This window comes from Lemur catta, chromosome 4 (genome assembly GCF_020740605.2).
Source record: "Lemur catta isolate mLemCat1 chromosome 4, mLemCat1.pri, whole genome shotgun sequence".
Taxonomy (NCBI): domain Eukaryota; kingdom Metazoa; phylum Chordata; class Mammalia; order Primates; family Lemuridae; genus Lemur; species Lemur catta.
The window spans coordinates 7622676-7766854 of record NC_059131.1 but is presented as its reverse complement, the minus strand read 5'-3'; the positions used below and the strand labels follow the sequence as shown (position 1 = coordinate 7766854).

Below are 144179 nucleotides of genomic sequence, written 5' to 3'. Positions count from 1 at the left end.
TTTCCTCCACACACTCATTTGCCTTTCCTTTGTGTTACACTTGGCCACCAAGAACTTCCCCAGGCCTTGTCCTCTAACGTAGGATACCAGGGATTGTCCCCACAATTCCCAGAAAGCTGGTCCAGATGAAAACATCGTGCGAGGAGCTGGTGGCCAAATGAAATACGTGCGTGATTTCGTAAGAGGGAACACCCAGCTAAGAGCACCTTCTGAACTGTCAGCAGCTCGGGAGCATCCGGCAGGGCCGTGCCTTAGCGTGGCCGACCCCGCCTGGGCTGGCTCGCGCCCAGCTGCCTGACGTCAGTCGCAGCTCCGGATGCACACAAGCTGGTAGAATTTGGCTTTCACGCCTTAATAACTATTTTATTTTTCCCTTTGAGGTTCAATTCTGGGTCCAGAGTCTTCTGTGCAATCCTCAGCGTCCATGCAACCTTTGGAAATCTCTTGCCTGGCTGGAACCCCCAGGGTTATAGGAACAGCTTAAACAGATGGACCTGAGAAGCTCTCAGAGGACTGTCGCACCCCACCACCAGGGTCCTGAGCTCCCTGTCGGGAGGTGGCTTCCTCCGCACCTACCATGCACCCACTCAGCTGTGATCAGCCACTCTGCAAGGAATACATAAGGACTGAATGGCCACTTCTCTCTCTCTACCATGGCCTCTGTCCTACTGGGGCTGACAAAAGAAACAGAGACGTAGGTCCTCAGACCTGCTCTCACCACTGTGTGGCTGCCAGAGTCTGTTTTAAGTGCTTTGTTGCCTTAAATGCCTCCCTTACCATCCAGACGTGATGTCAGCACCCGACCCTTAGAAACTCTTACCTTGGAAATTGTTGGCTTCCAGATTCCTCCGTTAAAACACAAATATCCTAACACTTTGAGATAGCATTTCCCAAAGTGTGTTCCTAAGAATGTCCTTCAAAATGTTCTTAGAAAAATAGTACCATGGTTTTAAAAGGAAAAGAGGAAGAAGTGGCACATCACGTGTGTTTCTTGAGGGGTCACAATGCCAATGAGCATGTTAAGGGCTCTAAAGACCCCACAGTAAATCAAATCGCTTCATTATGTCTAACTCAGTGCTTCTCAAAAATGATCTGATCATAAAAGTCTGTTTTGTTTTTCCATCTATAAACATCTCCAAACTACTGCTTGGCAGAGCTTTCTTTGGAAAGACTCTGACTTAAGCCATTAATTTACAGGAACATGGTGGAGTAGTGTCCATATCTCTGAGTTTGAAGTTAGGAAAATGTGATCTTGAACAAGCCACGAAATGTTCTGATCTTCCATTTTTCAAAAGGGAAAATAGTAATGCTTATTCCGTGGGTGGGTGTTGTGAGAGAGGGCATTATGCCTACGAGTGTGTTTTGTAGACAGTAGTAAAGGGTTAATCAAGTAGTGCTCACATCAGCATAGTCATTATGAATCTGGCCCTTTCCAACTCTTATGTTTAAGCTTGTCATTTTGGCCTCAGTATCTCAGCTGTAGCCCAGAGAAGATGGAGGCTGGGTAAAAGTGAACAGGTTTGAGGGGGACAGTACAGAGCCCCCCGAATGGACCACACCACAGACCACAGGCAGGAGTCCTCTGTTGGTCTGAGGACACCCCAGGCGGCAGCCACATTCCAGCCTGTGCCTCCAGTCAGTGCCCTGTCTCCTGAATGGTTCTTTCAGCCTCTGTCTGAAGGGACCCAGGGAGCAAAACAGACCTGGGTGCTTAAGCTCAGCAGAGCCCACAGACCTTGAACAGTCCTCCCACCTGGAACAGGCACGGAGGTGGGCAGGGCTCCCTGCCTGGCCCTTCAGCACTCCACGCTCCCCCAATAAGAACCAGGAGAGGAAACCAGTCTCCGGAAACCAATCGTGGCCCTAATCTCCAGGGCTCTGCTCGTTTTCCAGCAAGGCCGACTTCTAGTGCTTCTTTGGGTGCAGCTCTGTGCCCGTGTATGGTCACGCCCAGCCTGGAAGAGGCTGCTGCTGCCTCCGTCCCTGTCCCGGCGTCCCTGCACAGAGCGTGTGCTCCAGGCTGCCTCAGCACCTCCCAGCACACCCCAGAGGCCTCTGTATTTATCCGTCCTTGCAGAAGGCCTGGGAAGTGCATCATCTGTTTCATTCACTCAGGAGAAAAGAGAATGATTTCCTCCCCAACTGAATTATGCTCTCCACTTCCACATCGTGCCCTGCACGTGATTTGAATGTGCTTAACAAGATGTCGAGGGGATTGTGCAACCTAGCACTGTGGGGGAGAAAAAGAGATTCAATTATTTTATGGGTTATTTTGGCAAAAATCCCACCCAGGGTGCCAATGCCACAGCCCTCAACATAGCGAACACATTAGCCCAGCGGGCAGCCCGGCTCACCCCTGCCCTCCCGGGAAGAGCCAAATATTTTAATATGCATGTTTCAGAAAAGCAGTGGCTTGGTCTGCAAATGTTCCTGCTCCTTTTCAAAAACAAAGAAGCAATCAGCCAACCCATAAAGAGATTTAAAAGAGGGGCCAGCAGAGTAATAGACTGTACTCCTGGGACATGGTTCCTCAGACTTGGCAATTATCACTTTAGCTAGAAGCGAGGACTGCCCCTGAGATTTCGTGGAACTTCACCCAGGACAGTGGTTTGACACATTCATAGTGTATCTGCGGTGAGTCACCCCCACCCTTGCCTGTGGCCCCAAATAAAAATAAGCTGGATTCAGGCTCTGTTCTGCAGAGAGTGCAGCTAGATGCTCCAAACACTGGAAGTACCAGCAACTCAACAAGGTATATCCTCTCCTTAACAACCTCGGGAGGGCTCTATTGTTGACCTGAGATGTTAATGCACTGAGAATATCCATAAGCCAGTGGTCCCCAACCTTTTTGGCACCAGGGACCAGCTTCATGGAAGACAATCCTTCCACGGACGGACGATGGTGGGGGCAGGGGAGGGGAGGTCCCTGGATGACCCAAGAGCACCACATTGGTTGTGCAGTCGAACCTCTCTGCCAGTGACAATCTGCACTTGCAGCCGCTCCCCAGCATCGGCACCACTGCCCCAGCTCCACCCTGATCGTCAGGCACCAGACTCTCACAAGGAGCGCAGCCCGGCCATGGACCGGCAGGGGGACATGTCCTTGGGGACAGCAGCATTAAGCATTACTTTTGAAGATTTACTATACCTCACACACAGTGCTAGTACTTCACACGTATTATTCTATTTAGGCCTTACGAGAAGCCCGGCTGTGGAAACTGAGGTCCCAGGAGATTCAGAACGCTGGCCCCAAGTTAGTGCAGCCAGTCATTGGTAGACATAGGTCCACCCACTTCCCTGGGTTAAACTGACTACACAGTTATTAGCATAACTACAGACAATGCATTTAACATTTAATACAGAGAAGATGTCTTTTATTACTTCCAGCCACCTGCATTAGGGATCAGCCCGTCCTCAGCCAGCTTCCAGCATTTTACCTTTGTCTCATCCCTTGTTCTAGTTCTGGGGTCACTTCCCACCTGGTCTCCCCCTTGGTGGCCCTGCCTTTTAACATGACCAACATAGCCACCCAAGCACTCAAGATGCAGATGTGAACTACGGAGCCACCAACAGCAACGTGTCTGTGTTCTGGCTACTTCTCATCCCTACTGCTCTGACCCAACTTCGTCCAGCGCTAGAACCCACGGCCCTGTGGCGCTCTGTCCTCCCCACGACACAGGCTGCCTCCTGTTAGGTCTTCGAAGCCACCTGATGTGATAAGTAGAGGATTTTTTTTTAATTTTAAATTTTCATTTTATAAACAATGAAATTATGATTCAGAAAATAACCGTGATAGACAAACTGTAAACCTTGGAATCACAAGGACAGGACTTTTAGTTCTGCTCTCCTACTTGCCGAATGACCTTGAACAAGCTATCTACCCACCTCGAATCTCAGCTTCTTTGTAAAGTAGGAAGAATCCACTAGGTAATTGAAAAAACTGAATGAAACAGCATGAAAAATACAAATCCCTGCAGAGAAATAAGAGACAAAAGAAGTATTAACAAGCAGGGCAGCAATGCAGACTGGGTGAAGGTAAAATGAGCTCCCACTTCTAGGCTGACTGAACTTGATCCTTGAAGGAAGTCGCAGGTCCTGAACCTCATTTTGATTTCAAAGGGATCTGGAAAATGAAATCAAACCATTAACATGAAATTATTTTAAGAGAGGAGAGTGTTATACTTCCTTATAAGAAGAACTCTTACCACAGTCCATCAAAGAGTGTGTCCTGAGATCCCGCTGAGTGGCATCTGGCATCCACAGGGACAAAAGTCAGTCCCTACTCCCAGATGTGTGAGTCTTTACTGGGGAGGCTAAAGTCATGTGTGTGCAACAACTAGAAACCAAATGTAAAACCCACGTGATACAAAAGAAGGCCTGACATGTACCTGGAGAGCCAGGTAGACACAACTGGGGAAAAGGTAGGGTTTGGATTCCAGGATGAAACTAGGATGAGGGACGAGGTTGAAGGTTTATACTCAAGGTAGGCAAAATTTTTAAATAATCAGAGGGTGGTATGACCAAAATTCCTTAAAAAATATTTTAAAAACTTTTATTCCTTAAATGCCTTTTGGATGCAAGAGCTCATTTAAATTTTTATAATCATGAAACTATCTTACACATCATAAAACTGAGAACTCAGAGAATTCAGTCACTTGTCAAACGTCAAACAATTAGTAAATGGCAAAGCCAGGATTCAGACTCAGATCTATTAGAAGAAATGTGTGTGTTTTCCTGTTAAATGAAAAACTAGATACACTGTGCTTAAAACATAGGAAAGAAAGAACTAGAAGGCAGTAACCAGGTGTATACTGATTTAAAAAAAAAAAAAGCCCTTGGTTTGTATCTGGTTTGTAGCGTGTGCCAGTTACTATAATGCGAATCCCTTCACCATAGCATTTAAAGCTGCCAACATGTTGTGACTATGTCTTTGCACATAGAATGGGGAATAGGTGCACACAATTGGTGTTCCCACATGGGTTCAAGCCAGCTTCAGCACATCACTGGCAGTAACCTTAAGATGTTGACAGTAGATCGAATGATGTAATTATGGGAAAGGTTATTTTTAATTTATACTTTCCAAATTTTCTACAATATAGTTGGGGAAAGATATCATGTTTGTAAAGCTCATTTTATCAGAACAGCCTCTTAGCAAATGTGACCACATGCTGAAGATCCTACCTGAACAGTACGGGTTAGTCTTTGTCTTTGCACACTGGACTAAATAAAGTCGGGTTGTTTGGTTTCACATTTTTTTCATCAAATAATGTTAGGATCTAGAGTGAGCCAGAGAGCAAAGTCCATTCTTTGTCCTAATCCAGCCTACCCAGCAACCTCAGATGCAAGCAAGGAATATCCTGACATCTGAGCAGGACAAAAGAGGTCACCATGTAATCATGCTACAGTTGACTAGGACCCTGACCAATAGCCAGGCATGCACAACTGAGATAAAATCTTTTTCTTGAGTTGTGCATTTGTTTTCCTTAATTAAACTAGAATACAGCATTAGCCTAGAAGAAGCATGATGTCATATAAGTGGGTCCTTAGGCAAGTTATTTATTCTCTCCAACCCACAGTTTTCGCACCCATCCATTGCTATACATTGGTAACCATTCCATGGTTGTGAGAATTGAATGAGATAGCAAATGTGACGTTCTTAATAGTACTTAATAATAGATACTAGTTCTTATTTTGCCCCTTTTGCTTACTCTACTGCCTCAAGAAGAAAAGAAAAAGTCCAAGGAACTGTCAACCACCAGAAAAGGGATTAATGATAAATGAGAAGTTCATGGTCTTGCCAACAGCCGCAGAGGCTTCAGAAGAGCAGTAGCACACATGTTTCCTATCTGACATGGCAAGAAACCACACATCTACGTCTTTGCAGAAACCCCAAACAGCTTTTCCTTAAACACATAGCTATCATATAGCAGGAAAAAAATTAAGGCTTTTTTAGAAATTCAGATTTATTTTGCATCCCAACCTGCAGCTCAGACAATAGGACATGATTTCAGAAGAGAACAAGCACAAGGTTTCTGCCCATGATCAGAAGAGCCACTCCCAGCTATCACCTTCCCGCCAAGAGAGAAAGAGTTTAATTGGAAGAGGTGGCAAATTGCTAAGTGCAAGTCTATGCAGCACATACACAGAATATATACCTTGATTGGATTCACAGAAACTACCCTCCACTTTCAGAAAACACAAGTGCTGATCTCTCAAAGCACAAAGGACAAATAGATATCAGGGCAAAGAGCTTCGGCTGGGCAGCCAGCCAGCCAGCCAGCCGGGCTTTCTCTTTCACACCTAGGAGGGCTCTACTCATCAGCACTTCTGGCGCCAAAAGAGAGAAACCTCTGCTTGCTCTGGAACAGAATTAGGCACAGACACTCTCTGGTTCCTGCAAATGCCAGATACCAACAATAAGTGCTATCCCTGGAGACAGGACAACCCACCTTAGTGGTTCTTCTCTCCTCCTCTGCCCAGAGTGTAGGCAGCAGATTAATTTTATTTTTGGGTTTCTTTTAAAACTCTTCCTATATATTTAATCATTTTTGTTCTACTCAAAAATCAGAAGGCATGGGAGACTTTAAAAAATGATTAAAAACCAGCTATGATGGTTAATTTTATGTGTCAACTTGGCTAAAGCATGGTGCCCAGATGTTTGGTCAAACACCAGCCTAGATGTTGCTGTGCGTATATTTTTAGATGTAATTAACATTTAAATCCATAGACTTTGAGTAAAGTAGATGCCCCTCTATAATGTGGGTACACCTCATACAATCAGTTCAAGGCTTTAAGAGGAAAGATTGAGGTTTCCCAAAGAAGGAATTCTGCCTCTAGACTGCAACATAGAAATTCTGCCTGGTTTCCAGCCTTCAGACTCAAGACTACAAAATCAGCTATTACCTGAATCTCCAACCTGCTGCGTGCTCTATGAATTTCCCACAATCACATGAGCCAATTCCTTAAAATCTTTCCATGTAGCCAGCTATAGATATATGTTGTTACAGATGGATAGATACAGATAGATGATGTTGATATCAACAGAGGTGCATATATCCCACGAGCTGTGTTTCTCTGGACAAGGCTGACGAATGCACTAGTAAATACCCTACCTCTGTCCTCAAAGAGCAGCCAGTGCAGAGAGGGCAGAGGACTTGCCAACAGACACGGGGAGGGTGTCGGAGCGCAGGCTGCACTGCCAAGGAGCAGATACAGCCCCTTAGGACGGGGACTCATGTCTCTCCCGTGAGGCCCATTTCCATCGTGACCTCATGGGAGGGCCCCGGGCAGGGCTGAGGCCTGGCCCATGCGGCTGAAATGCCCCCCGCCTCCTCCCCATCCTCCCAAGCAGTCAGGACAGGAGGGCTGAGCATTGATTCTCACAAGCAAGGATGGGAATTGAGACAAGGAACTCACTGGGCAGAAGAGTAAGTGGGGAACGCCAGGCTGTCCACAGACAAGAAGAACTGACGTTGCCTGTGGCTCCCTGGGGTGCTGCAAAGCCACTCAGGGAAACTATTTGGGGTCTGAGTAAGGGGAAGGAAACAGATTGAGGGAGAAAGGTCAGTGAGAGGAAGTGTCCCCAGAACAGTGACCTCAGACTTGAAGTATGCAAAAGCATCACTCCAGCAGTTTTCCAGAAATTGGCATCCAGCAGTGCACCCCAGGTGACCTGACACAGAAATCGGGTGGCCAAAAATGGAGGCTGTTTTGCTGGCAAGGCCCAGAGCAGGTCAACACACCTGTGCAGAGAGACGATCCCTTCCACCTGACTTGGCCCCGTAGCACAGAAAAACAGAAAGGCCAATGCGGGGAATGGGACCTCAGGCAGGGACGAGCCTGTCTCTGATCACCCCAGCACTCCCTTCTCATTCTGACCCACCTGGGATGGAAGGAGGCGTCTCCTAGGACTGGGACAGAAGACAGGGTCCTTGTTACTTCTCAGGAGAGTGTTTGCATCGCTTAGAACTTTGGGGAAGGAAAAACTAATTCCAACTGTGACCACTAGTCAAAGGTTAATTTGAGATGGAATTAGCATTAAGCTGACATTAACTTTCCCTTCTCCATTGGCAGAGTCCTGGTAAAGGAAGCGTCGTGAGTCTACATGAAGAGCTGAAATAGAAGAACTCGGATTCTCACCCACCTTGACATTGGAGCACAAGGACTGAAGATTACTCCCTCAATGCCATAACCTTCTTAGTGGCAACCTTGCCCAGCTTCCTCCTCCGTTCATGTTCAGTGTCTCACCCCTTCCTTCATTTTCATGCTGCTGAGCCTCCTCCAAAGCACCTCATTACCTTTCCTGATCTCCCCAACCCCCTGCTGACTGCATCCAGCCTGCAGAGGCCTCCTCTCTGCAGAAGCATTACCCGACCATCTTAATTACTCCTTCCTTTATCCTCAGCGACCCGACCGGAGGCTGCACGTCACCCTATATTTCTCCATCAGTCATTTTAACTACTCCACAGTTGCTCATAAGTGTCCTCTGTTCTGTTCATCACTGAAGTTCCCAGGGCTTCCTGAATAGCACATAAAGCCAACCACACTTGAGAATGAAGGATGGATAAGCATTGCACTTTATAACTGCAATCTATAATAAGAATGCTAAACATTACAAAGGGCAGAGCTGGAGGTTACAGAGAGAGGGTGGGGGGAGAGGGAGGGAGAGAGAGTGTGGATTGCAGAATGGTTTTATGCAGTTGCAATTTGGAAAAGATGCTGGGAGAGCACACCTGTCTGTTTGGAGGAAGGGCGGTGACAGCCAGGAGGTGACGCAGAGCCGGGTCAGAAGGTGCTGCAAGGCCCCGCCCTTGTAGCGAGGCTCGACCATGGGTGGCACTAGAACTAAACAGCATTGTGTTTGGGACAGGGGATAGGGTTTGTGCTTTGAGGAGGAAATTAGGGTCTTAGAGTTTCCTCCCATAGCTAAGCCAATCTCCGTGAATTAATAAGTGTTACGTAACATTCTTCCTCTCCTCAGCAGCCAAGTGACTGTGTCTCCATCGTCAGGGACGTCTGAGAGGCAGAGCTTCGGGAGAAAGATGCTGGATGAAGCAGCTACTGGCCCCAGATACGTAGAGACAGATAGCCTTTGTTACGGCCCAAAACTAAATACTGTACTGCACATGGCGGATTGCCATGTTAATGCCCACAATACCTTCTGGTGTACAAACTCTCACGTAGGCCCCTCCTGCCTTGGCTCGGGGTTAGTCTCATGACTTCCTTGGCCAGTAGGACATCAGGAAAAGGGATGAAGCAGAGACTCCATGGGCTGATCAGGGTTTGCTGTCTTGGAGACTGCTGCCACAGTGCAAGGAACCCAGACTGTCCTCCCACAGAGGCCACAGAGGGACCCACTGACACTTCTTGGCTGACAGCCCTGGCTGTCAGAAATGAGAAGGAAGTCACCTTGAATCGTCCCATGCCAGGAGAGCAGCTAAATGACACGAGTGGCCCCAGACCACACTGGGTAGCCCAGGCCAAATGACAGCATATGACCAAGGAAATGGTTGTTACTCAAAACTACTCAGATGAAAGGATTTATCCGGCAGCAGTAGATAACTATGACATCATACTTCTAACCGTAAGAACCTGCAACAACTCAGATATGATGAAACACTTTATAGAATCCAACACTCATGCATATTTAAAACTCATCAAGAAGTAGGAATAAAGAATCTTCTTAATCTGATAGAGTATTTGACAAATATCCACGGCAGACAAAAATGCGATGGTGGAATACCAGAGGCATCACCATTACGGCAGGAGCACATGCCTGCTGCTGCCACTTCCATTGAACATTATATTAGAAGCCCTTGATCACCCAATCAGCAAAAAAAAAGAAAAAAGAAAAAGAAATAAAAAGTATGAGAATTAAAAATGAAGCAAAAAATAAAAACCTATACCTATTTACAATGTGATTGTCTGTGGTAGGCTGAAAAATGACCCCCCGAGATATTCATGTTCTCACCCCTGAACCTGTAGATGTTGCCTTTTATGGCAAAAGAGCTTTGCCAATGTGATTAATTAAAGGATTTTGAGTTGGGGGCATTATCCTGGGTTATCTGGTTGGAAGCAACGTCATCACAGGGTCCTTATGAGAGGTTGGTGGCAGATCAGATAAAGAGAAAGAGACAAGACACCAGAGGCATGAGGGTGGAGTGGTGTGACAAAGAGACATGAGCCAAGGAACCTGGGCAGTGTCCTGAAGCCAGGAACAGTGAGGAAAGGCTCTCCCCAGAGTGCCAGGAAATGCCAGCCTGGCTGACACTTTGGTTTTAGCCCGGCAGAACTATTTTGAATGGCCTCCAAAACTGTCAGAGAATAAATTTGTGTTATTTTAAGCCACCAAGATTGTAGTAATTTGTTACAGCCACCTTAGGAAACTAATACATTGTCTAAATACAAAATCCAAAGAGAATTTATAGAGAATGAAACTAAAAAGGAAGATCCCCAAGTGTGCTGGATCCAAGCTCAGCGTACAAAAATCAGCAGCACCACATATACCTTCAAAAATCAACTAGGACACATAACAACCAAAGCAAAACAGCTCATGTGCAAAAGTAACCAATCCATAGAAGAGCTCAGAATAATTTCCAACAAAAGATGTATAAGACCTTTATTAGGAAAATTATAAAATATTTTGAGGAATATAAAAGAAGACCTTCATAAATAGAGAACTATCTCATGCTTACTATGAAGATCATTTTCATAAAGAAGGCATTTTTCCCTAAATTAATCTATGTTCAATGCCTGAATCCCAACAAGGTTTTTTGTGGAACTTGAGAAACTGGTCCTGAAATCCAAAAGGAAAGGTGGGCAGGAAAGAGTTAATTCAGCTCAGACCCTGCATATTCCAAAGACCGGCCTGACTTCAGGAATGGCCTTTGGCCAACTTTTGGGAGATACCCCCTAAGCCCTTGGAATATTCTCCCCAAGAGGAGTGTCTTTGTATGCCTGAGGCCTTTTGGTCAGCCTGCACCAGTTTGACCAGATAAGTTTATCCAGATACTGTGATTTATGGTCAACGCCCCCGATGCCTGCTTTTCCTTGTTTGGTAGGGATGGAGGGAGGTCTAGAATCTGAGGAGCTGATATCAGTCACACCAACTCTGCATGATTATGTAACTGACCCACAGTAAGAACCTTGGACACCAGCTGAGCCTCCCTGGTTGGTCACATTTCATTCATGTGGTCACACATTGTTGCTAAGGAATTAAATGTCCCCATGTAATCACACTGCAAGGGGATATCTGAATGCTGCTGCCTGGTCTCTCCTAGACTTTGCCCCATACCCCTTTTCCCTTTACTGATTTTGATCTTTGATCTATAGCCTTTCCTTGTAATAAACTGTAACTGAATATAACAGCTCTGGAGTCCTGCAAGTTCTTCTAGAAAATCATCAAGCCTAGGGGTGGTCTTGGCAGCCCCTGACCCAAAGAGCAAACGAAGTGGGAGTAGTGAGTCACTACCCTTAGCAGATTAAGGTTTAACATAAAACTGCAATAGGTTAGGTGGCATTGGAACAAATGAGCAAATGCAATGGAATAGAGACCATAAGGTCACTCTTCGCCCACATTGCGTGCATTTTCAAGCCTCAACATTTCTTTCAGGTTGATCCTTCACCTTGCAATGCACTACTCCTGCTGGTGAGCTTCTACTAATGTCCCCAAGGTCTACTCAAGTGGCATTTGTTCTATGAAATTTTCCCCAACATCTCAAGGAAAAGTAATTGCTCCTGGCTCAATGCTCCCACATGCGTTCTTGCCCCAGCCCTGGTCACATTGATGTAATGCTGTGTGGACTGTGTTCATCTGTCTGCATCTCCCGCTAGACTGGAAGGCCCAGTCAGTACCTGGCTGACTCATACCTGCCTCCCCAGCATACCCGCCAAGACAGAGGTCCTCAGTAGATAGCAAATAAATGTATGGTCAGTGAATGAAATATTAATAATGATGAAAACCCAAGTGTGAGAAAGTAAATTGTAGTATTCAGTAGGAACTATGGAAAAAGATAATAAAACCTAAGATTTACATTTGGCATAAAACAATGTGCCATCTAATGAGTAACTTCAGGAGTTGTAACATATCATAAAGGCCAGACTAATGATTATAGTAGAAGGTGTGTGCAGAGTTCGCCAATTTGACATATTTGTCGGAAGAGTGTCACCAAATAAACACATTTTTTCAAGAAGATGCTTCATGGTGAACTATAAATATGCCTTAAGAGTTAAACTCTATAAAAATTTGGTGGTTTTACTGAGTCACGGTCTTATATAAGACTTTTATTCATGATGGAATTTATTCCTCTGCCTCTAGAAATAGTTTTATACTTAATAATTTCAAAAACTCCTGTATCAGATATAAGCACTCGAAAGCCACATCAATTCATGCACACTAATTAGAAGAACTGTCTTTTAAAAGAGAGAGATTAAAGGAGGTCTCTCCTTTGCAGTATTGATAGATAATATATTTGCTAATCAAGTCAATAGTGGTAATGCAATTAGAACTTAAAACCTTCAAGTAATCTCCCATTTTCTTTCTCAGCCTGAGTGTACTCTACTTACACTACGCAGTATGGTAGCGACATATGGCTAACAATTGCTTGACATGTGGATAGTACAACTAAAGGATTACATTTTCAATTTCTCTTAATTTTAATTAATTAAAAATTAAATTTAAATAATCACATTTAAATGTAGCTAATGGCTACCATGTTAGATAATACCGATACCAAAATTCCCATCATCTCATGAAAGATATACTGGATAGAGTTGGCTTACACTCTAGGTGGCCAAAATTCTATAAGTATCAGTGAAATTAACTGACAGCTATTGAATTTTATCAAAATATAAACTCTGACACTGAGGTATATAAAGATGAAGAGTCATTCTTTGTCTTCAAGAAGACAGAGGTATAAATAGTTAAAACAGTGGCCATCCCTAATGCAGGTGGGCAGAAAAGTTACCTGAGGGAGCAATGACCTATAACTAGTATTATAGATCAAAAAAAAGCTTCAACAGAGAGGGGATATTTGAACCAATTCATATGGGAAGGAAAAATTGGAGCCAGGAATGGGGTGGGGGTAAAGGATCCTTAAGCCCAAGGACCCGCCATGTGCAAAGGCACTGAAAGGTAACCCAAGGGACCGTGGTGCCGGTGGACGCCCTAATAGCATATGTTGCGAGAGAGGTGTTGCTGCTGTTTCTAGGATGGGCGCTCCCAGAGCTCTCAAAACCACGGCCCAGAGCGTGGCAACCTGAGAAAGCCATCCTGTCTGCTGCAATCGCACACGGGCACCGCAGCCTGCGATGGGGTCTCAGGGTCAAAGCGGAGGTCGGCCACGGCATGTGAACAGAGCACAGAGCAAAGGCAGCCGGCAGGAGGGCGGCAGACCAGGCCCTGCACGAAGCCCTGGAAAGAGTCCAGAATTTGGGGGCGCACAGCCCATGTTCTAGGGTCCAGCTCAGCAACCTGGCAGAGTTGGGCCTTCCAGTAAGTTACCGAACTCTCTAAACTCCTAATTTCCTCACCTGTAGAATGGGGGCAATCCCGCTTTCCTCATAAGGTGTATAGGCGTGTGATTAGTGCATATTGAGTGCCTTAAATAAGTTAGCTCCCTTTTCCTTCCCCAGAACTGGCTCTCTCTAGGTAGGCAATCCCCAGAGCTCTAGTGGGAAGAATTCATGTTTAGCATATAGCCTGAAGCCTTTGCCACTCCTATGTCACATTTTTCTTTGGTGCTCCCAATCCTTGATAAAATCTAATCCCCTACAGGCTTGGGAAGAGCCCAGGAAGTGCAGAGAAGTGAGACCCACCACCATTTCTCCCTCTGCTGGCCCACACTGAGGCTCTGAGCACCATCTCTGGAATGAGCAGTGGCCAGGCTGAGAAATGGCACCAGGGTCCAGATCCACCCTTCCGTTATCCAAGGCACAGTGGTGTGGCAGAGGAGGAGTGCTGATAAGACACTGATCTGTCCCACAGCGCAGAGAAAACTGGCTGAAAGGTTGAGATCACATTTTGCCAGAGCTTAGGGGCTACATGTGCCCAAACAGAGAATTCCATGAATTTTCTCTGAGCCACTGGTTTATAGCTATGGCTTTCTCATCTTTAGGAAATAGGCCCCACTGGAGTCCCTCTCTCAGCACTAGCCAGATACCCACAATATGGTGAATACCATGTTTAACAGCTCACTGCCAAGAGGGAAATGTCAGATTTCTTAATTCCTCAAGGTCCTTACCGGCACTTAGCTTGGGCCCACACTTGCATTTCTGGTTTTCTGCACGGGGACCTCTCTCTTCCTCAAGCAACTGACATTCTTTAGAGGACATCTCTCATCTCCCTATGACACTATAGCCTTGTCTGGATATCGTACCACAATCCCAACTCCAATCAATAAATATATCCCTAGAGTAATTGAAGGAAGTCTATTCTTTGCTTGAAAACTTTGAAGAATACAACTGAGCTAAAGAGCATATTGGAAACTCCTCACACTTACAGTCTAAACTGAACTTTTGCAAACTATTCACATCTAATGTAAAGTTAACAAGGTCTTGTGGGGTTTTTATTAAAAAGAATTAAAATGCCTATCACTTTTTCTGGAGAACTTTCTATGTGGTCTTTTTCAGACAGCTAATCCTCACCATGTCCCATGTGGCAGGTTGGTAAGGACTGAATCGTGTCCCCCACCTTAAGTTCATACGCTGCAACCCCAGCCAAGCACATCAGAATGTGATTGTATTTGGATATAAGGCCTTCACAGAGGTAGTTAAATTAAAATGAGACCTTTAGGGTAGACCTGAATCCAATCTGACTGGTAAGAAGAGAAGATTAGGACACACAGAGGGACAGCAGGGGCAACAGCCACGTGAAGAGACAGCAAGAGGGCAGCCATCTAAACCAACGAGAGGCCTCAGAGGACCCCGACCCTTCCTGCACTTGCATCTTGGGCTTCCAGCCTCCAGAACTGTAAGAAAATAAATGTCTGTTATTTCAGCCACCCAGTCTGTGGTATTTTGTTATGGCAGTCCTAGCAAACTAATACACCGGGTCACCGTAAAAAAAAAAAAAAAAAAAAATCCCAATTTTTCAGATGAGAAAATGGCCTGAGTTTATGCAGCTAACACTTGAATTTGAACATAGACTTGCTATGGAAACTCATGTTTTTAATATTTCCCTGTGCTATGGTTTGAATGTGTCCCCCAAATTTCATGTGTGGGAAATTTAATCCCTAAATTTATATGGTAATTGAAGGCGGGGCCTTTGGGAGGTGATGAGGATGAGATAAAGTCATGGGAGTTGGGCCCCCATGATGGGACTGGTAGCTTTATAGGAAGACAAGAGAGACCTGAGCTGGCACACACACGCATTAGCCCCCTTGCCATATGGTGGCTTCCACCATGTTATGACGCAGCAAGAAAGCCCTCACCACATGCCAGCGCCCTGCCTTGGACTGCCCAGCCTTCAGAGCCATGAGCTAAATAAACTTTTTTCTTTTATAAGCTACACAGTCTCGGGTACACAGTTATACCAACAGAAAAAGGACTAAGACACCCGGCATCATTTTCCCTTTTGCAAAGCAAGTTAGGTTTTACACATATTTTATGAAGGTATTTTTTTAAAGTAAGTTTGCATGAAGATATTATCCTTGAAGTCAATTCCAGTTTCATCTTCCATCTCCAAATGGTTCCCTAATTTCCACTCTAAATTGGTACTTGTTTCCAAACACAATAATCACCAGCCATGCCATGACTAAACTGCAGCTGTAGTGGCAAAGCTACTAAATTTGCTTTCCTATGCCCAAGATACAGAAGAATAAAAAGGAAAGAAGACTTGAAACCTTTATACCTACCATCACCAATCTACTACATTAATGATAACTTTTTCCCATTTTTCCAGAAATCTGAAGATGATGTGTGGGAAGAGATATTAAGGGAGGGGGTTGATGGTGGAAGGAACACACAGTTGGATGAGGCCAAATTTGTATTGATAGAGAAACACTGAGCAGAGTTTCTGGCTTTAGTGTTGTAATGCAGAGGCTTAGAGAGTCTCTAACTGGTTGGTTGGTTGGTTGGCTGAAACATGGACCAAATGTGGCCTATATTAAATGGAGCTGAAATGCCATGACTACTTTGGTATACTACTAATGAGGATAGCCAAAGACTTAGAAGATTGAAATATTTTAATAGATTTATCATGTAAACCTGCTCACCCACCCCAGAAGGATCCAAAGGACACACCTTTCACCAAGACTGTGAGAAATAAACTTGTGTGGGGACTCCCAAGCATCCTTGAAGAGCCAATGTCATGGGCCACCCGTCCTCCCGGGGCAGAAGGATGGAGAACCGGCTGGGACCACGGGGAGGTGGCCTGGGGCACAAGGCTGGCCTCTGGACTTCGTTTACTCGCCACTTTTTTAGCTGGCTGGTCTCGAGTATTATCCCCTCCACCCTCAGTTTCCTCTTTAATAAAATGGAAATAATAAGCTCTCTCTCCCGAGTTTTTGTTAGAATGAAGAAAAATCATGTATTTGGAATGCTCAGCCCAGGGCCTGCCACCTGAGGACAATAATAACGGTAGTATTTCCGAGCACTGCGTATGGGTCACTCACTGCTTTAAGCACTACTTGTCTGTCACCTGATTCAATCCTCACAGCAGCTCAACAAGATAGATGTTATTATTGTCCCATTTTATATACAAGGAAAGTAAAGGACAGAGAGGTGAAGTATACCCTCTCTGTCGCCCAAGGTCACAAACGGTAGAGGGAGTGCAGCAGGGATTTGAACTAGGGTGATCTGACTCGGGTGTCTGAGCCCACACCGACTGGCAGATACAGCTCATTAAGTATTAATAGCAAAAATGGGAGTGATCATTGTGGTTTTGCCAACCTCGGAAGCTTATTGTGAGGATTAGAAACAAAACATGGAAAATGCCTAAATGGTGCCTGGTGCAGTTTGCAGGTATTTAATAAATATTAATTAATGATTAGCATTACTAGCACTCTCATTGGAACTGACAGAAGATGTGTATATAACCATGGAAGCTTCCTGTACTGGTTCTCTGTTGCCACAATAATGCTGTGTGCTGTGTGACAAATACCCACTGAACTTCAGGACATACAGTGACAAGTGTGTGTTTAGCTCACAAGTCCGAGGGATTTGAGGGCTCAGGCTGGGCTCACGTATGCTGCCTGGCCTCTCTCACATGTCAGGGGTTGGCCAGCTGTCGGCTGACCTACGATGGCCTCTGTTGGAACATCCGAGGTAGCTCAGCTCTGCTTATCCTTGGTCCTTAGCAAACTAGCCCAGGCGCAGTGCTCATGGTGATGACCAAGCACAAGGGCAGTAAGACAGCTGAGCAAGGACTTTTCATGTCCCTGTTTGCATCCTGTTTGCTAATTTCCCACTGGCCAAAGCCAGCCACATGACCAAGCTAAAGGCCAGAGTGGGAAGCCCCCACACAGTTATAGGGAAAAGAGTATGAATAGGGCAAGGCAAGAAATCTATCACAATTACAACACCAGTAGCTTGTCTCCAAGCAGCCACCAGTGCAATTGTCAGAAAACTATACAGTTCTCCTGCAGGGAACTTTCCTTAGTCACTTTTATGTTAAGGTTCCTGAACTCCGTGTGCTTGGTCAGCAGCATTAGTCCCTCTGAAGTCAGCTTGTTCAGTCAGTACATGCCAGAAACCATAGTGGGAGCTGGGAACAGACCTGTGAACAAGACAAACAAGGTCCCTGCCCTACAGAAGCCAAAGTTCCAGTGGAGAAGGCATGCACATAAATACATAATACAATTTCAGATAATGAAAATTTCTATGAAAAAAATTAACCAGAATTATTTGAAAGAGAGCCTGGAGGTAGTTTTGGAGGACACTGACCTTTGAGATTCATGTCGAAAGCCTCAGCCCTAAGTTCAGTGCCTAACACTGAATAGGCTTCAATAAAAGCTGAAAGGAGGATGGATGGATTGATGCATGGACAGGTATATGGGTAGATAGATGGATGGATGGATTGATGGATGGACAGGTAGATAAATGGATGGATGGATGGAGGGAGGGATGGATGGATGGACAGGTATATGGATAGATAGATGGATGAATGGATTGATGGATGGACAGGTAGATGAATGGATGGATGGATGGATGGATGGATGGACAGGTATATGGATAGAAGGATGGATGGATGGACAGGTAGATGAATGAATAGATGGATGGATGGATGGGTGGATGAATGGGCAGGTATATGGATAGATAGATAGATGGATGGATGGACAAATGGGCACCAGGAACTACCTGGCAGTTCCTACCCTTGTCTCCTCATTGTCTTTAGACTCTGTGGCCCACAAGGGCCAGGAAAGATCCCAGAGAACGGGGCCAGCCCCCTCTCCACATGTGGAGAACCAGCCCAGTGGCTGGGCCAACTCAGGTCCCCAGGATTAGCAAAGGGATTGCCTTCACTTTGACCCCTCTTCTCAGTGTTGGAAAAGTGTCTTCAGAGCAAAAGCTCCCCCCATCCCTTTAGAGCAGTCCAGACCTGCCCCTCACCCTCCCATGACATTCCGGTGTTGGGTGTGAGGGATGTGAAAACCAGAGGAATGTGCCGGCCTGGATCCTGCCCCTCCCAGAGCTCCCTGAGCCCCATCAGCAGATCCATCATCCTAACATTTTGGACCAGATACCACATGTATGTTTGTTGTTCACAACAATCGCTGAAGCTGGTTTTCTTGTCCCACTTTACCGAGAAATTGAGTGACTTGTTTATGGTCACTGCTACAGAATGGCAGAGCTGTCACTCAGAGCCAAGTTTTCTGAAGAAATGTGGTGAAATGGAAATAAAAAGTTCTTCTAGTCCACCAAACATGGATTTAAATCCACATTCAGCCACTTGCTTAGCCTGTAACCAGGGCACGCCCAAGCAGAGCCTAGTGTGACTAAAACAGCAGGCACAATGATCCCCACAACTTTTCCAGCACGTTCTGGCAGAGCGCATCTCCTGAAAGCGCAGATACTGGTTGCTTATATTTTTCTTTTTAAAAATACTTGTAGAAGTGACTGAGAGAGCAGACTTTAAACCTGAACAAAGTAATAAAAATGACCAATCTTCCCAACTATGTGTGCCTATAAATAAAATGTCATCTTAAATGACATCTCCTTCAGAAGACATGGCAGCGTGTCCACAAAGCCTCCAGATGTGGGTCCAGGTGTTTCTACAGGACACGTTCACCGGAGTCTCTCTCAGACTGTAGGTGGCAAGATCTGAGGTAGACGTGGTGAGTCGCAGGGCGTAGGCAGAAGGAAGGGTCTCTGAGCTGTTCTCCGGGGCAATTCGGACTGTGGAAAGTTATTTTTAATTTGTTCCATATGAATCATGAAAAACATGAAACATTCAGGGGGTTTATCATAATTTTCAATGAGATAAGTACTGTGTGCTCAGGCAATTTTTAAAAAATGGAAAATATGTATTTAGTCCAAAAACTGCATTTAAAAAAAGTTAACATAAGGAAATGATTTCCTAAAGGGCCTTGCTGTCTGAGACAGAAGATCGACTCAGCCATCTGAAGGATACAGATCAGATTTATCCCTTTAATTATGTCCCTTCACTAGGAAAAGGCTAACGCATGAGTTATCCAAGCGGAAGATTACACTCTGCAGAACCCAAGAGTGTGCTCTACTGTGCTGTGTCCTTAAAGACTGTCCTCAGTCCGGATCCTGCAGTCCCACCTACACTGCTTCAACTTCCCAGCTGTGCAACCGTAGGCAGGTCGCTGAGCCTCTCTGAACTTCAGTCTCCCATCACCACAAACACCAACTTCCCACAGAGGGTGAGAAAATCAAATAAAATAATAGAGCTCATTTGGTAAACTATGACCTGTTTACAGATGTTAAGCATCATTGCTTTTGCAGAGTGAAAAGCAAACATTAACTATGTCAAGGACCCAGGCTGAGCTCAGCAATGTGCAAAACGCTAAGAAAAGAAGAGCAAGAAAAGCAGAAGATGTAGATCCTACCTCTAAGGAGCTTGTAAGCAAGTTTTCAGACATAAAGAGGAAACAAAGAGGGAATCATAAGATATTTGTAAGATAACAGATAAGCAAATTAGTATCTTTATGGGACAGGTTACAAATGGCTCGAAGGTTCTAGTGTGAGTCAGCCACATGCAGGTGGCTAGAGGAAAATATAGTGGGAGGGAGGGCAAGTCCCCCACGAGACATGAGCAAGACTCGTGTCTCAGACATCAATTTGACAAGGTCAACCAGATCTAATTTAAGATTTGGTCCTGGTCACCTCTTGGTCACCACACACCTCTGCAAGGTGGCCCCAATCCAGGTGGGAAAGAAATCAAAAGGAAGATTGACGAAAGCCCGGTCTCCCGGATTTGGATAACTGGTGCTCTGCTGGAGTCGCCTCTGTGCACCCAGGTTCATTGCAGCACAGGCCACCAATGGCCCCTTGCCCCACCCTGCACATGGCTTCCACTGGGGGAGAGGTCACGCACATGTTGGGGAAAGGGAACTAAGCAGCACCTCCAGAGAGAACAACTGGCGCAACGTGGTGCAATAGACAAAATGAGACGGAAGGGAGACGAGGAAGGAGAGGCACATAGACTGCGAGCGTGCTATGTGCCAGCCACCGTGCTGGGTCACCCCTGATTCCAATTATCTCTCTCAATTGGAGTTGAAATTAATATTCCCAATTTACAAATAAGGAAACTGAGGCCCAGAGCAGTTGTAAGGCCGGCACAAGATCCCCTACCTAAAAAGTGGAGGTAAAATTTGAACTTATGTTTAGATACTGAAGCCCACATTCTTTGCGGCTCACGGAGGAGAACCCTAAGCTGGACAGCCATGTCCAGGAGGGCCAGAGTAAGAAGCTTCCAGTCTCTGCCTTTTCCTCAGCTGGGAGAGAAAGTGGCTCGAGTTGGAGACACTTCCTTAGCCCTTTGGAAAGGTCTTGGGGACTCAAAGAAAAGGAGCCAGAGGACAGCAGCTTCACGGTGGCTCACATCTCCCCCAAGACCATCTCAGGGGTCCAGCTACAGCGACCTCAGTGGGGAAAGACTCTGCTTACGCATGAAGAGGGGCGTCTGCTACGGCGCTCCCTGGGGGTGTGAATGGCTCTGCCTTGGTGGCCAGGACAGGTGAGACTGAGGGGACTAATCTCAGGACCACTGAGGCAGAGGGGGACCAGGAGCTGGGGGTCCAACAGCCCGGAAGGGCACTGCCTGTGAATGTGCCCAGCCAGATCAAAAATGGGAAGGGAACTGAAGGCACAGCCACAAACAACAGGAACCAGAAAGCACAGACATTCTGCTGCTCAGGCTCAGGCGTGTATGGGGTGGGCAGGGTCACAGCCGGCCACAGGACAGATACGCCCCATCTCCCTGCAAGATCAACGCTAAGTGGTTTCGAATAATATTTTTACATTAGCACAAACTTGGAAAAATGCAATAGAGTTCAAAAATCTGCATGGATTTTTAAAATCCAACATGAGACTTCAAAGAAATTTCTCACTTTAGGCAACCACTGGAAGCTTCCCCCCAGAATCCTGCCATTAGGCTTTGCAATGGGAATTTTCCGAAATGAAATCCGAGGAGACTGAGAGGCAGCAACACAAAGGGAAGGCAGCCAGGCCGACCCTGCGGGAGGACGGGGCTGTGGAATTAGATCCCAGTGGTTAAGGGAGAGGATACAGGGAGCCAAAGGGCGAGCTCGGATCCGGCCCCTGAGGGTCCATTGACACAAATTTGGAAGGGTGCCACCACGGCAAAAAGACGTGTCCTGCCCATCCAGGGCTTTAATACCAAAAGAAAGCGTCACCTTGGGCCAGAGTGTAAACTGTAAAGAGCTCCAGAACAGAAGGAACCGATGTCATCTTCATAGCAATAACCTGGGTGGCCCTGCCTGTCCCCTGATTGGTCCGCTCCTCCCCGACCACACTCACCTAGAGTAGCTCCACCCCCCTGTCACCGAGGTCCCCAGCCCCATGTGTCCGCTATGCAGCCTGGAGCTGCCCCTCGGTTCTCTCTCCCACATCTCCCTGTGCGCGGGTTGCAGATGTGAGCTTTGCTGATATTCGCTCCCTTCATGGCTGGTTCTTGGCCCCACGGCCCAGACACGTGGACAGCTCCTCGCCGCTCTCGTTCCGGCTGAACAGAAGGGGCGCGGGGGTCGGGGGAGGAGGGAGGGTGTCTGTTATGGGCTGAATTGTGTCCTTCCAAAATTTATATGTCCGAATCCTAAACCACCCCCCTCTGAACCTCAGCACGTGCCCTTATATAGAAATAGGGTGGTGAGTGGTTGACAGGAGGGCCCCTCACCCTGCATGAGGGGTGTCCTTATGAAAGGGCAAGTTTGGAAACAGAGACAGGCACACACGGCGAAGCCAGGTGAAGGTGAAAGCAGAGATTAGAGCGATGTTTCTACAAGCCAGGGAACACCAGAGATCACTTAAAAACCTCCAGAAGCTGGGAGAGGGGCCTGGAAGAGCCTCCCTCGCAGCCTCCAGAAGGAACCAGCCCTGCCAGCACCTGGAAGTCTGACTCCTGCCTTCCAGGACCGGAGACGTCGGATTTCTGCTGTGCAAGCCCCCGAGTCTGTGGCACTTTGCCACCGCTGCCCCCACAGACTAATACTGAACTGGCCCTCCCACCCCAGGGTCAAAGAGGGCTCCTGAAAGCAAGGTGACCTGAGCCAAGTCTCACAGAAGGAAAAAGGATTCCAGCTAGAGGAGGGCGTGAAAGTTGCTCCAGGCAGAGGAGGGAAGCTGCAGGGATGATTTTCCCAATTAACCGCTTCCTGCTTCCGAAAGTCACCGACTGCTAGAGAGAGAGTGGGAGCTGGCAGTTCCGACTGGTACCTGGCAGCCACTCGAGCTGGAAAGGGCCTTGGAGACAGAGTCCAAATCTTTCATTTTACAAATAGGAAATTGAGGGAAGGGAGGGAAAATCAGCTGCCCAGGGTCACACGGAGGTCACAGCCCGGCAGAACCAGAATCAGCTCTCCCTGAACGGGGTGCTGCAGCCCCACGCTGATTTCTACTTAGGACACGACTCGTGCAAAATGAACTATGATTGAAAGCAGATTTCTGTTTTGAACAAATTTTATTTTTTTAAAACAAGCCTCATTTACCCATTGCTTTTGTTGGTACCCGTACAAAATATTTTGTTTTCCAGTGTAATCAGTGTAACATAAACTTGGCCTGTATCAAGGTCCACATACGAGACGCTGCAGCCCTAGTGCAGACTGCAGTCTGAAGACATTGTCACCTGAGTAAAGCGATGGTTTTTCTACCAGCAGTTCTCACCAGCAAAGTCGTTCTTACCTTCCTGAGGACATTCTGTCCTGGCCCAGACGAGGAACAGCGTTCATTGCTCCCAACCCGCATGCCTAATGACTTTAACACGTTCACTTTTCTGCTCAGACGAAAGCTGTCTGAGTGACTCACTCTTCCCTTAGTGAGAAACTCTAACCAGATTTAAGGAGAAATTTTGCTGTAAAAGTCATTGCCGTCGCTAGACGGGAGAGGCTCCTAACCCACTGTGGGTTTACTGGGCTCCCCCGTTGGGAGGTATGTCATGAAATTCAGCTTACCTCCCTCACTTGGGTGAAGGCAGAGCATGGTCAGATGAACTTGATATTTCTCCCACCCTAAAACGCTGTGCTCAATTAGAAATGCAAATATCAGGATTAATGATCAAAATGGGCTTGAGTTTGGAAGCCACAGGCACAAACTCCCTCGATCCCCTCCTCTCTACGCCTCTCCTTTGTGACCTTCTGTCTCTCTTCCTTTGCTTCAAAACTACCTCCCCACACACCTCAGAAAAGGAAGGTAGGACAGACCAATGTCCCTCCTGCCCTAGCCCTGGCCCATGGCTCTAAACTAAACCCTCTTTGCAATGTACACCCCCTCGTTTAACCTCAGAACCCTGGGAGGGGCTGTGATTGTGCCCATTTTACATATTTGGCAACCAAGGCTCATAGAGGTGAAGTGATTTGAGCCCTGTGTCTTGATCTCTAAACATGCTCATCTTCCTCCTACTTTGACTCTACCTCAGGCTCCCAAATCTATGCCCTCTGCTTCCCAAGGGTCAGGCTCCAGCCTCCCTGCCCCTGCAAGCCTCCAGTGTCCTGATGATTCAACTCAGTGACCTTTCCTCCTGCCAACATATTCACACCCTCAACAGATTCCCCTGTTCCGAGGCATTGCTTACCCAAGACTTTTTCCTCTGCCCTTCTGATCACTCCTCCTCTGCCTCTTTTATTCTGTAATATAATGGGGGGAGAGGAGAGACAGGACTTTGGGGTTCTAGGCTTATCCCTGATCAGCTACTTCCAAATCTCACTGATTTTTTTTTCTCTTAATTTCTCTGCTTCTGCCTATTCCCTGCCAGAACAGTTCATATTTTCCCACAAACTGCTGTCCTGTTGGAAATAACACCACTGTGCAAGCTACGCACCAGACGTGGGGGGAAAGGCACAATTATTTTGCGGATTCATCACAACATGCTTACAAGGAAAAATAAAAACCAGGTCATCTTGCTTTCTTAAGAATGCTGATCTGAATGCAAAATTCAGATGCCACAGAATCATACTGTTTATTCAGATAGATGCCAAAGAAAAAGCTTAACCCTTCCTAATTTGGGTTAAATTTCCCTTGGCTAGAAAGCGGTTTTCTTTTCAACGGTCTGGAATCTTTACGGTATTTTACAATGGATAAGTTAGCTATCTTGGAATAGGAGAGAGATGAAGGGGAAATTTAGGCTCTAGATTTTCAGTGTGGTGTTAGCACAATAGCATGACATCTTGAAAAGAAAAGATTCTCTATTCTAAAGTGTTAAGTATATGATGAGATCCACCTTCTGGTTCTGGCTGCTCCAGACTTTAAAAATGCCTACCCTTACTTCTCAAGTTCTCCTAAATAAAATAAATTTTTAAAAAACTTAGCCAAGAATACTATTCGAACTTAGAGTTTGTCACAGCCAGAGTCTAAACAGCTAACAATAAAAAAGAGGGAAAGAGAGAGGCTGCAGGACGGTGCTCATCTTATATCACAATGAAAGGACAAATCAAAGCGTTGTGTACAGAAAAATCTCAGTCCAAATTAACAAAGGGAGAAATAAGTCCTAATGAAAATTCACAGTCTTGAATATTACCTCTAGTAATACACTTTTCACACAGTGTCACAAAAGTGTTGTCCAAAATGTGAAGAGCTCCAACCATGTCCTTAGCGTGTGTTTTGTTGTGTCTAACATGAGAGTGATAAGGGCGTCCCAGGGTTGTTGAAAGAACTAAATGATGCGATGTGTATATAGGGTCGGCCTTAGTGCTTGGAGCCTAGTTAGCAGTTCATCGTCTCATCCTTGTTGTTCATCTGATTGAGGGAGCAGAGCTATTCATTGAGGGCCCTTGTGCATTCAGTACTATACAAAGTGCTGTGTAAACGAGGATGTGTGTGTGCAACCAATGCGATATTTGACGTGAAACGGTTGAAAAGCAATACCCCTCCTAACCCCCAACTGTCACAGCCAGGGCTCCCTTTTAATAGTGTGATACAGAAAATGTCATAGTGTCTACATTTCTACCAATAGTGGAACCTGTTTTCAGCTCAGATGCCACTAAAGAAAAGAGGCTCCTTGCTGAAAGGCATTGACGACACCCCTCCTTTCTCCATGGAGCAGTAGGATTCAACACTGAAAGAGAAGAGGTGGAAGCTAAGAACAGAAAGAGAAGCCATGAAGATTTGCAAGAAGAGCTGGCAGCTGGTGCTGCCAATAGTGTTGAAGGCGGCAGTCCTGCTCAGTGACACAGCAGAACCGGCTGCACTTAAAGACAATGGAGCAGGTGCACACAAGAAAGACATGGGTTCCGATACGGAAAGACTCCCCACTAGCCAGGGCAGCAGGGGTGGCATTTGCAGATGATGGGCAGAGGGGCTGGCACACTAGGTCACACCAGTCAGCAGTAATTCCTTAGCAGGGAGGTTTCCAGCCCCGGGTGCACTGCACCATCATCTGTGAAATATGTTCTTATTTTTAAATCAGATACTTGGTTGCACCCCAGCCCTACCTAAGTAGGCTCTCTGAGCGTTGTACCCTGCCATTTCACAAATGCTAAACTGCATCGTCCTGCCTTTTGACCACTGCCCCCGTACCTTTCCTGCCCTCATTCGTCCTTGTTCAGGTTTTGACCTTGCAAGTCCTGGAACCTTCCACTTTTCCACACCCTTAGTGAGAGGTCTCTAGAGAAACAGAACCAACAATATATACACACACACACATACACATATACACACACACACATATATAGGATATACATGTGGTATACAGAATATGTATGAGAGATATATACATATAAGATACATATTAATATATGAGATATATATAGGAGATATATGGGATATATATAGGAGAAATAGGGTTTATGTATAGGGGATATATATAGGAGATAAATATCTACTAAGACATACGTATCTCCAATAGATAGATGATAGACAGATAGATAGATAGATATACACATACGTATATAAAAAGAGATTTATTTCGAGGAATTGGCTCACACAATTATGTAGCCTGAGAAGTCCCAATATCGCAGTCAGCAAGCTGGAAACCCAGAGAAGCCAGTGGTGTTGTTCCAGTCCAAGCCCAAAGACCGAAGAACCAGGAAAGCTGACAGTGTAAGTTCCAGTCCAAAGGCAGGAAAAGGCCAGTGTCCCAGCTGGAGTGGTCAGGGAGATGAAGCTCCCTCTTGTACAGCCTTTTTTATTCCATCCAGGATGCCCGTGGCTCGGATGAGGCCCACTCACATTAGAGGGCTATCTCTTTTACTGCAGATTCAGATGTAGTCTCATGTCGAACTCCCTCGCAGACACACCCAGAATAGCGTCTGGGCACCCTGCAGCCCAGTCACGTTGAAACATAAAATTAACCATCACAGACCACATGGTTGATCTTTTGAACCACAGTGATGGCTCCTGCCACGCTTTCCCAAAAAGCCCAGCACCTCCTGCATCTCTGCACCCAAGTGGCTGAGCACTCAAGGACAACAACTACAAACTCTTCTCTCCAATCCAGCCTCCAAATCCTTCACCTTCCCTTCCTCACCTCCACCCCAGGTGCCAATTATCCCACACCTTTACCACTTTTCTCAAGCCTGGACTGAACTCTCTCATGGCCCTGTGCCCTCATGTCTCCGTAACTGTGAGTCCAACATGCCCACTCCAATGATTCTTTACTTGTCCCATTTCTAACCTTTCCTCCCCGTGTGCCCTTGGTAGCACTATTATCACTTCCTCCCTCTTCCTCGCCCTCCCACCCACCACCTCCACCCTCAAACTTGAAACATGACATGCTCAACCCTCTCCACTCCTGTGGCAGACAGAATAACACCCCCATCAAAGATGGCCATGCCCTAATTCCTGGAGCCTGTGCACCTGCTGCCTCACATGGAAAGGGACTTTGCAGATGCAACTGAGTTAAGGGCCTCGAGATGGGGAGATTTACTGAGATTACCCAGGTGGGGCCAACACGACCACAAGGACCCTCACAAGAGGGAGGCAGGAGGGTCAGAGTCAGAGAATATGTGAGGTCAGAAGCAAAGTTCTGAGTGACGAAAGGAAGGGACCATGAGCTGGGAAATGCAGGTGTCCTCTAGAAACTTCTGAGATTCTTCCCTGAGAGCTTCCACAAGGAATGCAGCTTTGCCAAGGCCTTGATTTTAGGGCCTGTCCCCTCTATGTGTGCTGTTTTAGGCCACTAGGTTTGCTGTAATTTGTTAAAGCAGCCATAGGAAACTAACATCCTAAGATCGTTTCCAAATTCCTCTCTAGCCCACCATCTTCTTATTCAAAGTTCAAAAATTCATTGTCTGATCTTATTTATGACTCCTCACCTGCCATTTACTCACCCTGCTGCTTCCTGTCCCAGCCCCACTGACACGGCTTTTATGAGCCTAACTCAGCCTCTCCCAGGTCTGAGTTAGGCTCCGGCCTTCAGGCTCCCAGAATGCATTTGCTAGGACTTGGCACAGTCCCTAGTGCATAGTAGGCACAGTCCCATTAAGGTTTGTTGAGTGAATAAATGAACACACGGACTGTCAATCATAGCTGATGGGGCAATAACAGAGTTGAGCAAAGGATGCTGCAGGAGCACAGTGGAGGGGCACCTCACCCTCCCGGCGAGTCACAGAAGTCTCTGGGAGAAGGAAGCAGAAGAGCCGAGCCTGGGAAGTGACCCGGAGAGAGGGTAGAAATCGTGTGCCAGGCACACAAGTAGAGTCAGCTTTGCGACTGTGTCACCTGTGAGTCACACAGGGCCCCTTGATTACTTTAGAGTTCTGCTGTCACTACCTTGAAATTCTAAATTTTGAGCAGGAGACCTGCATTTTCACTTTGCATTAGAGCCCACAGCTCAGGTAGCCGATCTTGCAGTTAAGACCAACTCGGCCAGAGCCGTGGGACGTGGGACGTGGAGAACAGCTCAGTGGGAGACCTGAAAGTAGCTCAGGCTGGCTCTCTCCCCCAGCCAGACTCTTAACCACAGGGAGAATGCATGTCTTCCTTCCCCCAGGCATCTTGATCTATTTATAAATGTTTAGAGTTTAGAAGGAAAACACCAAATCCACATTTCCAAGCCTTTTTCTGCTCAGTACTTACATATGCGTATCACAGGGCAAATCAAACCCATCTGCTTCAGATTCATTTACACTTTGTTCCTCAGAATGGCCTCCTCCTCCCTGTCCATGACAGTCCTCTCAGCTCTCTTGGAGATTCGGGGTTTAAAGAAAAGTGTTTTGCAAAATCTTAATTTGATTCAAGAAAACCGTATTTAAACTTCAAGAAGTCCGATTATATTTTGCAACTCTAAATCCCCCAGCTCAAGGTGGGAACTCGGCTTAGCTCAGTCACACATCACCCTAATACCCTCGTGTGGCAGCACAGTCCCCCAAGGAGCGACATTTCCTCCCAAGGGCCTTGATTGTGCATTAAGAACTGGAAACTGTGAGGAACTCTATCTCCTGCTTGAAAACAGGGGATGGAGGGGCTCTCGCTCACACCACTGTATTTAGAATCACAAATCTTTAGGACTGAAAGGGATAATTGAGATCGTCTACAATAATAACTACCATCTGCACAGCACTTTACACTTGATAAATCACTTTCACACTCATTTTCTTATCTAATCCCTGCAGCTATGTTGTAAGAGGTATGTTATCACCACCCTCTGTAGCTGAAGCACGAGGCTCAGGAAAGCTATGCCGATTGCCCACGCTCACCCAGCCCACACTGGCGATGCCAGGACTCAGGCTTGGGCCCTGCACACTCCCCTGGGAGTTTGACCGCACTCACTGCTTCTTGGGGAGAAACAAGGCCAGCAACAACCAAGCCCTCACTGGCCTTGCCGGTGGTCACACACAGGGAAGGGAGACAGCCATACGCTCCCCTCCCTGCCTGGCATCCTTTCTACTCCTCCCTATACCCTATGTCCCCCTTTACTGAAAGATGTCAGGGAAGAAAGAGGCTTATCTCTTCTCATCCTATTCAAAGACATGATTTCATTGTTTCCAACATTGCATCACCCACCCCTTTGAAGCAGCCAAGAACAGAGCTATCCGCTTTAATATACGCTATTCCTCAAATTCTTACAAAAACTTGGTAACATAGATATTATGCAATCCATTTTCCTCAGAGGGGAAACTGAGGCTCTGGGAGGATAAATCATAGCTCCCTGTGACGCGAATGGGAACAAGTTGACAGTATCAAGACTTCAACCTAAGCTTTTTGGCACCAAGTCTAAAGATCCTTCCACTAATTCACACTGATAGCATTTGGCTCTGGTCCCATGAGGACAAACAGTGGCAGAAAATGGGACTGATATGGGGAAAAGGGAGAGACAAAAGATATCTCTAAAGGCCTGCACTAGGACAGATTACTATACCACTTGCCTGTTTTGGTCAAGATCACTAAAAACTGCAGGAAAATCTTATGCATGAGGAACAAGACAGGCTGGGACGAGAGTTAAGGGCTGGCTTAGAGTAAAATCTGAGGAGTATGTATATATATATACATATGCATATAGAAGACACACTTTCATCTCCTTCAAGTATATGCAAACTAAGCTATAAATTAGTACTAATCAGTACCTGTGAGGTGAATTAATTAAAAAGTTACAATTCACAAGAGGCCTACATTACTTGATAATGTATCACCAAAGCTTATGAATATGAGAATTAATTGCTTGGCCCAGATGTTGAAGGAATGCTTAATTTCTTGAGCTCTTGGTTTGAAGCATCCACAGATTTTATACAACACTGAAATGAAGCTAGCATTATTGTGCGTTTGCTAAATTACTATTTTAACAATGATCAGTTATTCAATATTCAGTGCTTTGTTGGGCTAGCATTTGATACACATCATTTCATTTAACCCTCACAACAACTATTTAAGACAGACATAATTATCTTCATTTCATACGTGCTAAAAAAAAAAAAGTAGGTTCAGTAATCTAAGAAGCCAAGAACACAAAAATTAACTGAAGAATCGAATATATAAACTGTGTCTCCCTCATTCTGGCCATAGCAATGACTCTTATTTCAAATGAAGCCTTTGATAATTCTGATTTACTAAAATCTGAACAATGGAGAATTCATTCCATTTGTAAACCATTTAGCTTTGCCTGTTTTTTATTGGAAGCTTGGGGATATACTTGAATCTCAAATCTGCAGGCACACAAGTCCATTCATTTCCATGCTATGTACTTATTCCTAACTTGCTTCTCAATTCTATTTTAACAGAAACCAAAATCAAATGTTTCTGTCTTGTGGGTAGTACAAATATAGAGCCAAATTCCAGTCATTGCTTTGAGGCTGGGGGAGCAGAGTGACATAAATCCACATACTCCCTAAACCTCACAATAGGCAGCTATAGGAAAAAGGAAGCACAGGAGAAATTAGAATTTTAAAAATCTGGATTCCATGGATTTTGAGTTTTTAAGATGTTTTAAATTTTTAATAACATCATTTTATTTCCTACAATAAACATGTTTTTCTTTTGTAGTAGGGAAATATACTTTAATTATCAAAATTGTAAAGGACAGTTTGGCTGGGTATAGAATTTTTGAATGACAACCCTTCTTCTCCCAAACTTTATAAATGTTGTTCTGTTGACTGCCTTTATCCAATGTTATAGAAAGAAGTCTGAGGCCTCCATGATTTGTTTCCACTGTACTTGGTTTTATTTTTTTCTAAGTATTTTAGGATTTATTTGTTATCCTTGGAATTCAATCTTTTTATCAGAATATGTCAAGATGTTTATCGGTTTTAATTAAATTTTTCTGATGAGGTCCACATGATAGGTTCACAACTTATTTTATTTTCAGAAAATTTTATTCTATACTATTTTGAATATCATTTCTGATTTGCTCTTTAGATCCAGTGGTTATTTATTTTCTAGTCCATGTTTATATCATCTTTTCTCTGATCTTTTATCTCTTTGTCATTCTTTTCTCCATCCAAGTTTCACTCACTGATTTGGTTCTCTACCGTTCAGTATGACTCTGAATTTCTACTCTGCTGTTCTTTGTTTTCTTACATTATTTTCTATAGCCTGCTTTATCCCAACATATAATGGAAGATCTTAGGAGACTTAAAGAAAATTTTAAAGTTTATCTATAGGAATAAATCTACAAGACCAAATGGGACTTTGTGGGAGCAAGGAACAGTGGAAATAAAAGGAGAGAAGCCATGCAATAAACGATATTAAAAAGAATTTAAACATTAAGATAATAAAACAGAAAGAGTGTTAGTCGTTGCCAAGATAGGCAGGCAAATCAATGGAGCAGTAATTTTGTCTATTCTTCAGAAGTTATTTCAATTAGGGTGGAAAGGATTCCACCAATGGCAATGGAACTCCTAACCATTTAGGAAAAAAGAACCACACTAGAACCCTGACTTACATTTAATAAACTAAACACTGGATGATTTAAAGATTTAATTTTTAAAGAAACAGAAAAATATTTAAATAGAAGTGATGACTATTTACATGATGTTCATAAATAAGAGGTGCTCCCTTCCCCAAAGTATTTCATCAAAGACAGAAAGCATAAAGAAAAATTTGAGAAATTTAACTTTATGTAACTCAATTAGAAAAATAAGTACCCAAGGCAATGGGAAAAGATACAAATAAAAAATTCACCAAAAAAAAAAAAACCCATACACAGACTAAAATAAAAAGGAACACAGTGGCCAATTAATTTATGGAAAACATTTAACCTCATTATAATCGAAGAATTATAAATTGAAGGAAACTCTTAACACGTTCTCAACTTTTATCTCTTGCTTTATGGTCTTGATTTTTACATATTTGTGAGATGAAAAGGAGATTTGCATGGAGAGACTTGCAAGACCTGATGTGAGCAGAACTTGCTGGAGACAGGTGGAGAGAGGACATAGCATGAACCAGAATAACATAACTATACCCAGCAACAAAGACACAGCAGGAAAACCGGACCCTTGAACATGACCTTGAGAAAAGGGAAAACCAGTACAATAGACCCAGACATACTCAAATCTTGGCAAACTGCCTCAGGTGACCAAGACGGCTGGAATTCATAAAAGGTTACTGGGCAGAAGGAAATTAATGCAGTCTAGATTGCAGGAGAGTGTGCTTGTGTGTCATGCTTTATAATTCAAAAAGTTATTTTGTACATTATTTTCGCATTACCTTCCAACAACTGTTAGTTTAGGCAACAAAAAGGTCATTACCCTCATTTTAAAAAGAGGAAACTGAGGCGTGGAGAGGTAGAATAATTTACCTGCAGTTGCACTACTATATATTCTTGGAAGTGACACTCTGAGATCCGTCTTATAGGGGAACCCTGCCTTCTTCACCAGCCGTTGCCATGTGGAATAAAAATAACCAGCTCCATGCTTCTATATAACAGTTGAACCGCGTTCAAAGAGTGGATTCTTATCCAAATTTCAAGTGGTTGTGCTAAGGAACAACTGTTGTTGGGTGTAAAATGTTACTAGACAAGAATTTTCTAGAAGAATGCAGATGCTCTTATAACCCCCCCTTAATAAAAACCCTTTGCTGCAATCTGGATCTTTTTCTAGTGGGAGTAGAAACACTGTAATTAAAGTATAAAAGTTGCTGCCAAAAGAGCATCAGAGTTGTGGCCACTTATCAGGACACACTTACTGGAGGACGTGCCCCTGACTACGGCAGGACTTGTTGTGTGCATACTCCTCACACTGGGGCTCAGTTTCCCCAGGTACGAAACTAAACCAAAGGATTAGGTAGGACAGTTTCTAAATTCCCTTCCAGTTCTGATCTCCGTGGGGACCGATTTAAGAAGGAAGTAGACGTAGTCAGGAAAGAACAAACAGGGTGAGACGGCCGAAACCCACATGATAGTAAGGACTGGCCAGAGGAACCAGAACACCTCAGGACACAAGTGACGTCTGCCTTCAGTCTGCAGGGCTGTCTTAGGGAAGACTGATGCAGTCCATCCCATGTGGCCACAGAGAGGGAGACTGAGACCAACGGGTGAAAGCCCCAGGGAGTCAGAACTTGCTAAAAAATAGAGCTATCCAAAGACAAAACAAGCAGCCTCTGGGGGAAGGAAAGGGAAGGAAGTGAAAAGAAAATACGTTTACTAAGCTCCTGCCTAGAGGCAGGTAGGACCGCTGAGCCCTGACACCTGTGACTGCCAACTCCCACTACAATCCTGCCACTGCACATCATCAACTCCATTTTCCAGGTTACAAAACTGTAGGCCAGGGAGAAACCATTTGATCAACACCAGGGGTGGTGAGTTACTGGACACTCCATTGGGAGGAGGGTGCAGCAAAGGCTGAAATATCAGTTTAAATGTATTCGAGCAGCACATGTAGAAGACTGGACAAAAGGCTTGTCACGGTCCCTTCCAGCTGGGAAATCACACAATACTCTTGCGTTTGGGTGCTACTTCCCAGTCACAGGGGAAGCACAGACCTCAAAATGCAGAACAAAAAGAAAAAGTCCCATTGATACTATAGCCCCTGTCACCATGGTGACCATCACTTTTATGACACCACCACCATTGTAGCTGGGCACTAGCACGGCTGTTATATACTTAGAGATACGGAGTGCCATTAAATACAATAGCCCTCAAGGCAAGCGTCTTTGTCATCATTTCACAGGTGAGGAAACTGAGGCTCAGTGAAGGAAATTATTTATAGAAGGGCATCCAGCAAGTACACGGCAGAGCTCTGGCTGGAACCCAGCCTGTCTGGCTCTTCAGAACACCCCCACTCCCTGCCTGGTTCTCCCTGCATACTGCCGTGCCAGCATTGCACCCGGGCACGGAGCATTCCACGTTAGGAGCAGGTGTTGGAGCAGTGCCTGCTCTCATGATTAAAAAAAAAAAAAAGAACTCTCTTGCACGAAGCAATCCCAAGTATTATTTCAGTGGCTACTGCCCTCCCTGAGAACATAAAGGACTTGATGGCATGATGAGAATCCACCTGGCTCCTCAGCTCACAGTGGCCCTGGCAGTTGGCTCCGGGACACTGGCCCTGCCATCTGACAGCCCGGCCCGGCCTACAGAACCACACGAAGGCAAGATGCTACCTTGCAGACAGAGTGCAGCTCATTTGGAAGATTCATTCCCCGGGGCCACATCCCCCACTCTGGGACACTGACTTGGCTCATCCTCCTTGCAAGGCACGAAGACCATCAGCAGCTTTCCCCATGCTCAGCACTTTCCCCACCCTCTGGCTCTTTCAGCTGAGGCTGCAGTGTTAAACATGTAGTTTTGTAAATTAATTCTTTGAAGATTCACTCTTGTCAGCTAACTTTTTGCACTGCAATAAGCCAAGGAAGTCACTTACTAGCAACTGAATTTTCCACTTTCATGTACTCCTGGGCCTTTTTAATTTAAGACAGTGTTCCAAAACCTCTATTCAGCAAAACTCACCAGTTAGGTATGAGGAATCTCAAAAATGTTCACTTCAAATTAACGGGGAAAGTGATAATCCCCCATCTTGGCCCTGGATAAGAACAGTGTCTGGGTGTGTCATCCGAGGGAGAAAGAAGGCAGAGGATACATAAAGCCTCCAGCTAGCCTTTGACCACAACCCACCCCAGCGTCATTCTCCTCCCCAGCTCCAACTCAGCAGTCATTTATGTCATGACTACACTTGCACCAGGCTCGGGATGGGGTCGCTACAGGGGAGAACTTAGAAAAGGGAGACACGGCCTCTGCCTTCCAAGAGCTCACAGTTTAACAGGGAAAGAACATATGCCCCCCACGGGACAGGGCGGACGATCGTCAGAGATGCAAGGATGTCTCAGCAGCCCGCCCGGAGGCTGAGAGGTCTGAGCACTTACTCTGGGATCTGACTGCATCCCTATTTGCTCAGTAAATTTGGACAAGTTACTGCACCTCTCTAAAATTCAAATTACTTGTCTATTTAAAAAAAAAAAATTAAGTAGAACCAGACTTTAACTAAGATGGCTTCTACGTCCAACTTTCTAAGAGTTGAGAATAGCAAAACGTTCCAGGAGAGAAACAAGTGTTCCAGCAGGAATGAGGAGAGCGGTTCTCAGGGTGGACCTGGGAGGGGCTGGGAAGGTGACGATCTTGAGGAGGTGGGTGGGTCAGGAGCGAAGGTGGGAAGCAGGTTGGAGGAGGGGTGGGGACAGTAGAGAGGCAGCAGGAGGAAAAAAAGGGGAGAAAAGGAAGAAGAAGAAAAACAGGAAACCAGAAGAAGAGGAATAGGGGAGCAAAACCAACAGGACCTCATAATAATAATAGTAATAGCAATATCCACGTAGCCCTCTGTGGCTTGCAGAGCAGTTCCACACACATCTCATTTAACTCTCAGAACCAAACTCCAGCAGGGTCAGCACTTTCCCAGATGCAGAGTTGATGGCACATCTAGGCCTGGGTGCAGCCAGGACGGGAGCGGGGGTCTGGCTGGCAGCGAGCCTCACGTCACACAGCTGTGACCACAGCTCAGTGCGCTGCCATGGTCCCCTACACACGTGCCCTCAGCATGTTCCTGGCTGACATGGTCGCAGAGACACAAGAGAGCCCTGCTGCTCTGCTCTGACCACTCGGCGAAGCCTGGTCCCCGACCCACATCCAGCCCGGCACCCAGAGCCCTTTCCCCATGAGGCCTCTGCCTCGGCCCGTAAAGACTTGAACGAACACAAATTTAGTTTCTAAAGACCCAAAGCCACATGCTTAGGATGACGCTAGGCCTGTGAAAACAATCAAGGCTGAGAAAACTCAAGGCGACTGAAAGAATTAGCAGTTTGTCCAACCTGCACCTGAGCACAGGGCCCGCCTCCAGCCTCTGCCAGGGCCAGAGCCCAGCCGGACAGCACCAGTTAGCACACCCATTGGGGCCTCACCCGGACCAAAGCCCCTAGCGGTTCTTCTTCGTAATTTTCACTTCCCTGACTGCCAGGCTCTTCCACCACCTCCAGCCATGGTGGCCTCCCTCTCCTTAAAGCGCCCAGTCACCTCTGCACGAAGTGAAAGTGAGTTCAGCTCCCACTGGACTCTCTTCCCTGGTGCAATGGTACATTGCTGATCAAAGTCTGTCCCTACCACTTTAACAGGTGTCCCGCTTTGTGTATCTTTGCCACCCCTGAGGACCACTGCTGTTAGTTCTGGGTCCCCCACTTCATGGGGAAAATTGCCTAACTGGAGCACTTCAGAGGACAAGTATTCTTAAAGCCCAGTTGTATTGGGCACAATTGAGTAGTCTTGGGTCATTCCCATGGCAAAGGGAGGCTAGCGTGGGTACACAGTGCTGTCCCAGAATTATCCAAAGGGCTATTGTATCAGCCAGGGTCCCAACTGGAAACAGATGGCTTTAGGGAATTGGCTTAATTAGAGGAAGGTTTTCTCACAAAGGGACTATGTGCAATGGTTCAGGGGTAGGGGAGCCAACAGGATAAGGTGGTAACCTGGAACTAGGAGCATGGAAGGATGGAGACGAAGTAGTTACAAAATTGGAAGAATGTCGTGTAGAGAGGTCTCCTTGAAAGACACAGTGACAATCAGTTGAAGGACAAAGCCAACCAGAGGCAAGTCCACAGTGGGAGCCCAGGGCATACGTTCACAGCTGGACTCACTCTCCTCCCTCCCTCCCATCTCCTGCAGGGACAGCGCCTTTGGCCAAGTCCAGCTGGAAGTCAGGGCATACAGGACCCCAGGGATGAAGAATTCCACCCAGGTCAGCTTCCCAGGGCAGAGAGTGGAGTGAGGAGGGTGAAAGGAGAGCCGGGAGAGACAAAGGGAAGTTATCAGACACAGCTGTCACATGAAAGGATGAGACATGGACATGGGACCCGTGGGGAGAATGGGAGGGAAGCAGAGTCAGGACCAAGGAGAACTCATAGGAAAGGAAGAGAAGGAGAGGAGAGAGAAAGACATGGACAGAGAGAGCGGAGCTAGGAAGGATGGGTTTCCATAAAGAGTACTGCTCCCACCACTGAACTGCAAGTCCAGGTCAGAAGCTGAGGAGTCAGGAATGCTCTAGAGGAAGTCCAATGTTAGGTAGGATTAAATGGCTTATAAAGTTGCTTCTAACTGTGATCTCCCAACATTTTATAAAAAGGAGATTAAAAAGTAAAATACCAGAAGGGGTTGTCATTTTTTTTTTAATTAAACAATTGTGATTTCCTCCAATCTTCCTTCTCAATCTCCTCCCAAATTAAGTATCTGCACTCAGGATGCCTGGGAGAGAATAGAAAATGCTTATTGATTAAGGATGGCAGCAGAGTTAAATATCGGATTAGACAGAATTTTGAAGTCACTTGAGTTTTTTTTCTTTTAACAAACTTTTGCATTGTTTACTATGACAATAGAATGACCTTGACAAGGAAAGGGGATGTTATTTTCTAGCCCAGACAACAGAAGACCACATTCTTCATCCCCTCAAGAAGTATCACATTTGCTCCCAGAATTTGGAATCATAATTTTCCCACAATCTCTCTAAAATGGAGTAGCAAATGACAAATAAGGGAGCATCTAAGAGCTAACTGCAAACTTTGTTAACTTTTAAGCTTTTCCCCTCATTTACCAAATAATAGTAACAATGTTTTCCCTCTCCTATTTACCAAAAGAGTTACAGTCAACGTTAATTAAAATCTAAGTTTGCTGATGATTCCATGTCCTGAATTTCCAAACAAATACCTCAGAGAAGTTTAGCAATTGCATAATTATCCATAGTGTATTTCATATACCAGAGGCATCTCATGTGGGCTTTGTATTAAGTGAATAATAGCAATGTTGTTTTGAGTGAATAATACTTCAGCTAACTCCATTGTTCCTAAGTAATTTACATTAGTTGGAAAACCAAGAAGATCATTGGGAAATGTGTGCATTGAAATATGACATACCTTGGTTACTCAATATGCTTTTCATTATTGCACAATGTCTTCAAGAATGGAACTAATAAAGCTGATATTTCATGGTGTAGGGTGCAGACTAGCAGTTTGATGTAATGTTTCAGCTCACAGTTTCTTGTATACAAGGAACAGATTAATCTATTCAGCTGGAGAAAAGGACCACCCAAGGTTTAACTGTGCAGGTGAGGCGCAAAAAAACTGGCTCACAACATTTTCTCCCAGAGTGAATGGAAAGAATTGACATATCTCCAAAACAAGCATGATGAAGCCATAAATCGATGGATTCAATTCCTATTCTGGGAAAATCATGAATTAATTCAGTTATGTTCAGCAAGCCAAAATGTTGTAGTCATTAGGCAATATTTTAAGAGCAATGGGTTTGATTTCTTTGTTCCTACATTGTCAGTGGTTAAGTGGAAGGCTTGGTCTTGCCAAAGGTCCGTGTGAGGGTGCATTAGCAGAGAGCTGTGTGTGCACAGACATGCCCCGTGAGACGGGCAAAATGAACCCTGTGTGCCTGGCATAATCATCAAAATCTGACTCTTGGTGCCAGGATTTCACCTGATCACCAAGAAATCCTTGTCACCTACATAACCTGTCCTACCCAGTATGAGCCTAGAGGGTGCTTTTTAAGTCCTAAACTGAATGGGAACCGTCTGTCTCTTCTCTGCACTCATTCAGCAAAACCCACCTTCATTGAGACACTTGTTCAGAAATCATTTACACACCATGCAGGAGGTTTCACAGACCAAATCCCATCCCATTTGCACACACATGGCTGTCATTCCTGTTTGTATGATTATGCATCTTATTTTCACTCCCAGCTGCATTGGTCTGTGTGCTTGCTAATGCGGCACAGCACATCTTCCAGAGGAGGCAAACAAACTCCAAGCAAGAGCCTTACCCGAGATCACCTGGTTAGTAAATCCCCATTCAGAGACTCAGGCTGAGGGAAGCTCCGGTGCCTTTCTCCATGATGGCTGAAGCAAAATGGCACATCAAAGGCCAGCTCTGCTCAGACATGATACATACGATTTCTGCCCACATGCTCCTGTCCATGGCATGTCACATGGCCACACCTAATTTCAAGGGGGTGGGGAAATGCGACTCAATCGAGTGCCTAGAAGAACAAGAAATGATCGGAAAACAGCACCAGTGACTACACAAGGAGTTTATAAAGACGCTGTGAGCTAAAGACATTGTGGCCTGTGCTGAGCTAGCAAGGAGAGATCCCACCTGGGGAGGAAACTGCCCTCTGAGCAGTGTCGTGTAGCTGCCCAGTGGCTTCTCTCTCCCCTTTGGGGCAGGTCCTCACATGACCCAGAGCTTCTCAAACATTTCCCCAAGCGTAGCGCTAGCAGTAAAGAGGGCAGAACTCATACCTCCAGGCATTTCGGCACCAATGAGACCTTCCACTGGTGGGCAAAAGCCTATGTTTTACCCTATATGTGGGTCTAGGGTGGATTTGGCATCCCACTCTGTGTGTATCAACATGTGTTTTAATGTCAGCATCAATGCCGATAGAAGGTGTGCGAGCTTCTCTTGTGTTTTACCCTCACCACTAACCCATCACTCCATGTCCCTGAAAAGCTCAGTAACACATTCCTAACATTCCAAAATGCTATTCCTGAAATTTTCACAAATTGCCACATCTATACTACCACCACTTACTTACATAGATCACTTTTCTTTTTCTAGATAAAAATGCTATTAATATCTACCATTCACTGAGAACCTAGTACAGTCAACCAGGTGGCCTGCACTGTGTCGTACTCACAACAGCTCCCTGGGAGAGGGACGTCATGACTGTGGTCTCTCCTAATGATTAGGAAGTGGAAGCTCAGGGAGGTTAAACGACTTGTTCAAAAGCCACACAGTAAGTGGCAGAGAAGAAATCTGAACCCAGTTCTGAATGGCTCTGAATTCCACCATGGTCCTGTTCTCTCTTCGCTTCAGCTACGAATCAAACTCAGATCCCCATCAACGCAGAGGAGAACCCCAACACCGGCTGTATTTCCATCCTCAGTGCGAGACCGTGGTGTCTTTCAGGGGCAAGCTTTGTTGTGAAGCAAAGTCCTGTTGCTTCACAAGGAGTGTTGCAAACACTGCTGCAGTGCGGGTGCCACACAGTGATGCCACAAAGGCTCGCTGTTACACGCCAGCCTCACACCGGGAAGACACAAACTACACACGGCATGGGCCGTTCAGGTGCCTGGTGATAGATCAAACCAGATTGTAAAATACACACAAATGAGCTCAGGGTCAGAATGATGAGAGGAAAGGGCCAACAGTGAGGGGAGAAGCCACGGGCATAACGTTGGCGCAGTTTTCCTGGTGGGCTTACAGCAATGCTGCCAGGCTCCTCGGGTCCCTTGCTGATCACCCTTGTGTCAGTGAAATAGGGACGCTGGAGGCGGTTTACCCAGGCTCGGCTGGAGGGGAAAACCTCACACAGGAGAATCTGCTCCACCTGTCAATCCTGCTTCCGAAGACAGACAGCCGTTCCCAACATCGCTCTGCTAAGTGGCAAAGCCACTGCATTTTATGTATTTTTAAGAGATGGATCAAGAATGACATTGTAAGCCTAAAAGCAATGGATGTCACAAAAAAAAAAAAGAAAAGAAAAATAAATTTTGTAATGGAAAATTTTAAATGCCTGTATGTCAAAAAAATCCTAAAACAAAATTATAAAAGCAGTGAAAACCTAACAGGGAAAATATTTGTAACTTAAATGATAAAGTGTCAATGACAGTAACACAGAGTGATTCACACAAATTGGTTTAAAATACCTATCGTTTCTCTAAGGAAAAGGACATTCACAGAAGTATAAATGGTCAAGACGCATTTCTAAAATGTTTATCCTTACCAGTAACCAAGAATGCAAATTAAATAAAGATACCACTTTTTACCTAATTGATCTTTTTTTATATGATAATACTTAGTGCCCTCAAGAGCTCCATAATGCAGGCCCTTTCTCTCAGTGCTGTGTGAGAGTAAATTCCAGGAAAGCAATTTAGCAATATGTATCAAGAGCCCCACTCATGTTATCTCCTTTGATCCTATAATTCACTTCTGGGAATCTGTCCTAAGAAATACCATCAGAAATGTAGAGAAAGATTTTTATTCCAGAATATTCACTACAATTTTACTTATAATAACCGAAAGAAAGGGAAAAAAAAGAAATGGAATCAACCTAAAGAGTAAAGAAGTAAATTAAAAGGCAGGGTAGGGTTAAATAAAACATAGTGGAGAGATACGATTGAGTGTTAAAAAGTATCATATTTTCAAGAATTATCTGTTGATGTGAGGATATTACATCAATCAAAAAAAGTTGGCTCTGATACCACTCTTTTAAAAGATAATATTAATCAAACATATATAAGGACACACTGTTATTCACTCTCTCATTCATATTCTAGTAAGACATATAACAAGGAAATACACTAAAATGTTAACAGTGATGATCTCTGAATGGTACATGACAGGTGATTTTTTTTCCTCCTTTAGATTTTTCTGTATTTTCCAAATTTTCCAAACATATATACATATTTTTTATAATCAAGAAAAAATTTTTTTGAAAATAGAATGTGGTAGCTTGAAGAATTTGCCACAAATTATTTCCCTCCCCTCATCTACGCCTTTTGGGTGCTTGGGTGGTGATGAACCACACTGCTTCTGAGCTTGGCCCCTTGACCTGTCCTGGCCAGTGGAATGTGAGCAGTCATGATGCAACAGGGGCTTGTCAGCACTTACACATGGAAGCATGTCTTGACTTACTGCTCTGGGAATCCTGTGACAGCTCCCATATGAAAGAGCCTGGATTAGTCTCTTGATGACGAGAGACACATGGCCCAGTTATCCTCTTTTGCCCCAGCCCTAAGCCAGCTCTCAGAGCTGCCTCACCAACCAGTGGCTGACCACAGACGCAGGGGTGAGCCCAGCCAAGGTCGGCAAAAAAACCACCCTGCTGAGCCCAACCCAAACTTCCAACCCACAGAGTCCCAAATTGAATAAATAAACTCTTGGTGCTTTAATCCACTAAGCTTTGGGATGGTTTCTTGTGCAAAAAAACCTAAATGATAGAGGGGGGGAAACGTACTGTAGTAGTATAGTGGAAAAACCCTGGATTTCTTCATTGGGTATGTTATTGAACCTCTCTGTGACTCCATTTTGTTATCTATAAAATGGGAATACCAGAGGCTTCACTGGGTAGTTGTGAAAATCAAATGAGCTAACATACATGAAAGCAGCTGGCACATCATAAGGCCAAATAAGTAAATATGAGATAAATCTGAACTACTATTAATTGTCAGTAACTCTTAGGAAGACAGAAGCATTTGGGAACAAGAGGAATTAAACCATTTAAGAAGAGATGAATCAGGACACATCCATCTCCACAGCTTAGGAGTGAGTTAAAAATATTTAGTATTATTTTAGTATTCAAAGAATTTCATTATTATGAACAATAGATAAAGGATAAAGCCTTGGTGCAGAATTTGGGGGTTTGACTTTTATATGTGGTTATGGACTAAGTGTTGTGTCTCCCCTTGAAATTCATATGTTGAAATCTAATCCCTAATGTGATGATATTTGGGGGTGTAGCTTTTGGGAGGTAATTAGGTCATGAGGGTGGAGCCTTCATGAATGGGATTAGTGCCCGTGTAGAAAGACGACAGAGAGCTAACTCACTCTCTTCTCACTGTCTGAGGATACAACAAGAAGCTGGAAATCTGCAGCCCAGAAGAGGGCCCTCGCCAGAACCCTACCATGCCGGCACTGTGATCTCAGACTTGCATCCTCCAGAACTGTGACGAATAAATTTCTGTTGTTTAGAAGCCACCCAGTTGATGGTACTTTGTTATAGCAGCTCAACTAAGACATAGCCTAACTCTGCCATTGACTTGGAATATGATGTAGGATGCTTTTCACATCCCAGCTTATTCCTAAGTGGTGGCCCCTCAGTTCTGAGCCAACTTCAGCAGAGCCAGAGAAGAGCTCAAGGCAGGGTTATTTTAGACTTAAGCTTAAAGTCCCGTCTCCTCACCTGGACCTCCACAAACTGGTGCTGACCTATTTCTCCTGCCACTCATAGTCTACCCTGGCCCCGTATACTTAGCACTCCAGCCAAATAAAAGGGCTTGCTATTCCTAAGGCAGGGTATATGACAGTTGTGCCTTGTTTATGCTGTTTTCTCTGCTGGGAATGTCCTTTCCCACAGTCAAAGTGCTATTCAAAGCTTCAGTATTTACCCCAGGAAGACTCCTGGGCCATAAACAAAATAGGTATCTTCCAGCTCCCCCCCACCTCCCACTTCCTCATCCCCTCTCCCCAACCCCCAACCCAGGCCATGGACAAATTGTCTTCCATGAAACCAGTCCCCGGTGCCAAAAAGGTTGGGGACTGTTACTCTAGAGGCAAAGGCTAAGACGGGGATTCTTGTGCATGTGAGTTACTGAGCCAGTGCTCCCAGGAGGACCGATAAGGAGGAGAGCAAAGCAGGGTGGGGCAGTGGGAAAAGCCAGGCAAAAATGCTGGCTCAGAACGAGGTCTCTGTGGAGCCTGAACTAAACCACAGAGCTGGCTCGCCTGAGTCACCCACAGCTGGAAGCCCCCTCAGGGGGAGGACAAAGCCTTCCAAGCACTTCCAAAGCAGCACCTGTTACCCAAGACAATTCTAAGGGGAGGCAGCAGCTGTGAGCCAAGAATGAGCCATCAGGTGAGGGGAACTCAGAGGGCCCCGACACCGTCTGCTACAGCCCGCCCCGTCCACCACTTCAGTGCCTGATTCTCCCATTAAATTTATGGCATTTAAGCACAGCCTCTTCAGGACCCCGGTTGCTCACGATTTCTGGAGAAGTCTAAGAGAGGATGAACCGCAGGCGTCTGAAACTCACCGGCTCCGTCTCCCACCACCCAGGCTAAATTTCCCTCCCCTCAGCGACAGGTCTGCCGTTGTACGTGGATTTTCCCGAGGGAGACTCAGATCTCCACCCGAGGGGCTCTGAGCCCCTGGCTCCCGGCCGTGGCTGTGGAACCCGCCCGTTCTGGTAGCCTTGCGTGCAGGACTGCCAAGTGACACCCAAGGGAGCACCTTGATGCCGAACACGTTTCTCCTGCCCTGCTGTGGTGTTTTATGAAGCGGCAGTGCGCTCTCTCCTCACGCTGAGCAGGATGAATTACTCCTACCCTCAGTAACTCCTTTCTCTGCCTGGTGATCTACTGGCGCAAGCAGCCCAAAATGAACAGGCTGCAGCTGCAGCTTTAAGTTGAGTGGGCTCTTGCTGTGTCCCCTGATGGTGACAGCTCCCCTCTGGGAGCCAAGAACTCCAGGTCCGTAGAGCCTGAAGTTGCCGGGACAGGCACAAGTGCCCACCAGGGGTGATGGGAAGAAGAGCCCCCGTTGCTTCCCAGCACCTGGACCCCGGCACACCATCCATTCCACAACAGGGCACACTCCAGGGACCACACCTGTGTCTGTCATCGCACCCCCCCCCACCCCCTGCCAGGGGCTCCCTGAGGGCAGGGTCCATTTTTATTGATCTCTGTACATTAAATAACTCTCCTTGCTCTGCCCACAGTGAGGGTGACAAGCAGAGGACAAACATGCTTCCTCATACCGCGTATATCCATCGTGCCTCTGCATGGCTGGACTCACATTCCTCAAACAGAATTTCTAATACCTAATGCCTAATACTGGGACAAAGGGCCAGAATACTAAATTGGAACCGTCTCAGGAGACCTGCAAAAACAAAATGGCTCCCCAGTTTGGGTCGTTAAAGAGCTGGCAAAGTTAACAATACCGTGAGCAGTATGCATGTGGGCAAAAGAGGGAGGGGGGTGCCGGAGACCAGGATTTGCAAAACCCCCAACCCTGGGGAAACCCAGCTTTGAAGATAAGCCCCCTTTCCCTGCCAGGCAAAGCTCTCCTTATCTGGAAATCAGGGCAGAGAGACTGTCACCTGGGAGTCACAGCAGTGTACCAGGTCTCCGTCCCACCATCTGTTCGGGCTCTGGGTGTCGGGGAGAGGGTGGGCAGAGGGAGTGTCCACGGAACATGCTGGACAGTGGCCAGCGCCCTGGCCACAGCTAACCCTGAATATCCTGTCTTGGCCAGAAGGGGCCTGGAGAGGAAGCAGACACAGAACAATTGGGAAAGGTCTAAAAACCACAGCAGTCTGATGAATAAAGCCAAGAGGCTGCCCGGTGATGCAATTCATGGGAGACAAAAAAAAAAAAAAAGAAAAGAAGGAAATTTAAAAAAAAGAAAATAGGAAAAAAGAACCCTCCAATTCTACCCAGGAGCATTCATCATTCAGCGTGACCTTCCAGGAATCTGCTGACAGACACAAAGTGTTTTGTGTGACTTTCTGCCTGGGACCTGGAGTGACTGCCGCCTCCCAGAGCAGGGAGGAAGGGGGCTGGGGCGCAGGCGGCCTCGGCCGCTCGCAGGGGTGTTGCTTGCCGCCATCTGCTGGTGGCGCGGGGAACCACACCCCTCCTCTGACCCAGTAGAATTAAACATGTCTGTGAGAAGGTCTGTGCAGAAGAGGAACACAAACGTATTTCTCATCTTCTATGAGCCAGACGCTTCCACATACCTTTCATCTAGTTTGAATGTTACGTCCCTAAGTAAGAATTGCTATGCATGTTTCACATATGGGAAACTGAGGTTCAGGGAGATGATTCATTTCACCAACAGCAAGAATGGACGAATTCGTTGTCATTGAATAACCATCCCTTGTTCTGAACTCCTAGGGGCTGGGATAGTTCCTGGAACATAAACGCTTGCTGAGTGAATGGCTGAATAAGGCTTGAGTAGTAACTTGCCTTTTTGTAAATAAATACTGAACAGAATAGGAAAAAGGAAATGCAAGAATGAGAATGGTAGCTGTGACTGCAGATGGCTCTCGGGAGATGCCCCGTGCACGGCACCCTCCCGGCCTCCCTTTTCATCCTGCGAGATTATAAACTACTTCAAAGCCCGGGGCAGGTTTTACTCCTTGTGACCTGAACCTAGCACTTCGCTGTCCTGGAGGGGCCACATAAGGAAGAAAGAGGAGATCAAGCTGCCTAGGCAGTAACTGGATTTCAAAGAGACTCAAAGCAGTCCAAGGTGACAGGTGACAGGCGACCACTGAAGTTCTGAAGAACCCTTTGCTATTGTGACAGCTTTATGCAGCCACCCGTTGTTTCCTGGCTCAGACGAGGACCCTATCCTCTCAAAGGTCCAGAGATATTCAGAACATCAAGCCCTTTCATGCTGGACTCTACCTACTCCTCCGTCCATCCCCTCCTGACCTCAGCCCCCCCCCCGCATGCACCCCTTTCCCCCAAGCACAGAAACGTACCTACCTATCAATACTCCCACACACAGGCAAAACTTGCGCCAGTCATTGACTGTATCACAGTAAACATCAATATCCCTAAACACTGAGAACAGTTACACCTTTGAATCTTTGCAATACTTTTATTCCCCTGTTCTCTCTGGCTGGAATGAATATCCCCCTTGGGCAAACTCCTATTCAACCTTCAAAGCCCGTCTCCACTAACACCCCCTCTTTGAAACCTTTCCCTACCCCATCACCATTTGATTGTCCCCTTCTCTACCTACCCAAGGACTATGTTCAAATTTTACAATAACACATAAAGCATTGTTTTCATGTGTGCACACTCTAGATATAAGTAGAAAGAATTCATTGAATGAGTAAGTGAATGAATGAACACAGCTTATAAAATCCTCCAAGGAAAAGAAAGGGGATCAAAGCCAACTGGAAAGGGAACCTGAATATCACCAGCACTACCCTCCCAGATTTGGACATGGGCGGCTCTCAACCCTTTGGTCTGGCCTGGCACCTTTCAACAGGTGTGCCTGCCCTTGTGGATGCAGAAGGGAAGTGGGAGGCCCCTAACTAATGGGGAAATACACAGCTAGTCAGAGGGAAAACAACCTTCACACAACAGCATGTCAGAAATCTTGAGATCTGGAAGCTTCCACCTCCCCAGATATTTTGGGGGTACCCATTTCTTGTGCTCAGGCTTTGACCTCTCTTGGTATTTACCTGGAAAAGATGACTTCCAGACTGCCTGGGAGTGATGGACCGTAACAGTTTATTAAGTGACTTAGAAATGAGAGGATAAAAGTGACCAAAAACCAACAGTAAATCCACTCACCTGAGATTTTCATCCCTGTCCCGAGACCCTAAATCCTATATTGCAGTGACCCCTCCAGGAAAGGAGGAGGATGCCAACATTTACTGAGCATCTACTATGCACCTGCCACTTTGCCTGCAAAACTTGGCTGCAGGGTAGATGTTATCCTTTTCTGACAGATGAGGACAGAGGCACCCAGCTTGTCAGTGGTGCAGCAGAGCTCCCTCTGAGGGCAGCTGGCTCTGGCGCCTGCCCCTGCCACTGTTCCAGACAGGCCCCCACTGCACACTGGGGGGCTGGAGACCTGGTCACAGAAACTGCACAATTCCTTGGGTTCTTGTTCTCTAAATGATGCCTTTCAACTCCTTATCCCACGTGCAGTATCAACACTAAACACAGTTTGAGGGAAACCACCATCTACTCAGACGGAAACAGCATAGAAGGCGGCACTTGAACCCACTGTTATTCATTCAACAAGCACGTGCACTGCGTGGCCTCTGTTGACCAGCTGTGGGCTGGCCGAGGGATGCAAGGCCCGCCCGCGATGGGGCAGTGGGGGCGGGCACACTGCCTGTGCCATCCTTGGTGCAGCCCAGGAGAACTGCTGCCCACATGGTGACTGGAGGGCAGTCCCTCAGGCCTGGGGGATATAACTAAGGTTACAAACAGGCATGCTGCCGGTTTTGCTAGAGTTTTCCAGCTAGCAAACCCTCGGTCAGCCTTTCTGAACAGTATGGCCATGAAGCTTTTAGAAACGCTCATCGTATAAGCTCCAAACCACCTCATTTAGGGGAATACAGAAGCAAGAAAAACACCGAGGTACCGGCCTTACAGAGACAATAAATGGCACATCCAAATTGCAGGACCTTCCCCCTGGGAGAGCAGAATTCCCAGCAGTGGCAGCCATATTTGCACCGTTATTTCTCATTTATCTATTCATTAGCAAAAATGCACAGGGTGACTACCAGCTCCCAGGCCCCATCCCAGACACTGGACATGCTGCAGGGACAAAACGGACCAAATTGCCCAGCCACACACAGCTGACACACAGGGGGGAAAACAGCCAAAGCCAGCAAGTAAATCACAAGCAACATAAGATGATGGTGAGTCCTGTAGGAAAGATCTAGCACAACCGGTAAAGGGATGAGCCATGCGCACGGCGCTGGGCAAAGCTGGGAGAATACGACATGAATGAAACACGTTTCTGGTCCCCTCTGAGGAGCTACCGAACCGTGCTCGAGTCAGAGCCATTTACAAAAGCAGCAGGTGAGAGGCGCCCTCAGAGAAGCCTGCATGGGGTTGCAGGGCCAGAGAAAGGGGTCCTGCGTTCTTCCTGGGTGGACAAAGGCCGGCTTCCCGAGGGGGGCGCCCTTGAGCCAGTGTTGGCCGCAGACCAGATGGGCCGGGCCCTTTCCACCAACAGTCAAAGGCACAGGTGCACGCACCTGAGCGGACATCCGGCCTCAGGGCTGTCGACTAGCCTGGTGTATTAGCTTCCTGGGGCTTCTGCAACACAACACCCCAGGCTGGACGGCTTCAACAGCAGAGATTCATTTTCTCAGTTCGCATCCAACTAACATCAAGGCATGGGCAGGATTGGTTTCCTCTGAGGCCTCCCGCCTTGGCTTGCAGATGGCTGTCCTCTCGCTGGTCCTCACGTATCTCCCTCTCGCTTACAGCCCTGGTCTCCCCGTGTGTCCAAGTTTCCTCTCCTTGCAAGGTCACCAGTCAGGTTAGATTAGGACCCACCCTGAGACCACCTGTGAATTTAATTACCTTTTTAAAGGCCCTAACCCCAAACACATGCACATTCTGAGGTACTGGGGTTTAGGGCTTCAACATGTCTGTTTTGAGGGGACACAGTTCAGCCCATAACAGCTCACTCACCAGGAGACAACTGCCACCGTGGAGCCCAGGCTCCCTGCAGGGAGATGCTCCAGTGCGAATCCCCCGTGTCCCGCAGCCAAGCTTCTCTGTGGTCACTTCCTCTCCACATGGACAGCCACCCCCACCCCCACAGCCTTGGCCCAAACGGGGTGCAGGAAAACGGACCGCCCACCCACCTGCTCCTCTCTGTCTTTCCCTTCCCGGGGCCTCTGGACCAGAGGGTGGGACGCTTAGCTTCTGCCACCCCCCCCACCCCCGGAAGGAACAGCCTCTGAGCATGTCCTGCTCCTCCCCAGGGCGGGACACCACCCCTCTGCCGAGGGGACTCCGCACTGTGCAGACCCTGGTCTGAGCTGGCCACGAAGGGCTTTGTCATAGTCACCATGGGACGGCTTGGATCTGGGATTACCAAGGATGAAAGCAGAGTGGCTTATCGTTCCAAAACTATTATTCCTCTTATAAAAACAATAGCTACTATCTAGCGACCACTTACATGCGCCAGGCAGAGGGCGCAGAGCTTTCCGTCTCAACTCGTTTAATCAAAACCACCCTGGCAAGCGCCACTTCACAGGTGCGGACCACACGTCTAGTAAGTGGTAGAGAAACCGGCACACGTTGGCAGCAGTGCCCACGGCGTGTGGACTTGCAAGTTCCCTGGAGTGACACACGCGGCACAGTAGTCTGCACTGACGGCTCGCTCCTCTCAGACACCGCGAGGAGGAAGAATGTCACACCACAGACCGCAGAAGTCCCCCCCTCCCAGGCCAGCCGTCGCTACCGAGCCCTCCTAGTGCACACGCTCTAGGGGGATCCGAGCCCCTCACCAGCCTCCACGGTCTCACTGTCACCTCCTAACCTCCAGTCCCCCACCCCCACCCCTTGGAGCCGTTGGGTCCTGGCGCACTGCACTCCTGTCCAACTCTGTGACAATAACGTCAAAGTCCCCAGGGATGACCCACCCAGTGCCCTCTATGCCAGCCTCTGTCCTGCTCACCATGGGCCCTGTGCCCCACTGACCTCAGCCACCCCCACCCGGGTTCCAGGCTCTGCACACGACAAGGACGGCACCAGCTCTGAACTCTCAACTTCAAATGGGCCTAACTGTCCCCTGCTTCCTCTTCCCCCACATCCTGCCCCAGCGTCCCTTGCTCTTCAGTGTGCCAAACCTGGGACCTCCCGTGCTCCCAGAGCCATCGCCGCCTGTCTTTCTGCCCCTCATTGCCCACCTTTGCTTCTGTGGTCCTTCGTACAGTCACCCCGTGGCCCTGCCTCTATCATCCTGTCCTGGATGAACCCAATCCTAGTTCAACAAGACCATTCACCCCCTCCCCGCCTACCCAAGTCGCCCAATATTACTGACAAAAATCCACACAGCAAAGCGTATTGGTTCCTTCTAACGTCATGACCAAAACTCTCACATGGGCATCAGCTCTGCCCGGCAGTCCTGCCGCGTTCCCCCCTGCGACACAACTACCCGATTCTTTTCCTCTCCCCTCGAACTTCCCATAACCCCGCAACTGCCATCAGGAAAGCTGCACAGAGAAACATTCCCATCTTCCCTCGTCTTCCCTGCGCACGGCCGAGTGTCCCTGCTCTTACCCAAGGCGGCCCCCTCACCAGTGTCCTGAAGATTATCGCCCATTCTTCCCGGGGACGCCCCCTTTCTCCTGGCCACCACCTCCCCCAAACCACAAGCCCTTGTGCCTGCTGGCTGCGGAGAGAGGCAGCGAGGGGGCATCTGGACAGGTGCGCGGGCCGTACCCGTGTGATTCTGTCAACTTTCCTATGACTTTCAATTTTTCAAAATAAAAAGGGGAAACAAATAAGAATGGAAAGAATGTTAGGAAATTTTATTTTGGACTTCAGACTGGATCCTCTTTGACATGTATGAGTAACCCAGGTCAAAAATGAAAATGCTTTATTAAAAAATTCCGTTCCTCTCCTCTGTGCATTTTTACTCTTCCTCACGGCAGATTTTCTCTGCACGGCGTCCTCCTCACCTGCATCCTGCTGAAACTGTTCTCCCGCGACTCCAGTGACTTCCAGACTCCAAGCCTGACAGACTCATCCTCCCAGCTGCCCACCGGGTACCTTCAATGTCACCCACCCAAACGGGGTTCAACCGGCCTTTCTCTTGGTCTCCCCTAATTCTGTTTCTCTTCCGCCACCATCTGGCTAGTTCAACCCAAGAACGCAGGAGACACCCCTGATTTCTCCCTTTCCTTTAAGCCTCACATAGACACAATCAAAAACTCTTCTCTTCCCGGCCACACCTCCACAATATTGTTTAAACCCACCTACTGATCTCCGTCTCCACCGAGGCGCCTCTGGGGCAAGGAGCCACCCTCTTCCCTGGACTTTGCCACAGCCGTCCGGCGGGCCTGCCCGCTCCTGCCACCGCCCCTGCCATCTGTCCTTCCCGCCTCTCCCTCTCCTTAAAACATGTCGGTGGCTTCCGCATGCTCTGAAAATAAAATCCACCTGTGCTGGTCACCATGGCAGACCCTGGGGAAGATGCCACCTGCCTCCTTCGTCACCTGGGGCCACACACCCTCCCTCTGCTGCTGTCGCGCTAGCCGTCCCCCACCACTCTGGACACACCTGGCCCTGTCCAGCTCCCAGGCTCATCCCCGATGCCCAGCTCAGACGCAGACTGTCCCCATCACCTGACTAAAGCCACCTCCCTCCCCTGCCTAGGCTCTGCCATACTCTGCCTCACGCCCCCGTTTGCTTCTTCCAAAGCCGTCTCCCGCTGGCGTTGCCACTGCCTGTACTTCCTGCCGCAAGGGAAGCGCCCAGATGACGGGGACAGGGAGATGGACGATGAGCCACAGCAGAGCAGAGGCCGCGGAAGCAGGGCCTGAGCACTCACCCGGTGGCGTCAGGGCAAACACGCCGGCCAGCCCTTGGGAGGCTTCAGCCCGGAACGGCTCCGGCCATTCGGAGCAGGGCGGCGGGTGTGGGAGGAGGGCTTCCGTCCCCACTGCAGCCACCTGAGATGCCCCCGCACGCAGCGCCGACCCCTGCCCTGGGAAGCACTTCCCTCTTGGCATTTAGGTAAGATGGTGAGATAAGGATCTCTGTCTCTGCAGGTGTGCCCCACCCGCACGAACAGGACAAGGATTTTCTCCATTTGTTTGATTTTCTTTTCCTTAAAACCCTATGATAAACCTGACCACTAACAGGGGCTCCAGGACATGCATTTGACCCCCACTGCCCGCTCTGGCTTCATCTCCCACCATCGCTGGCACCTGCTCTGCAGGCCCACAAACCCAGGCACCTGTGTGCCACCCCGTCAGCCTTTCACGTAGGCTCGTCCCCAACCAGGACCATTTGTCTCTCCCTCCTCTCTAGCACTAAGCCCTTCCACAGAGCTGAGGCTACGCCTTCCTGTTTCCCCTCAAGCCTCTTGGAGTCCAGCTCACCCCATGAGGTGGTTTTGTAGGAGCCTAACACTGAAGCTGATGTGTGTTAGCAGCGTATCACTGGCTCTGTGTCACTGCATGGAGAGGCTGTGGCCAGGGACAGGACAGCTGAGTCAAATGCCACGGTCGGGAGCACGCAGAATGGGGTGGGAAGATGGTGTGAAGTGGAGAGAGAACGGGGTTTGGAGCCAGCAGACCCGAGCTCACACCTCCGCTCTGCGGTTTCCTAACACGGTGGGCTGGAGCAAGCCCCTCCCTTATCCCAAAGCAAGATCAGGATCCTGGGTCACAGTTCATGTGACAGTTAAGTGAGATCATGTGCGGAAAGTCCTTGGCACACAGTCCGGGTCCCATAATGGTTCATTTCCTCCTCCTTTCCCCATCCATGGCCTCCCTAAGACTGTGCTAGGAGATGGCCCTGCCCGGTCGCTCCCTGAAATTGCTGTTCTCCTGTCCCTCCCCTAAATGCAGCTTCAAAAGCCGCACACTCGTTCCAGTTGAGAAGATCCTTTGTCAGCCTCTCTGCCTCTGTCTCCTGCCTTCGGCTCTGATCTGCAGCTCTCAACCTCTCGGGGGATGCGTTTTGGGATAAGACCACCCCAGCTTCCCCTGGACTATGCCCACCCACCTGTCAGAAAACAATGACTGTCACTGTTCCCGCTCTGGCCTAGCTCACCTAACTCAGTGTTGAAACCACCAGAGACACCTGGGTTCGAGTCCAGCTCTGCCAGGCACAGGCTGTGTGATCTCAGACACACCTGTGAAATGCGCCTTCACAGGTAGTGTTCATCCATTCGCTGAACTTGAACTCAAAGCACTGGCTGATGGGTGAATGTGCTTTACAACCTGCAGACCAACCACATGTTAACTTTGTTATTCTGAAAACAGGAAGGTGTTTTCTCCATGGGCTTTCTCGTATCTGTGAAAATTAAAGTTCGTGATCAAAATCACAGTCCTCATATTATTGTGTTGTGCCCTGTGGTTTATCTACATGCTGGTGTGTCTTTGCCACTGGACTGTGGGTTTCTTGAGGGCAGAGAAGGATTCCATCTCTGTCTTCCCCATTGTAAGCATGGTCCTTGGCACAGAGAAGATGCTCAGAATCCACCTGTCATTGGAATCAGCAGCTGACTGAATTGGATAACCCAATCACTCGCCAACCCCTCTGGGCCCCCTTGTTCATCTGCATGATGGAGACCACAGCACATGACCCCATGAGGCGAGTGGGGTGAGGGTTCTCTTCATCAGCCTCTACTACACTTTCTTTCTGGAATCCTCCCCCAGTTAGCTGCCCCACCTCCTGCCCAAGGCCCAGTGGATTTCATACTCCATAAGGCACCTCCACCCCAGGTATAGTCTATATGATGGACTCTAGTCTCGAGGCGTGCACCTGTCATCGTATCAAAGCCTAACCACGTGTTTCATCTTATAAATTCATGTGATTTGCCCAGTGGCTCACCTGTCCAGGAATGGCCACACTCCCAGAAAACTCATCACTTGTGAGTGGGGTGCTGAGGGGAGCAAGACGCTAAAAATTGGGGGTGGTGACGATTCAGACACTGTGACCCCTGGCAGGGTGCAGGGTTCTTCCAGGCCACCCTCAAATCCTTCCCCCAGAGGAACGTGGTGGAGAACAGGCTTTGGTGTCATTGATCCACCCAAACATCCACTGGGATGCAAGTCAAGCCCCGCCCTTGTCTCACCACCAAGTGACAGCATGAAAGTTAATTTACCGCCTTGGGCCTCAGTTTCCTCGTCTATAAAATAGTGACAATAATTCCCATTTTAAGGCATTACTGCGAGGATTCAAGTAATTAGATGTATTAGAATAATTAGGTAGAACAAGTGGATAAATAGAATAATTAGAACTACAAACCCATCATGCCATGAGTATAGTTATTTAACCGCTTAGTACTCAGTAAATGAGACTGAGCTCGGTAGCCTGACGCTACGGCTCCCGGTGTGATTGTGGTCAGGGGATCTGTTTTCTGGGCCCTAGACCTTTCATCTGGAATTAAAATGGGCTCCTCCTAGCAACCCTGTCGTGCGTGTAATTCAGAACCACAGATGAGAGGCCATCTAGCTGGCCACCTGGCACTCCCCTGGCCCAAGGTCATTTCCTGCTGCCTCGTGCCCCTGAGTCAGGAGCTGGGAGAGCAGCAGTCCTGTCCAATATGCCCCTCCCGGCAGCACCCGGGAGCCAAGGAGCCGCCCAGAACTGCTGCTGGGATTCCACTGGAGCCCCGAGGCGATTTTAAGAAATGACCCAACAAACCTCAAGCTGCCTGCTCTGATGTTCACCACACCTACCGTGTGCCAGGCCCTGCGCCACGTGCTGAGCCTGAGATACGCGTTTCCTGGCCCTGTCGTAGGCCAGCCCCGGAAAGCAGACCTTGCCGTGGGTGAGGTACAAACCTGTCAGCAGGGGCTGGGCACGCCTCCCGCGGAAACAGAGCGCCCCTTCTCGGGCTGCAGGCTCGCTTCCAGGGAGAGCTGGGCACGCAGCCGCAGCTGGAGGCCCGCCGGGCCGCGCACACTGCCCGATTGTGTCGGAACCCAGGGCGGAAACAGGGCCCGCTCTGAGGCGCACAAAGCGGCCGTCAGCCTCCCTCTCCAGGTGCTGCCACAGGGAGCCTTTCCAGGGGCCTTTCGGGGACAGCCAGGATCTGTTCCTAACGCAGCCACTGCAGGAGCATCAGGACCTTCCCACGGGTCTCCCTTCACTTTCGCTGAAATAAATTAGCAAATGGAATCCGGGTAACATGATAATAGGTGGTGCGTGAAAAGACCGTGTGTCTGAGTTTCACTCTCCTTGTGGGAACCCCTCTCTCACCCACGGTCGTCCCAGATGTCATCAGTAATAGGCACAATCTGTCCTCTTCATAGATCGGAGCAGAGAATCACAGATTTAAAATTCATTTTAACCAGTGGTTCTCAAACTTTAGATGCTATTGGGACACCCTCCCCTTCCTCCTTGGCTCAGTAAAACACGGATTGCTGTTCCCACGTCCTGAATTTCCCACTGATAGGTGTGAGCGGGGCCTGAGAAATGCACGTCTAGGGAGTTCCCAGGTGATGGCTCGGAGAGCATCTGGCAAAACCATTGACCAGGCCAATCTTTTACGTAATGGTGAGAAATAGAAGCCCAGAGAGGGGAAAGCACTTCCCGAGGTGACACTGGGCGTGAGAGGCAGGTCTCCTGACACTCAGGGCAGGTCTCAGCCCAGGCCAGAGACCTTCCAGCTTGTTTGCACTGCGATGCTACCAGGATGATGCTGGTGTCTCTGCACACTCCCCCCAGGAAATAGTAACTGAAGCCAAGTGAAGGAGCCCGAGGCAGGGCAGGGCTCACCTGCAGCCTGTGCCAGAGCGCTGTCAGAAACGGTTCCCGAATGCCTAGGTGGAGAGAGCAGCGCATGCCGCAGCACGGACAGAGCCTGGGTGTCAGGAAGGCCTCATGGCTCAGTGTGGCTGCCACGGGAGGGACCAACAGGGCCTGGGGCAAGACACTGTTTGAGACCCGTGCGTTACCATGTGGAAAACAGGCAATGACCAAAGGGAAGGGAGAGCGTGAGGAAGACCACCTGGAGGGCACTGGGGAGAAGACTGCAGGGCTAGGGACTGGAAGCCCAGAGCCAAGAAAGGGGCTGTTCTGGTGACCCAGCACGAGAGACCCTGAGCCAGAGCAGGGGGACAGGGCAGACTGCGGAGATGGGCCAGATACATGAGCGCCTGTCACATGACAGCGCCTAACACGTGCATTATAGATGCTCCACAAACCCACAATCAGGACTTGCCAAAGACCTCACACCGCCCTCATCACGCAGGGTCTGGAAACCACTCCCGTGCTGTCTGCAGAGTGCTTTTGGCTGTGAGAGGGAGGCCACCCTGCTGGCATGTGGCTCTTCCCAGGGAATTCACATTGTCATCTCAGAAACGTGGGCACCTGCTCCATTGGCTGCAGCACTGGCAGTGGCATCACTAGTGCCCTGGTCAGTTACACCCACGGCCTTTTAAGTTATAATAAATAACGTATCGTAAAGCACCTATCACCACGCCTGACACAGAATAGATGCTCCACAAACCATAATCACAACAGCGGTCACTCCCTCAGCCTGGCCCAAGGATGGTACTTCTCCCCTGCAGTTCTTATCCTGTGCCAGATGCTGCCTTGGCATTTTTAAATTATATATTGCAGAGCATGGCACAAACAAAAAGCCAGCAGTAACTTCTCTAATCAGATGAACACTCCTGAAAATGCCTTCTGAGCTTCTTCTATACATCTGATAGGGGCAGACACGTTCAGGTAGAGGACAGGTTATAGTTGGCACCTTAATTCTTTCTCCATGAAGTTAAATGTTTGCAGGAACCGTTTAAATGAAGTCAGTTTCAAACCTAGAGGGTTGTGTGTCTGCTACAATCAGACCTGGCCACCACTGAGCCACCGAGGCATCTTTCCAGGCTATCTGCACTTTCTGAACATCTTTGTGCTATTTTACTACTATATATGTTGTAGAAAACCGATAGTAATGCAAATAATTCTTGCCCATGCAAATGCAAATGAATTTTGGTCCTAGGAGATACAATTGATTGTTGCCTTGTGGACATCAACTTGTTTTGCAGTTATTTGCCAATTCATTTCTAATTCCTGATTGCCTGCATTTGTGTGCTCTTTGAATTCTCCATTGAATCTGTCTTTATATTTTACTCGTTTCCTCGTTAATTAATGAGTTAAACAAAATCCTTGGCATGTATTGATTACATATTTTCATGAGGTCATTATTTTACCTTTATTTTAATTTTAACACCAATTAGGATTCAAACCCAAGTTTGTTGGTTCTTTCCAATTAATTAAACACAGACATACATCCCACTGCTGATCCTGAGTTCTCTTATCATTAAGCTCTCTGTCAAAAGCAAACTAACCTTGGTGAAAACTTAAAAGCTACCCAAATTTAAATAGGTTGTTTCAACATTGTATTTTTCAATATTGTGTGATAAGGACTGAATTAGTAAGGTTCAGCTTGAGGAACATGTCGGGTCAGCCACCAGTGACAGCCCTGGATTCTATGACAGCATGTATCCTGGTCTTCTTTGTTGGGAATATCCTCTGTGTTTGCCTGCATCCGTCTCCACCACATGCAACAGGCAGGAGCCACGTATTTCCATCTGTTTCTCCAAAACTACACTGCAGCCCAGAGCAAACTGACACACGGTCGGGGCTACATAATGTGGGTTGGACTGAATTGAGATGAACTGAATGGAACCTGCGCGCAGCCTCCTACATCTCTCCAGGAATACTTGCCTTCCCACAGCACCAGGCCCCTGTGAATGGTCTCCCAGAGATACAGTACTGAGAAATCTGGAGAAATCCCAGAGTTTTTTCCCCATAAGGTGACCAGAAGCTGTTCAAGACAGGAAGAACGGCGTACACATAAACTAAATTCGATCCTGTGCCTTAATGGGACAAGTTCTAGAGTCAGACAGCTCCCTGCTTAAGTCCTAGCTACATCATTCAATACCGTTCTGAGTTTCAGCTTTATCACCTATGATGATTAATTTTATGCATCAGCTTGGCAAGACTGTGGTGCCCAGAGGTTTGGTTGAAAGTCTAGACGTTGCTGCAAAGGTATTTTTCATACGTGATTAACATTAAAATGGTAGACTTTGAGACTAGCAGTCACCCTCCATAATGTCAGTGAGCCTCATTCAATCAGTTGAAGACCTTAAGAGGACCCTTGAGGAAGAAGGAATTCTGCCTCCAGACCACCTTGGACTTGGGCTGCAACATCAGCTCCTCCCTGGAGCTTAAGCCTGCCTCCTGCCCTGCACGTCTCAGGCTGGTCCCCCACAACTGCATAAACCAATTCCTTCAAATCTCTCTGCCTCTCCAGATAAAAGAGTATTAAATGAGAGTCCAGGGTGGTGAGCTGTACAGAATTGGGCTTTCTGAGATGGTGTGAAGCAAAAAGAAATTTACTCTCTTAGACCCAGTGAGAACTACCTTGCCTGACTAGTACCCTGTGGATAAATGAAGGGCTGGAAGACACTATAATGACACATGAGGTGTCTTTACCTGCTCTCTGTTCTGTGTAACCATCTCGTTTCCAAAAGGTGTCTACATCTTTGGCTAAATAAATAGGAAACTTAAACCTTAGAGTGGATATTTCTCTGGTGTGACAGGAGGTAAATCTATAATTCATCTGGAATGTTGTTCAGTTAAAAAAATTAAAGATGACTTATTAAAAATTTCATATCTTTTAAGGATGACTTTACCAACCCAGAAAGGTCAGTTAGTGGGTAGGTTGTTGGAATAGCATGTGGATGTCTAACGTCACCCATAGACACGCCCCCGGGTTATTCTGGTGGATCAAAAGCAGACCCAGACCATCAGCTAGCACCAGATTCTAGGATGCACTGCCTGGACTTATTTAATTGTGTAAGTGTGTCTATGAATTTAGCTATCCCCTGAGGGTAGGATACCAGTTGTGAAACCACTCCCTCAACTTCTGCTATTTCATGTGTATCCCCAAAGGCTCTGAATTGAGCAAGAATGGGATATTTAATTAAATTAACTCCAAGGTCACAGTGCCCCCTTTTCTGAAAATTCACCCCTATTCTATTTCCCACTGCAATAAGTTCAGCCACATGATTTAATATAGCCCCGGAGAGATCATACAGTGCACCCACATATATTAATACATTGAAGAAAGATCCCAAACAGGGACGCTGTAAATTCTTTCCCATTTCTTAATTTCCACATAGGAATTAAACTTCAATAAATTGGAGTCTAAAATAATTTTCTTTCCAAGTTTCTCATTCTGCTTGGTGTTAGAGAGAGGGGTCCCTGGTGGAAGTAGATTTCAGCAGATTTCTTCTGAAGCTCTGCTTCCCACGCTACTTTCCAACAGAAGGGATGTCAGTCTTTTAGCACATGTGAAGGATCAGAAATCTAATCCCAAGTCTCTCATGGGATCCCTTTTTCCAAAAAGCCAATAAGAACCACAAGGTATCTCACTACCACCCCGTCGGCCACAAAAGTGAGAAAACCTAAGCAAATCCCAAGCCTCTAGAAAAGTTACCACAAAGCACAATTGTGGTGGCAGGACCAATAGTACAGTTCCGATACCATAACAGACATTTTGGGAATTTGGGGGAAAAGGAAAATAAGTGGAAAATATATGAAAAAGGAAACATTTATGATTTCAGGCTCACCAGAATACCACCAAATCTGGCCAGCTGCTTGGTGTATTTTTTCTATAAATAGAAAGTTAACAGAAAGACTCCATCTTTGAGGTTTATGGTGATAGCTGCAAACCGACGGCCCTCCGGACACTGGCTGCAAACTTGAGAAATCTGAAGTCTCTGCATCTTATTAGAGGCTTCCTTCTGCCTCTTAAAATCTCTTCATTTCTGGTTTCCCAGGTGTTCCTGGCAGCCCAGTCCTGAATCAAGTCACGGGTCTGTCTCCACTCTCTCCTGCCAGTTGAGCACGCCACATTTATTTTTAGCTTTTTGTTTCCTGATAATTCCATTTTGGTTTTTCCTCTCCATGACTCAAGAAGATGGCATATCCCTTGTAAAACAACTTCTTCCCTCCGGCCCACAAAGGTCTTTATCTTTTTATAGATAAAATCCACCATTACACTGCTGTGGTTGAAGCCACAATGACAATCAGCGTCACTGTAAACACTTCTAAGCCACACTGACCCCACATGGAGGGTGGGGATTTAGGTTCAGATTCAACTGGTCTGGGTTGGCACGCAGACACCAGTAATTTTTAAAATCCACCCTCTTCCCCCAATTAATCTAATATACCAAGGCGGAGAATCCCTGCTGTGAGACCCAGAAGGTTCTCCTTTCTTATCATCTCCCTCCCAGGTCAGCCACAGCTGTTGTTCTGATGGGGACACACAAATGCTGCATCCCACACAGGGTGAGTGTGACTCGCCATCCCCCAGAGAGGGGTCTGTTAAGGCTCTGCCCCCACCCCAAGAATCTCCTTCCCTTCATGTAGAACTCACAAGGTGTATTCCCAAAGATTCCCACCCAGAACGTGCCAGAAATAACAATTACTCCTCCATTCCTCAGTTGTAACTCATACAAACATAAAGAACCAACAGCCATGGATATATGGAGACACTGCAGAATGATCAAATCAAGTTCATTAACACACCCTTCACCATACATACCAATTTTTGTGATGAGCACATTTAAAATCTACTCTCTTGGCAATTTGGAAGCATACAAGACATTATGACATTCCACAAAGTATACAAATATAAAAGTATCATGTGGTACAATGTAAATATATACAATTTTTCATGTGTTAACTAAAAATAAATAAATAAATGTTTAAAAAGAATAAGCAGGCATATAAGAACCAATTATCAGTTTTATTCATCTGGACAAGTTGTCGACAACCCCTACCCTCCCTGGAAAGGCACAAGAAGAGCCGGGGTGGAGATCACGCTTGGCCCTGAGGCTGAACCAGGCTCTGCGCCTACTTCTCCGCAGGGGCAAAGACAGGTGACCAGGTGGCCCCTTGGCACTCAGCCAGGCGTGGGCTGGCACGTCAAGAGAGGGTAGGATCACAAACCCGCCGGGCCCTCATGCGTGTTGAGAGCGGCGCTTCGGCGACCCTGGGGGCCCGAGACTTGCTCCTCAGCAGCCCGGCACAGGTGAGGCCATGGTGAGTCGGGAGGTCTCACCAAGCAGATGAGCCCCCCCTCTGTGGCGGCCTCCCACCTCCATGCAAAGGCAGCAAAGACCTGGCCACCAGGGAAGGGGAAGGGCGGGAAGCAGCCTAGAGGGACTGCTGCCATTCTGGAACTCTCCGGAGTGGGGCTCCTCTAGTAGCATCTCGAGCTGGGTCTGAACCTCGCCAGTTCACCTTGTTTGTAGCGATAAAGCACGTCCAAACTGGACACATACCCGCTGCTCGCTGGCCAATGGGGGGTGTTCCTCGGGGCCAGCCGCTCCACCCGTCTCAGGCTGACTCCTGGTCTTCCCACCACGCCCTTGGCTGGCGCTGTTTCTGGGCTCCACAGTGCGTGCTCCGTGCATGCGACTGTGTCAGAGACGTGGACGTGACCCTGGACTCCTCCTCGGGCCTCCTCAGTTCCCCTTCTTCACGCCCATGTTGCTGCCTCAGTTTGGACTCTCAGCCTCTCCAGTCTCAGCCACCGGCCCACCCCCTGCAACCGGCCCCGCGGTTGCCGGAGCAATCCCTCCAACACGCCACCTAGTGCTCAGTTGGCCTCCTCCATCCTTTCCAGGCCACCAAGTGCACAGAGATGGCGCTAGACCACGTGGCTGGCCCACGCTGTGGTGTGGCCCTGCCCCTCTCAACAGGGTCTCTGCTCACTTCACAGCCCATCCTGCGCCCACATCAGTGCTCCTCTGTCACCCACTCTGCCCACGCCCCCAACCCCTGCTGCAGCTGCCCCACCTCTGTGCACAATCTAACGCCTGTCTGCTACAGGACATTTGCGCCCTGGCCACACAGGAGCCTTCAGTGTGTTTGTTTCTCCAAATGCTTTCCTCATTGCCAAGTGTAACTCCAGAGTACAAAACACCCCTCAGACAGACACAAGGTGATCGTGTCATCTATACGTACCCCAGGCACTCTCCAAATGGGCCGCCAGATGGAATAAGAGGGACCATCCTTGCAGAACTTGATGAGTGAAGAACACATGCCCGTCCCAAAATGTTAGAGTGGAACAGAACAGGCAGGACTGTGTTCGTTCCTCTTCCTCCTTTCCCGCTCCTCCTCCCCCTACTCCTTTTTCGCTCCTTTCTTCCCTTTCCCTTTATTTGGGGGGCTTACTTTTTAATCTATTTTTAATCTTTTTTTAATCTATTGGTTTTTGGAAACCAAAATAATATATTCGCACAGTTCCAAAAGCTCATTACCAGGAGACACGGAACAAAATCCACACGGTCCAGCCCTGCCTTGCCCTCCACACACACCCCCTGCTCCCCGGAGACAACTCTTTTCCAGGCTTTGTCTGTTTATTCTGATATTTACTTTTATGTTTCTAAATAATATGAACATACTGTGGTATTTTTATTAACCAAATTTAGACATTACTTATTGACTTCTTATGCCAGATGAAATTTTATCTTTCATATATGCTCTTTTCCCATCCCCGAGCCCCCTGGTGTAGAAATATAATATTTTCTATTTCTATAACTTTTGGCTTTTCCTGGAGTTAAAATGCTCCATGTTTTTATGGCTCATTATTTTTCTCAAATTACTTCTGACTCCTCCCCATCCCCCCAACAAAAAAATCCCATGGGAGAAAAAAATCTTCTCCATAGCCTTTTCCACATTGTTATTTAGTATGTCTCTCCTGTTTTCTCCTCCCTCCTCCTGTCCCCGTCTGCACGGGGCCTGCTCTGACCCCTGACAAGCCATCATTCTGGAAGTTTTTTCCTTAATTGGAGGCTCCATGTTCCAGCCCCCAAACGGGTGCAATATTCTGCCCCTCTGAAGATGATAGTTATGGTGTCTGGGAAATTTTCTTCTGTTTTGTGAATTATCAATAATAATAATCCCCCCAATTTTGCTTGTTTGCTTTGGTTTCTATTAGGGACTTCCCTGTAACATCTGGTAATGCTTCCTGTTTATGTGTAAGAGAGCTGCTCTGAAAGCGTGGGGGGGGCAGCATCTGGGGGGGATGGGTGTGTGCCTGTGTCTCGGTGTGTATGGGTGTGGGGGAAGGGGACAGGTGTGTGCACCAGTGGCCTTTGCTGCAGGCCAGCTACGTGGTCTGCAAACACCAGCTCCTGCAGTCTCCTCTCCGGGTAGCTGCATCTCCGCAGGGAAGGCTGCCTGGCCTCACGGAAGGCGTGGGGCTGGTGGTGGGCCCGGCTGCTGCCATCCTGCAGGTGAACAAAGGAAAATGTCTAGGATCCTCCCTGTCCCTGTGCAGGTGTCCCCAACACCTGGCTTGAGTCTGGCACCTCACCCTGTCTCTCCTCTCCCACTCAAGGACAATGCTCCTGTAATCAGCCACTCCACCTGTCTCTCAACTTACAAATCCGCTGAAATATGTCCTATCAGAGTCCAACTGGACTCAACCCATACCTCTCTCCACTACCCCCCATTTCTCTGCTTCCCTTTCTGGCCAAACTCCCTTGGGAGAGGTGCCCATGCAGTCAGCCCTCCGTATCTGCGGGTCCTGAATCCATGGATTCAACCAACCGCTGGTCAAAGATATTTGGAAAAAAAAAAATAATAATGGGTCTGTACTGAACATGTATAGACATTTTTTCTTGTCATTATTCCCTAAACAATACATTGTAACAGCTGTTTACACAGCATTAACATTGTATTAGGTATTATGAGTAATCCAGAGGTGATTTAAAGTATACAGGAGGCTGTGCACAGGTCATGTGCAAACACCGCACCACTATTTATCAGAGACTTGAGCATGGATGCATTTTGGTACCTTGGGAGGTCCAGGAGTGAATCCCCTCTGACATGGACGGACAACCGGACTCACTTTCCCTTCTGCTTCCCTTTCCTTCTCTCTTGCACCCACTCCATGCAGACCTCGGCCCCTGCTCCCGTGTACCCCCTCAACTAGGCAATGAATTCAGTGACCTCCAGGTGACAGAGCCAAGGATTTCAGTCTCCATCTTACTAGGTCCGACAGTCAGGGAGGGACTTGGTTGACCACCATCTGTCCCTCCGTCGCCTTCAGACATCTGCTTCTCTCTCCTTGGGGGTCTCCCCTCCCACGGGCTCCTCGGGCCCCTCAGAGTCTCTCACGTCTCTGCTACCCAAAATGGCTTGAGAGCCTCAGTCCTCAGTTCTTCCCTCTCCCCTTCCCTCTCTCCCTGGACTCATCCAGCCACCCAGCTTTAATCACAACCTACATACTGATCACTCCCAAATGTTACCTTCAGTCCTGACTTGTCCCTGAAATTCAGATTTGCATATCCAGTTGTCCACACGACATCTCTTCTTGGAAGTCTACTAGTTCTCCAAATGTAACATGTCCAAGGAAAAGTCTTGATATTCTCCCCAAATCCTGCTCCTCTCACAATTTTCCCATTGCAGTGGTCTCTAAGGCCATGCCTAGTCTGCCCCTGCTCTCTCTGCCACACCCTGACCACACCCACCCCTCCCCCGACCCCCATTCCCAGCTCAAGTGTCACTGTAGCAGAGAGGCCAACCCTGTCACTCTATGGGAAATGTCACCCTTCCTTCTCCACTCTCCTCTTTCTCCTGTTTGCTTTGAATTTTCAGCCCCTATAACTACTTCACAGCCTATATCCCTCATGTAGAATATAAGCACCTCAAGGACGGATTTTGTTTCGTTGACTGCTTCATTCACTAATCCCCAGCACCCCAGAACTGTTCTTAGCATGCAGAAAGTACCTGAAAATACTTGTCGAATAAGTGAATGAAAGTCATATAAGATGTTTGTTGGATTCGTGACCTTTTACACCTCAAGTTAGGCTTACCAGGTATAAGGCAAGGGAATTATGACTTGCACCTTTTTGTACCCCCAGGTCCTAGCACACACGCACACACACACATATGCACAGTCAACTAGTCAGTATCTGTTAGTAGCAGAGGGAGGAGTGATTTCGGATGGTTAAATATATTCCAAAGGACGACATAAGACCCCACCTCCCATAGTTCACGGCTGTGCCTCTCCTAAGGCACCCATTTCTGGCCATCTCAGCCCGCAGTTGTGCTTGCCAGCCCTCACCCCAGCTCCAGGGCAACAGAAACACTCTTTGATTTGTTCCATCGCCTCAACAGTGCTTTGTATGGAGCTACTGCAGAGCGAATATTCCACAAGTACTATCAACTGAAAACCTACACGCCAATTAACACAACTCCAACCAACTGAGAAACAGACTTGTACCGAGTGCCGTGGTGAGACAGGTGTCTCAGACAGAAAACAAAGCTCGTGCCTGAGAATGGAAGAGCAAAGAGGTGGGGGGGTAGGGGCTGGGACCCGGCAGCCCCTGCTCACACCCTGCACTCAGTCAACCCCCTGCCAGGGCACCTGGCAGGGAAAGATTTGAAGTAAGTAATTAAAAATTCTTCAGAATCCAAACAACTAACAAACCCAATTAAGAGATGACTTCTGGAGCCCCACAGAATAAGTCAAAAATCAGTATAATTGAATCAAAGGAAATAAAAACTCTTATGTAGTGTTCTTTTGTATAAATCCCAACCGTATGAAAACTAACAATCTACATATAACCTTTGTGCTGCCATAAGTCTCCAACCTGCTGGGAACAACCTTCCCTTGAATCCAAAACACCATTATCTACACCCCTGTCACATGAGGTGAGGGATTTCAGTTTCCTCCCCGTTATTTATAGCATTCTTGGGTGGTGGTGGCATGTCCCAGTGAATGTGTCCCTCTAGCTCTGGCCTGGTGCCCAGACCAATCCTGCTGGCCATCTCCAGCCACCACACCACCACCCCTGGAGATGGCTGTCCTGTCCACACACCCACCCTCCTCACCCCAACCAGGGGCAGCTTCTCCCTCTGTGCCCACAAAACTCTAACACAACTCCAACTCTAACTGAATGCAGGACACGGTGGTTAATAAACTTTACTAAAGATTTTAGGATATCCTAAAGAAACAGAAAAAGAAAATATAAAACTCGGAATGAATACTACCTCTCCTAAAGCACACTGGCTGTGGACATCACAGAAGGCCTGGGTGGCTGCCTCACGAACTCTCCAATCTCAGTCTCTTTCCTCATCTGTCCTCTCACTCCCTGTATCAGTTAGGTAACGCAAGCCATTGTCACAAATAAGCCTCTAGAGCTCGGAGCTTCACCACCCTGGAAGTTTATTGCTCACCCACACCAAGTCCATTTTGGTACTTGGTGGGCTGCCTTCCACACAGTGATCCAGGGACCCAGGTTCCTTCCATCTTGTGGCTCTGCCCTTACAGACCTTTGCTTCCAATTGATGCAGGGATCCCCAACCTATGGTGAGTTGTATAATAATTTCATTATATGTTACAATGTAGTAATAATAATAGAAATAAAGTGCACAATAAATGTAAGGTGCTTGAATCATCCCAAAACCATCCCCGCTCCCTGATCTGTGGAAAAATTGTCTTCCATGATAACAGTCCCTGGAGCCAAAAAGGTTGGGGACCTCTGAGTTGATGGACAGAGATTGGGAATGTGAAAAAGGTACACCTGCTTTTTAACTACTTTGACCCAGAAGTGATACAGGTCACTGCTGCTCACATTCCCATTGGCAAGATGTAGTGGCATGGTCCCACCTAATACAGGGATGGGGACTGGGAAATACAGTCCCCGTGGAAAGCTGCTTTTCAGCAACTACTCTACAATGTAGAAGGAAAGAACTCTTTAGAGGACAACCAGCCAACTCTGCCACATACCCTGAGGCTCAGGGTCTCCGAACTCCTCCCTGTCCCCCACATACACAAAAAGCCCCAAACCAATGAACACTTCTACCAGGACGTCATACATCAGGAATTCAGCAGCGGAAGGTGAGTGGCATTCCTCTGTGTTATTACTCTGTCGTAATACATCAGTGACAAAGGTGAGTCACTCAGTCCTGTGCCCCAATTGCTCACAGTCTGGTGTGCCCAGTCTCAAGGGTACCCTGGCAAATCTTCCAGTTCAACCAGGGGATGGCGTATTCAGCAGGAACTTCAGTTGCATGTGCTGCATTTCCCCCGCCCGAGCACAGCTGGGCCCTTGCAGATATTTCTGAATCGCAAGGGCAAGCTCTGCATGGTGAGAGGAGCGGGGTCTGGTTTGCATTTGTTCCTGGTCAAAACAGGAAGCACTTAGCCCATTTTTCAAAACGTGTCAGCTCTTTTAAGAAGCAAATGCACTGTGGCGCACAGTGATTCAACCCTGAGGAACACATGGAAGCTGCTTCAAGTCTTTCTTGCAGCTTTTCCCCAGCTCTGTGTCCTCTTCGCTGGGCTGGATGTTGGTGCCTCTCTGGTGAGCGTTGTCCTGCACGCTGGCCTGTGCAGCGGGCACTCGAGGTGGCCATCACTCCAGTACTTCCCCACGTAACCTCCGTCATCCCCGTGGCCACCGGTGATGCCACTCCTGGGGGCGCAGGGCTCGACTGCGGGCAATGAGATGGAGCCTGGCGACGCCCACACTAGGCTGGGTTTGGAGACCTGAGTCCTAACGCTGCCTTTTACTAGCTGGAGGACCTTAAGCAAACCTCTCTGAATTTCAATTTTCTCCTCAATAAAATGAAGTTAATGACTGTAAAAAGTGATTTGAAAAACAACAATAATAAAACGTACAGTTGTGCTGTACCTTACAGTTTCCAAAGCACAGAGGGCTTCACGTGGGTCCGTTTGAAAGAGACCACAGGCGAGCGGAGGCGGAAGCTGGGCCTCGAGACACGCAGGCGGCTTGCGCCAGGGTGACCAGGGCGACCAGTGGACTGGAGAGCGCGCGAACGCTGCAAGCTGAGGGGACGCCCGCGGTGCGTTGCTGCCAAGGCGGTCGGCTGGCAGGTGCGCCCGCGGGAGAAGCTTTAATGCACGTCGAATAGTTCCGAGCGCCTCAGAAACGCCATGGTTGATCCACAAGCACGCTGAGATGCTCCCACGGGCTCAGGACACCCTCAGTCTTCATGTTTGCCCATTTCACGGCTCCCATTTTCACACAGCAACACGCCTGAACCGTACCGTGCGTCTGAATTTCAGTTCTCATACGTTAGCTGAGGGTTTCATACTGCCATGAGGTGATGCTGGCGGGCACTGCTGCAGGAAGAAAAAGCCAGGCCCCCTCGGATAAAGGCCATTGTCCTATCTCCTCCCTCCCCGTGGGTATCAAGGGTGTCTCAAAAGCCCCCAAGGTCTGGAGCTTTCTGATCTGCCTGGTGTCACAGGGGTGGGGACGTAGGTGCACAGGTGAGACAGAGGCCACCCCAGGTCCCACCCATCTCAAGGTGTCATGCTAAGATCACTTCTCCTATCCTTTTTTCCAGGCATTTAGTGACTTGGGACAGACATTAAGGATTTTGAGGCTGATCAGCGGCCCCACCCCCTAGCCCCCAATTCCTGGGAATGAGGGATACCCAGGCCAGAGTCCCCCATCCCAAGAGACAGCTGCCTGCCATCCCAGAGGGCCCCCAAACCAAGCAAAGATTCTCACCTGAACATTGGCCAGCCTGCTCCCAAGGCAAACAAAACCACAATGAAAAGTTTTAAAACAGCTGTGGCTCTCTGGAAACAGAAATGCCCACCCACCTCCGTTAGACCCTTGGACCCTCCACACTGTTAGAGGGTGACAGCGCGTGTGCAGGCTTGGCAGCAGCTCCCTGCAGGAGGTCTCTCTGCTGTTTCTCTCGTCTCCCCACGGAAGGGGCAGCTTTCTCCTCGGTGGGACCACTGAGCACTTGCCCAGGTGTGGCACCGCTACAGCGCCAGCTGCTTTTGTTCCGCTGTGATGTGTACTTGGGAAGCGCCCACCTTCATGGAGTTGGAGAGGGGAGGAATTCTCCAGCTTTGGAAGCGAAAGAAGATATTAAGAAACCCTAATCTGGCTTCAGGCCTAAGCTCCATCTGGTGCAATTTGCCAGGGCGCCCGCTCCTCGGGGTGCTAGCGGTCACCCGCGAGTGCCCGCGAGTGCCCGTCTGACTCAGGTGACGCTCCACCAGTCAGAGTCCTGGAGGAGGGGCAGGGTGACGGGCACCCCAACCCCAGTCCCGGAGTGTGTCGCAGCTCCAGGTAAGCTAAATGATCATGTAACGTCCAAACCCAGGGGTCATGACACTTCAAAAAGAGAAAATCAGGACAGTGAAGTGCGTGGGCCCTGGCTGAACTCAGAAGTCCCACTGTCCAAGTCAGTGACACATTCGTCACGTGGGACAATTGAGGGGACCCAACTGGTGTAAAACTGCAACAGCTCATCAGCAGTCGATGTAGATGTAAATATGGAATAAGAACTTTTTCACTACTGTGTTTTGTAGAAGTCAGTGCTGATGATAATTTACGTGACAGTCCTTTGTGCTCAAAAATCGAAAGAATCAGGCTGACAGTGAAACATAAAACGTGAATACATCTATTATAAACCCAAATCCAACATCATTCCACTAGCTTCAATACATCAACTTCTTTTTACCACGTCATTAATGCTAATATGAACTCTGTTAGCATTATAGTTTTATCTGCACTTATTTTTAAATGCATTTTGGTTTTATAATTGTATAAAAGCTATGGTTTAGTGTTTGTACATATTTAAATAAATTATATAAAAATAATTTAGTTCACCACTGTAATGTTTTGAAGTTCACCACTGTAATGTTTAGATTATTTAAACTTGAGAAAAAATATTGTATGGTATTTGTCCACTTTACACAAACTCGCTAATCCTAAGAAATTCCTCTGTTCAGGTACCATAAACTGATTTCTGTGGAAGGTACAGATGAAAAACATTTCACTGTACAAGAAATTATCCCTGTCATCATCAGCCTTTGTGTGCCGTATGAAGGCAAGGACACAAACTTTGGTCCAGAACCAAGTCTCCTTCAATGAACCTGAAGTTAATCACCACACTCGACCAACAAACACCAATTATTTTATAGGATCTCCCTGAAATATGAATCAAGACAAAGAAAGAACAAAAGCAAAACTATCGAGCCACGCTGTAAGAAAAAATATGAGGTTCCCAAATGAACATGTTACTTGAAAATATAAACCATTTCTTCTTAGCTTGGCTCTGTCAACCATCTCGGAAAAGGATGTTTTTACAATCAGAGCAGAAATATGACTGGCGGGCTCCTACATTTACATTTCTTTGTTGCAAAATGAATGCGACTTGTTCAGATTCCAGCAGAGGAGAAAGCAGCAGCAGTAGTGGTTACTTTCCAAAGTGAAACTTAAAACCACAATCTCCGGTGCACAAAAGGCAGAATGAGTCACAGGAAGAGGCCACTTGCTTGCAAAACTCATTAAAAGCAATGCAGGGCTGAATGGACTTCCTGCACCAATGAAAAGAGGGCTGGCACCAGGTCAGGCACCTCGAGGCTCTGAGGATTTGGGGGAGGAAGGGAGCCATTAGCAATCAGAGCACAGCCCAGATCTGCTCCCTCACATGCACCCCACCCCCAAACACACACCCCAGACTGCTGCGGGGCCTGGAATCCCCTCCCCGCCTGGACTGGCTCACATCTGAGCTCCCTGGGAAGGTGGCTCAGGCTGGCAGCTGTGTATGAAAGGATCACAACGACACCTTGTGACTCAAGTGAGCACCTGTATTGGGTTTCCAAGCTCCTTTTCAGGAGAGTGGCTGAGGCAACTGGATCTTTCCAGGGGCTTCCCTCCTGCGGCAGGCCCGTGTGAGCTCTGAGGCCAGATGAAAGACAGACGTGAGCTGCAGCCACACAAAAGAGGCTACCTGGGAGCAGGATCGGGGGCTCCCCTCTATCATCTAAAACGTGCAACCAGAATCCAGATTGCTGGGCCCCACGCCCAATGCGACTCGGCAGGTCTGGGGGGTTGGGGGGGGGCGCCCAGCAGCTGCAGGCTGGGAGGAGACACCTCGAGAACCACAGACCCAGATGGTTTTCAGACCCGGACAAACAGCCACAGACTGCTCCCTCTTCCAAGCCAGTTAGTGGTGTTTGACCCTGGGCTGTGCCAACTGGAAGCACTTTGGTACCAAAACTGTCCCCCCTTGAGGAACTGCCTCCTCTCCCCACAAGTCCACTCCACAACCTGGCTGGTCTCCAGGCCGGCACTATAGGGACGGGGCCTTTGGGCCTTTGTCAAAGCAGAGACTATTTTAAAGGCTGTGCTGCCAAACCCAAACCGACTGTGCCCCCAGGTGGCCATGTGGGCCTGTTGACTTCCAGGGTCAGCTTCTGTCTGCTCAGAGGCTGGTTTCTTTCAGGTGCCAAGCCCCCCGCCTGGCTGGCAATAGAAGCGACACTGATCACCACCTTTGATGCAGCAGGAGTTGAAAAGGGATCAGAAACAGAAAGGCAGAAACCTAGTGGCCTTTTAACCACCTTCTCTTAGATTAAGGCAGGGACGGGGCCCAGCGTGGCTCCCCCAGGTCTGAGGATGTGCAGAGGGAGGCGGGGAGGTGTGAGGGGCGGGTCTGCCCCGGGAGCAGCACTCCTGCTAGGATGAGGAAACTGGGATTCAGGCAGCTTGTTTGTAACCTTTTAAATGGGACCTACTTAGCTTTCCTCCTCCGCAGTTCTCCTGCTCCCAGACTGTTCTAGAGCCGCGTGCGGTACCTCTTCCTGGAAAGGGCACTTGGAGGCCCAAAGCTGATGGCCCATGGCCCCCTCGTCAACGTTCCTCTGCCTCCGACTCGAGAGTTGTGGGCGTCAGTGTTTGAAAACCAAACTACAAAGCATTTAAATATTCAAGTGATGACAGCCGTGACACTGGGGAAATCCAAGCTACTGAACTCACCTCCCCTGCACACGCGTGGGGGCTGCCCGCAGAGCTACGACAGCACCTGGGAGTCGACAGGCCACAGACAGTCCAGACAAATTTTTATTTCACAGATTTAAAAAGCCTACACACTGAAGTCAGAGTTGGAACAAATCAACAAAATGAAAGGGTTTGTTTTGTTTTTTTGAGATGCACAAGCATTCATTCTACAGACGCCCAGAGATGAACTGTTTGGATCTGGGCTTCATGAGGAACTCAAGTCGAGTATCTTGGGCAGCTGTCTTTTAAGGATTGAGGGACCAACACTCTTCCATTTATTCCAGAAACACTTAGACTGTGCATGTCAACAGTGTGAAAAATCAATAGGAATTATGACAGTTTTCAGCTTAGATGACTGAGCTAGCCAAGGACTTTGACTGATTTGGTCAAACTAAAAAATAAATCTGGGGTATCCCACAGAGAAGAAGTCGAGGGTCAAAAAAATGAGGACGGCAGATGTGAGGCAAGATCATTCAACCCCGATTCCTTCCAGGCCAGGCCCTGGGAGGCACCTCCTGGACCCCTCTGATTGAAACCTCCCCGCTGCACGATCACCCCACCAAGGCAGGGAGGAGCCCGGCGCAGACTTCTCTCTTTCTTCATCCTTCCCATCCCTTCCAAGTGCGTAGAGAGGGGTGGTATTTTACCCACTTGAATCTAAAACATCAGGAAAGATGTTTTTTCGAAATAGTGAATAGTTTATAGCTATAAGGATTTTTTTTTTTTGAGTAGAGAATATGCTCAATAACACACACTAGAAAATCAACAACTTAATAACTTATCAAAAACTATTTAAAATTCACATGCCTGATTTTCAGAGAAGTCTTTCATCTGTCTCGTTTATTACAATATTTTCTAGCTTTGCTTCTACTACAACATAATGAAGCAGTACAGTGATTTTTATCATTGCACCAGCATATACAAATACAGATCAAACATTGTAAATAAAATATACTCAAAGTGGTGATCCAAACCTAAAATTGAAAAGGGAATTCTCTTTGAAGGTGTAATCATTTTTCTCCAATGTACCAGGTATATTATTTTTCTCTGTGCCAAGAATGTATACTTTTCTTTATCACATATGATGAATGTCTGATGACTTGTCACCATGGTGTGATTCATTTCCAAAGGGCAACTGTGAAATATGTGGTCCAAATACAGCATTCTAGCAGGTGACCTCAGCACCACTGGGTGATGGCTGTGTACACACAGGTAAACCACCTCGTATATGCACGAGTCAGCCCACATACAAATCTCATTTTCAGAAGCCAAAAGGCAGGTGTTCACATTACAGCCTTGCCAGGGCTCACTGGGAAGCTGACACAGATCTCAGAGCACGACTTTCTGGAAGGCATGCCTCTGTGTCAGGGTGCCGTGAAGTGGAAGTTTAAGATACATCAAAGTTAGGGCTCCAAAACTGCATGCGCTCACATCTCCACCTGGAGAGCACACCGCAGACGCTCGTCCCGATGAAAGACAAATTGCATGAAGCATGCGCCACCAATTCCCGCAGCCAAAGTTCCTCCCGAGTGCAAGGAAGAAACTGGGTGAACCTATGCAGGCCCGTGAGCTTATACTTAGTTCACGAGAGCTAAAATTCACTCAAAAATACCCTCATGAAAGAAAGAATTAATGTAGCCTCTAATGATTCTAGTGAACAAGCCCAGAGGAGTTATTAAGAGTTAAGGCAGGGCTACTTTTAATTATTTTTAATACCTCTGAGAGGGAATCTGCACATGCATGTCTGTGATTCTGTGCAAATCTGTGATCCACGACACGTATGTCTGCCCTTCTCTGTGTGCCCACAGGAACCGCTCAGCAAAGGCGTTGCTGCCAGCAGAGTCCACCAACTACAACGAAGGCAACAGCTCTGTGGATTTTCTTTCACAGAAAGAGTAAAATTTCATTCAACTGTTCCGTTTTTTGCCTCCTATGACTCTAACAATGAACTTTAAATAGGAAAGTGCTTCAATCATCAGAGTAAAACATTCTTTAAAAAAATAAGACGTCAAAAAGTAAAGCAAAATCTTTTTACCAAAATAATTCTTTCACTTTTCAAATTGTTTTCTCCACAAGCCAATTTAATAAGCAAGTAAAAGAGTCATCCTCTATTGGCTTAAAGAAAGAGTGTCACTCAAATTACTGCTTTTTCACTTGCCCTTAATTTGAGCGGAAAAAGCTAAGGAAAATAAATGACTTACAAATGCCAAAGGAAGGTCAGTCTATGACATACACAGACTAAGGCTCTTTGGATAATCTAACATATAATCCTTTTAATATATTAGTGACAGTTGTATAGAAAGAATACGACTAAAATGTTTATAACAGTAACCTACTCAGAGTAAAGCAATAAATAATATCTACAAAGAATATAATTTAACTTCTCAAAACTATTTTCTTAAAACCAACAAGTTTCTTTTGAGACCTCGCAATAAAAGTCGACATCATTGTCATTTGGCATAAGCTCGTTCAAGTCCCCACCATCAGCACCGCCTTGCTGGGTGAGAGGGAGCTGGCTGGGCGTTGAACTCATTCAAAATACTGCCTTAGTCATAGTCACTATCATCTTAATTTAAGGCATTGCAAAAGTTACCAAGAGCTAGATACAGCGCATTCTAAATAAAATGTCTGCCACAGATGCATTAAGGCATAAATATTACAGCCTTGAGCCACAAAAAAAATGGGGAAAATATGCCACTTACATAGGCCACCTTTAGCCAAAGGAATTAAAGAAGAACTTATCACCTAAAAATGAGACTAGTCGGCAAATACTGCAAGGGAACATCACAAGGCCAAGGCCAAGGACCAAACCCAGTGAGGTCTGGATTTCCTTCTCAAACCTGGGATTCAAGTCACGTGGCCCTTCACAGCCCTCCCTGCTGGGTGCAGAAGCAGCTGGCGCAAACGTTGCTACAGTGGAAATGTGCCCCCTGCTCCCCCTACTCTGCCAAGAACCGTGCGCTCCCCCACTGATGCTGTCACCAGTGGGGACAGCCCTTCGGACCTCCTGCCTGGGCTCCGCAGGCCAGTATCGCACGTGAACCGCTAACTAGTTGCTGGGGCAGGCCAGGAACGCAGCGCTGCAACTGGCGTGAAGCCACGAGCCAGGAACGCCTCCCACACCAACGCACCCGACCCCTCGCCTAGCAAGTGCACCCTTCACAGTTCCCTTAGAAATGTCACTCCCCGGCTGGGGCAGGGGCGAGATGCGCCTCAACTCCTTCTGCTCGGAGCAAATGACCGCACGTGAGGCCCGAGCTGCAGCCGCGGCGCCCAGAACCTATCCTTTAATGGGGACGCCGGCTCCGCACCGCTGTCGAGAGGCTGCTCGGGGCGCTATGTGGAGGCAGGGTGAACGTCCGGGTTCTCAAAAGGCGGCAGTGGCTCTCTCCAAAAGGTGAAATTACTGAAAGTATCCGAACAGGGGAAGTCTGAAGAGTGGCTTCTTTTCAGCAGCGGGAAAACGTGGTCAACCACTTCACAGAGCCGCACGTACCTGGAAGGGAAACGGCTGCGTCACGGCCACTGAACAGGTGCGCCTAGCAGATGGGAGGAACCCACCACCCCAAGGGGCGGACCGCCTACCTGACGCGACTGAGGCAATTCTAGATAATGTCTAATTCATTGATCGGAAATCAGAGCCGAGAATGAAGAGTATGCAAAGGAGGATCGGAGAGGGCTGCGTGGAAGGGGAAGGCGGGACTCGACTTCACTTAGAGGACGGGGGCAGGGGGCAGAGGACGGCAGCAGGAAGTCAGCACGGCCAAGGGACAGCCGCCTGCTGCAGCGTCACATATGGGGCCTCGGGGAGGGGAGGAGTGGCAGACAGGGCACATCTCTGGGGCACCAGACAGAGATCACTTCACTGTACACTGAGAGACACTGGGCCCTGGGGTTAAGGAGACACAGACTCGGCCTTCAGCTCTGCCATTTAACAGCTGTGTCATCTGGGGCTAATGACTTCGCCTCTCTAAGCCACAATTTCCTCCACTATAAAGGGAGGAAAATGAAAACTGTGCCACACTGCTAATATGAGAAGTAAATAAAATAATGCACACGACAATAAAATAATGTTTACTGAATACTCAATATAGGTATTTGACAACAAATTATTAACATGTCTTAGGGAAAAAAGCCCCAGTTGTAATGAGGGCCCAGAAACAAAGGATCTACTCCTGTCTCGCTTGCTGTGTAAACTTGGGCAAGTGTGTTGCCCTCTCTGGGCTCAGGTCCTTCATCTTCACGGTGTGTGGAGCTGGACTAGAGCAGGTTTCTCAATGCTCCCTACGACATTCTCTCACTCTATTAAAGTCTACACACTCCTGAGAATGTTCGTGTTAGTTTCTGTGGCCTGTACTCCAAAAAGTACGCTGCTATATTGAATATGCATGTTCAGACCTCCGGGCACCTCCAAACAGAGACCCTGACACACGCAGCTTTCTCTAGATTCCTCCTTGACTGTCACCGGGTCCCTCTCCAGTTCCAATCTGCTAAGAACTTAAAGGGGCTTTCAAAACCCAAACTCCAGGAATTAGCATGTTGTGAGGCATAAAATAACTTACTAAATAAGGATGAGTGTGTGTGTTTAATGAAGGACCTACAAAGGATTTACGAGAAACAGTGTGCTTGCACAAAATGAGAAAAATGTCTTTTAATATAAAACCAAGAATTATGTCTTTCCTGGGAATTAAAACAAACCAACCAATTTTTAAAATACCTCCAGCTTTAAGGCCGACTTATGTGCGGTCTGTGGTCATGGCGGGAGGCAGCAAGCAGCTCCCTGCCAGGCCGCGGTGGGTGCTAGAACCAAACCCGCCCCCACGGGCCGTGAGCGGCGGGCAGAGCTCCACCTGCTCGGCTCCCTCGGAGCGGACAGCGCTCAGCACTGCTGCGCACAAACTCCAGGGACAAAGCTCTGAGCTTCTCCCCTGCACGGCCCCTCCTCCATCTGAAGATGTTTCAGACGACTGTCCTGGGTTCCCAGTGACAAGCACCTACTGGGCTTACAAGTAGCTGTGCCACGCTCAGTGTCAGAGAAATGTGTGCTTCCCAGGGGAGGAGAGTTTCTCTCTCACGGGAACAAACCCAACCCCAGTCCAGGTGTAAGGTGACAGTATTCTTTGGCAATATGTCAATGTGCTCCCAGGCAGAGCTCTGCCCTGTAACCCCAGGGTCTCAGCAAACACAGTAACCTCAGCGGCCGCTCAGGCAAACCCTATTAGGTGCTGGAATCCCTCTTTCCACAGAAGTCACTTTGCCACTTCTGGGCAGTGTCCTTTTGGATCCTAAAAAGAAATCCACTAGATGCTCTTCAGACTAAGGACAGCCTTCCACGTGGGAACACACTGCATGGAAACGAAGGAGGTGGGAGAACAACGAGGACATTGTCAGGGGCGGCCATGAGAACAGGGAGGAGGCAGAAACTGCAAGGAAAGGGCCAAGGACGGAACTGAGTCCTGCTGCTTCTCTGCCAGTCAGGACTTGGCCTGACACTGACTCACCTACCGCAGGACGGTGGGATGCTCACCGTCTCTCCCCACACACCTTGAGGGCCACTTGGCCGCTGGCAGGGCTGTGGGGTGATGAGGCTTGGGGGCAGCCCCGGGCTCCCATTAGCCCACGGCTGCCCTATTGATGCTGGCTCAGAATCTCACTGGCCTCATCTTCAAAGTGAAAATCTGCCCTGGAGGAACTTGGGTCTCCAATCTGTCTAAAACCACAGGAGGTGCCTGGAGTAGACCAACCCTTAGGAATTCACTAGATCCAAACTCCCCCAGTCTAACTCCTCCAGCCAAATAGGACCCCAGCAGGCTCCCTGGGGTCACTCAGGCCAGAGACTCGTTCCAGGTCTGCACAGACCAGACCAGAGGTATTGCAGCCTCCGAAATGGATGAGGCGAGGAGACAATGGTCTGCCTGGGCTGACGTCGTCACCCAGTGCCAACACCCCAGCATGTGGAATGAGGAAGTGCTCTCCACGCTAGGAAGTTGGGACCCCAAAGTAAGAAGTGATAAAGTCAAAGAGTGGGTCTACAGCAACCCAACATGCCTCACTAAAAAGCAGCAATCCAGCATAGCCCACTGACTCAGGAACTCTGGGCTCTGACCAAAAAGGAGGGGAATTCTTAAGAATTACACAGCAACGTTTCTGGTAAGAAATACTCGGTCTGCGAAGAGATATATATTCCTCATCTTTAAATATAGCTTCACATGCTTCAATTTGGTTACATTTCTAATTCACATTCTAGGCTTTCAAACCTAACTTGGCAACTCTAAACTACTAGTTTTCGAATTCACTCCATTCCATTCTGTAGCAGAATCTAACCACTAGTTTAAATTTTAAACCCCCAGAGGAGATCTGATTTAATTCCAATTCTCTAAAAAGTAAGTTTTGGACAAAATACAAGAAGTTAAAATATATTTTTCCTTATAGGAATTAAAGATTAAAATATAAACAGCAAAGGATTAAAAAAAATGGTATATTGTAAACTGTAAAGCACCGTTTCAAGGTAAGCACATCCAGTGTGCACGATACTCACGATGAGATGTTGGTCTTAGCGTGTTCCTGTACTAGTTCTCCTTTAGGGTTGACGGTAAATATTCTATTCAAAGACACTCCTACTTGCTTGTATGAATACACATCCTGTATTTGGTAAAGATGATTTAAAGTTTTAATTAGAAAAAAAGAGTTAATTGTAAAAACAAGTACATGACATTTCTGATTTGATGTATTATCATCAAATTTTCATGAACCAGAGCTACACCTCAAAGTAGTATAGCAAAAGAGTATCCTTTGCTGGGAAACTATTTAATGAGCTTTCCTCTCTGGGCCTTAATTCCCTCATCTGTTCAGGGACTGAGTTAAGGAGTAGACAACCGATCACGTGCCCTGTAATTCTAACATTCCTTAAGGTTATTCTCTGACCCATTTTCCCATTTCATGAAAATCTGTCACATGACTTTCAAAAGTAGGAGGATTTTCTAAGTAGTTAGTACCCAACTATATTCTCTGGGATACTGAACCTTCCTGTAAATTTGGGCAGTGCCTGCAAAATCTCAAAGCATTTCTTCCACCATATGAGACGATATTGTACTCTTAAAACCTGAGAGGCTAAATTCGCTGTCGTGGTTAGGACTGGCTTCATGGTTCCCTTCTGGTAGCAAGGATACAATCCTATGAAGTGTTCTTGTTTTACTCACTGAACAAGTCATTTGGAATTTGGAGTTTCAACTCCCACATTTCAAGCTTCCACCCACTGGCCAACCCTCAAAGGACAGCAGAGGCTACAAAGTAACTTCCAATCCCCTTGTCTTTAGCTGTGAGCAAGTGACTATTTACCAGACTACTTTTCACAGGACAAGTCTGGCCTTCCACGCAGTTCTAGGCCAGGGCTTTCAGAAAAGGCAGCGATTTCACCAGTTCTCATATTCCCAACCTACTACTTACAGCCGGTCGGTTTCCGAAAGCAGCATAGAAGGGCTCTGTATTTGGGAAAAACAGGTTCTTGATGTCTGTCAAACACTGGACTTTAAACTTTTCCGGTTTCTTTTCAATCACTTCTCTGTTAAAACAAACAAATAAATTATAGATTAGCACGATAAGCTTCGTTAGCATCAGACTATTTTTAACTGCCAAAGCTGCAGTGACAACAAGAACACTTTCATATCTTTAAAAGTTAAATACGTCAAAGTCAGTTGAGCCCTCCCAGAAAGGCACTAGACACAAAGAGAATCTGTGCTTTCAGGTTTCCCCACAAAGAAAGCACTAAGGACGAATCAATTCACCAGAGTTCTGCCAGTCCTCCATGGAGCAAAGAGGGAGCATCTCCAAACTCATTTTATGAGGCTAGCATAACCTCAAAAATAGAACCTAAAGAAGAAAAGCAGGAGCCAAGTGTGGGCCAATCTCATTTGTGAATATAAGTGCAAAAATTCTAAATATATACACATATGCAAACTGCAGCAATGTGCAAAAGCTGGGTTTATTCCAGGAATGCAAGAGTAACTTCATGTTTTAAATCAATTAATGTAATATAACACATTATCAGTTTAAAAGAGAAAAAACATGATCATCTCAATAGATACAAAAAGGGCATTTGATACAACTCAACATCCAATCAGGACGAAAACTCTTAAACCAGGAATAGAAGTAAATACTCAAAAACCTAGAGTGAACATCCTATTAACAGTGAAACAATGGTGGTTTCTCTTAGTGTTCCAATTCAATACTGCACTTGCTAGTCCAAGCCAATGCAATAACGTAAGAAAAATATATAAAAGTTATGAGGATTAGAAAAAAGCATTAGGGTGGAAATGGTCATTATTCACCAAAAAATGACTATCCACATTAAAAAAAGAACCTGCAGATAAGTTACCAGGATTAATAAGAATAAGGTTAATAAGTCAATGTACAAAAAAAATCAATATACAAGAATCAATTGCATTTTCATGTATCAAAAACAGATAGAAAAGGTAATTGTGTAAATATTATTTTAAATAGAATTTTACAATATCAAATGTCTAGGAATAAACCTAACAGAAGATGTGCCAGACCTTTATGGATGAAATTATAAAACTTCATTGAAATATATTAGGGAAGACCTAGATAAATGAAAAAATAGAACATTCTTGAATTGGAAGATTTGATATTATCTTGAGATGTTAATTCTCCCTAAATTAATCTGCAAATTTAATCAAACTCACAACAGATTTTTGTATGTTTTTGTGGAACCTGATTCTAGCCAGGACACTTCTGATGGGAATGCAAGGGGCCCCCAAAGCTCTGGTAGCTGAGCCACCACGGTGCTGCTGGTCAATTTGTCTAGCCCCTTGCCCGGGAACAAAACAGACAGCCCAGAAATAGAACCACACACTTGATTTACGACCATCATGATGTCTCAAAGCAGCAAGGAAAGGTCAGTCTTTTCAGTAAATGATGCTGGGACAAATAATGTCCATATAGGAAAAAAACAATTAATTTGGAGCCCGACTTCACGCTACCTGAGTAAATCAATTCCTGGTAGATTATACAATAGACCTAAATGTGAATGGCAACACCTTTAGATAAATACAGGAGACTGTCTTTATGCCCACAAGTCAGGGAAGATTTTGTTAAGGCACAAAAAGCACAAACTACAGAGGAAATGATATGTTCAACTACATGAAACTGAATTTACGGTCATTGAAAGCCATAAACTTGGAAAAGACATTTACAGCACTCATAACAAAGGCTAAGGATACAGAATATACAATATGCTCTTCCAAATCAAAAAGAAAATGGGGGGAAAGATTTGAACGGGCAATTCACAGAAGACGAAGCCCAAATGACCAATAAACATATGAAAAGAGACATTTCACACCTACCACCTACCGGACTAGCAAAAATGTGAAAGTCTGACAACACGTTGGCAAAAGAGTAGAGCAAAGGAAACACTTACAAACTGCGGCTGGGGGCACAGACTGGTTCAACGACTGGAGCACAGTTCGGAGTGGCCTATTAATAATGAAGCTGAGTGTGTGCATGCCCTGTTGGCCCAGCAATTCCAGTCCTAAGGATGTACCTAAGAGCAACTGCTGCACATGTGCCCCAGACAACACACGCAGGAAGTGCTGCTTTTAACAGCAAAACGCTGTGTATGACTCAAGTATTCATTAACGGTAGAATGGATGAATAAATTGTGGTAGACTCATACAACCAGACACTATGCGAAGCAAAGATGAGTGAATTATAGCCACACACAACAATCTGGGCAACGTTAAGAGTGAGCAGAAAAAGCAAGCCCCAGAAGAAAACAAGATCCCGGCTACACAAAGTTCACAAGTGTGCACAATTAAACATATGGGTTAAGACTGCAAACGTGTGATGAAACTATTAAGAAAAGCAAGGAATGGTTAACACGGAATTCAGGGACAGAGGTTACTCCTGGGGGTGGGGAGTGAGCACAGCAGGGACTTCAGATGTGACGGTGAGTCTGTCTGCTCTAACTGGGTGGCAGGCACCCTGGGGCTCATGCTGCATTATCCTTTATACCCTGCATAGACTTTATCGATATTCTTCTGTACCCACTCAAAAGTGTCGTTCAGAAGATGATAATGATGATGGAGAACCAAACTGAGTGTCAGACCCAAGGGTTGGTCCTGGCTCTGCACTGCTTTCTGTGGGTTCCAGGGTCCTCATTAACACTAATTGAGGGTCTTGTATTCTACGTCTCAGTACCTCATAGATAGATACATGAACGACTGCATGATATGTCTCACACTTCAATCCACTGGGGGAAACCACCCAAATTCAACTTCTATCTTCAATCTTCAATCTCTCTCTCTCACACACACACACACGCACACACTCTCTCTCTTTGGAGGATGTCCACCTGCATACTTATGGGGGTAAGTGGTGCACAGTAAGTAAGCACCTCCTTGGCCCGATGCCACCCACTTCCCTGAAGGTGCGTGACTCCTCGTTGGGTAGAGTGGGTACCTAGGGAGTAAGTAGTGGGGGCTGTTGAGAGTTGCTGTGGTGACCTGTATACACTGTGCCTTGGCAAATCCTATCTCTGATGATCTGAATTTGCAAACAGTCACTAGTCATTCACCTCACCCTAGAGGTAATTTTACTCTAGCAAACAAGTGTCATTTGTCCACTTTTCACAGCGGCTCAGAAACCCCAAAAAGAAAATGACAAAGTTATCTGTAGAATAATTTCTTCTTTCCCAGAGCTAGAGGCCGGCGTCTGTTGTTGCCTAACTCACTCCAGAAGTCCAACTCTGCGCAGTAACCCAGAGGCAAGGGAATTAGCAAAGGCTACGTGTCCAACCTCACCCACCAGCTGGACTCACCAGCAAGACACCCCGCAGCAGACTGGAGCCGGACTTGTTAAGAATGCACATTGTACTAAGAGATGGTTTACGGAAACGGTCTGAATAGCTCTGTCTCCACAGCCAGACAGGGTAGGTAATGAGAGAATCACATGACTCAACTCCAATTTCTACCTTAACAGGAGCAGCTGGCTCCTGAACCGAGAGTAGGTATGTGACACAGATCCTCTCAACTCCTTTCAGACGTACTTCCTAGAATCATAGCATTGTGGAGCTGAAAAGGACCCTCGAGATCGTCTGATCCAACCTCCTCGTCTGGCACTTGAGGACGGAGCCTCAGAGAGGAGGGGCACTGACTCTCTAGTCACGAGCAGCCTCGTCAGCCGCCAAGCAGCGCCAGAGCTCACGGCGCCTGCTCCCACTTCGGAGCGCTCCCTGCCCTCCCATGCTGACAGCTTATTTTTGCCGAGTGTGCGACATGCACACCCACCCACTACATCCCTTTCCCTTCATTTTAATTTAAACCTAGGCAGCATAGCCAGACCTGCACCCAGGGAAAGAGTCTTGCTAAGGAAGGTCATCTGGGCTCACGGCACACTTAGCCATTAATTCTAGAAAATCTGCAGGGCCGCCCACATATGAATGGCTTTGCCTTGGCGGTAGCTGTGCAAAGGGCTAGGCTGGTGGCTACACGCCACAGAAGCACCTCCATCTCCCAAGAGGACATACAAATTATGGGCATTAGTTTTTTTTAAAAAATTCCTCATAGGGAAAAAGTAATATATCTTAGACAATGATCTTTAAATAAGGAAATGAAAAGGATCACTTTAAACGTATTTTTAGTGGTAGGATGTCAGAGTAATAATGTCAACTTTTTACTTAGCCTAGCAAAGCCTTAGTACCTAGCATATGCTACTGGGTAGCCTATTGCAAATTGTCAGCATGGCTTACAGCCACAATTTCATTAAACTGTCAGGATTTCTACTTATCTATGGTGCCATGATAGCTCTTAGGATTTGAAATACACTAGGTTTTGCCTGAATTTTCTCCCTAGAATGTGCAAGTTTCAATTCAAGATCTTTTAGTACAGGAAAAAAAGTACTGCTCACACAAAACCGAGCCGTGATGGAAAAGGTATCTATAGAGCTAGAGAGAAACACTGAAGAATGAGAATGGCATTTGGGGTTCCTCTAGGTTTTTCCACCGTTTGCATGGTTAGCAACAGCAAGCAGCTAATCTGGTCCTTAAATGCAGGCAAAATGATGCCACAGCCTCTCCTCAGGTCTCAAAGACCAAGCATGGGAGAGTTATCATCAGCATTTAGCAGGGACCAGCGTTCTGTTTGACCACAAGAAATCACACTTTGAGAGAAGTCTGGGAAACTGCCCTGGGCCGCAAACTACAAAAGTCCAGAGTTTTCCTTCCCCGATTCCATGGGACCAGAGTCGGTCTGGCTTAGGCTTAGCTGCCTTAAATACAGCCCAGAAGGTGAAGGAGGAGAGTGATCAGAAACTGGCCAGTGGCTCTGAGAGGACCCTTAAAATACACAGTATTTCTAGAACCCTGAGAGAGAGAACCGCAAGTGTGACAGAGCTCGAGTCCAGGCGGACGGTGGGGGTTGGTAGAGGGGCCACTTAGCCCAAATTAGGTTCCCCAGCGAGATGAGATATAAGCTGCTTCTCCAAGGGCCACTGAGACTCAGTGCCCCCCAGGGAAAGGGGGAGCGGAAGAGCCACTCCAAAACAGGGGAACAGCATGTGCAAAGGCTCCAAGTAGAGAACACCACCTGGGTGGTGGGACTGATTCGTAGGAACCGGGGAGAGACAGGACTGGAGACAGGGAGGGGCAGGGCTTGGGGAGCCCCAAGTGCCCCGAGTGAATCTGGACTTTATCCCCAGGGCACAGAAGCCAGCAGAGGGTCCTGCCAGGGATAACAGGTGAGGCCTGCACTTAGAATGATTTTTTTGGTGCCTGCTACAGAGCATGGGTGATGGGGGGAGAAGGCCAGTGAGGTGGCCCGAGGCTAGGAGGGCAGCGGCCGGAGCAGCCGGCGCGGTACCTGTGCAGGGCGGAGAACAGGCTGCTGGGGCTGAGCAGCAGTGGGCCCTGCGGCAGCACCGTGCCCCGCTCGTTGACCCAGTGCAGGTAGCCCCGAGTCATGTCCGCCATGCCGATGGCACGGGCAGAGCAGTAGAGAAACTTGTAGCCGTTTCTGGAAAAGAGACAAAACATTCACCGTTAGTGACATCACAAGACAGAAGCTTTTTGCATTCGCAAACCCCGACCCCCATCTGTGTCGTGCAGAATGGCACCGTTGCAAGTTCCTCCCCATGTGAAAGTCCACGGGCCACAAAATTTGATTTGCAATTGAAACAAGCCCAAGTGCATTTCACTGTGGTTCACGAGGTGTTTTCACATTCCCCACTTTAATCCTCACGAGGACATGGTTGTGGGGTGCTTTCCCCTGGTTTTGCTGCTATAGAAACTGAGGTTGAGAAGCATCAAACCAGCCAACCCTGTCCCTGTTCCCAGCTAGGGCCACCGACCCTGTGACAGGTCCACGGCTGCCTGCAATTCATACCCTAGCTCCAGCGCTGAGCCCATGCTCCCCTCAGACTCCCTCACTCAACACCCCCAAATCCTCCCCTCTCTTCTGGATAATTCCCACCAGCACATAAATATGCCATATCCTTGCTCATCTCATCCTATAAACAAAGCAAACAAAAACAACCACAAAAAACATCCTCAGTCTTTCTCCAGCTAAGATCCCCTTCTCTGGTATGCTTGGCAAGAAAGTTCCTCCACAGAGCTGGGCACGGGCACTGGCCCCACCACTTCACCCACTTCCTCCCCACCCACTCCAAGCAGTCTCCAAATCCCCTCTGTCCCTGTCCCTATGAAAGTCACCTAGATGCCATCTCGCCAAATCCTGGCACCACCTCTCAATTCTTGCAGGAAAAGACTTCCCAGTGGCATCAGACCCTGGGCTCATTCTCCCTCCAGAGCACCTTCGTCACTCAGCGCCCAGGACCCACAGTCTCCAGGCCGGCTCCTCCTCGTAGCCATTCCCGGACAGATGCATAGTCACCTTGGCCACTTCTGTCTACTCCACCCAGCCTCAAAACACGCAAGCACCCTGGGGTCTCGGTCCTCATTCTTCTCACCACCCCCACTCCCCAGGCCGTCCCACACTACTGCCCTGTCCACACCACTGTGGCTCTTGGCCTCCACGGTGGCAATAGCTTTGAACCATCTCCCTGTTCCTATCACATCTCCACATGGTACCCTAAGAAAACAAAATCCAATCCACTCACACTCAAACCTCCCCCGAAGGTTTGCCATCTCTTGCAGACGTAATCCACACCCTCCTTTGCCATGGCCTGCAAAGCCAAGAAGACCTGGCCCCTGCCTCCCTCTGCCACCCCCCCTGCCAGGGCTATCGAACCCCTCATTCCCGGCAGCATCCCTGCAACCCTCCACGCTCACTCCTGCACCGGCACTTGCTTGTGCTGTTCCTCCTGCTGGAACACGTTTCCCTCGACTCCAGGGCCCCCTCGCTTACCTCATCTAGGTCTCTGCTCAAAGCCCACCTCCCCAGAGGGCCCTTCCTGTGAGCCCACCCATGTCACGAAACACCCACCCTCACTCCTCACCCTGGGCACCAGCCCCCGGCTCAGCCTTCTTTCTCCTCACAGCACTGATCACCGATACTGTGTTACAGTCCTTGCGTCTGTGTCACTCGTTCATCCATAAACCCCACGGGAACAGGAGGTCTGCTGCATTCCTTGCTATGACCCAGTGCCAAAACAGTGCTGGGCATACAGTGGACACTTCGTGACTATCTGCTGAATGGGCAAATAAACTACTCACTTCTTAGCTGACTTATTGTTCTACCATGAATATTTTATGGTGGCCAAAAGACTTGTCTCTAGAATTGCTTAATAATACGGTCTTTAAAACCAAGAAACAGGAAAGTTTTAACAAAAAAGGCATCTAGAAATATCAGCTTGTTTGGAATATAAGAATCCACCTTTGTATTTTAGCTGTCTAATTAATGCAATCTTTCAAAAAACTCTATTTCTATGTATAGCTCTTCACATCAAAGTCCCAAATGCTACCACCTGCAGGGGTCTGAGATGCTAAATTTACTCAAACCTTGATTTTCAAATACATTTCGTAGCTTGATCATGACACTGAGCTGCTGTCAGCATGTGAGCATTCTGCTGCAAGGGCTGTTACTAAACTTAGCCGGGAAACCAGCTCGAGGATGTCCTAACCGGGGAAATGCTTGTTGGTGGCAGCAGGAGTTACTCTTCCACAGCCTTCCCTCCCGCCTTCAATGAAAGCTGTCTGAAAGGCCAACAAGCGTCCCACCAAATGCTCAGGTGGCACCAAGTCTCGAGGGTGCCCTTGCAGGTGACACCCCTCACTCAGAAGGGCAACCAGTGGCAGGACACGCCCTCCAGGCCAAGTCGCTACTCAGTCCGTAGGTTCCCGCCATCGTCCTTTCGGTGCACACTTGCTGAGCACGCCTGTGCAGGCCGTAGGCTGGTCTGGGGGTGCCCATGGGCACGGCACGGCCCTGCCCTGCAGGGGCAGACAGTACTGTGGGAAAAGCCAACAGTCACCAAGCAGGACAGGTGACAGAGCAGAGGCGGGACTCGGGTAGGAAGGCTCAGGTGAACAGAGGGGCAATCCACACACGGGGATGGCCCTGTTCCTATGATATTCTTGGCAGCTGTGGCAGGACTCCAGGGACACAGCAATGCAAAACAGGCCCAGGCTCCATGCACAGTTTTCTCCTCCCCTGCGTCCCAGTCTCCACGTCTCTCTAAAAATACTGGCCCAGGGAGATTTAAATCGTTTGGAAAGATTGCCTTTGGGAGCATTTTGCAGGATAAGCTTCTAGATTGGAGTTTCTCAGCACCGGCATCTTAGACTGGACAAATGTTTGTTGGAGAAAGAGGTCCCTATGACGCCACATCGTAGGATATTCAGCAGCGTCCCTGACTCCACGCGCTAAGTGCCAGCAGCATGCCCAGTCATGACAGAACTGTCCCCAGACTGCCATATGTTCCATGGGGGCAAAACCACCCTCCGTTAAGAGCCACTGTTGTAGAGAAAAGGGACCCTGCGGTCCCACTTGCAAGTCCTAAGAGGGATGATCACCAGCCAACTTAAGGAGGGAAGACTCTGTGCCAAACTCAGGTCTCAGCCTGGCCTCCAAGGCCCTCTGCAACTGGCTCCTGCCGACTTTCCTCTTTCGTTTGTTCCCCGCCTCACCCTCGGCGCCGGAGCCTCCCCGCTCCGTGAGCTCACCACACACCTGCCCACCTCCGGCCTCTCCTCTCCTTCCAAACCCAATTCATCCACTAAGACCTGGCTCAAGACCCACTGTCTCACGGAAACCTCTGATACCTCTGGCCAACCCAAATTAATTTCTCCTTCACTCATGTCCTATAAAATCAGCATCTTGGTTCACGCCTATAATCCCAGCACTTTCCAGGGCCGAGGCACAAGGATCACTAGAGGCTGGGAGTTTCAAGACCAACATGGACAACATAGTAAGACCCTAGATCTACAAAAAAATAAAAGTAGTCGGGCATGGCAACATGCGCATATAGACCCAGCTACTCGGGAGGCTGAGGTGGAAGGATCACTTGAGCCCAGGAGCTTGAGGTTACAGTGAGTTATGATGACACCCCTGCACTCCACCCTGGGTGACAGAGTGAGATCCTGTCTCTAAAAAAAAAGAATCACCAATCAGCACCTCCCTCATTGGACCTACCCTCACCCCTCACTGGCTTCTCACGGGGAGCTCTGAACATCTCTCCCCATAGGACCACAAGCCCCTACTCCACATCCCCGACAGCACCTGGGACAGTTCCTGGTGCGGCAGGTGTGCACCCACAGAGCGCGGCTAATCCCTCGGTGTCCCGACTGGGTTTGGCTTGGAAGGCAACGCTCCGCTGTCATACACGGACATGGGTGTAGTGCAGCCACACACCCTAGCAGCAAAGCACTTCCGGGCAGGCAAGCACCTAGGGGATCATCTAGTCTAATTTCTTCATTTGGGAGAAAAGGAAACCAAAGCTCAGTGTCGGAACGTCCTTGGTCCAAGGGCCCAGGGTGGGAGAATGGCTGCCGCTTCCGGAATCTCGGTCCCAACTCCCAATCAGACCATCTGTTCACACGTCACCCTATCTCTTCCTGGCAGAGAGTGACAACTGCAATAAACTAAGAAGAGGTGACATGAAAGAAAGAAAGAGCTGCTGTGGGCAGAAGAGAAGATGCTAACGGGTCTGCTAATGATGATTTCTCACCCCAGGACGCTGTCTCGAGAGGACACAGAGGAACTAATTTGTCTGTGGAAACACATTAAGTATATTCATTCTCGCTAAGTCATGAAGACACTGATTTCTGGTTACATGAATACAAAAATTACATGAAATAAGGTAGAGAATTCAAGTAATTATTGTCCAAATTTAGGCTTCAAAAGATCCATTAGCTCAATGATCTAGATATTTTAGAAAACAGTCCTTCTTTACTTTCCTTCTACTTACTGAATATATTTAAATATGAAGGCGTTTCATGTATCTTCCATTTGTATTTACTATAGTTCTTTGTAATCAATAACCAAGCAAGCTTTATACCTTCTCCATGAAAAAGCTGCCAATCAGCCTTACAGATAATTTCTCATGGGCTGACCATACTCAAACAGGTAGTTCAATTCAGCAAAAAATAAACACAAGAGTCCTTACTTTCTGTTGTTTCCAGGCAAGTGGCTAACTGCAAGACTGATTTCTTCATTAGACAAATACTGCAGGGCACGAAAGGTAAGTGGTTCCCAAATTCAAGGTTAACAACAGCGTCAGGAAAGAGTAACAAGTCCAAAAATGCTGAATTCAATGGCATCTCTTTCCTGGCACTCTAGCGTGCTAAACACATCTCTCTGTATTTGTCTGGGTAATAACAACACAGCTTCAAAAGAATAACTTGGACTCGTTAGAACAGGGGGTCACACGCCCCTGCTAATTCTCAGCCCGGGGCTTCCCCAGCTGTGGCTGCTGAAGACCCTCCAGTGAGGTGGCTTGTGAGAGGTTCCAGGACAGGAACTTACTTAAACCAACTGTCAGCCACAAAAGCCTGCCATCGTGTCCAGCCTGGTCCTCCATGATGGTGACCAAGGCCAACAGGCCATCCAGGGCCCTTGGGTATCCACACAGAGCCCGGCAAGTCCAGGGAGGGGGAGGAGCTGAGAGCCGACCGGGTCACAGATCCCGGCCTGGGGAGGCTTCCTGAGCCGGGCAACACAGGCTGAACACACGCCAATCAGAGGCAAAGGCAGGTCGAGCATGGGCCGCCGCGTGAGCGAAGGCAGGAAGAAGGGAACGAGCACAAAGTGAGCACGTGGTGGGCTCGATTAGAGCAGGAAGGCCTGGGAAGCAGCAGCGGAAGATAAGGAGCCACCCAGAGGCTGGAACTGAAACTGCCGGACTTCGAAAGCCACACAGAGGAACCGGCACTTCGTGCTCTAAGTGCCGAGTGGGGAGGCCCCAGGGCCATGGCCAAGCTGCATTGGAGACGGCGCTGCAGCAGCCCTGGCCATCCCTGCCACACGCACTGGCCTGACCGGGTGCCGCCGCCGACACGTGTCAATGAGCACACAAATGTGTCGTGTCTCCAGATCACGTTCTGTCCCCACCTCCCAACCACAATGATAATACAAAAAGAATTCTGCCATAGTCTCAGATCCTAACTGACAGGTTTCACTCATTCTAGACCTATCAATCAAAGAAAAGAATGATCAGGTGCTCTTTGGTAAGCTATGCGACTGTATTTTTCAAGAAAATCTCTCTTCTGGGGAAATCCAAGACAGACACAAATCAAGACCAAAAAAAAATAAAAGTGACTGTGCTTTCTAAATGTTACAGTAACGACAGAAATAGATTTATGTTCCAACAACCAAATGAATCAGGCTGTGAACTATTTAATATCCTGACCCATGAGGGTTCCTTTCCTTCAACTAAAAATAGATGCAATTTTCAGTGTCATGCAAGTCAGGGCAGCTCATGAGTAGATTAATCCTTCTAAATGTAAGGTCTGCCCATGGCGCGGCTGCGGGGAAGGGGTGTGCACGTACACCGCCTACAGCAGCGCAGATTGGGAGAACCTTTTTAGAGGGCAACTCGGTAATATTGATCAAATCTTTAATGTGTTCGTCCTTTGACTCGGCAATTCTTCTTCTGGGAATCGACTTTACAGCAGCACTTCCCTAAGTGTGTGTGTTTCATTATTTATTTATGTGTAGTTATATATTATAAATATTCTGTGTAAATGCTTATTGCACCACTGCTGGAAACAGTGAAAAAATTGGAAACTACCTACAGGTGCATCAGTAGAGGACTAGTTAAATAAAGTACGGTACATCCACAGAACAGAATCCTGTGCAGGAGCTGAAAAGAATATGGTAATCCTGCATGTAATAAAGCAGACATGATATCAAATTAAATAATCTGAGCACATGTCAGAGGGAAGGGCACGTACACAAATTTTTTTAAGTGCAGCAAGACAGATTCAAACTGTTTGTGGAATTTCCGCTGCGAGGGATGGATTGGCTTCGGGCTGGGCACTAAGAGGTGCTCAGCGAATGCGGGATGGATGGAGGGATAGAGAGATGGAGGGAGGGATGGATGGATGAGGACAGGGAAGTGTATTTCATTCATCTGTGCTCACAGAGTTCCAGAAATAGCCCTGGCTGGTTGCCCATTGCCTATCATCACCAAGGCAGCCAGAGGGGAGCACATCGGCTGGGAATCGCAGGCCTCGGTTTCCACCCTGATATTCACCGAACGTGTGACTTCGTCACTGCCCTCGCCCACGGGAAGATGGGGCTGTCCTGATTCAGACAGAGCCACCTTCCAGCTCCCACCGGCTGGAGAACACTGAGGGAGTGGTTTCACACGTACGGGAGACTCCAGCCCACAGAAAGCTGGAGAAAGTGTGACTAAGTGGGTCAGAGACTTGGTCCCGGCAAGGAGTACGGGGGTGTTTGGTGGAGAGGCTGGGTGTGGAGAATCCTTGAAGGGTTCGGAACTCCAGACGCAGACTAGGACTATGGGAATTGGACAAGTAACTCTAACTCTCTGAGTTAATTTCACTCGTCTCAACACAGAAATGATGTTACATGCCTTTCAGAATTACCATAAGATGTAAGTGAAGGAAAACCTATGCCTGACACAGGACGGCAGTTTGAGAACCCCTCTCCCAACCGACGTCACGGCGGGGGCCCCACGGGGACACTGTTCTGTTCTGGCAGCTCAGGGGAAGAGCTCCAGAGACCAGGTGGACAAGATGTGCGCTGCCGGCTTGGCTCGGGAGACCTGAACCACAGCCAAGCCTTGCTCGGAATCTGCAAGTTTTTAGCCTACAGGAAATGGCTTGGCATACAGAAGCCTGCCGCTTCTTCATCTGGTTACTTCTGACATTCCTCGGTATGAACTGAACCTCAGTCCCGCCCCTAACACCGCACCTTCTGCTTCCTCTGAGCAATTTCTGATTCACCTATATTTCCTTCCTCGTTTCTTGGTACCAAATTCGGTCTGAAGTTGCCGGGATTCAGGGCGCCCACCGGACTCCCCACCGCCACCCCCACACCCCCTCCCTGGTTCACGTGCAGCCCACACCACTCTGCAAGTCACCCAGTGCCCTGGCAGGAAAGACTCTGCATGCACAGAGATGGGAACATACACTCTGTACTTACTGGCTCACTTTATGGTACAGCTTAGCAATGCCCTGGTGGGTCCAATCCTTCCCAAGGGTGGGCAAAATGTGGCCAAGTGTATCTGATCTAAACCAAGATAAAAAAAAAAAATAAAAATCCTGTTCAGGTTCATTGCACCATTCAAGCCTCACAAAATTGCAAACGAGCCCCATGACTTGCTTTCTGGGTAGAAACTCAAGGCCCACGTGATCACGTGAGGGCGCTCAAGGAGGGCTGCGCTCATCCACCTCTAGTGTGATCACGCGCCGAGGCCGTGGCTTGTGAAATCAAAGTGAAAAGGCCACTCGGAAGAGGCAGAGTGGAAGCACCCACCGGAGCAACAGTCGGGGAGATGGTACCCAGGAAACAACTACACCCTGAATACAGCTCTCGAATTCCAGGAACTGAAACTACAGAGGCAGCTCCACCTGCACTGGAAGTTGCACCGCACAAGTCCCACGAAGCTCCCACGGCCCCCAATCAGCTGCACCTACCTGGTGATGGTTCCATCAATATCAGAAATGATGACCTTATCGTCCCAGTTCCACAAATAGATGGTGCCTTCACAGCGGCAGGTGCCTTGGTACTGTGTGGTGACGCTGAAAACCACGTCATTGGGGCCATTCTTCAACTTCAAGCTTTTCTGAAAAACATGAACCACTTGTCTGCTTGGGGGAAAGGCCCACATTGAGGGTGTCTGGCTTCTGTTCCATAAGAAGCAGGATTCGGCTTTGAAAAACGAACCATGACCCTGGGCCATTGTACCATCTTTCTTTCCCCTTCCTTGTTCTAGCTCTTCCCGGGGCTGGACAGGCAACCCTGCACCTGGGTCCTCAGCCCCACTGTACTGCCGTGTGCCCGCCTCCTACAGAGGGCTCCCCTGCCAAGCGCAGCGCCAACTCCAGCCAGTCCTTGCGGATGAGAATCATCAGACGGGGTAAAACGAGAGGCCGTCGGGCTCTGCAGAAAAACTCGCCATTTCAGAATAGGACGGACTTACCACTCCATGACTAAACGGGAAGGGCTGTGATTTGGGGAGACAAATTTACGCCAAGTGTGAAAATATGTTCCCCTAAATATCCATGTTTCAATGATTATTAGACTGACACAAACTGGAAAAAAGAAGTCTCAGGTATCAGTCATGCCTGAAATCCAGAAGAATATAGTCTAAGGCCCAAGGAAATCGCTCCAAGTTCAGAAAGCAAATTTACCTTTTGGCAGTTGTGGGCCAGCTCACTGCACAGACCGCAGGCTGCTGCCTCCGGGGTCCCCCTGCGTTGCTGGCAGGAGCCGTGTGTCACACAGACTCCTGGGGTGCAGGGTCCCACACGTGGCCCAAGTGGGTGTCTGGACCTGTTTCTTACCTTTTCCCATTAGGCACCATCACAACTAAGTCAGACTCCTCACTAACTCTTAGAATACATGCAAAAGACTTTATTCACAAAAAAAAGCAAGGATATTTGCTCACTGACTGGTGGTGGAAACCGTGGAAAATAGGTTAACGTGAAGGAAGGGGCTTTTGATTCAAACTGGTCCCACACATGCACACAAGGGCACTGTAACCAGACGATGCCCCCTGCTACCTGAAATTCTCTGAATTCCATCACAACTGCTTGATTTCCACCAATTTAAAGAGATGCATTTGAGTTAACAAACATTCCTCTTGAAGCGAAAACCCCCTTGAGAGATAGCTCAAGGATCGATAGCTCAGGATCAATGAGCTCAGTCAGGCTGCCTCCTCCCCACACTTGAGAACAAGAGCCTCCAGGGCTGGATTAGAACAAGGGGAAGACAGGAGAGGAAATGCTACTGAGGTGCCCGCCAGGCGGGGCGCTGGAGTCAGCTAGAAACACGGGGCAGGCTGCGGGGCAGCAGGCAGGCTGGGAGGAAAGTGCCGGGAACACCAGGGGCCACGACCCGCACCCCCGCGGCTCTGCAGGACCCCCGAATGCCGGGGACTGACGGGCACGGCCACGTAAGAACGAGAGGCTCACCAGCTGCTCTGAAGTGAGCCGCAGAGTCTTTTTGTAGCTGACGTTAGACAAAAGAGGGAGGTGGCTCGCGCTGGACGGCTTGGCAGCTGCGTGCTCCTCGTCGCTGGAGGATGACTCATGCTTTATTCTGGAACACAGTGATGTCACCACCAATTAGAAAATGCATCTGCGTGGCCATTAAAAATGCATTAGCCCTGAATCAATGACTAAGTCAATCAGGTCTCTCCTGAGCACCGTCTCCTGGGTGGTCAGTCACCATATGGCATTGGCTTTATCAATGGACTCTCCCTACAGCCCCCTCCATACATCTCGTGCATTATTCATGCAGGGCTGCCTCTCCTCATTCACTTGCCCAGTCACCAGCCACCATTGCTCTGTTTTAAGCACGCAGGTTCCTATTCATGACAATTAGGGTTAAACTCCCTCCTGGCCTAGGAAGACACTACGCTCTCTTCTCTGCTTCTCTTCTCTTCCCATCTGAGACTGCAGGCCACGCTCATCAGCCAGTTCCCTGCATATTCATCTCCAGATACACAACTCTCAGCAAGGAGGGCACCTGGAGGACTTCAACAAGTACCAGTGAGAACAAGGAAGACTCACCAGTTCTCCACTCCACAATCCCTACTCAGGTTATCACATGAGCAACGAAAACACCTTATTTGTCTGTGCAGAATCCATAGGCCAATGCCCCTAACTCTTCTAGATTTTTCTGTTTGGGGGGGTGCTAGGAGGTACAGGGTGGGAATCAAGCTCATTTTCTTTAAATAGCTCATAGAAGGCATCCCAGTAATTAGCAGTTCCCAGGAGGAAAATCCTGCTGTGACATAATCCCCAACCTGGTAGTATTAGCTCTGCTTTCCACAATCATTACCTTTGAAAATGCCTTAATACTAGGATGTGCTTAATACGTGTCTCAGACTGAGCGGAAAGGCCGCGTGGCCCCGAAAGCAGGTGTGCTCCAAGCCCTCAGGCGCTTCACTTTCCTGCAAAGCCTGAGGCTCAGCACACCCCACTTGGCAAGATTAGCGCATAACACAGCTCAGCTCATCTTTTTTCTAACTCTTCTTAAAAATGCTTATTGCTATAGCCTCTGGTAACCACAATTCTATTCTCTGCCTCCAGCAGATCAACTTCTTTAGCTCCCACCTAAGAGTGAGAACATGCGATATTTGCCTTTCTGTGCCTGGCTTGTTTCACTAAACATAACGGCCTCCAGTTCCATCCATGTTGCTGCAAATGACATAATTTCATTCTTTCTATGGCTGAATAACATTCCATTGTATATAGGTACCACATTTTCTTTATCCTTCCATCCACTGATGGACACTTAGCCACATCTTGGCTACTGCGAACGGTGCTGCAATAAACATGGGAGTGCAGGTATCCCTTTCATATACAGATTTCCTTTCCTTTGGATTAATACCCAGTCGTGGGATTCCGGAACTGTATTACTATACAGTTCTATATTTAGCTTCTTGAGATATGACCATACTGATTGGTTCTGTGGCTGTATTATTCCCACCAACAGCGTATAAGAGTTCCCTTTTCTCCACACCCTTGCCAGCATTTATTTTTTGTCTTTTTGATAGTAGCCATTCTAACTGGGTGAGATGATTATCTCGCTGTAGTTTTAATTTGCATTTCCCTGATGATTAGTGATGCTGAGCAAAAGAAACTATAGCAAACTAAAAAGCTTCTGCACAGCAAAGCAAACAATCGACAGAGTGAAGGGACAACCTGTTGAATAGGAGAAAATATCTGCAAAGTATTCACCCGACAAGGGACTCAAACAACTGAACAGCAGAAAAACAAGCAATCCCATTAAAAAGTGGGCAAAGGATCCGAACAGACATTTCTCAAGAGAAACCACACCAATGTGTGTCTCATCTCGGTGAGCCCTCACCTCTCAGTGCTAATGTCCTCTCCTCCTCCAGCCTCCTGCCGTCCCCACCTCCCTCCCCGAAGATCTCCTGTGCAACCTGCTGCCTTCCGACCCCACACGTGTTCATTCCAGAAGTGATCCCTACAACGCACTACTGCCCAGTACTGGGGAGGACACTGTCACATGCACCCCCACTTCTGTGTCATTTCTACTGTCTTGTGTGGAGACCTGGCCCCTTCCAGTCCTTCCCTAAGCACCTGCTCCCCGGGCCCCAGAGAAGGCCAGGAGAAGGGCTCCGGGCTAGTGGCCTGGGGCTCATTCAACCAACACTGATGCGCACGGTGCCAGGCGCTGATGCCACAGCAAACAACCTGGTCCCTACCCTCACAGGGCTTTGGTCTAAACCATCACAACACAGCAACCTGGGCTGGAGATACAGATTTGGGGACACTGGGACACAGCCCTGGTGAACAAGCCACAGGGAAGAGACTGCACTGATGGAGAAGGGCAGAGCACAGGCTAGAGTTCTGGTCTGTCGGTGGCAGGGCTAAGCTACGCACAGATGGAACAAAAGCATGACGTTAGGGGCTCATTGTACCTAGAGTGGAGATGGCACAGTGGGTAGAATCTGAAAAATCCAGGTTTTGAGCCCATAGTGACTTTATGCTGTATTACCTTGGACAAATCATGTCTTTGTCTTTCAGCCCTGGTTTCTTCATCAGAATATCAAAAGGAACAAATTGCTTCCGGCCCACCAAAAACTCCAGGCTGCATGCAGGTAACTGCCTGGAAAGACCTGGACTGGGAGGCATGAATCCCAGGAAGGGCCTCAAACAGGTAATTCCTCTCTCAGCCTGTGGCAGCTCATCTGTAAAATGGCACGTTCCAACAGAAGTCCCTTCCAGTTCCAACACCTGCAGATTCCATGCACAACACCGGTTCTTCTGAACCAACGACAACAGAGGTTTTCAGACGGAGCAGACATGGTCCTGGAGCTGCCAGAGCCAAGGTCACAGTGGGCAGGGGGAGATTTCCTTGTCGGGCAGGAGGAGAGTGAGGCTACGGGCCCCCCCATGGCATAGGAAAATGTTTACGTTCCAACCAAACAGTTTGGAGCGAAATGAGAACCAAATGTGAACCAGAGTTCTTGGTGACAACAGATTGATGTGTACCTCTGCCGGCAGGATAAGGACGCAAGGCAGAATAGCTGTTATTCCCATCTGCTGCTTTAAAGAAAAAAAACAAAACTAAATTCGTGCGGCATGCCATGTTTGAAGGAACGCAGAGAGGAAAACACAGATACCAAGGCTAAAATGGGAGCTGTGCAGTTGGCTGTCGGTCGTCTCACTTAGGGCCAGTAAATGGTCTTCTGCGGCAGCCACCTCCCTGACCTTGCTGCCACCTCCCTGACCTTGCCACCCTGCGTGGAACAAAGTGCCTCCCACTCTCAGCGCCCTCTCCACAATCGCTCATTAAATGCGCTTGCTTTACAGTGTCTGCAGGAAGCAGCAAAACAAAGGGCTCGTGTCATTTGAAAATCTGCGTTCAGACGAGTAGCTGTGAACAACACTTAAGTCAGCACTTTGTCACAGTGTGCATTTTTCAAAGGGTATTTTAATTATTTGTATGGTGACAAGCTGTTTGCTCAATTATGGGACTTCGGGGACTGTGCTGTCAATCAAGTCTGTCAATTAGGAAAAACATTCTGACACCTTTTTTTCAAGTCAACTGCATGACTCTAATAAAGAGGATAAAAGTCTAAGATGCCAGCATAAATTGAAAGATTTACACTTCCCAAGAGAACTTTATATCAATTCTTTTCAACATCTCAATTCCTTTTCACAAGGAACTGTGCCTTTTCACAATTCTTAATTTTTCAGGTTTGATAAGGAAGCGTGGTACGACTACTTCAGAATGGCCAATAAGTCCAGCTGTTTCTACTTAACTGGGAAAAGCATTTTTTGTCAATACTGGAATATGACTGTATCAGACAGTAGGAAGATCCAGAACGCTTCAAGTAAGCGGCAGGGGCTGATGTTCCAACTTGGGAAGAGCTTACAAAACTTCTTCCTGCACTCTCCCTGGGGCCTCCCTGCTACAGCTCGGAGGGGTGAGAATAATGTCACGGGACACCAGTGACAGCATCACGCCTCTACATGCGACCCTCTCCCTGTCGTCCTCTATCCCTTGTGAACCTGGCTCTCTGGCCCTCGGGCCCATCTCCCCCTGGGTGGCATATGGCAGGATAGACTTGGCAGACACCCAGCAGTCAGCCCATGGAGCATATTTTAACATATTTAAAACTGCATGGCTTAGGACTGAACGTGTCCTCCAGGTGGCCACAGGCCACCCTCCTGACTGTCCCCCTACAGCCGCCTGCGGGCACCGATCTCCAGCGTGGCCGTGTTGGTCTTCGCTTTCTGAATCACCCTGCTCATGAAGCTGCCCTGAGGATTAAATGAGATGGAGTCTGTGGTGTTGGTGTTATTCTAATCCCCATTTAACAGATGGAGACACAGATAGCTGGATTAATTTGCCGAAGATCACACAGAGGGCTGTCGGACGGAGTCCCTGCTCTTAAGTCCTGCACTGTGCTACCTCCTGTGTTTACAAATTATTGCGAAGGCAAAGAAGCTTCTTAAAATGCATTCAGGAAATCAGGGCACTTCTAGTGCTGCTTAAATTGGTTGAAATTGCTTAGGGCATAGGGTTTTGCATCTTTGCTCTCGTGCCCTGCCTTGAGGTCGAGCAGCCCCTCCTGGCCCCTCTGGGCATGCACCTCGCACTGGTACTTTGCTCAGATTTGTCAGGTAGTTTGCCGGAGGCTGAATGATTACTAAGTGGAAAGCAGGGACTCCGAACCAGATCTGCCTGCCTCCATGGTCTGCTGTTCCCGCTACAGCTCGCTGCCTCCCGCTAACGGGAGTACAGAGCCACTCATTTAGAAACTGCCGGCTTCTGTGCTGGCTGCTTTCTGTATCCCTTCAAAGGACAGCACGTCCCCAGCCCGTGCTCCACCCGGAACCCACCTGCCTCCTCCCCTCCAAGCTCACTCGCAGCCAGACTCAAAATTCCCCACTGGGAAAGGACCCAAGTAATGGTACCTGAGCACCCGTCCCCGGAGAAGGAAGCAGAGACGGGGTGAGGAACGGAACGGGGACACCGAACCTGCAGCCCGCGGTGCCTCCCGCCAGAGTGGCCGTGAGCACGGGAGAGCGCACGCCGCACCGGGGAAGCAAGTGGCACTGCCTGCAGTGTCACCGAGGACAACAGCAAGGTTTCACTTCCAGAACCTCCCAGCCGAGAACGACCTAGTCCACTTAGAGTCACTTTCAAAAACGATCACAGCAGGCCCTGCACACTCGTCCCCACCCCATCCTCTCCGCAGTGCACAACAGAGAAATCAGACTGTTTCCTGCCTGCCACCTACTGAGTGTCTATTTCCCACAAACAATTCTAGAAACAAAATAATTTAGGACACAGAGCCATGGCCAGGAGTCAGAGGACTGGAAGTCTACGCCCGCCCCTCCTATAAGTTAACAACACAGGAGGGAAATCTCAGCAGCTCGGCAATAGTTCAGCAACATTTATGAGACGCCTACTCCGTGCTGGGCACCGGCTCGGCCTCCAAGGTACAAAAATGACTGAGATGTGGGTCTGGCCCTCAGTGAATCTGCTGGCACTTTCTGTGTGCTAAGTAAGAAATGCAATCCTGGGTTTCTTAAGCACAGGAATACTGTAAAAGTGAGGTTACATGTGAAAGATGTTATCAGCACACAGGCCGTTCAGTGCCGACGTGTAGTATAATAATTAGTGGGGAATGGTACTGTCCTCAGAGCAGAGTCACCGCTAATCTCATACAAAGACATTAACCTGAAGACAAAACACCACAAATACTGACCACTATTACCAAATCCAACCTCTCCAGTGCCGAGTTCCAAGAATCCATATCAGTATTTAGAAAAATACCAAAATAAGCCCCGCCAAATATTTAAACTGTAGAGAAAGGCAAGCTTCTTGAGAAGGAAAACTTATTTTCATGGTATTATTAATGCTGCTGTTTATTATTAGGATCTTCATCCTCATCGTCCTCATCTGTGCACGGAGGGCTGGCATATGCCAGGCCCTGGAGAACTGCTCTAGTTACAGCACCTATTTAAGGCTCACGTTTACCTTGTACATTAGCTATTGAAGGGAGTGACTCACTCCATTTTGCTAATGGGAAAAACCAAGCTAAATAAATTGCTCCAGGTCACTGAGTGAATCCCAGGGCCAGAGCTGAAACCCTGCCAGCATCCAACCGGCAGGTGCCATCGCCCTGGACATGGAGAGGGGCTGCAGCATCCCAAGAAGACTCCTGCCATACCTGGTGGCCATGCCCAGCGGGGACGCCTGTTCTCCAGTGCTGAGGCCCTTGCCCGCCAAGCACTGCTCCGGCTTGCTTTCCTGGAGAGGAGAAAAGAAGGGAGTCACGGACGCACCACAGAGGAGGAACTCACACCATGGCTCGCGTGCTCCCGTGGGCTCCCGTGGGCTCCCCAAGGCCCAGGGCAAGCGCCCTGAAGGTGGCCCCTTCCCCAGTGACACACACCGAGAGAGGCCCTGGGAGGCCCTGGGAGGCCCTGGTGTGTCTGTTTCGTCCGGTTATTCCTTCACTTAGGAGTATACAATTAAGCCAAGAAATATATTTGACAGCAACTAGTCTGTTATCCACAAGTGTTTGTGGCACCAAACCAAACTTCATCACCACTATAGCTTATGCAAATGCTTTATCAAGGGCTGCCTGGATTCCTGAGGGCTTTCAAAATATTTTCTAGTAATTGCTGATAGAAATTCTTGAAAATATTTTCACACCATATTTTGCTTGGGGAAAATGTGGACGTATTTTTCTCTTTCTCAATACTGCATACTCGTAATAGAAGATGTGACTTTGATGTATCAAAAAGAGCCTTGAATTTCTAAGAGAACACCTGGGCCCGGTCCTGCTTCCCTCGCTTACAAACTTCGGGCGAGTCATTTACACGTTCGGAATTTCACTTCCTCATCTGTGAAACAGGGGGGTGTTCCCCACCGCCTGACACTGCTGTGGGGATTCAAGGTGATCCTGTGTCCGGAACACAGAGCCCGGCACACGGCGGGCCGGGGGGAGGAGACGGGCACTGACCCCACAGACTCCAGGAGGACACAAGAGGACAAATGCCAAAGGCACGGGGTAAACAACAAACTGCCGTATCTGTGGTCATCTGATCATTTCCTTAATAAAGAAAATGAGCAACATACACGACGTAACAGGGTGACTGTCTTAACACAGGAGTAGTACAAACTGGTTTCAAACAGTGTTTTCATAAGCAAATAAATATTTGATATAACACACCCAGTTATTTTTAATCTATTTACTGAGTCACATGACTTTGCCACCACTGCTAGCAAATTTTAATTTGGCTAGTTCAAAAATACGCATCTATCTGAAATAAATACATTTCAGGTTTTCTGAGAAACATTTAACTTCATAAATGCTCCTTACTTTATATTGGCATTCCCTTTAATTCAAACTGATGAGAATTTGGATACTCTACAAGGAAGTCTTTGAAGTATATTTCTACCTTAAATTCTACAACATTCTGCTCTTTATTAAGAAAACTACAAAGGTCCTTTATGCTTTAAGCTCCCTAAAGTAGAGCATATATATTTGCTTTAACTTATTTATACCCCTTAAAGATCAGTAAAACACAGATATGCTAACAGAAAATGTCAAAGAACAATTATACCTTGATAAAAATCTTCCAGCAAACTTTTCCCCTTAACTGGGGTTTCTTTTACTATTAAAATAACCAACTTGACTTTTTTCCCTGTGGTTTCTTCATACTATATTCCAAAAGTAATCACTGTTCCCTCAACAAATATTTGCTGAACCCCTACTCTGGGTCCGATATGGGCACCAGGAACATCAAAAGAATCAAAGCCATATTATGGCCTCTGCCTACATAGAGTTTAGGGTCTGGAGAGGAAGAGAGCTGTTAATCAAACAGTCCCACTAATAAGCACATAATCATAAACTCAGATGAAATTTATGAAGGAAAAGTTCACAGGCAGAGAATAGCAGACCAGGCTAATCTATGGTGAAAGGGCTGAGCAGCTAGTTAACTAAGTGAAGGCAGGGAGAAGAGTTCTAAAAACAGTAGGCAAAGAAATAACATGTGCAAAGGCCCTGGGGTAGAAAGTACTTTCAGCGAGCCAAGCAAAAGCACAGAGGGCAGAGGGAGGGTGGCAAAGATGAGGTTAAAGAGGCAGGCAGGGCAAGAGCATACAAGTGCTACAGACTGTGGCAAGGACACTCGCTGGTCTTCACTGTAAAAGCTGGCACCCGAAAGAGACCAGCCAACGACAGTGCAGCAAATGCAGAAGAGAAGGCAAGGATGGGTACAAACAGACCACATGGAAGCAACTCTGGGAGGGATGACTATAGCGTAGAGTTGTGGAGTGGAGCTGGAGAAATGGATAAATGTGAGAAATATTAAGGTGGGAAACAGACAGGACTCGGAGTGAGCAGTGAGGAGGAAGGAAGTACGTACACTATGGATGGACAGTGGAGCCACTTCCTGACTATGGTTCCAGTGATGGAAGGGCTCTCAAGAACAACATGAGTCCACTTTAGAAACGAGGAGTCTGAAACACTTAAAGTAGCCTCAGGGAGATGTCTACTTAGTCGGCTATTTGATAAATAGGTGGAGCAGAAAGGAATGTCTGGTTTGGAAATGAAAACGGACTCATCCACACGGGCCGAAGGGAAGAGCAAGCAGTGAAAGCACAAGAGAAGCCGACCCTTGAGGACGCCCTGACGGGGGCTCAGCCAGGGCGCAGCTAGCGGGGAACAGGGGGGAGAAGAGCCGGGCAAACGCAGTGGCCCGAAGCCAGGCGAAGACAGGTGGAGAGGTCAGCAAAGATCTGGAAAACACCCCAGGCACTTGCAGAGCTGGAAGCCACAGCCACAACTGCCTCTCCGTTTCAGTGAAATGACCAGTGAGAATTAGTCTGCGCCCTAAGTACACCTCGTCAGAACTGTCCTCACAAGCAGAAGGAAGGTGTTTCATGTTCAAATGACCAGGTTGAATCCCTTCTTTTTGCAGATGAAGGGGGCTGCTACAGAGGGGGGTGACGTGACTGGGGAGCAGAGCCCAGAGTCGCACCCCACTCTGCACACGCCTCTCCTTTCCTCTCTGCCCGCCCCCTGTCCCGTGAGGGCGCACCCCGCTTTGTGGCAGAGCTGGTTCATGGAAGCTCACGCTTATTTCTCAGATATAAGTACACGAAAATTAACTTCACTACACGATACCAAACCCGCTGAGCCGAGTGCGGGCGTCTGTTTTCTGTGCTTACCTCTTTGATCGTGGTGTTTCTTCCCCTCCACGAAAACCACCATCTTCCTCCCTTTTTGGGCATCTTATCCCTCATGATAGATTCCACAGTGGCCTGTTTTAAATGGATGGTAACATAAATAATGGAACCAAAAAAAGATCAACATAGCACATTCAAACCAAAAGAAACATACATGCAAATTAAAGTGAGATAAAAAAAAAAATCAGAGAAAACAGAACATACTATTTGTGGATTAAAAATTTTAGAGAAGCAAAACCTAATGGCGTCCAAAATCACATTAAGGTAACTTAAGCATGAAGACTTGAGAAGGTGTTAAAGGAAAAAACAAACAACAAATAAAATACAACACAACAATAACAACAACAAAAAAAGAAAGCATTAAAAATCATTAGTGATTAGTAAGACCAGAAGTTTCCAAATTAAAGTGGCTAACTGGTGAAGATACTGTTACCCTCAATATGATGATTATAAAATAAAATATGAAATGATTGATATGAAGCATAGGAATAAAACAGTTTTCAACAAACGGTAAAATACACAGAATTTTTTAGTAAGTGTAAATTCCAAATTTTGACATCAATAGATGCATTTCACTTAAAATCTCAAGTATTAAAAAGAAAATTCATACTTTTATCCTAAATGAATGAAAGTCGATGGGGGAGATTAAATATGAATTAATTTACTAAGTACTTCCAAAGAACAAAATATCTATCTTGAAACTAATCCTAGGACCAAGGTGAATGTTACCTAACATCCCTTTGTCAGTTTACACAACTTTCAAGTGCTGACACCTCAGCTACTAATGAAAGAAAGAGTTAAGTACTTTAACTCAACAGGGCACAGGTAAGTGGACAAATAATTCAAGATTTAGCTTAAAAGACCCTTATCTGACACAAAAGAACCTGAGTACACTCAAATGCAAACCACTCATGCCCTGTCCGTTAATAGAACAATTCACAAAGATGTCAATTGCCCTATTTCCCCTAAATCCACTCATAAATGCAACAAAACCCTGATTTAAAAGAGAGAGAGAAGGAAGCAGAAATAAAAAAACTAAGAGGATTATTTTCAGACCTGGACAAACTCTTTCTAAAGTTCATTTCAATAACAAACAAACAAAAATAGCCAAGACAATTCTCAGGCAGAATAGTAATAAGTCCACACAAGCTCTGCCAGATATTAAAATAGATTTAAAAGCTATGGTAACTGTAAGAATCCAGTCCTGGTACATGAGTAAACGTATTGCAGGAACAGAGGACAAAAGTTCAGAAATAAATCTAAATTCGCAGAGAAATTTAACAGAGGGTAAAGTTGTAACTGCCCACCAGTGGGAAAAGGTTCTTTAACAAATGGTGTTGGGATAATTAAGCAGCGAAGCCAGATCCTGTTGGTTGCCCACTCGCCCCCCTGTCTTTCTTGCCGACACATCCTAAACTGTTCGAGAATCAGGCTGCAGCGAGTTCGGGGAAGGCAGGCACAACTCCAGGGTGAACCTCGATTGGTCTAAGCCATTCATAGTCATCCCGCTGTTTTGCCGACAGTGAGTTTAGAGGTGATCGCATGACCAAGTGTTGGCCAACAACATACAAGAATCCGCCCCCACCCTTCCTGTGTTGGATGTGGTTGTGTGAGGAAATGATGGGCAGGCATCTTGTGACCATAAAGAAAAAGCCACGAAATTCACAGAGAAGCTAACCCAAATTAATGACCAACCTCTACAATTATTATCAGGTGAGATCATAAACCCCTTATTATTTAAGCCACTTTTAGTCATTCTGTTTCCTAAAACCAAAAACATCCTAATGAACTCAATAACTAACTAGCTGGGAAAAAATGCTCTGGCTCCTGACACCTCCCTTATTACTCTCAAAAGGATATAAATAAGTCTAAGACAGGATCTCTGTAGCAAAAAGAATGTATAATCCGGTAGGAACATACGACATTAAAACAACTAACAATTCCTGGCCGACCGTCCAGTGAACTGTTCGGGAGGAGATGACACACTGGGCTGGCAGGCTGCGCACCTGCCCTCCTAACTCTTCCTTGCAGCCACTCCCCTACTCTCCCCGGCAGACGACACACTGCCCATTCCCCGTTGGGGCTCCTGCCTCAGAGGATCAGGCACGGGGCTGGCTTCTCGGCTGAGCAACGCCCAAGGCTAGCGCGGGCACCTGATGTGTGTCGCGCCTCCCTGCACCCAGCCCCAGCGCCTGCTCCAACCCTTCAACGGCAATGCTCTCCACCCTTCATCCTCACTGGGCTCCAACACCCCGGCACCCATCTGCTCTGCCCCCACCTGTGTCCCTAGCACGGCAAGTGTTCGCAAAGGGAACCTTGGTCTGTGATGCCATGATTGGGGGATTTTGCCTTGATACGGAGGAGGGGGAAGGATGTTCAGGGTGTGAGGCAGAAAGATCTCAAACTCCTAACACGTTTGCTCATGAACTTCAAAAGAGTATGACGTAATTGACTTTGTGGTTTCTAAAATAAAAGTTAAATTCCAACCACCCAGCTTAAGCTACCCATCATGCCTAGTGTCCCCTTTTCTTCCTCATGTTAAAGCTCACCTTTGGCAGAGGTTTCTGGAAGGCCTGCATTGCCAGGAGCAGAGGTGCTGCCGTCGTCCAGTTATAATATCTAACATGAAACAACGAAACAGATGTCAAAAGACCAAATCTCAGATGAAAGACTTTGCTAATATCATGCAAAATAGTCATGGAAAGCTCTGGAACCCCAGCAAAGCCCTTAAAGAGCTCGATACTGTTGCTACATCCCCCACGTACCTCTGTCTAACTACAGTGGCCACGGTGAGGGGCCCAGCAGCAGTCGCGCCAGTAGGACGGACAGCTGGACATGCCAGGACACTCTGGCCACTAGCTTTGCTGCAGCCCAAACTCCACCATGTGGTCGCTGCACCAAACCACAACGTGCTTGTGGCACGTCCTGCCACGTCTCAAGGACAAGGCAACCCAAGTTCATATCTAAAGCATCCACAGTTTCCACTTAGGAAGAAAAGTTTGTTAACAGTCTGCAAAGATACCTCACACATCTCTTGACCTCAAATAATAAAGTTTTTAAAAGGGGTAAAAACGTAGGTTATGCTGTTATGTCCATAGCCCAGGAGTTCGATCACACCACTGCACTCCAGCCTGGGTGGCACAGTGGGACACCATGTGTTATGCAGGGCCTAAGTCTCACAGACCAAGCACTGCGACCTCACACGTTCAATTCTCAAATTGAGTGCAGATGAATATTAAAACCCCACAAGACTGACAGTTACCCAGCCTATCAGCTGTGCTGCCCATGCTACTGGCAAAAAATTCTGCCAGCAGTGAAGACAAAAAAAAGGAAGTTTAGCAAAGACTTTATTTTATACATTTCTAAGGCCTAATGTCTAGGTCTCTGTATTTAAAAAAATGAAACTGAAACCGTACCGTGCTACTGCCAAATTGACTTTCAAGACGTACTTACTTATTACCAATCTTCACCACGAGATTAGGGTCGTCAATAATAGCAGGATTGTCAACAAACTGTTGATAGGACACAGCCTGTTCCAAAAATGCATCTGTGACAGCAATTGTAGGGGATAAGGGAAAAAGAAAAAGAAAATTCAGTTCACAGGCCTAGTTTTCTTTTTTTCCCTTTTTTTCATTTATTCTATTTTTTTATTTCAATAGAGTGGTTTTTGTTACACGGGTGTATTGTATAGGCCTATCTTTCATTCAGTCATTCACAAGTGTGTTCTGGGAGTTTCTGCATTCCAGCTGTGTGGACAATCCTACGAAATGTATGAATGCATTTGTACAGGGAGCCTCACTTTGCTTGGGAGGCAGCGTCTATGCAGAAATGAGGGGAGGCCGCAGCCGGGACCGAGGCGCTGGGGAGGAGTGCACCCTCAGTGAGGGCGGACACTGGGGCAGGGCGTGGAAAACACAGCGTGCCCATCTGCAGAGGCAGAGCCATGGTTATGCGGGGCTCAGAAGCCAGGCTACCTCAGGTTAAGTCACAGTTAGCAATGTGACCTTGGGCAAGTGATTTATCCCCCCAAGCCTCAGCCCCTCCTCTGTAGCTCAGGGACAATAACCGCATCCACCTCCCAGGGTGGCCGTGAGGACTGACAAGGTTGTGAAATGAAATGACGGAGTCAGCAGGACCCAGTGAGCACCCTGTTCCCACCCACGATGGAGTGAGGGTCCGGCTGGTGCAGGTGCCAGAATACAGGGGCCCCACCCAATCTTGTGTGAGGAGAACTTCACAAAGCCCAGAAGGGACTTCAGGACGGAGACAGGAGTCTAGGGTGGCAACCCTGGGTGTGAAGGGGACATGGAGGAGACCAAGAGGCAGAGGAGAGAAGCACACGGCCTCGGCCCCGCTCCCTGCCAGACACACAGACCGTGGGGGGGGGCGGAAAAGAGAAAGTGGTGGGAGATGGTGGGGAAGGCGGGCCCGGGCAACTAGGTCCGTCCCCGAGTTCAGCAGCTGATAACGTCTGACTGCATCAGCTGGGGGTCCTGGGCACACCTCACCACGGAACTGCCCTGACACGCTGGAAAAGCTCTGCATTAATCACCTACACCCACCCTGACAGCAGCCTTCAAATCCAGGGGGGAAGCCTTCCCGGACTTCCTCAGACTCAGCCCTGGCTCCTCCTCCCAGACCCAGGGCATCCCCCCACACCTCCACGCACTCTGCTTTAACAAGACTGACGTCCCCGCTAGACCACAGGCTCCTGGAGGTCATCTCCGCAGTGCTGGCCTAGGGCACGGGAGACACACAGGGTGCTCCGCAAACACGCCTGACGAATGGCCACGTGCAACCCACAGAACCCGGAGCTCAGCTAAGCGCAAGCCAGAAGCATCCGGGCCGGGAGCACAATGAATCATCCGTGCTACCAGGACCCACACCCGGGGAAAAGCCACCAGTGACGGGACCTCGTCTCAGAGCCTGGGCCCTGCAACTTCCGGCGGGCGGCCACCAGGGGGCGCGCGCGGCCGCGGTACCTTTCGTGATCTCCCGGTTGTCGCTGAGGCCCCCGCACAGCGAGATGGCGATGGACGGCAGGTCCCTCAGGCCGTCCGACGTGCTCTCCACGCCGCTGTCAATGCCCGAGCTGCCCACGGACTGCGGGGACTGGTTGGCCGACCGGGCCCCATTGTCGCTGGCGTGTTTTGTGAGCCCGGGAGGGTCTCCGCTGCCAAGAGGGAAAGAGAAGATGTTCCTACATCCGTCCCAGACTGCTGCCACCCCGCCGAGTGGCAGAGGATTTCATCGCAGCAGAGATTTGTCATGAAGCTACCGTGACAAGGACAGAGAAGTGCAAAGAACTACCTTAGGAGAGGAGACCATTATGCTTCGGTTCCATCTCCTTGTCTCGCCTCCCAGCCCCCGGGGTGAAATACACTCGAGAGGCAGCAACTGTCCCCCAGGCCTCGCCCCCTGCCACTGCCCCCACGGCGCTGGCCCAGTCACATCGCAGGGGAACCCAGGGTGGGTCCCCAAGGACCACAGGAACTCTCTCCTGGGGTGGGGGAGGGCTGCGCAGCTGCCACTCATTTGGGCTGAGGGCCACTGGGGCTCGCGCCTGCGTCCCTGACTGGAAGGGGCGGCGCGGGCCACCTGCCTGCACACCTGTCTACAGAGAGAGCCCGGAGCCTTGGCTGCTTTTCACAGTAGAAGGTGAGGTCACCTGCCTTTTCCTCACATACTTCCTAGTCAAAACACAGGTGAAAACTGGGCTCACGCAGACTAATATGCAGATGATAGAAAACGATATGAGGAATTAAAAGAAAGTTTACTTTTTGGGAAAATACAGGGCTGCCACTTCAGGATCCATGTCCGTGAGGTCGTCCAGGTAGACGCCGTCAGCACCAAGATGCCTGCTTCGTTTATCTAAAAACGGAAATGGCTCAAGTCAGAAAACCACTCTTCCAGAAACAACCTCACAGGCTCGTATCTACGGAAACAGCATTTAAGCACAACATGCACATTTGCTCCCCAGCACCAGTGAGAAGGGGCCGGGGCGGCACTGCTGCGGGGTCAGACCGCCCACGTCTGCAGACGGGCTGTGCCGCTCACCAGCCTGTGGCCCAGACCAAGCGCCGCAGCTTCGCTGAGCCTCAGTTCCTTGTCTGGGAAGTGACTGAAGTGCCCTAAGCACCCACAATATTGATACTATTACTATTATTATTATTATTAAGTGATGAAAGCTTTCATTAAGCACTTCCCCATCGATACTCCAAGGCACAACACTCTCACAACCGTGCACTGTCGGACACTGCACACCACGATTTCAAACTTCCTCTTTCCGTCGAGCAGGGAATGATGTAATTGGTTTACACAGCTCTAGAAAACTGCACAAAGCTGCCCGGCTAAGAGATTAGGACTGACATCATCACTGCTGACGTGCAGCCAGGTGTGCATTCAGCTGACACTCACGGAGCACCTGTGTGCCAACCACTACTTTAAGCACTGAGGATAAAAACGTAAAACAGACAAAAAACCTCCTTCATCTCAGAAAGCATATATTCTAGTAGGGGGAGTTGGGCCAGAAAAAAAACTAATGATAATTTGAAATAATGATACATGGTATTTTAATGGGGTAATGGGCCAGAGAGAACTTGGGGCAAGGGGAGAGGCAGCCAAGATTAGCCTAATAATCAGCTTTATAAAAGTCACACTCGTGGGGTGCCACAGTATCTCCTGGATCTGGCATCCCCGATCTGTCAGATGAGGAGGTTTAGTACATGATCCCCAAGGCCTCCTTTTACGTCTGATTTTCTGAGTAAATTCTGGTGACTAGTACATTCAGGGAAAGAGCAGATTGAACGTGACAGTTCTCACGGTTCTGTCTCTACCTTGATTTTCCTGGATGTTTTGAAAGAAGGACCTATAATTTACAGAGCAAAGTCTGAAGAGAAAGAGAGCCAGGAAGCGCCAGCCTTCGTACCTTTTTTCCTGGAAGGAGAATCCGTCTTGCTCGCTGCCTGGACTATGCTGGCAGAGGGCGGTTTGAGCTCCTCGACCGCAGGGCACAGCGGTGCTGCTGCCCCCAAGGCCCCAATGTCTTCCTCGTTCACAAACTGCATCTCTGTCTGAGGCTGGCTCTGGTCCAGAAGTGGCCCCTTGGCCAGTGTTGGTGACTGGTCACTAAAAGTGTCTGAAGATTCACTGTGAATGGCCTGAAAGTGACTTTTATCACAAATTTTTCTACTGTTCAACGGGCTGGATTCTTTCATCTTGTGTGGAGAAGATGACTAGACCAAGGGCAGGGGGGTGGAGAGAGAGAGAGAGAAAGAGAGAGAGAGAAGGTGAGAGCACAGGCAACAGAAACCCTGAGTTACTAGAGGAGAACAAATAAGCAGTTAACAGTCTGTGGCAGAGACTTTCAAACCTCAAGAATCATCCGGTGATTTTCACACCTGCCAAAGGGTCCAGAAACCAAGAATATGAGTTCCAAAGCAAATGAACTTTCACATGAGCCATCAGCTGCCAAGCAGAAGTGAGCGAGACTAGCACTGCGACAGTGGGAGGGACCCATGTGTCCATCAGCAGAACGGGAAGTACACTCCACAATGAGACATTCCACAGCAACAAGAGTAAGTGAATTACAACTACACGCAACAACATGGATGAATCTTGCAAAACTCATCTCTGCTGTCAGAAGTCAGGGTCATTTTTATTAGTGACTGCAGAGCACAGGAGCTTCCAAGTTGCTGGTCATGTTCTGCTTCTCGATCTGGGTCAACGGTGCACGGGTCTGTTCGCTGTGGAAATGTACCGAGCTACACACTTATGATCTGTGTATTTCTCTGTATATGTGTTATATTTCAATAAAGTTTATTCCCAAATCGAGAGTGTATTAAGTAAATATTTGACAGTGGTTGGTTCACTGAGTGGGAAATTAACATTTCTGATTCTACCCCCAGAGGGATTTCCAGTTATAGAACGGATGTATTCAAACAAAAGCCTAAATACAATCTACGGCCTAGAAAGGGGCAGAAAGTACTCTCTTTTCCATCTGATCTCACAGCTTCTATCACAAATGAAAATAACGCTACAGTAGATCTGTGGTTAGAACTGTTTTGCCAGAAGAAGTGATAGGTTTGCACTTTCACACTGTTTCTCCAGCAACGAATGACATGGATTTGTAAAGATAGTTGGCTGGGTCAGCACTACAGCTCTGGGCAGAGAAATCAGCAGTTTCCGTGAAAGCTAACTATAACCTAGAGAGGAAATGGAGCCACAACTTAGCCTCAATAGACCTACTCTCCAAAAAGTTGCCCATCTTGACTTTTTATAGGAATGCTTTCAATCTTCATTCACTCACTCACTCATTCATTCATTCATTCATATTACAAACACTTATTGGGGATGTAAGAGGCTGTAGCATCTTCTTAGAAGCTATAGTATCTTCTTAGGACCTTACAATGTTAAAAAAAAAAGTTTGCAATATAATAATATAATTCGAGATGCTTGTAATACATTGGAATATGAAGTAAAATTTCTTGAAAGAAAAGATTTCACGTTTTCAGAAAGCTGTGTGCTGTAGTGATTATGTACCTGCATGTGAACTTGCTGCATTTTAGGGATGGACAAACGAGGCTTAGTGTGTATGTGATATAGCCAAGGAGAGAGAACACAAATATTTAGAGGGCTAATGTGCCACACATTTCACACATATTATCTCTTTTAACCTCCCAACCACTCTGAGCAGCATCAATTGTTTTCTCACATTTTATAGATGAAGATACTGAGGTTCAAGGAGGTCTACTGACTTGCCCAAGGTCACCCTGCTAGCAAGTGATGGAAGGAACAGGGATTCAATCCCAGGACAGTCTGCCTCCCAGGCCCTCATTCTCTCCACTACACTCAGCTGCTTCTCTATTTCTTCTGGCGATCCCACAGGGTCAAATCCAGGGTCCAAACAATGATGGTCCAAAAATATTAATACTACTTGATGAATCAAAGCCTTAAAATTTCCTGACTTTATTTATCTATTAGGCTCACATCTTCCATGACTTCTCTAGTAGCCTTTCCCTCTGCCAGTGCTCTCCTAGAAGTTTCTCTCTGTGAGGGACACAAACAGGGATTCCAGCTGTCACAACTCCCTCGGCCTCCCATTCAACAGACTCAGCTTCCAAGTCTCTTTCCCCACGACTTCTCTGCAGTCACCTCTGACCTCTAAGAAGTAAGAACTGGACAGTACTTTTGTTTGCAGCTTGAAGACAGCAGGATTTGTGTATAAGTCGTACTTTTTAAAATTTATTCTGCATTTAGTTGTGATAGAAAATGAGATCCTGAGAGTAGTCCTATATGTTTAAAATACATAAATGCAATGAAATCTCTTTATAATGTTAGTAATTCTGGTGTTCAGGTAAATCCTTAACACTGTTTCATTTACCTCCAGCTCCTGGTAGCCATGTTTCTTGGCTACGATAGAACACTAATTCCATATAATTTAAGCTAATTTAGAAATCTTCAGTCTGTGGCAAAATTGAGAAAAAGAACCTACCTTTGCAGCTTGTGGCAATTCTCCCCAAAGCCAAAGCATTTCTAGGTTATTCTTTGGCACCGTCCTGTCCACAGACTTACTGACCAATTCTGAATCACTTTTAGGTGTTGGAGGCCGGGAAGCTGAAGGACTTAAGAAAACATAAAGCCATGATTAAAGGGGGAAAGAAACTTTTTCAAAAGTTTTTGGCCCAGATCCATGCTCAAATAACCCAGAAAATGCACCCAAGCTGTCACTGCCTTATGAGCAGGGCTTTGTGACATATCCCTCCTTTGGCCACCAGGGGTCCAGGCAACCTGCGTCCAGGTAGAAGGTGCTCCCACTCAGGGTAACCTGCCGCAGCGTGCGGCAAAACCCCAAGTACAGAAAAAGAAAAAAAGAAGTAGCCTAGAAAAGGAATATCAACAAGAAAAAGAGAGAGAGATGAAAAGAGAAAGAAAAGAGAGAGTTTGTTCTTATCTCAAAACCACCATCCTTTGACCTCACCCTGAGCTCACCTCTCCTGCACTCTCAATTTCCAATCAAGTGTCTCAACTCTCAGACGCCTGCAAAAGGGTCCTGGCCAGCCCTGACATCCACCTGTTCTAGTCTACATTTAAGATATTTGTAAATCTGCACTAGCTTTGAAAACAGGGAGATCATATCACATGCAGGATGCCACAAATAAACCCCAATATTTCATAAGACATTATAAAGGAATACCTCAAAAGACCCACCAGTTTGCTAAGGCTCATTCCCTAACAACGTATCACGGTGCTCAATTCTCAGGCTGCCTCCTGGACGGCTGTAACACGCTCTCTCACCCCCACATTTTCTCTATTTTAACTCTTAAGACCTAAGCAACGACTTACTTCTGGCCAAAGTAACCACCCAAAAGTCATCAACTTATCCACAAGATTCTTGGTATTCTAAGTATTAATTATTTACAACAGTAATGACTGTACGTATTTATTACAATATACGAACATTTAATTACTGCTTGTCTTCATTCTCCAGCACCATTTCTTCTAGAGGAAGACAACAGAGTTCTCAAACAGAGCAGGAAACAGAGCTACCACAATTTCCCTTGACATTCGCTTTCACAGGCCTTGTCTATGCTCCTCGGTGACCTCTCACTGATGCGCTTGGTCTCTTGCATCTGTTTGAGTTAGACTTTTACTCCGCCTGAATACAGCTCTCCTGGCAGTACAAGGTGGGCTCACGATGACACATAACTTGTATGCAACAGACAGGTGCCCTTCTGAACAGACGGATCGTGCATCTCTCTGGGCAAACCCTGTGGTGCATACAGACCAAGCACGATCCCTCCTCCATCTCACACTGAGGCACACACAGGCTGGTCGCTTCTCCCTTGGCACCCAGTGAGCGCCAATCCATCCCAAGGCAGCCCTCATGCTCTAGTTCGCTCTAGTTCGCCTGTCTGTGGAGAGGAGGCTCCCCAGGTCCCATGCGGTGAGAGCTTATACGCCAGGACACCCCACTACCAACTAGCAACACATATACATTTATCTGCCCTTTAGGAAGCAGTCCCATGACAAGGGATGCTGGCCCCACACACATCTGCATGGGAAAGCACTCACTGCCTTTCAACATCCCTTCCTCCCGCTAGTTCTACAATTAGACTTTTCTCCAAAGGAGCGATGCTTTTCTGCCACTGAAGCATCCACAATCACGTGTTCGATGTCAGAGTAATGGGTGACCCAAGTGCTGTGACCTCCAGTGAGGGGCCCTTGTGCATGATAAGTCTGTGACCTGAACCCACTCTTTCTCCAGAGGCATCACAGAAGAAGTCCACCCTAACCGGCTAACTACCCTCAATGGTGCTGCACCCGAATCTCAAAGTATCTGTTTAAAAAGTTCTTGCCATTATATTTTATCACATAAAATATACCTTACATTTTGTTATAAGTTCTTTGGAACAACAAACTATCTTACCCACTGACAATAAATTAAATAAAGCCCGTTAGACTGAGCAGGGGTCTGCAAACTTTTCCTGCAAAGGGCCCAGTGAGCACATATCTTGGGCTTTAAGGGTTATATGATCTCTGTTGCAACCACTCAACTCTGCTTGGTGGTGCGAACACCGCCATAGCCAATACCTAAACTAACTGGCTGTGCTCCAGCAAAGCCTGACAAAAGCAGGTGTCAGGCTGGATGTGGCCCACGGGCTGTGGTTTGCCAGCCTCTGCTCCGAAAGAATGGAAGTGCTGAGCACAGTTCTGCTGCGGCACCTCCCAACTCCAGGATTCCTAACATTCTGGTCTTTTCCTAAAAGCCACAAGCTACAGGGGTTCCACAGAGGCATTCAGGTTTGTAAGCTCACATTATTACAGAACCAAGCCCTGCGTGAAAGTTGTAAGCTACAAGTCCTACCTCTCACGTTAACTATGCCACCACCATAAATGCTGCCCACTTATGCCACAGCAGCCGTTCCCAAAAGGATTCTACACACAGATACACGTGTACTTCCTGACACCGGTCACTGAGGGAATTCAGCAGACTGAAGATGACCTGAGAAAAGGGAGTCCCAATGCTGACTGTGACGTATCAGAAAGTTGGTTCCAAAATGCCCTATTATCAAATGTGACACTTTTAAAATCGAAGGTTGTTCAGAAAGTAAGCTTACAAGATCACTGACTGATTTTCATAAATAAGGTATTTATTAGCCTCGTAATAGTTTTCAGTGTCTTTGCCAGTCCCAACAAGGTAAGTTAGCTATAACTGTTGATCACTTTGTTTTCCTCATTTTCAAATGATCTTTCTTCTGCTTATATAACATCTGAATGAAGGAAAAGCTGAGGTTTGGTTCTCTAAACAAAAAGAAAACAGTTTTCCATGTACAAATTAATCACAGCTTCATTTGCTAAGGTTTTATAAAGTAAGCCATTTAAGTCTACAACGTACGTAGGTCAAAATCTAAGGCAGAAACCTCAGACAACTGCATCAGATGAAAATACAAGCCTGTGACCCTAAACCTGAGATCCAACCTACTATTCTTCCAAATTCTGTTCTATAAATTCTGTGGGAAATATCCGACTCCATTATTCAGACAGCCTAATAAGCTATTTAAATATTTATAACAAATGCCTTAAAAGTGGCATCCCAAAAATATCTTGTAAACTTATTTGTCAAACAACCCTAAACACAAAAGATCATATTCCCAACCTATATTTCATTATACTATTTTTCAAAGCACTCCACAAAATTAGGTAGAATGATACACTTAACCATAATTTCCAGAGAGTCAAATTCAGGACTTCAAAAAAAATCTAATCATCTACAAATGCTTAAAATGAAAGGAAAATAATATGTATAGTCTTCATAAGTAATTTGGTTAGTTGGTGAAGCAGATTGTAAGAGTTAGATCAAAATGTTCACTTTATAAAATCTAAAGGTATTTTCTCCATAAGTAATTTGGTTAGTGATTAAATAGACTTAGAAGAGTTAGATCAAAACTTTCATTACTGAATATATTCAAGTGGGGAAAATAACTGCTCTACCTTTCCGAAGGACAGAAGTGGGAAGAATGTGGAGGGCAAGAACTGGACAGACCTCCCTCGGCCGCAACTGCAAGATGAGGGGGGGTCCTTTTGCAATCTACCAGGTTACTGGATACCACCACGTGATACATTAAAAGAAAGAAAAAAAATCATAGGTCAATTAAATTAAATGGAATTTCATATAAATTATGTGGCGACCCTCAACAATGACATTTGTAAGAAAATGAAAATACTTATTAGGCATCTGACAACAGCGGAGAACTGTGTGTTGAAATCACTAAGAAATCAACATGCATTTTCTGAACCACAGAAACAGGAAACTGCCAAAAGACCTATTTCACTTTCTATTTCACCCATGTGCCCATAAACGATTGTCTGTCTCTGGTCACACTTTAGTGCTTATTCAAACTACATGATCCGAGGATTTGATGATCTGTGCTATCGACTCTCTTTAAAGAAAATACAAAATTCCAAGTATGGAAATGTGTCTATTTATCCTAATTTGTAATTCCATTTGACAGTGGTCAGATCTATATAATCTAACTCAGTTATTGTTCTGGATTCATAAAGAAAAACATTAAAGACAGACAAACATGCTCAGGGCTGTGTTTAAAATGTTTCTTTTAAATTCTTAAAATTAACATATAGCATTTTTACAGATTTTTTTAACCTATTCGTAGTTTCTAAATATCCTACATTATTTTCTTCCTAAATTACTGTTTTTTTCCTCCTAGGATTTTACCTCCACAGAGCTAGGGAAAGAATGTATGAGGTTCTAGAAAGGTATTTTATCTTCACTGTCCGATGTAATAAGCCACTAAGCTCCATGTGGCTACTGAGCACTTGAAATGTGGCAAGTCCAAATTGAGATGTTCTATACACATAAAATACACCACAGATTTTAAAGACTTGCTATGAAAACAGGAATGTGAAATATCTTATTGACAACTTTTTAAAACTGATGACTGGTTGAAATGAGAGTATTTTGGATATACTGAGTCAAATGAAACATATTTTTAAAATTAATTTCATCTGCTTTTTACTTTTTAAATAGGGCTACTAGAAAACTTAAAATTACATACGTAGCTAATCATTATGTTTCTACCGGACAGGGCTGGTTTCCGACGCGGACAGACCTTGACGAGGGGGCTTCGTAACAGGCCCGGCGTCGCCCTGCGGACTCACATTCACAGCCAGTCTCAGCTGGACACCGGGCATGGGACAGAGCTACTTCTTCTCCAGCCTCAACTTCAGCACGTGCTGCGGACGGCTGTCCCATTCACAAGAGTACTCTGATCAAACTAGACCCAGCAGTGGCGTTTTGATGAGACTGGCTTTAGGTAGGAATCTACCCTAGCACACACCAGGGCTTCTAGGGACACATATACTTCCATTTAGAACTGGAAGTAAATCTCAGGCATTAGGTGTAAGAATAATCCAAGGATGTCACTGTCATTTAGATCAGTGTCCTCTTCCTCATTAGCACCATACTCCCACGCATTTTGAGATATTAATAGCCCACCCCCCACCACCATGAGATTTTTAATGCTATGGCCCATTAGGGACCACAAATCATTATAATGTCTATGATTTTGTTGCCACCCAAGAACCAGTTTTCATGCCAGTTTTATCACCAGTGCTGAGAATTCATGATTTTCCTTTGGAACACTTCTCAGGGGGGCTCACGTATTCTCACAGGTTTCACTGACTTAAAGGCCTCTGGAATCTTCAGGCTGGCAGTGGGCACGCTGAGCAGCGCTAGGTCCTTGTTTATACAGGACCTCTAAGGCAACCTGAGAGTTCATTTCAGGGAAATAAATTCAGAGGAATGAACTAAGCATGGGGAAGGCAGCATCCTAACAGCCCTGAATGACCCCAGTGGCCCCTAAAGCAACACATCTCTGTTTTTGAATCTCACTTTAGGGCTATCAAGAAGAGCTCCGCCCCTGTTTTCTCCTAGTAACGATTAGCACTGTGGAATTTAAGTGCTTTTCCTTTCAGTTTCACATCCAGGCAGCTGAGAGCCATGTTTGCAGATGGATTCTGACATTAGGTAGAAGTTTGTGATCTGCACGTGTTCTATTTTTAATCCTAATCTGTACCTCCTACTCCCTATTGCATTTTTATCGGGTCCTAATTATTTTCATTTTTTACTTTTATTTTGCTATTTTCTTAGATGTGCTTCCTATAAGTGACTTTGGATCCTCTGGACCAGGACACATGAATACACTGAGACTGAGACACACACACACACACACACACACACACACACACAAGCAACTTACCTGGGGTTGGGCGACCACTCTCTATCTGAATTAGGGTATGAAGCTGATTGAGGGTAAGTCGAGACCGGGGAAAGGTTCTCCTTAGAAATATCATCTTGGAATGGAGGTAGGTCATTAGCCAGAGTTCTGGAGGAAAAAAAAATTAAAGTCAAAGAATTATTAGTGACAGATTCATAATAAAGTCAACTTCTAATTTTTTCTTATCTCTAAGTGCTTTGTGTATTAACATGACCCTTTTTTAAACAGCCAGGCATATTCCAGGCAATGAACAGGGGAAAACTGAGACATAGGCACATATAAATGTGTTCGTGTGTTTATGCTTGGGCTGAATTATAGTTTGAAATGATTTGGTCTCAGCAGTGGACTTAAGACGTGCACACAATGCTCACACGGCTGGCTACGCCCCCTGGTGGCACCTTACCACTGCCCTGCGCATTTCACATTCCAGAAGTCTGGGAGGTAGATCCGCCCAGAACCGGACCCAGGGTGGTATAAAACCCTTGCCAGGGACAGGCAGAGCTGCCAAATAACTCAATGACCACTATACACATATCATCTAGCAAAAGCAATAAATGACATCAACCAGAAGTACCTTATGACCACAAAACTACCTCGTTTCAGGTATACACAGAATCACCTGAAATACTTATCACTAAATTCTGGAATAAAAAGACATGCAGGGAAGGCAATCATGAGAAGCCCAAATGCCCCGTTTCAGAGCCTACAGCAGATTAGAGGCTGCAGTTAGGGAAAGCAACGTTGCCAAATGACCTTTATTTTTAGCCAGAAAAAATATATATATTCTATTCTGAAAAATGAAGCAAGGGGATACTCCTGATGTTCCTTGTACCATATGTTAAAAAGATGTAAAAACAATTATCAAAAATTATAGTGAATTATATGAAAATCTGAAACATCAAATATCCTTTAAAAATTAGTTTTATTTTTTAAAACTGGCATTTCTCCATCAAAATAGTCATACATAACAAACAGAATTTCACTATACTGTGAAAAGTAAAGGAGAACAGAACAAAATGTCCATTAAACTTTGGGCCTAATCAAAATTAAAAAAGAAAAAAAGTTGGCTTACAGAGAAAATGAGCATGTTCTACATTCCTTTTTAACCCTAAGTCTATCATATATCAGCCCCTCTGTCTCAATAAGCCCAACTTCTATTTACATAGTTGGTACTTGAATAAGAATAAAGAGGTTCTAAGAAAATGGTTTCGGTCATGAACTATTAGTTTGTTCCATTCCTGTTCCTGACTCTATCCCAGACTTCCAGAGTGACCAGCCAGGGAGGTCTGACCTCCCCAACTGTCCCTCAGCAGTAAGCCGCACCAAATCTTTACACCACTACAAGATTGGGTCCATGTGATCCCAAAATTCGGTCTAAAAACGCATAACTAAAGAATAAGAAATTCAGAAAAAAATAAAAGAGTTTATAAAAATCATCTTGGAAAATGAATTCGTCCAGGCGGCCTCCTGTCCTAGACAGTTACCTACTGCTGTCCGGCAGCTCCGTGTCCTCGTCGGAGCTCATCTCGATGGGGAACATGTCTTCATCTTCAGACGTGTTGATGCTGTCATCTCGTTTCAGGCTGTCCAGCTGGGACTTCCTCCTCCTTTTTCTTCTCTTCTTTACTAAGGAGCCACTCGAGGGGCTCTCGCCGGGAGGTGTGGCCTGGGCAGGCGTGCTGGGGTCCAGGCCTCTTACTCTGTCCACAGAGTTCCTTTTCAGCTGGCTTTCCATCCTCGAAGCTCCTTCTGACAGGATGGGGGAGGTGGCCAGGTACATGGGGATCACTTCCTGAGGGAGAGAACACATTTTCAAAACAGAGCCGTTTTCGTGTCAGGAGCAGGACTGTGCCCAAGGCCCTGCAGGGCTAGTTTCGGAGGCTGAGAGCTCCCTGAGGAGGACCGTGGCAGGGCAGCCTGACGGGATGTCACAGCCACAGTGATCTGGAGACATGGCCGCCCAGTATAATGCCACTGTGTACTCAATCCTGCATTTACATAATTATAACCCAGTGAGGTAATTATCAGTGATTTCAGCCACCCTAATTCAACTTTGTCTGCAATCTCCAGAGCAAAGAGGAAAAAAAATGGGCTTTGAGTCATCAGATTATGCTGGGAACTGGACCCAATTTTGCACTTCAGGGAGGGTGTGGGAGGGTGAGAAAGAGAGAGAGAATGGGTATGTGTGGGTTTTTTTTTTTTTTTTGGTCTCAAACAGTGTATTTTTTTTAATATGCACTGAATGAAGATGGTAACCTCAAACACAAACAAACAAACAAACAAAAACCAGCTGACAGCCCTGCCCGAGTGCCTGCCCATACCGGGCCACGTCAAGGTATGTGAACATCAAGGAATTAGATATCCACCTTCTTCTTAGAGACAAAAAGAAAAAACCACAACCTGCCAATTTACTAGTTGTTTGACAACAATCCCACAGTTTTCTGAAAACTTTAGCAATCATTTTATTAATGAATGACTCATTATGAGAAACTTGGTAACAAGCAGTAAAGAATATACACAGGAGAATACGCTGCTGGTAGTTCAAATAGGTTTGGAGAACATCCCACATGCTAAAAGCATAACGTCTAAATCACCCACAGCCTTAGGCTGGAAGTCACCCGGCTGCTCAGCCAGACCAGACGAGTGAGAATCACAGACTCGGGCAAGAACAGAGGAGGGCCTCGGCCATCCGCGGGCTGGAAACGGAAGGGGCAGGAACACGTGTGAGACAGGCAGACCCGCCAAGGCAGAGTGCAGCTGCCATGTGACAAGTGGTGCTGCAGGACACAGGCTCCCAGGGAGACTACGAGGCATCTACACGGGACAGAACATACTCCGGCCTGCGAGGCCCTGCCCCACAGCATGCTGGCCCCAAACGCTCTCTCAGCTCTGACGGCCTAACGTCTGTCTAAAGCAGTGCGAACAAAGTTAAAAATGCAGGCGTCCATTTGAGGTGGGACTAGTTTCTCTCTACCCACCATTAGGAACCGATTAATAATTCTCAGAGCCTCTGCATTTAAAAGAGAAAGAGCAGACAGACGGGGATCCCTGATGCCAGGGGGTCATTCAGAAAACGGAGGGAGCAGCTTGGGGCGCTGGGTCCTCCCCGACACCACAGCTCTGGGCAGGCCAGAGGGAGGCAGTGCCTGGGGCCATCTTGCCCTGAAGCTACAATTTTGAGAGCTTGGAGCCATACAGAGCTGCTCATTTTTAGTCATGCTCTCTTCCCAGAAAGGAACTAGTTCAAGTGGATTTCGTGAGGAATCACTACATCAGATCCCTTCAAAGAGGCTTCACCAGTGAATAAAAGATTTCAAAAAATAGTCTATCTTGCAAGAAAACATAATGGTAAATCCTCATGACCTTGGATGTGACAAAAAATTCTTACATGTATGACACCAAAAGCACGTGCAACAGATGAAAAAACAGAATAAAAGTTAAACACAAACTTTTTAAAAAGCAAGAAAAAAACAGATAAATTAGACATCATTAAAGCTAAAAACTTTTGTGCCGCAAAAGACGTCATCGAGAAAGTGAAGACAACTCACACAATGGGAGAAAATATTTACAAAATACGTATCTAGCAAGGGACATGTGCCTGGAATATATAACGAATGTGTAAAATTCAGTAATAAAAAAGACAAATAACCTGAAAAAAAATGAACAAAGTATCTGAATAGATAATCCTCTGAATAAAATATACAAATAGTCAAGATGCTTGAAACCACTAGTTATCAGGAAAATGCAAATCAAAACCACAACGAGACACCACTTCACACCTAGGGGAATGACTAGAATCAAAACATCAGATAACAAACAAGTCCTGGCGAGGACGTGGGCCAATCAGAACGCTCACACACTGCTGGTGGGAACATGAAATGGTGCAGCCACTTTATACAACAGTCTGAAAGTTCCTCCAGTGAATCATAAAGTTACAAGTTAGCACATGACCCAGGAATTTCCCTCCTAGGTATATACCCCCCAAAAATCAAAATGTATCTCTACACAAAAGTTTGTATGTGAATGTTCACAGCAGCGTTGTTTATAATGGCTAAACCGTGGAAACAACCCAAGTGACCATCAATAGATGAGAGGTACACAAAATGTGGAATACAGATACAGTGGAATACTATGTGGCCATAAAAAGTAACAAAGTATTAATACATACTACAACCTGGATGAACCTTGAAACAAGAGTGAAAGAAGCCAGGCCCAAAAGAACACACACTATATATGATTCCATTCAAAAGCTCAGAACAGGGAAATCTGCAGACAGAAAGTATACTGGTGGTTGTTTAGGGCTTGGGGGTTGGGCAGGTTGAGGATAGGGAAGGTAACAGCTAAAGGGTATGGCGTTTCTTTTTAGGGTGATGAAAGCACCCTGCAATTGACTGTGGTGATGGCCATGCTTATCTGTGCAAAAACCACTGAATGTACACGTGAAATGGGTAAATTGTATGGTATGTGAAGTATATTCCAATAAAGTTGTTAAAATAATAAAAAATACAAGTGACTTGGCCACTCACTAAATAAAAATCAGAACCTTCAGCCATTTGCGATTTGACACACCCCTGTAATTTGTATGCTTTGGACGACGGTTCAAGCTGATGTGTAAATCCCTGCCTCTGTCTCCCCGGAAACAGCGAGCAAAAGGAAGCAAGCTGTGTAGACCAGCACACTCAGCCTGTCTGGCTCAATGCCCCAGTACAAGTAAACGGCCACTTCTCTCTGCTGCCATTCGTCCACACGGCCAGGCGCCAGCATTACTTCTTCATACAGACTTCTGCTGTGTCCCCAGATAGCATTGCTCAGAGCTCAAAACCAGGAAGTTACCCTGACCCTGACCCTGACCACCCAGCCTCCTTACCTGATCATTATCAGTTTCTTGAACAAAAAACGCTTCTCCATTATCTCCCAATTTCATGTGCAAATCCACAGATTCCCCATTGATTTCTATGTCAACCTGAAGGGAAAACATGGTTAAGAATGAGCCGCCTTGCCCAAAACAGGAAAATTCCTCGGGAAACGCCTGAATCACATACACCCTGAGACCAGCTCACAGCTCCAGCCCACCGCGGCTGCACCTGAGCCCTGGGAGCTCTGGGCTCGGGAGAGCAGGCCCCTGGGCATGAAGGGCGAAACCCAGAACGGGAAGGCCCCTCCGAGACCACCTGGCCCAGCGCCTGCTTTTTCAGCTCAGCGGCTGAGGCCAGACAAGGGGAGTGACCGGCCCAGGGTCAAAAAACTGGTTAGTGGTAGAGTTCAAACTGCAATCAACCTCTCTCCAGCCCCAGTCCTTAGAAATTACACCCTGGAACATTCACCGGAGATTGGCTGGGATCTTTGAAATACTCTCAACAAAGAGCTTCCACTTGAACTAAACTCAAAGGACCAGTCATGAGACAGCATTCCGAATTCCATATTAGTAGGGGCATGAAATGTATAAACTACTTTTAAGAATTTTTTCTTTAATCTGTGTGGCAGATTGTCTTTTCCAAAAATGGCCACATCAAGATTTCTTTTCCTACATGTTCTCCCAAAACCCGGTCACTCTCCATCAAGAAAGGCTTATTTCCCCCTCCCCTTGAACCCGGGCAGGCTCCCGATTGCCCAACTAGTAAAGCACAGCAGAAGTAATGTCATGTGGTTTACAACGCTGGGCCACAGAAAGATGCAGCGTCCACCTGGCTCCTACCCCTCAGAGATGCTTGCCCTCAACCTCACCCTCGAAACCACCGCCATGTTGTGAGGAAGCCCAGGCCACACGGAGAGGCCACATTTGGATGGTGCAGCAAAGAGCCTCGGCAAAGAGCCAGGCCAAGGACCAGAATCAACCACCAGGCATGGGAGAAAGCGGGGACTCGATGACTCCAGCCCCCCCCGCCTTTGAGTCCTCCCACTGAGGCTCCAGATAGCAGAGAGCAGAGACAAGCCATCCCAGCCGTGCTCTGTCTGAATCCCTGACCCTCAGAACACACAAGCTTGATAAACAGTTGGTGTATGCCACATTTTAGAGTAATTTATATGGCCCTACTAACTAGAACAATTTGAATTAGTAATTGTCAATTCAGTGAACAGCCATTTCCAATGAAGACCTAAAAATCTGGGTCTGAGATAGCAGACAGGTGACAACACAGCAATTGGATGATTTTCTCTAAGGAGACAGCGAGAGTGCCAGGTCACTGGGTCCCATGCTCTTACCACTTTCTCCCGGGAGCGCAGGACCCCCATCTTCCCAAAGCGGACGTGAAAGGGGGAGCACTGGAGATTCCCATTGGGCTGGCGGACAACGATGATGTCGATGCATCCGGACAGTGTGGCGGGATTCAGCCCCTTGTAGAGCTCTTTCACGGTCACAAACACCTGGCCGGCCAACTGCCCCACGTAATTCATGGTCTGAGCCTAGAACACAGAAACAAACAAAACACACACATACACACACACAATCAATTCCGGGAAAGCCATCAAGAACCAATCAAAATGAACTCGTCACCATTGCAAAAATGTAGATTACACACTCGACTTTCACACCTAGATCATTTTGTTTCTGGAACACACTCCACAATACCCACCCCATGACCCACCACCCCTCCACCTGAATCAGTGAGCCCACCAATCTCTGCCTTCCCACGGGCCAGCAGACAGCTCTGACCCCACAATATCTAATCTCAGCTGTCACTGGGCTGTCTTCTCTGAAGTCCCACAAACCTTGTTCATATCGTCCTTAGGACTGCTGCCACCTGTGCCTTGTTCTGTCATCACGTGCAAGTTTTGCACACTACCTCTTACGACTCTTGAGAAAAGAGACTAACTATTTCATTCAACTTAGTATCCCTCACCATGCCAAATAAAGTAGCTACATAGTATTGGGGAAAAAATGAATTTTTACATAAGAAGGGAGAAGATGATCTTTATTGGTAACAACGTCCATCCTGGCCTTTGCCTGCCCTCTGGCTGCTCTGCCAGAACACACATCAGCCTTGCTGTGTTTTATTAAGTAAAGGCTGAGGGAATTCCGACCAAGGAGAGGGAAGAACACAGCATATGGGCGCTGGCCCTAGGCAGGCTTGGAGGAGGACCGGACGCTTTCAGGTAAGTGGCCAGGAAGCCGAAGGGGAGTGAAAGGGATGTGAAAGGCACAAAAGCTCAAAACCACCAGGCTGGAAGCTGAGCCCAGAACATAATACGCAGGCGCGAGTGACGGAGCGTGGCAGACCACGCCAGGAGACTCGGGCTCTGTTATGTGAAACCACTGGATTCTGGAACAACAAAATGACACTTTGATCCATGGTGTAGAGAAAGCATCACAGTAAAAACGTACAGAGGACTGGCAGGAAACGCAGCTGATGGCAGGAAGGCTACCGGGCACTGCTGGTGACAATGCAGACAAGAAATGATGTTCACCAAAAGGAGGTGGTGACAGAAGAAGCAGCGGAGGAGACAAGCCGAGAGACACTTTGGGTTCAAAGCAGCAGGAGTGTGAGCCATCACTGTGCTCTGGCCTCTGCACAGCTCTGGCTGCCTGGCCAGCACCGGGGTGCTGCTGCTGGCCCATCCCCACACCTGTCACATGCTGTCACCGTGCCCTGACCTGCCAGCCCACATCCTGACTCAGACACCTCAGACGGGCCCACAACATTCATTTCCTCAGCCTGGACTGGCCACACACTCTGGCCTTCCTCTCTCCACTCCTCCCCACTCTGCCTCAGCTGGCCCCGCCACCAACTGTCCTCTAGCCTCCCTGCAAGGACACGGTACCTCTCGGTGGTCTTTCTCCTCTCCAGGCCTCTTGTTTCACCTAATGCTTCGGTGGCCTCGTGAAGCCACGTGGTTGCAAATCCCACCTGAACATGAAGGATTTGCACAATGTAACTTCCAGTTGCTCCCAAGACTTCACCCTGTCTCTTGGTTCACACTGCCCTGATCCTTCAAGGCAACTACCCCACAGAGTCACGTGCAGTGATTCCGGGAACCGCCTCAGCCCCTGTGCACCTGTGGTTGACAAACCTGCTGTGTACACTGGTTGTTCTGGGAACTTTCCTGCTCTTTAACTAACTTCATGCCAAAAAGGTGGGGTGGGGTGGTTCTTGAAAAGATGTATGATACAAAAAAAAATGATTCTCTGTAACCCTGATACTTCTCACAGTGAATCATTTTATATAAGACGTCATCACCCTCAATGATAAATTTAGATGTTTTAACATACATGTTTGTCCAGAGAGGTAAACCCCTAATCCTACTGCTCCGTGCAAGCAGTATTAATAGCACCTTTGTACAATTTCCTTCATATACATCATCATCTCATGTTGACTCTCCAACAGCCCTGGAGGTAAACACAGCCTTTCAGACAAGAAAACTGCAGTGAAGCAAATGCCCAGATCACGGGCTGGTGAGTCGCGCCACCACTGGGCCTTTAAATTTTGAAGTGACCTCTAGTTTGGTTTTCTCAAGCCGCCTCTCCCATCCCCCATGGCTTCCTGTAACTTAACCACTCTCCTATACGAGCTGTACTTGTCACTGAATGAGGAGACCACCCTGAACCCAGGCCAGTGCAGCAGAGAACTGCTGTTGACATTTTTTACTCACATGAAAGAAAGCTCCTAACTGGACGGTGTTACCACTTCCCTGCCTCCTAGCCTCTCCTCTGCAAAACGAGCACAGCAGCCTAGATGACTGCCCTGAGACAAAGGCTGCACTCCTTAGTCCTTAGCGACGTCTCCATTAATTGAAACTGACTGTTGTCCTGCTCTCTTGTCATCAACAACAAAGTATCCCTCCCCCTTTTCAGGGAGCAAAGTCAAGGTCATTGCACAGAATCCACGAATTTTTAAGCTGGAAGGATCCTGAGTGAGTTGTTTCAACAACCTCATTTTAAAGAAGCCCAGATATGGGACGTGATTTCAGCAGACAGAGCCAAGACTCAGACGTCCTGTGTGATCTTCCCAGCGTGGTGTGTTCTCCTACCACACGTGATCGGAAGGTGCCCTGATACCTCCAGCTATGTCTTTAGCTTAGGTGAGTGGTGCCTGGATATCGTGAGCTATCCCGCTTTAACGAGTGACTTCTTTGCAAATCTGAAAATATCACTATTTGAAAGCAGGAAATCTTCTCAATAATTCTTAACAAATAATAAGGTCCTGGGCCCCACTAGCAATGTGCTCCCAGGAACTGTCCTCAACATCTGTACCCTGGGGCCACCCTGACAACTGAGCACTGAAAATTTTTAAAAAGGGAGAATGCTACCACCTCACACCCGTTAGGATGGCTATGGTAGAAAAAACAGAAAATAATAAGTGTAGGCGAGGACGCAGAGAAACTGGAGCCCTTGTGCACTGTTGGTGGGAATGTGAAATGGTGCAGCCACTTCGGAAAACAGTCTGGCAATTCCCCAAAAAACTAAAAAAGGAATTACAATGTGATCTAGCAATTCCACTCTTGGGTATATATCTAAAAGAAGAGAAAGCTGGGTCTCGAAAAGATATTTGCACAACCGTGTTCATGGCAGCATTATTGACAACAGCCAAGAGGAGGAAGCGGCCCATCCCAGGTGTCCACGCACAGCTGAATGGAAAAGCACCACGCAGTCTACCCACACAGCCAAATACTACCCAGTCTCCGAAAGGAAGGACATTCTGGCACATGCTACTACGTGGATGAAATGCTGTACGATTCTACTTACATGAGCTACCTAGTGTAGACAAACTCATAGAAACAGAGAAGAGTGAAGACCAGGAGCTGGGAGAAGTGAGAAATGGGGAGTCAGTGTTTAATGCGTACAGGGTTTCCGTTCTGCAGGACGAAAAGAGTTCTTTCCGGAGGCAGACAGTGGTGATAGCTGCACAGCAATGTGAATTACTTGATGCCACTTAAAAATGATTAAAGTGGTAAATTTTATGTTATGTGTATTTTACCACAGTTAAAATGTTTATAACAAGTGGGAGGGGGAATACTATATTAACCAGAACTAATTTCAGAAAGATGGATATTATCTGGTTAAAAAATTCCTTTGCAAGAGAGCTTGGGGTGGAGGGGACAATGTCTCCCCCAGGAGGAACATGAAAGACAGTGTCCTTTAAGGCCCGGGGTGGGCCTGGTCACCCCAGGCACCTGCAGGCCAAGGGGCACCGCGGCAAGTTGGGGGGGAAGGGGGAGCTCTTCTTTCTCTGCCTCTCCTCCAAGCTCTCTTCGGAATAAATGCGGAGCAAATACTTAAAGAACACAACATTAAACCAGCTGGCTGTAAACTCCCAAATTTCACTTTCTTCAGTTACTTCTGAAGTAAAAGGCTCAAGGAAGAAGCTAATGTGATTTACCGGAAGGTAAGACACCAGACAAAAACCAGCTGCTCAGCTCACCTCCCCATACATGTTGATCTCCTCACTGTCTTTGTCTTCAGCTTCCTGGTGTATGCTAAGACGTGATCAGGCAGTGAGGGGAATTGGGTTTTAAAAGAAAAAAGTATCTTAATTACCTCAAGAACAAAAAAGATAAGTAAAACCTATAGAGAAGAAAACAGGATGCTCAAATTTCCAGCTGAACAGCTTTAAAGCCACCTGCAACTGATTCGCCCCATACCAAATTACTTTTAAACCCATTGATTTCGATCTCAAAATCTGGCAAGAAATAGCTGCTTCACCTGACAGGGTTTTATGTACCACCTGAACCAGGATTCCACAAACCCTAGTTCAAAAGTTTTTGAAGGAGAACCCAGCCAAATCTCACAAAAACCTTTGGCCAAACTTAAATTATGCTGTGGATTTTCAGAGAAACTCTGAGGTTAAGAAACACGTAAAAAAAAATTTTTTTTTAATGTGGCAACTTCTAACTTGACCTTGTAAAATAACACAGATTTCCTCAGGTTATTACATTCCACTGGAATACCATCTTTCCAAATATTCTTCCCTAGGCGAGAAACTACTACAGTGCTTATATTAGACCCAAAGTGGTGGAACAACACAAAAATCCAAAAGTATATTCCACTTGGAATTCTAATTACATTAATAATAAATAGCTTCAACTTGACTAGCATCAATTATTAAATATACGTATGTGGATGTGAATTATTTCAGGCTAAACTCCGTAGTGGACAATTCAGGAATCCGTTGTTCTGCTCATTTATTATGCAAGTGAATAAAAGTGATTTTAATTTTCTTTCTAGTTCTCTCCACTAGAAGATTAGCTAAAACACATTATCTAGGAAATACTAATAACAGTTTCTCCATTTTAATACCGTGGGTTTGCTCCTTGCAAATGAAATGATACATGGCAGGCAACATCTAACTACATGCAAGACTGGCAGAGCAAACGAATGCAAAACTGTCCCAAAAAACACTCTTCCCATCCCCATGTCTGTGAAATCTTTCTCAACTGTACCACCTGTCTTCCTACTATCCTTTCTTCTCTTTAAGAATTAAGCGTCCCACAACAGTTCCTCAATTACTTCTCAATCTGTTATTTCCAACTGCCTCCTCAATTTCCTCCCCCAGATGTCCCGGGTGTGCCTCATTCACTGACACGGTCATCATCTTTCAAACTGAACTCCTCAGCCCTCCAGCCTGGTCAAAGGCATCGCCTTGCCTCCCATAGATATTGGCTATCATTCGTCAAGTGGCTGAACAGACATCTGTCCACTGAGCTCGGCTGGCTCTCCTTGAGGACAGGGAGGAGGGTTTGCTCATTTCTGACGTGGTGCCTGGCCCATCACAGGGGCCCGGGAAATGTCCACAGTCCTCTACGGCCACGTTTTCTTTACCAACTTCCCATGTCTTCCTTGACTACCTTCTGCGACATTTGCCAGGAATCTGATCTTATATATTTACCTATAATGCTACGTACTTCAGGAATGATTTAATTGCATTGGATCTATTTGGTGACTGATTTCCAAAAGCCAAAGTGCTTTCTTGGTTTAGAACCCTTTTCCACTGGTGCAACGGGAACAGAAGATACAGAATCAAAGCTGCTTCTTGATAGATGCCCTGGAGCGAAGGACTAGGGCTCGAGTGAGGTTTACTTACTTTTGGTGACCATTTTGGCAAAACGAGGACAGGAGTAGGGGTAGGCAGGAGGACGGGTAAGTCTCCCTTTGTCTAGTTTAGTTTCTTTTTGATTTTCCGTTTATTTCATCTCTCCGACTCTGCTCTCAAGACTTTCTTTCTGAATTTAAAGGACATAAACTCAGTTCACCCGTCTAACTGTGGCTCCCCCCAGTAACGGGGTGGCAGGAGTTTAATCTCCATGTCGTGCAGAGTCAAGCAGTTGACGGACACTGGGTGACTCTGGCCTTGGGAGCTGGTGGGGACTTGTTCCTACACCAAGCAGGAGTTCAACTGTCTCCTTTTGCCTTTCTTCTTTGATCTTTTCTGCATCTGCATTTATATTTTCTGCTTTAGCAATTTGCGCAATTGTTTCTATTCTTTATAAAGCAGGGTTTTTTCCTGTTTATTTTGAAATTCTTTTTTGTTATATAGAGGTCCCTGATTCTGGTGACTCTGGGGACACCAGAGCCAGGTTGTTTCAGTGACCCCAAGTTAATGGGCTGAAAAAGGCCCCTTGGGGACACGCTTTGGCTGAAATAGGCCACATGCTTCCCCCCAGGTGCCCTAGGGTTTTTAGCAATTGGGAAGGGATTCTCTTTTTGGTGACCCCAAGTTAAAGGACTGAAATAGGCTCCTTGGGAACAACTGGCTATTTCCCCATGTTCAAGGGATGAAATAGACCCCTTGGGTATAATCAGGTCTTTCCCAAGTTAAAGGGCTAAAATAGGGCCCTTGGGGACATTTAGGTATTCTTGCATTTGCTTTCTTTTTCTGTAAACCAAATCATCTTGTGCCCTCTGCCAGTGTTCTTTTTTATCACCTTATTTACGCTTACTTCTGACAACCTGTCTTTGCTTGCCCTAATACTGAGACCCATCATTGTCCCAGCAGTTGGCTGCCTGTTGCTCCTTAGGTTGTTTACTTGCAAGACTCAAACCCCAGCCTTATCTTTGGCATCTTAAGTGAGCTGGATTTATAATGTGTCTAGGCTGCTTGAGAACACGAAAATCTATCCTGCCCGAGGTCTCTTCTTGCTGGCATTCAGGCTGCTACTCTTGCTGTTACCTTTTTTTTCCCTTTGCCCAAACCCTAAGCAGTTTCTTCAAGTCAGATTATGTTACATTTATTCTCAAACTGAAGCCCTTCTGTACTTCATGTGTTGCAACATTTGTTTTCTGTGTTCTCTTCCTCCTCTAGCCTTTGTGTTTTCGAAGCTGCTCCAACCTGGATTTTGCAAGGTTTGGCCACTATTGCCTTGTTGACTGGGAATCTGAGAAACGAGACATCTTTGATGAACGTCGGTATCAAATATTGTTAACTAACCCTTGTGCTATTAAGTTACAGGACCTTGACTCACAGGTATCTTAACACCAACTCAGGTTAACTGAAGTCCTGTTTTCAGACCCAGGAAAAGACAACAATCAAAATAAACTGCTTTCTGGAAACCAAGGCCTGTATTCAGAGATATTAAGACTCATATAATAATTTCGCTTCCATCTAAATTAATATAAATTTACAACTAGATAACTTAAATGTTTAGCTACCTATAAACTTCTTTTTCCTGTCATTATCAGAACTAGTTGGGAACATTTGTCTAGGATTAGGCCTGTTTCTCACGAGCCCCCAGAGGTTGGCACAGGGGAGTCGACACACTCCTGCGAGCCCACAGAGGACCTGAGGTACCTTTCGCAAGGCTCCCTCCCACAGCCCGCAAGACAGCTAAGTGACACCTTCATTCAAATGGCTGATAAGAATGTGCTTGCTCTTCTTAATCATCGTTAGCATTTTCCCAATAACCTACACTTGCTTGCTTCCTCATGACTGAAATCAAGTCACTTGCATAGTCATTAACGAAACCTGCATTTTGCCTTAGTTGTTCACCATGTTTACATCATACTCCCTCCTCCCCCAGGAAAAGACCTTTTCTGTCCATCTTGGATATAGGAAAATGAGCATGTTGCATTTTGGCTGAACAGGGAATGGTAAGTGCTGTTGCAAACACGTCTTGTTGCATCTACGTTAATAATACAGGGGAGGCAGGACAAAGGACATTTTCCTTCAACAAGCTACATGGCTACATAACGTCAATAACCCCACTGCCCAGACCATCCGGGATTCTATCTAGGCAGCGGTCCTCAACCTTTTTGGCACCAGGGACCGGTTTCATGGGAGACAATTTTTCCACAGACTGGGGCCGGGACGGAGCTCAGGTGGTGATGCCAGCCATGGGGAGTGGCTGTAAATACTAAATACAGAAGAAGCTTTGCTTGCTCGCCCGCGGCTCACCTCCTGCTGTACAGCCCTGGTTCCTAAGTGTTATGAAAGACAATTTTTCCATGGGGGGATGGAGGAAGCTCAGGTGGTGATGCGCAGCCAGTTCCGAACAGGACAAGGCCCAGGGCTTGGGGACCACGGTATTAAGGGACATTTGCCCAGTATCATTTGGTTCCTTCCCTTCTTGGGGCCCTTATTAGCTATCCTTCTTCTTTCAATCTTTGGACCATGTTTGTTTAACCCTCCGGTAAAATTTGTATCTTCCAGGTTACATTAATTGTAATTCACGATGATGCTAATACAAGGCTTCCAACCCACCCCACCAGCTGATCCAGGACGTGGAAGCATCCTGCCACTGGGCCCCTTAGACCAGGTTTCCGGAGATTCTTACTCCTCCAATGCTAGGCAGGGCCTACGCCCGAAAGATCAACAGAAAGAAGCAACAGAAGACAAACCTTCGTCCTTCTACGACCCCTTAAGATTAAGGAGGAGTGTTATCTCTGAGGGGGCGACTGAGACACGGAACTGGCAGGAACGACCTTGGGCATTGCTGCAGCATTGCCTGGGTTGGGAAGTCTCAAGACAAAGTTTCAACTTACCTTGATCAAAACAGGATGGAGGCAGAGCAAGTTCCAACGGGTTAGCACCAAGATGGTGAAACATTCATAAATATTCTATGAATCCCCTTCCATAACTACCCCTCCCCTTATTTAGCCTATAATTAAGCCATTGCTTAAATAGAAAGGCCACACAAGGCACGGGCGCCGGTTCTCTTCTGCAGGGAGAACCTGCCTCTGCTCTGTCTGTGGGGTAGACTGTCTATGCTTTCTGAACAAATCTTGTTTTCACTTCATACCGTCGGCTCCCTCCTGAATTCTCTCTTGAGGGAAGCCAAGGACCCACTTGGACTTCAAGTGGCTCCCAGCATGGGGAGTCACTTTCCTGTGTCAGCTTTAAGGCATATCTGGGGGGTTTACTGATTCAAAGCCAACCCAACATCAGTCTGGGATGGGCCTCCCCGTTTGTGTCCCTGTTAGCAGCAGCAGGATAACAGCACCGCACACAGAGCCGGCTACTGCTCTCGGGGCCACCACCACGTGAGGACAGCCACCCAGCGGCCCTTGGCACCTTTCCTGTAGGGAAGGTGCAGTCAGCTCCCCAGTCGGGCCGTACAGGGACTGTGTCAGGGCCTCCCCCTCACCACCTTCCTCTCAGCACTCTCCGGTCCGTGTCTCCGCGGCGTGCTGCTGGTGCTCCCCAAGATCACATGCACCTCAGCAGTTTACAAGAAAAACGTCAGTCTTCATCCAAAGCATTAAAAAAAGCAACTTCTAAGAAATCCTGAAAATGGTATAATGACCAATAAGACTTGCATGAAAATCAAATTGATTTATAAAAAGTGTAACTTCCTCCTGTAATTTATATTAAAGGCAAAGAGGAGGTCTGTTTTCAGAACACTGTGGATTGATATTATCGCCATTGGCAGGGGTGATAAATTACCTATAAAAAGACAAAAGAGGACGTCTGGCTCAGACGCAGCGTGATGCAGGGAGAAGAGCGCAGACTGTCAGTCAAGCCACCTGGGCGGCAGCCCTCACTCCGCTGTACCTGTCACACTGGTGGCAGCCCCTGCAGTTAAACTGTTCTCAACAGAGCACCGTGAGGAGCTTCTTAAACGGAAGATCGTCGACACCCTTGGGAATTCAGGGGCTATGGCCATGTCAGGTTCTTTAGGAGACACTCCTACCCAAAATATGAAAATTCACTAGAGAAGCTAAGAGGTGCTTTAAAAAGCCTGCACATCAGAACAATTCCTGACAAAAGTGATGAAGCACCAAAAACAGCCAGCACTAGGGCCCCGCCACCAAAGCCACCAAAGCCACCAAAGTCCTGGCTGCGTTAAGCAGGTGAGACAAATATCGAGCTCCTGTAGGGAGCTTGTGGGGTGGCGTGGGAAGATTTCTCCTCCTCCAAGGCCTCCCTCCCAGGAGGGAAGCACCCAGAATTAAGCTAGTCTGTACAACTGCAGCACACGGCAGATACTCACAAGCATTTATTACCCCACCCTCGTGTGGTTCCAACAAGGGCAGCACAGCTAATGCTCTGTCAAGGTGAAGGGATGGAGGTCTCATGATTTTGTGCCTAGTTGTTACATTAGAACTTCTGCATTTAGCCCAAAACTTTCACAAATTCCCAAGAAATACTGCTTTCTTGGAACTGCCAAAATTCAAAACCCCTGCCACAGCTTTCCTAACCTCATACATTTTGCCAACATCATCTACCTCTAGAAGATAAAGGTCAAGTTTAAAATTGCCTCAGACCAACCCAACAGAAAAAAATTGGCAAAACATATAGAGAGTTCACAAAGAAAGAAATGCATTTGGCCAATGATGCAAGAGAAGATATTCAACCCCATTCATAATTAAAAATATTCAAGTCAAAGGAGGCCTTTCAGATGGTCCAAAATCAGAGTATTTGGTAAAAACCCCAGGGTTGGTGACAGTGGGAAAAAGACACTCATCCCTCCCCACCGGTCCATCACAAGCTGGGGTAAGCATCATGGCAGTGTCTATCCTCTGGGCACAAGTTAGCAAACCCCAGCAACTCTACTGCTGGGAGCTGATCCTACGAATACAGTAAGATCCATGTACAAAGACAGTAATTGAAGCAGTGATTGTAATAGACAAAAATCAGAAACAACTTGAATATCTACACAACTCTGGTTTAATAAATTATGGACTACCCACATCATGTAATGGAATATTATGAGGCTGTTAATAAAATGGAGAGAGGGAGAGGTACTCACACAAATATTAACATAAAAATGAATATATTGAATGAAAAAAGACACAAAAATATAATCTGAACTATTTTTACTGTTTTTTTTTTTTTAATTTTTTCATTTCTATTTCTATTTTTGACAGGGTCCCACTCTGTCTATCCAGGCTGGAGTACAGTAGCATGATCATAGCTCACTGTAACCTCAAACTCCTGGGCTCAAACCATGCTCCTGCCTGCCTCAGCTTCCCAACTAGCTGGGACTACAGTGTGCACCACGACACCTGCCTAATTTTTTTTTTTTTTTTTTTAGACACAGGGTCTCACTATGTTGCTCAGGTCGGTCTCACACTCCTGGCCTCAAGTGATCCTCCTGCCTCGGCCTCCCAAAGTGCTGCAATTGTAGGCGTGAGCTACCACACCCAGCCTATGAATTCATTTTGTAATAATTACATTTATGTATTTTTTGATATGCACCAAAAAAATCTGGAATGAGCTATACACCAAAGTTCACAGGGCTCAGCCCTGAGGACCAGGCTTTGTGAAAGAGAGAAAGAAACCTTTACCTTTCATCATCAATACTTCCCATAGTGTTGGTTTCAAGCTTTTGTTTATCATGTGTGCGTGTATGACTTTAACATCAATTTGTAATAACCTCAAAGAACTAGGAGTGAGGGACAGAAAACTCTGATGCGCTCAGTCTCAGGGTCTCCTGATGACTAAGACAAAAGAGGGTGCTGGGGAGACTCCTGCTTTGGCTGGAAGGTCAGATGGGTGACCGCTCAACTCCTTGAGTGTTGGGATTTTGCAATGCTCAGATATTATAATCCCAGGTGATGAGTGTTCTCAGGTTCCTGCCAAGAAACACAAACGGCCTGGACAGCAGTGGGTACAGACGTCTAAAATACAGAGAGACCACTGTGCTCAGCAAAACAGCCCAAGGCTTAGGCTCCAATCCTGTGGCTCTTTAATTACTTAGCTCGTTCATTGAGGACTAGACTTTTTTTCCTTAGAAGACCCAATGGCATGCACTCTCTGCACACCTACAAGAGCCCTCTGTCCACACCTGTGTCTTGGTCAAAAAGAATGCTCTGCTCTGGTGACTTTTACTTCTCTGTGACCTCCCACCCCCACCCCAGCCCCAGCAATTAGCAGAGGGCCAAACACGAGCCGCTGGATGCTTGGATGCTCGAGAGTGCTGCCTGTTAGGAGACGGTACAGCTCAGCAGGTAAGAGCACAGGCTCTGGGGACAGTCAAATCCCAGCCCTACCTCTCACCAACCCCGTGACCATGGGCAGGTTACTAATCTCTCTGCATTTCAGTTTCGCATCCATAAAATGGGATGACGTCACCCACAGGACTGTTGTGAGGTAGTATGTGTAAAGTCCTTTTCAATGTGCATGCACCAGATGAAACCAGGTGCTAAACCTGTGGCTCCAGACAAAACCGGACTTTGAATGCAATCTGTTCAGAGTGATTTGTATGTTATCACCTGTTAAATTGAACAGAGGCAAAGAATATTATTGGTTAAAATTAATACAGAAATACTAGAAGGCTGTGTTTACATTCCACTAGGGACGTAATACATTTTCATTTGCCCAAAATATGAGCCACCCCAAGATTGGGTAGCATTCTCAGACGGCAGAGTCCACGGGCAGGACATTCTTTTGCCAAAACAGCTCTCTGGGCGTGTGCCCTGTTGGGCTGCGGTGCCCTGTTACCCTACAGTCCTCACTGCTCATCTCCTGTCTTTTGTAAACCAAAGACCTACAGCCCAGTAAGATCCTTGAATGCAGAGGAAGACTTCACTGAGAAGAGAGCGCTCATGTGTACGGGGAGACAGGAGGAAAAGGGCCGGCAAAGGCTCCCAGGCAACAAGGCCCAGGGACACAAGCGCTGTCGGTGGCAAACAGGTGTGTGGGTGTGTAGGTGTGTGTCGGGTCTGTGGTCAGCCTCGTGAACCAGAGCTAATTACCTCACACTCAAGAGCAAACAGGCAGCCCACACACAGCGAAGCATCTGTTCTAATGGCCTGTAGCTTCTTTTCTGGAAAGTCCCAACATTCAGCAATAGTCGAAAATTCTGAGTTGCTGCAAGAATCACAAAATGTGGTTGGTGGGCTGAGAGATCCATCCAGAAGTATAGCCACAAGCACTGGAGTGTAAAAGCTGTTGGTGCCTCTCAGCTGGGAGTGGACACAGCACCACCTGCCCTGACACACCCCTCAGCCAGCAGGACTGCATGTGGCCAGGCACCCTGCGGTGACTTTGTCTCCTGTGGGTCACAAGCCCCACTGTGAAAGACGCTGGCCTAGACCTGGCCCCAAAGCTTTCTGTGGGCAGAAATTCAACCCATTCCTCAAAATATTCCAGTCTGCACCATGCTCCAACCTAGCCCCAGCTGCTGCTCAGGCCCTGTCTGTTGAATACAAGGTGGGGAAGCAGGAAAGAGGAAGAGGAAAGGAGGCCACAGGAAGGAGGAGCATGTGCTCTAGACCCCAGCAACCCCAGGGCCAAGTGTGGCCTCCTGGGGGCAGAGACTCCCTACCGGGCCCCGGTGCATCCTCTGATGAAGGAGCAGGGCACTGCTCCAGCCACAAAAGCAGGCGTGCGTGGGCCTTCACTCTCACTCTCCAGACCCAGCTTAGAAAGTGAACATTTCAGGCACCGCCAACCAGTAGGCACTTGGGCCCTTTTATAAACTAAGAACCTGTAAAATCATTGAAGGGCTTGTTTGGGATTTGTCTGACTTCTGTTTTTCCCACAACCGCATTCTGATTTTAAGTGAGTGGGCTTACTCTATAATCCACTGGACCAGGGTTCAATCAGTGTAAACATCCTGACTTTGCCCTTCCGGGGAACAGCTCCAACACTGGCAGCAGGAGGTTCCAGGGTCTTCCTGTCAGTACCTCTCAACACCTCCAAGTTCCCACGCCCGGATTACCACTGAGGAAGTCCAAGTGCAAACAGGGCAAACCACCATCCTCAGTGTCCTGGCTGGATCACCACTTCTGGGTGTCTCTCAAAACGCTCCAAAAGCTGCCACCATTGGCGCAAACCCACCCCACGGGCCTTCTTGAACAAGTCACCTGTGCCCCTCAACCATCCCCATCTGCATGCTTGCCGGATCAATTCATCTCACTTAGATACCCTTTAGACCTCAAACCCCGAAGGTCCAGGAAAGGCCACTCACAGTCAGAGAGGGGTGGCAGGAAGGGGAATGGGGTGCCCACACTGATGACTTCCGGACCAGAGGCCAGAGTCAGCCAGGACTGTCCCAACCCCACACGCAGCCCCCCTCCCTGGCACTCTGTGGTTCTCCCTTAAAATAATAACCATCATGATCATTCACTGACCCCATATGATGTTCCAGGTGCTCTTGTATATCTCAGTTAATTTCTACAGCAATCCTGTGAATGGGTATAATTATCTCTTCATTTTATAGATGAGGAAAGTGAAACTAGTTGCAGACTTTGGCCCAAGTTATACAGCGGCAAGTGGTCAGTATAACCACAGAGCCCAAGCGCTCTGCGCTGGCCTCAGCGCCTCTCAGGCCATGGTGGCATCGGGACCTTCCGAAGTCTCTTTCCACCTCATTGCCCTCCCCTTTCCTCTGGCCAGGCCAGGCTGTCCATCCCCACCCTATTCAGGGCAGACTCCTCAGCCACTTCCAAGGTCTCCCCCATAACCAGGGATCCCCGCCGTCTCTCACCTGAACCCCCAGGTGCTCCCCTATGCAACAGGACTGGGCAGGTTCACCCCCTGCAGCCCTGCTCTTTTCTAAAGTGAGCAGACTGCTGATAACCCAGGGTGAAAGAACCTGCACAGGGCCCCACCGCGGCTCAGGCAGCACCGGATGAGAGCCCAGCCTCCCCACCCGTGAGCCCAGGCCTGGCTCCCTAACACCACGTGGTCCCACATACAAAGAGAGATAAAAGTCTAAAGCACACACCCATACACAAAAACGTGTGATAAAACAAATGTCAGAAAACAGAACCACAAATCAAACTCAGATCTCTCAACGTTTCTAGGAGGGGAGTGCTCCTGTGTGGAGGTACCTATTTCTCAATTACATACATTCTTCAACTGCTTACTTACATTCATCAAACCCAAATTATGGACCAAAGCATGCACAGTTAAATTCACACCACCGCCATACCACGGAACCACCCTCTCCATTAAAAAATTATTAGAAGCTCATCTTCCCAAAACACTTCTATTAATCTGTCACGTGGGGAACTATTGCATTTGAAAACCTCTCCAAATTAACTGCCTGCCAGTTGTTTTAGTTCAAGTTTCCTGCTTGCTGGTCAAAAACAGGGTTGACATCTGCTTTCTCCAGAAACTACTGACCACACAAATTATCAGTTACCTATTCTAGCTCCATGGCACTTAAAGTTACTTCCAAAACATGACTTTTCAGCCTGTATTTTCCCGGCCTTCCCCATAATAAAATTATTCGCAAGAGCAGCTGGTGGAACTGACTAGGCCTAGCACCACTGGGCTGCAGGAGAGGTGCAGAGGCCCAGCTGAGATGGTTTGTAATGTGAGAACAGGATTCCAACCTGGGCTCGGCCTGCCCTGCCGCCCAGCAGCTGTGTGACCTTGGGCAGGTGGCTCGACCTCCCTGAGCCTCGGTTTCCTCAACTACGAAGCTGGAATCCTAACCCTCCCCACCCCCGCCCCGGGGCAAGATTTCCAGCCCTGTCCTAGGCGCACAGCAGAGGCTGACGGCCGCACAGCTAGAACCCACCCACCTCTCCCGGCTGGGGCTCGTCCCCGCCATCCTAGGGGCTCCGAGGCCTGACTCCCGGCCCCCCGGCCCCGCGGCCCCCCGACGCAGCGCAAGGTCGGCCTGGCCCGGCCCACACCGAGCCTGCGGGCGCGCAACCATGGCCAGGCCCCGAGGGATGCTCGTGCGGCCCGCCCAGCCCCCGGCCCGTTTCTCCGCCTGCCTCCCCGAACCACCTCCCCGCAAAAGGCGGCGGGCCCCCGGTGCGGCCGTCGGACCGCGGCCCCCGGCCAAGCCCGGCCTCGCCACGCGCCCCAGCGCCCTGCCCGCCCGTGGAGGCTGCGGCCCGCGCTCGGCGGCGACTCAGGCTCCGCGCGCCGGGTGCGGGCGGGCGGCGGCTACTCACCGTGCGGCGCCGCGCGTGGCCGCCTTTGTATGCAAACACCTAGCCCGCCGCCCGCGGGCCGCGCCGGGGCCTCCGGGGGCGGGGCGGGGCGGGGGCTGCGAGGGGGCGGGGCCGGGGCGGGCCCTCGTAGGGGGCGGGGCCGGAGCGGGGCGGCGCGAGGGGGCGGCGCGAGGTGCGAGCGACCCGGCCGCTTTCAGGGCCCGCCCACGGGATGGACCAGCTCATCCCTAAGTGCCTACCTTCGCTTTGCTGCGGGCGGGGACCCTCGGGCCATGCTTCGCATTCTCCTTCCCAGAGCCGAAGTTGTATATGTCCTTCAACAAAACAGACCGACATATACCCATGCCTCGGAGCCGGGTGGGCCGCAGAACGGCGGGGAGGGCAGCTGCGCCGGGAGCCGGGTCCCCTGCGCCCTGCCCGTCAGCGGCGGGGCCTGAGCCCGCCCTTGGCTTTCTGACCCTGGTGCTTCGTTTCCTCAAAGTGGCAGCCGCGTTGACCACAGCTTCTCACGGCGGGGCCGCCACTGTCCTTACTCGGACATCAGAGCGCGCACTCCTGCTTCCTCCAGGCCCCGTGCAGACGCCGGAAAGGGGGCTCTGAGCAGGAGGGACAGCTCCGTCTCCCTCGGAGCCCAGGGGGGAGGCAAGGGACAAAGACATACGTCTGAGGGCGCAATGATTTAGATCAGAGGATGTCACATGTGAATTGAAACCCTAAAAGACGAGAAACACGCGAGTCATACAAAGATGGGGGGTAGAGCTTTGCGGAGAGCAGAAACACCAAGCGCGAAGGTGCTGAGGCCCAATCTTTAGGGTCTCGTAGGCCAAGGCAAGGAGTTTAGAGATTATTCCAAGATTATGCCAACCTGAGAATTTTATGATCTAATTTACTTTTTTAAAAAATCACTTCTTTGCTATATGGAAGATGGACTGTAGGAGTGGAAGCAAGCCAACAGGCCAGGCGGGACCGCAGGAAACCCAGGGAGATGAAAAAGCGGGTACTCAGCGAGAAATGGAAAGACTTCGGGTAGATCTTGGACGTATACGATCCCCATTGCACTCCAGCCTGGGCGACAGACAGCAATATTACCCCATCTCTAAAATAAAAGATTTTGGAGGTGAAACCCACAGTCTTGCTAACAAGTGGAGAACAGGCGGAGACGTGCGATGAGAGAAGGAATCAAAGGTGAGTGTCCACTTGGAGTGGGAACTGCTGAGGGCCACGAGGCTCCTTACTGAGATATGGAGGGTGAGAGAGTTGCAGGCTCCTTTGGGCCAGGCTGAGCTTGCAAAGCTTTGCAGCCCCCCTCCAGGGGGTGTCAGGAAGGCAGGCTCAGTGGACTGGAGGCTGAGCTCCAGCAGCTTTGGCCAAGATGTTTGGGGACAGCTACTTGAAGAGTTTTGCCCAGGCGATGTGGATGCATCTGGTCCACTCTAGCTGGGCTTGGGGCAACTCCCATCAAGGCAGCCGATCCCCAGGAGAGCTGGTGCCCCCTCCCATGCTGACATTGCCCAGGTGGGGGCTATACCAGGGGTGTCTTGGCATTTATAGGTGAGTTACTTCCACAGGGCTTGTTCAGAGACCGAGGTTGTGAGTGCATCCCTGCTGCCCACAAATTACTGAGGTTGCAGGACCGAGAAGGAAGTCTTCCCCCTCCCCTGCCCACCTCCAGGGAGAGTCTGACCTCAGCAGCAAATCTACCCCATGTGGACAGGCTTACCAGGAAGCCAAGTCCTACTTCAAGCTCCTTAAGTTTAGTCTTTATTTAAAATAAGTCAAATTATTCAAATTTGGAGATGAGGGCTACAAATATAGGAAAGTCCAGCTCAAAGGCCTCATTCTAAGCATGGTGAACCTGGGGGCAGAGCAGGGCTGGGCTTGGCTCTGATGAACAGGGTCTGGCTAGATTCAGAGAAGTCAGATCCTGTGGCTGTCCGGCTTTGCCTGCCACCTTGGGGGTCGGGCAGATACACAGAATTTTTTTTCCCCAAAATTCAATAAGAAGAAAACATTCACTAGATCACATTTTACTCCCAGGAGGTAAAATGAATGGGATTCTTCAAAGCCCTGGTGCTTTTGATCTGGCGCTGTCTGGAGTCCCCCTGGGAGGGCTCTTGGCTGTGTTGTCAGCAACCAAGCTGTGACTGACCTCTGAGCCGGTGACTGAGCAGTGACTCAGCCAGGAGAGCTGAGGTGATCCCCTTAGCCAATCCCAGGGCCTGCTGTGTTCGGCCCAACTTGGAAGAGAAGGAACCCAGGGATGAGTAAGCTTGCTCAGCGGGCTGGAGGAGGAAGGAGGGGCTGCATGATGCCCCAAGCAAAGTAATGTATCAGCCTCCATTCTGGAGACTGTTGCGCAGTCTGGGGAACAGGGTGCAGATGCTCCCACTTTGAGGATGATAAAGGTCATCCTGTGAAACACTTGGCACCGTTGCCGAGTTGGAGGATTTTTCAATTCTAAAACCCCAGACGTTGAGGAGTGGCCATTCCCAGAGGAATGTTCAGCC

The 144179-nt window shown here is 47.5% G+C and overlaps 1 protein-coding gene across 4 annotated transcripts; it reads right to left on the bottom strand.

The window, feature by feature from the left end:
- Positions 1 to 75265: 75265 nt before the first annotated feature.
- On the bottom strand, positions 75266 to 141729 carry LPIN1 (lipin 1). 4 transcript variants are annotated; one of them, XM_045549055.1, is made up of 22 exons: positions 134356 to 134445; positions 127206 to 127291; positions 125649 to 125849; positions 124315 to 124410; positions 120932 to 121239; positions 119430 to 119555; positions 117145 to 117252; positions 113645 to 113774; positions 111080 to 111386; positions 109929 to 110022; positions 109134 to 109324; positions 107605 to 107698; positions 106701 to 106770; positions 104134 to 104226; positions 101123 to 101202; positions 94875 to 95001; positions 93375 to 93523; positions 92881 to 92967; positions 85177 to 85329; positions 79751 to 79865; positions 78843 to 78946; positions 75266 to 75800 (listed from the first exon to the last, which is right to left on the bottom strand). In XM_045549055.1, the coding sequence occupies exons 3-22, from the start codon at positions 125838 to 125840 to the stop codon at positions 75641 to 75643; spliced, it is 2784 nt and encodes a 927-aa protein (XP_045405011.1). In that variant the 5' UTR covers positions 125841 to 125849; positions 127206 to 127291; positions 134356 to 134445; the 3' UTR covers positions 75266 to 75640. The 4 variants fall into 4 exon arrangements, with proteins under 4 accessions (XP_045405011.1, XP_045405012.1, XP_045405013.1 ...); XM_045549056.1 differs by lacking the exons at positions 127206 to 127291; positions 134356 to 134445 and adding an exon at positions 141673 to 141729; XM_045549057.1 differs by lacking the exons at positions 127206 to 127291; positions 134356 to 134445 and adding an exon at positions 139891 to 139959.
- Positions 141730 to 144179: the final 2450 nt, after the last annotated feature.

What these genes read in the sequence shown, in the direction of transcription:
- LPIN1 (XM_045549056.1), bottom strand. Translation starts at nt 125,840, where the DNA reads ATGAATTACGTGGGGCAGTTGGCCGGCCAGGTGTTTGTGACCGTGAAA. An exon ending in GAGCTGCCGGACAGCAGTAG is followed by an intron (nt 119,556 to 120,931) that starts GTAACTGTCTAG and finishes TTTTTCCTCCAG; the next exon opens with AACTCTGGCTAATGACCTAC. An exon ending in CACTTCTGTCCTTCGGAAAG is followed by an intron (nt 113,775 to 117,144) that starts GTAGAGCAGTTA and finishes TGTTTTCTTAAG; the next exon opens with TCCTTCAGCTTCCCGGCCTC.